Consider the following 136,949-nt stretch of genomic DNA (forward strand, 5'->3'; position numbering starts at 1 on the left):
ACGCTGAACAGTTGAAAACATTGTGGACCGTTTGTACTGGTTGCTTCTTTACCTTCTGGCGGATCGGTGTACAAGGTTATTTTCACGTGGAGCCATTGCCAGCACTCTTGCCGGCTTCCCTTGTGCTTCAGGGCGGCTCGCCTTCTCAAGCTGAAGACAGTTGACCTTGCGAACGTCCCGAAGGCACTGCTTGCAAGACCTCCAGCTCGGATGGCGTAATGGGCGCCCCCGCTTTCTGGATATTTACTGTTTTTCCGTGTGGAGGAGGAATGCCGCCTGGTTATTCCCGGAAGGGTGACGTGACACTGCTCCAGTGCTGTGGTTGGTTTAAATTCTGCACCATCCGCTTCTATTATATTTATTCAGACAGCAGCTGATTTAATGAGTGTAGCGCGATCAGTCGGCTGCTGAACGAATTCTTGTTTCCTTGGCTTTTCATTAGCCCGTGGAGCTTACCACTGTTGTGGAACATGCGGAGACATATTCTCCACAGTAGCTGATGATGCGGCGAAGAGGTGTCGGCAGAACTAGCGGCCTGGACGCAGGCAATTGTACTTACGAGTTTGGCTAGTGTCAGTACCAGTGCTTCAACCGAAGCTGCTCTCATCTGGCCTCCGGTTATTTGAGGGAGGTGGCGGAGTTTGCTACGCAGTGTGCTACAGTTTCTGGCGTATTCTTGGGGCAGGCCACAATTATGGTGCGTGCTGTAACTTCGAAGAAGAAGTAGACACAAAATAACGAACCAATTGATCGACAAAGAAGGCAATGGGAGAACGGGTAGTTAAGCAGGGTTAGGTCTGCCAACGCAGTCACACGAACGAATACGGCGAGGTTACCGCGATCGGCTCGCAAAATTCCGGATAACCGCATTGAAATCGATCAAAATAAGCCTACGATGTCTGCCTGCACAGTGGCCCCTGGCTCGAGTCCGAAGGCTTGCGCCTGTGATGACGGCTCGCAGGACTGTGTTTAGTAACTGTTTTTTCTAATAAATAGTAACTGTTTTTTAATAAATAAGGAGAAGAATCTTATTTAAAAGCGGGCCTTGATCCCTGCCTTGCCCTTTGTTACCGAAATGATAATGCTAGTCCTCGTGAGCGATGAGACCACGTGCTCTGTTCGCAAGCCAGTGGCCACCTTGCGTGCTCGAGGCGAGACGGCACTACGTGTCACCAAGTAGCTTTTAATTCTGCTTGAACAAAAAGGAAATCCAATGTCATAGGGACTTGATCTACCTAAAGTCTCGTGGAGGCCCAGTCACTCGTTTGTGTCTTCATCCGGAAAGTCACGTGAGTCGCGAATGGGTCACTCTCGTCCTACAAAAGGCTGCTTCACACACCCTAAATGAGCCGCAGCACATTGACAGATTTCGAATGTGTGTGATCTTGTATGTTTGCTTAAATGAATGTTTTACTTTCCTCCGGCGACCTTAGCCGACACGGTCATTAGGTCATTCATTGCACGCGATGAGCTCAAGGCGTCTTTGTGAAGTGTATCTAGCTGCGAGCCACATGTTTGAGCAACCGGCCCATCATTTTTTCATGTGAAAGTGCAAGCGTGTGCCTGCAGAGTGAAACTCCAGATCCACCGTCGGCTGGGAAACACTTACGCGGATATTTGTTGTTCTCAGACGGTTTGGTTTATGCGAAGGCGACCAAAACGGCACACTTCTCAACATGCCATCAAATGAACCGTCGCTGCGGCAAGGACGGAGCCCCTCAGGGGCCTCCGTTGCTGCACTCGACTCAGCCAGTTTCTCGTGTCGTTCTGGAACTTTGCCGAGCACACTTGACTATCATGGTAGGAATGCTCTCCACCTTTAGTGTCTGAATTTGCTCACTGCTTGTGACTGTCATAGACAAGTCCTCCGTCTGTTCGGAATCGTGGCTCTCAGTTATTCGTGCAAGCATTGATCGTCTGATGCATAGCTATTAGCGGACTGGCGTTTCACTATTTGACTCGCAACGTTTGCAGTGTCTAGGAACAAATGTGTTCGGTTGTAGTATTCATGACTGTGCGTCCCATGCTATTGTGCTCAGTACAAAGACAATCGTCCCTCATGAGGCAGACGCCCTACGAAAGAAAACTCACCGGCTTCTCTCCAGGAGATACAAAGATCCTTCTTGGTCAGAGTGACTTTCACGAAACTCTCAAGAGGCCAGGTAAGAGGACATGCGTCGGGGGCTTCTTAGGAAAAGTATTTAATCGGCGTATAACTGAGTTTAGGAGGGGAGTGAAATGTGAAAATTTTGCCGTAGCATGAAACTTCCCGGGAAAAATTTTTCTTGAACTCTACGCGTCGTATCGCTTTTTTTGCCTTTGTCGGTTTTTGCCTGCTTCTTTGCCTTTACTGTTGCTTTTAGCTGTTCGAAAGTTCGCATCAATCCGTCAGCCTGCTGCCGAAGCGGAACAGCAGCCGGAGCGCTCTGGCAGTTCAGGGCATGTGAACAAGACGTGGGACAAAATACGTAGCTGGAGTAAAAATACGTTCAGCAGGGGCAAAAGCGGGGAATGCAGCGCCACAGATGGAGAGAAGAGTAGGGCTGGCGGATGCGAGCCAGATCAAAATGGACAAGGATCCGAACAAGGCAGGGGCACTGGCAGGTACGTTTTCTGACTTCCACGCTTCTGGCTATCTGGAGAGCTGTAGAATGTGATAGAGTGTGCGTGTTCCACGTGTAGGCAACGAATCTCGACGCATCTGTACTCACATGCCTATAAGGCACTTCGGAGTCACTGCTTTTTAACTACAGTCTTCACACACATTTTCTCTGTGGTTGATGAACTTACTTTATAGCATACCATAGATAGTGGCGGCGCTCCGCTATTTTACCTCTGTGTTTTCCTTGCTTTTGATTTGAAGGGATGCTTTGGGCTGTAGGAATGACTCAACATGCTTACAGTGCTGTTTTGTGGCTTCAGCAGCACAGATGCTCAAGCTGTCAATTCTTGGAAACAGGATGAGGAAGTGCCTCGTTAGAAGGTTAGTGGGTCTGATGAAAAATTAAATGCAGAGGCTTTCCAGTTTCTGGCATTGCAGGACGTAACCTGCCTTCGTCTATCTTTCACTTTCTAGCTTAATTTGTGTGCCAGTTGCCTTTCTTTGGCGTATCCCCAGCGAAAGCATGAGCTTGATTCTTTTCTTGTAATGGTTGTGCTTCCTCAGTCAAGAGCAACTGACTGACTTCCGTGTTCTACATTGCAAGCGAGCCAAGGCTGCGCATTCCGGCTAGTCGCGCGCCGTGGCCGTTCCAGTGGAGAGTACTGCGCCGCAGCAATACAATAGCTGTGCATGCAAATATTTTTCTCAGCTCGCCTATTCCTCCGTAGTTCACTTCAATCATGCTTCAGATTAATTCTGACGTGGTAGCAGCGGTGCAAGCCGGCTAACGGGACTCAAAACAGTCACCACGAGCACTTACACACTCATTGATTTCTGACAGGCTCATCTACACTGTTGACGTACTTCAAGTAGTTTCCGCGAAGCTCGTGGAACGCGTTTTCAATATTGCAGTTGTTGATATATGTATTATTTGAGCATGAGCACACCAAACTGTCTAAATAGCAGAGGCCAGGCGAAAAATGCGTTTGCCGGTGTGGCACGCACAGTTTGGCAGCTGGCAAATTGCGCGCCTAGCGACCATTGTCAGGCCTGATTGCCTGAAACATTTCTCTCCACAAAACGTTGTGTTATGGAAACAGGACAATACTGCGTTGGGACGATGCGTGTTCATAGTGGTGTGTACCGAAATACACCCTGTGCGGGTAGCCTTGCACAAAAGCTGCACTTTTTGAGGCTTGCTGGGCCGGTTTTCTACCATTAGTATCAAACGCTTGCACGAAAATATGTTTTACCCGTTGCTGCCGTATTTTAGACTTTATTGAGATCATCTCTGAACTGCAGGTGAAGGCTAGTGCTCTGCGGCCCCACTGCAATGAACTGCATTGAAGGATTTGCATTTTAGATTGCAGGAGGCTACTCTGTGTAGAGCTAAGTGCTTCGGTGCGCCTTGAAGTGCAGAGGATACTAGGATAATTTTTTACAGCCACTACATGGAGGTCCAACTGAGTCAACGCGTAGTCTCCAGGCGGGTGGCCTGTGGTACGCAAAGGATATGGCGCGAGTGGCAGGGCTTGAGCCTTGATGAGACTGAGATTAGCTGCAAAATGGTTGTTACTCTCGTAGGTAGTTGTTGAATTATTTTTAGAGTTCATTACCCCTTAACCCTTAAACGCCAACGACCGCCCATGCTGTGGCGAACCGCTGCTCCCCTTGCACGCAACACTTCAGAACGTGCATAAAATCGCAAGTTTAAGCAGAGACAAACGGGACCGTGATAATATTTAATAAGAGTTTTGTGGACATCTAATAATTTCAGTGGAAATAGGGAAGAAGGAGCCAGTGAATCGACCCCCCGCTAGCTAACAAGTATGGAGCCAGCGGCGCGGCGGTGAATCAGTTGGCGACGGTTTCACCCAGCAGCAGCAAAGAATATGGGATAAAGCTCGACGTCACATCTGATCTTTACATGCATGAACTTATGAATAGTAGAGCAACACGACGGGAGTGCTCGCAGAGCTGGACACAAAAGCTACCGAGGAAGTGACCACGAAGTGGTCCATTGTGCCTTTTCTTCGAAACCTCTTGGGGCTTATGGCTTGAGAGAATAATGTTTTTCTCTCTACTTTGTCAAAAGTAATCTTGGGAGAGCTTATTTTAGAAGATCTGTTTCTAAGTGAGCCCAAATGCGCGCAGTTTTTCTCAGCTTGAACGCCCTACAAGAATACCTTGTGTAACTACCTATATATGCAGCTGTTGTGTGTGTCTCAGCGGGCTCGTTCGAGCTTCGTCACGAGCTGGCAGACAAGATACAATGAGAATGCAGCGAAGTGAATCCGTGCAGCAGGGGATTTCCCCCCCGCCTACGTCCAGTGTTGCAGGTCAACCTTCAAGTTTCCCTGCTCCGCCTGGGGGGTTGGCGGCGCCTGTAGAGGCCGAATGTAAGGCTGTTCGAATCTGTATTGTGGAGCTTCCCCCATGTAATTGACTCACCGAAACGCGAACAATGTACTTCTCCAAATGGCGCGCATTTACGCTCCTCTGTGCGTCCAATTAACCCGGCCCACTAACTGTTTGTTTGCCTTATTCAGTGCAAAATCAGATGTCTCTCTCGAAGCAGACACCGTATCAAAGGATGCAATCGGGCTTTTCTCGAGGAGATACAGCAATCCTTCTTGGTCAGAGGGACTTCGCGGCAACACTAAATCGAGGAGGTAGGGTACAGGAGCCTACTATAAATGTAGACGCCTCTATAGCCACGCCACTTGCCACTTGCATGCGTTGGAAGTGGCATAGGACACACGCCATGGCTTCAAAAGCATAGTTACTCAGAGAGTGTCGTTAGCTGATCTTGCCAGATAACGCATTGCCGCTTGCACGGAACACCTTCAGCAACTCCGTAATAGTAGGTCGCATTCTAAACTTTATCAACTGCCCTGTGAGCTTAGGGGCTGCCCGGCTCTGAACAGTTAAGGGAGCTGGCTTTTGGTCTGCTTCGCTCCAGAATACTCGCTGTTCTTCTTCAATGCTAAGCTTGCATGAACCAAGAAGTGGTGATTCAATCCATAGATTCAGCTTACAACTGATTAAATCGTGTGCAGTGATCTTGCATTTATAAGAGGAAGAGTACTTTGATTCCCCTTGCTTCTTCTAAGATCTGTAGCCACTTCTGTTTCCACATCAAACTACGGACTGACAGAGCGTTGTGGACTTTTGTTCAGGTCCTTCAGTCGATACGAGAACCCAGCGGGGACAGTCCGCGGTTTCCCAAATGTTTTTGCCTGCGCCATCATCCGAAGAATGTAATCCTCCTTGGATTTTCCTTTCACCGTGTTAAGACGAAGTAGCACAGCCATTCAGACAACTCGCCTCTAGCTTGATGCTTAGCTTTTTCTGTTTTCTGCTTTGATTTCGCTTTTCGATACAGGCTCGGAATTCCCTGGAGCAGATGGACCCATAGATGACAACCAAGAAGCATTGAGCAAAAGGCATGTTCGTATGCTCTATGTTATATTTTGTGCCCAGAAATTCTTCTGCGAGCTTCTCGGCACCCTATTCCTTGTGACCTCCATTGCACTCGCAGAAAAGGGGAGCCACTCAATTTTTTCACCTTGTTCAGTGTCGGCTGTGGTTTACGTTCTGACATTCTTGTTCGTGCCTATTAGCGGCGCTCATTTTAATCCCGCAGTTTCAACTGCAATGTTTGTGACGTCTAAGCACTTCCGCGCATTTGAATACATCGCATATTTCTTCTGTCAGTTGGTTGGGGGTACTTGTGGAGCCTTAATAGGATGGGCAATCATGGGGGAGCCCCTTGAAGTTCTTCCGCTTGATCCTGGCGCATCTTCAGCTCGTTCAATATTTCATGAGGTTATTCCGACGATCTTGCTCATCTATACCTGCCTCGTTCTCACTTTCGCAACAAGTGCAGGGGATGTTAGCCTTGTCACCATTCCCTTGACAGCAGCGATGGTCGTATTGTTTGGCGGTATTGCTGGGGCAACGATGAACCCTGCCGTAGCAACGGGTATATACATGTCCCACCTAATTTTCGGAAAGCGCCACACCATTACCCGTGAACTTCTCATAGGTCTCCTCTGTCCGTTCCTGGGAGCGTTTCTGTCTGTCATTGGCTTTGTAGTCACCCATGCATACACGCATCCTCTCGAACTTCGGTTTATTCATTTTTCCTGAAGACCGTAAGGAGCCCATGATGCTGTGTGTGTCGACCAATATCTGAAGCTGCTAAATAGGACTCCGTTATTGCAGCTGCGCACAGATTGCTGCAAGCCTTCCATTTAGAAGATGTACAGGCCTGCAGGACGTGGCCTGACCATGCCTCTTCGCCGTTTTTTGGGGAATTGGCAGTAGTACCAGATTGGAGTGGATTTCTGTGCACCCACTTCACTGCCCACCAAATGTGGCAGGAGACCCCGAAAATTAAGCAAGAAACCGATGTAACAACTTTCGGGAAAACATGCATAGCAAGCACACTTGCATCCCTGTATATGCATGTTGCCCCGTTGAGGACGCAGGGGTGTGCATTCAAACTATCGTTCCCCGAAGAAACCCACTAAAGTTCGTGCGTGGCCTACAAGAACAGGGCATGCAGTTCCAGTGCCTCTGTACGCAATCTGCCCACTAGAAACACGAAACAGCTCTCAAATTTAGTTCCAAGGCGTGCAGACGTGGTCTGTCGCAGTATATCCTACAGAACAAAGTGGTTTTGACTTAAGCACCGCCAATTCCTCTGGTGCGCAAGGGTAGCAATAGTGCGTACCTCCAGCTACTGTACTCGACGAGCGTGCTACATGGCATGTATAAGTGAAGCAAGCGCTTGCTTTAACATGCTACAATCCAGTGGCAAGCTGGTCTTGTTTACCAAAAGATTCGCTGTCACCGAGACGCGGTTTCAAATGCCACCGGTTTCGGTCATCTTTCTAGCTAGCCTTTCAAGGAGCTTATTGATCTCAGCTGCGCAGAACCAGCCTGCGCCTCGGAGTCTGGCTATGGATACGCTGCAGCTCACACGTACTCACGCACTGTCCGGTGCCAATTTATCTACATCGATTCACATGAGAAACTTCGTGGAGATCAACACGCAGTTATACTGAGCTACAGTCCTGCCCGTTCACACTCCTTGTTGAAAGCCAAAATCGCTTCCAGACCCTGCTGATCAGATATGCCACTAGGCGATGTATCGGGGTCGTTTTCTGCTTTCGCCATAGACGAAGCTGCGCTTTGCGCCTCGCATGGGGACGGTGTGCCAGTCGAAGACTCATCCCCAACCGCGTCATATTGGTGGAGCTGCTTTCTCCATTTTTGATATGCACGTTGGAACTGAGCTTTGCTGCATCGCAACTTAGCATCTGGGGTCATCGGATCTCCCTCTGATCGGCGCTCCGTCCCCACTTGCTTCAGGAAGTTGCGGTAGCCAGCAGTCGCCTTCCCGATAGCTATATCCTTCATCCTTGCGCACTCACGCCGATGCCATTCTTCTTCATCTTCTTTCTCCTGCTTTTCCTTGCTGCTGTTGGCCATTGCCTGTTGCTTCTGGACCGCCTGTGGATGCAGTAAGCCGGGTAACGGAGCGGCTGTCCCTGGCGGCAGTCCAACCGGCATGAACATGGGGGAAACAAGACCTGGCAACTGCAAGAAGGCCGGGGCTCCCATCTGCAGCAACAGCCCCGTATTTGGTGGACCCTCAACTGTCTTGCGGGTCCCACCAGATCGGCGCCGATCCGTCCCCCTAGCGCTACGCCTTTTCCCCCGTTGCCCATGTGAAACAAATGCAGGGTCGAAACTGGAGCTTTGCTCCGCACAATCTGCAGATCGGCGACCGTAAGTGGACTTGCGTCTCTTGCTCTGAGGAACGCGGTTAGCTGTCCCTTCCTGAGGAGCCGGGGCAGATCCATCTTGCGCGGGAGCCTCCGAGCTTTGAATAACTGCGCTCGTACCTCCGTCAGGTGCTCCTGAAGTCCTCCTATTCCTCTTGGCTGGTGTTAGCGTCGCTGACTTGAGCAATTCACTGGCCACGTTTCCCTCTCGTCTGCCAGGACATGAAATATTCTCACTGCCACTCGCACTGGTCCCCTCGTTTGGAGCGCTCACGAGTAGCCCCCTGAACCCAGGCATCTTTTCAGCGGGCGCGTCCTCATCGGGACTCGCTTTGCTTGAAGCGGGCTTGTCCGAGGGACATGCAGCCGGCACATGGTCTGCACCATGGCAAGCGACAGTTCCGTTTTTGCTTGAATCATCTGCACCCAGAGCTGCGGCCTCCAGGAAATACTGATTCATCCCTGCCTGGCTATTTTCGAACTCCGGGAGAGCAGCAGCCGCGTCTGGTGCATATGACTGGTCTGCTTGCTCTGCTTGTAGCAATAGTGCTGCCTGTGCAGTGCTCCCAGGGAGTGTTTTGCTCCTGCTAAAGGACTCAGTAGACATGTCTGCCCACCGAATCCCCGCGCGGAAGGCCGCCATCTTCAGACCTGGGAACAAGGGTCAAACTCGAAGAGTAAGAATTTCGCACTAGCCGTGCCGCTGTTTCTGTGGAGCGTTATACAAAATGCCAGTGCTTTGTTCATAAGGCACACCTGCAGACTACGCTCAGAAAAGCCGTATGCCGATTCGCCCAATTGCTCTAAATCCAGCAGGAGGCGAGAAAAGGAGAAGACTGAGCTACCTGGGTAACTGACAGTGTACGAAAAAACAAAGCCCACGACGGGCTCAATGCTGCGTCGTATGCCCTGCGGCAACGCAGCGCATCCTTCGACTTTTTAGTAAAGGCTCATATTTCATGGCTACGATTTTCAATAAGACAAGCTGACCAGCGAGCTTGGACGTACGTCTGCTTTGTTAGACAACCCAAGCACCGCTCACGTCTACCCACCCATCCCCAGTGCCAGGTTAAAATTACTCTTCTTCAGCAGCCTCTGGGCCTCCTAACGACTGCCTGGTGCGCTCAACAAGCAGTGTTCGATGCGGCGTGCACCACTTTCCTCCCTACCTTCAAGCCGAGGATGGGCTCTGTTGGCTGTGCGCGGCGAGAAGCGGTCAGTACCCAGCACAAGAATTGACTGAAAAAGAGTAGCCAAGTTCGTCAATTGAAAAGCAATTTCCGAAGCAAAGTGCCCCTTCTAGTCCTGCCAAGCCGGAACGTCGGTTTTGGCAGTCACAGTTGTCTGTTGGTTTCCCAGGGTGGCTCCACATGAGTTTCCAGCACGCCAGACTGAAATGTTAGCTCGGAAGGGGGCTCGAATATAATGCAGGCTTACAAGACAACTCTGCACAGCTGGAGATAAAGGAGCTATACCCTCAATGTTTGCTTAGGGACAGTAGTTGCACCCTAAAAGCAGCGTCAAAGAGCACTGTCAGATTAAGGAAACAAGAGTAGGAGACGCCAGAGCGGGCCGACACCGGGCAGCGCTTCAACAAAGTGAGTGTGAGGAATGTCCTCGTGTCATTTAAATGCTGTTTTCCCACACAGAGTGCACCGGTGCTCTTCAGCATAACGAATGGGTGGGTGTACACCCTCCCCATGCCGGCCTGGCGGGGGCCGAAAGAGAATCCTACATTCTAGATTAAAAATCCCGATTGCTGTGAAATTGGGGGCAATTACTTATCTTTTTACGTCTTCATTGTCCGCCTTTCTTTTCATTTGAGTAGGCTGGGGAGCATTTTCATGGTTATGTCCCCCGAATCCAGTCCCTGAGTGGTGGTGTTGCAGTCGCCCTAGTAGTAAGTTGGTTCCTGCGTGTGCTGCATTAGTGTGCATGCATTCAAAAAAACAAGGAAATATTCTGCTGCTGGGTTACATGAATGCCAGCCCGCTCACTGCCTCCTCCAGTTTTCGCAGCATCGTCGTTCACCTGGTTGCTTTTACTCTACTTGCTCCGCTCTTTTAAGCTGTAAGCACGTTCCACTTAGTATGTTACTCTACTGAGAAATGCATTCATAAAGGCAAAGAAGACGGTTCCAACTATTTATTCTGTTACTGAGCCAAATTTGAAGTAAGGCCATGGGAGTTCGCATCCAGAGGCGCTGAGGAAGTGCGGTGTGAACTGCGAGTATATTTATATATTGTTGTTGCATTTGGCAGCAAGCAAGAGAATTTAACTAGTCGCTTCATGGGGCAACATTAGGTATATTACTGTGTCGTTTGAACTCGCCACTCAAATGAGAAAGACAGTTTTCTGGGCATTTGGGAAAACCAAGCAGCACTGGAGCCAGACAATGCAGCCTTGTTCAGTACCTTGGAGCCAAAGTTCTGGGGGACACTTGTGATGTTACGCATGACGAGTAGGCAATAATCAGTGGCCCCGGGAGGCAATAGACACTGCTACATTCAGCATAGGACACACTTAGGGAGATCTTTGGAGCAGCTCGCACACAAACATAGGCAGCTAAGGTCTACCCCAACGGGGGAAAGAAGGACTGACACTGGAGTAACCAAGCTCTAGCGGTCCAAGCGTACTTGGCAATGATATACTTAAGGTAGCCATGGAATTACATAGGCATTTGCGCGTCTATTTGGGTATCCAGAAACGTCCCTACTAGCTCCCGGTAAAGAGAAGTCTTCTTCGGAGCTTGCGGCGAATTGTCCCCGTCAGGCCCTCAATTCTCAAAATAACCTGATTTGTATATCGCAAATGCCCATTTCCCAAGGTGATGGCATCTGTGTTTCGAGCAGTCAGCTTTGTAACCTCAGGTGATTAGTGCATTGTTCCTGTTTTATCCTAGATTTCAGTGAGGCCTGCGAATTGTACAGTGCTAGGCCTATGGTTCTAAGCTACTGCTCGTGCGACAATAATTTACCCTAGTGCAGCGCCGTCGCCAGAAGCTCAGCACTTCGCCGCATGGCAACTCGCATATTCTTCAGCCTACACACTGAAGGGGAATAGTGCGAATTTTTTAAAGGTACATGCACGAAGCCCAACATGCCAACAGTCCAAATAGACGACTATCTTCCTTCGATTTCCACACTGGTACCAACCAATATCGGCGTTTGCCTTCCTTCTGCAGGGCCAAGCTGCTGCAGGTTTCTGGCCTTGGGCAGTTTTCGTAGCATTGACTCATGTGTTTTAAACGTAGTTTGAGCCCGACCACTCTAGGAGCTTGTTCATCACGCAAACGCGAGCTGGAAATTTCGTCCCCTTATTGTCGCCTTGCAGCAGCCCCATGCAACCTCGCTTAAATGGCCACTGTGGCTATCTACCATCCACGCGTCATTTGTCGTGCAAAAAATGGCCTCCATTTCAGGCTGTTACTTTGCACTAATCTGTGAATGAGCGACGAACTACAACCCCACAGTGACAAATATTATCCAGGTACTCCTCCTGGGATCGGCATCCAGATGCGCCACCTGCGTCTCCTTGCGCCTTTTTCAGATAGTGTAATTTCTCTTAAGTAGAAATAAGATTGTTCATGACATGAAAAAGCGTCGTCTTCTCTGATTCAGATAGCGACGAGGCTCCACAGCCACAGCGACAATAAAAAATATTAGTTCGTGCCTTAGATGGGTGAAGCTCAACCCCTAGGATGCGTCACAAGGAAGCTCTGTCTCTCACTTGTCGTGAGCCAATAGAACATGTTTATATGTGCGCACTAAACCTCGGCTCTGGCGGTGTGCAAGCGTCTGACACTTTCGCTTTCGAGGCGGGGCGAGTCTTAGCGCAGGAAAGAAAAGAAGATTTCTCGTCGTAACGTTCTCAAGAAGCATTTTAAATGTCTTTGTGTGAGCAGAACCTGACGGGAGTATCTCACAGCAAGAGAGCACTGCACAGCGTTGAACCGAAGAGAGAAGAGTGTTCTTTTCCTTTGGAGCCTAGGCGCTGACCCACTGCTCAGCCAGAAGGTATCTTCTCCAGCCTGGCTCTGATCAGGCGCTGTCAGGACGCTAAAGCTGCGGTGGCCGGAACTCTCTAAGGGAGAAGAGGCTGCACCTGAAATGTGGCCACCCCATCTGTACCAATGTGCATTGCAAAGAAGCTTTAAAACTGCTCGAGAAAGGCACACTTATTGCGATGGTGGCATTCCAGATGTAAGTGAGATGTTCCTAATGTAAGAGAGGTAAGAGTGTGCGGTTGTCTAGGCCCTGCAGTCTCAAGCCAAATCCGGGGCTTTCGGCTGGCAACAATGCTTTAGCGAACGGGGGACTCCGTGTATGGTCATGCGGTTCGCTGTTAAGAAGAGAGCCTAGCTTTATTTCGACTCCATTTCAATGGAATTTCACTTGAACAAATGCCTCTTTTCAATTAAACAATTGAATGGAGTGTAAGACGAGAGGTTAAATGTTGTCAATTTCAAGATCAGTGGACGTACGGGGTACCTGACCTATCGCTACATCGGAAGGTAAGGGCTCCTGTAATAATTTACTTGTCACATAGTTTGCAGGCTCAAGACCACGAAGTAAGTGCTCCTGTAACCACTTTTCCGATTGAATGTATGGGGGAAGCATCCGCTCCACCATGCGAGTAATGCGTTCAGTCTGTCCGCTTTGGACTGACAGGTAAAGGATACAGAAAGCTTAATAAGAGAATGTGTTCAGAGCTGTTGTGGAGGAACCGATTGGAAAAGGTCTCGGGAAAAAGATAGGAGCTCCAGGAAAGTCACGGTAGCGGAGAAAAATGTCAGCAAACACGTTGATGACGTAGTGCGTAGCTCTACAATATTGCACCAGTACAACGATATAAGGTTGTAGCATTTACCATTTTACAAGAGAAACATTATTAGGGAGGTTAGAGCTAGAGAAACCTGACTCTTGCAGCAGACTGGGCTTAGGGTGCTCTGCTGGAGGCCATGGGTTGGGACTAGCTGTGGAGCGCAGGCACTACAGTGGTTCCCCAGTGGACTACACTAGCTATCAGCTGGGCAGCGTGCGGGGGCACACGCATACCGACAGTCGCCGAAGGCGTTGGGGAGGCCAGACATAATTCATGTTTATAGGGCCAATTTGGTTTTTCTCGTCCTTACTGGATTGTGCGTTCCTATGTAGCGACAATGAAAACCCAGGCAGGAGTGTGGTGTGGATGGGCTCACTACAGACGGTGTCTGCTAGTGTAGTCGTCTTCGTGGGAATGGAATAAAGCACCTTGCAAGAGAGTCAATGAACATTCTTATGGAGCCATGAATGGAAGCAATGAGAAGCTGGTAGTAACACAGAGACTATCAGTGCCCTACAGCAGTAAAAGGATTAGACTGCCCTGGTGAAGGGCTAGAAGCCCCTAGTCGACACTACGCAATGGAACTGAAACTCTATGTATTCCGTCCTGTAAACAAGCATGGCGGGATGATATTGTTTTAATTTGGAGAACAGAATGCCTGCTTCTTTCTGGTCTGGCCAGTAGTCACAAGATCATTTGGGACATAGGGTAGTATTTAAGTAACTTGAAAAACCGTAGAACATAAGTGTTCTCCGTGCTGTGGAAGAAGACCAAAAGCCAAGGGCATCTAAAAAGAGAGGCACTCAGGCAATGACGAAACTTCACTCGTGCAGCTAAATCAGCTTGGCATGCTGAGATTTCTCGGGGCTCATGAAGTACTTGGCGCTTGGCATTGGCTAAAATTCAAGCTTGTGGAGAAACGGGACGATTGGTTCGAAGTTCCAGCATTCAGTGTGGTAGTTCAGGGGCCAGGCCTACGCAGGGCAACATGAGAGGAAACATACAGTGAAAGTAGAAACAAATTCGGGCTGCCATCAAGTTTACACGCATCATATGTCGTGGTAGTAAGTGTTGGCAGTGGCTGGTGAGGCGGTCAATGCGAACATACAGGTCAGCTCGCCACCATAACGTCACGTCACCAGAGTCCACGGCTGATTTAATGCTGTTGAGGTCGCCACATTACAGATTCCCACGAATATAATAGCCGTTAGGAAGTAGCTGCAATACAAGGCATTCCGCCCGGTTAAGGCTGCGCAACGTCTTGAGAATGCCTTGGCAACCCGGTAACCACTGAATCTGCTCAGCTTCTATGTAAGCAGCCGTTAGATCCCGTAACTCCGCTACTAGCTTACGCCGTCGAACTCTGCAATGAACTAAAGCTTTGAACGCGTTCAGCCACCGTGTGTGGGTGAACGTGATACTTCGTGCAAGCCGCAGTAGCTCAGCGTACTAAGTGAAGCCGTTTCTACAGTGCTGTGACTATGTCTCCTAGTACTCCGTCAGATGTCGAATATTTTTGTTGCGTTGGTTTCACGACCTGGCTATGGAACCAATGGGTCTTTGCTTTTTCACGATGGCTGCGCCTATGCGATAGCACAACGTGGCGGCGTGCAGCTTAGAAGGCTTCGTGGTCTCGAGAATTTGTGCAATCGCCTCGTCGATGAAGTACCCCTTAAACCTTCATACTTCACGAGTGTGAAACTCTTGCTGGAAATTAAGAAGACGCCATTCCGGGAGAGGGCAAAGGGAGTATAAGCTAAATGGACTAGCTCCGAAGTAAAACATTCCAGATGAGGACGAAAAGATGGTCAGCAAAATCGAGATGTTTCCGCCGCTTGTGTATGCAGTAATAGTTCAACGTACCCAAAAAAATAGCTTCCCTAATTCTCGTTCATCAGAATGTCGTCGCTTTACTAATTGGCTGTCAGCTATCAGTGGCTGGTTATGTACTTAGATACCCTCTGCGCTACTAGCATAACCAAAGTAGCCCGCTTCGCAAACTTACAGCTGCCCAACTTGCAGCAAAAGTAATGCTTACCGTAAATGCAAAGAACAATCCTCCGTAGGTCAGCGCGTGGAGGAGGTTCAGTGCTATTAATAGGCGCACCGCTTAGGTATGCTGCAAAAGTCTGCCTCTGTAACGGATGGAAGTACGTTTTGGCACTGGCTGAAAGAGCAGCCCGGGCAACTCCAAAACTGAAATGCACTACTTTCTTGTTACTTAGCAACAAAACCCAGCAAAAAATCCTTCTCGGCTTTGCAAATCTGATGGGAGCCAGCATTTTAACCAGCTCACGACCAAGGGAAAGGTGAAAGACTGCTTCCCATTCAATCTCAGGCAAGCCTTTAACTCCTCCTGGACTCTACGCCATAGCTTGAATAGAAAACATGGGTATTCAGGGGATCACGCGAGTACCTAATGCTTGAGAATTCATCACAACGAAGAAGCTGCCATATCAACTTCCACTGATGATTTTTGGGTCACTTCTTGATAATTAGGTAGCGCTAATTCACCTGTCTGCTGGCATCTTACCTATCTTTTGTTTGTAAGAGCTCAGCTGATCAGGCGCGATACCATAAATAAATGATTTCCTAAAAGGCTTGAATGGGAGTGCAAAGATGTGGTGGCCATGGAGACGCCCTAACAATAAGTGTGCAGGGGGAAATGCCTTGATGCCCAAATAATACGTCAAGTACCTCAGTTGGAGTAGATGTGGTGGCCATGGAGACGCCCTAACAATAAGTGTGCAGGGGGAAATGCCTTGATGCCCAAATAATACGTCAAGTACCTCAGTTGGAGTAGCACGCGGTTTTGCGTCCTGGACTCACTCATCAGAGATAATATACTCGAGCTTGGAGTTGGGCCACGGCGACTCCTTGTCTTCAGGGTCCGGGCCACTGAATGATGGCGCTGCGGCCGTCTGTAGGCCTCTTTGGATGAGCAATTAGAGCGCACATGCCGGTGCTCAGCGGCTCCAATTACAGAGCCGTAGGTCAGCCAGTGTTCAACTAGGGTGGAGCAGCATGGAGCAGCATGAGCTTTCCTGCACTGGGCCGTTAAGATGAGCTGGACTTGCAAGCACTTGCCGAGCGGGCTCCTTTATGCGCCTTGACTTGCTCTCGCGTGTTGTTTGCATCGATTAGTTGTTGAGAATATGAGTTTCGCTGCCTCCCCCGCCATCATGCTTCCAGTCTCGACAGCAGCCCATAGCCCTCAACTTTAAGTGGCTTCGTTTGTGCGATATCCGGCCTCGCTGCTTCCGTGTCGCTTGTGCACTCCGCGGGTCAGGTCACACAATCTGCAGCTCACTTAGGTTCTCAGCTTGCCTGATTGAACGTATCGCGCTAAATTATGCCGTGTAAATCACGTGAGTCCCCGCAATGCGGGAACAGGAAAAGCATTTACGGCAGTACCATATTGTTAGTTTAAAAGTAACGCATAAAGATGCAGCCTTTCACGCATAGCTACGTTGAAACCCTTTTCTTTTCGAAGCCACCGTAGTTTGGTCTACACCTCCTCTGCAGCCAGTTTCCAAGAATATTCCACAGGTGTAGCAGACAACCTAAAATCAGATTGCCGCCGTCGCATTCACTTCACATGGTACTCCCCGGCACTCACTGACCGGCTCTTCACAAAGCGTTTTGCTCTACAAATGCGGCTCACAAATGATACTTTCGAACGACTAGGCCCGCAAATTCACTTTTTCTCATACTTTGCCTCTGCGTTTAAGCTCGTTGGCTGTTAGAGCATCTAGTTCCTTTTCTAAAGCTTAGCTACACTTTTCTGCTCCCAGCTAGAACAGCCGCTTCGTATCCTCATCTGGCCCATCTTGTACATGCGCTTGCACATGTAGCTGCTTTCTGCAGTCAGGGGAGTCACTTATGGAGTTGGGTCGTGTCGTCACTGCGCAGTTCAGCCCTTTATCATGTCTGTGACGCCTGGCGCGTTCGCCTCCCGCAAGTCCTCTGCTCGTCCATCCACACGCTTGGTGGCGCCATCTGCACGCACATGGGTCTAGAGAGTTTGCCACCAGGTGAATGAACCCAGGGTCTGCCAGCCGGAGGGTAGTCGCCAGTATAGTGTTGCATTCTAACACAACCTTAAGATGTCTCTCCGAGTCTCCTGGTCAGCTGTCGTCTGCTCGAGCATATTTCTGTTTACTCGTTTAGACGCAGTTGGCTGTCTTTTAAGTCTTTGTTGTCGTTGTGTTCTGTCGCCTTGTCCTTCAAGCGTCGCCTCTGTTTGTTCTTAGGGTGGCTTGGATGCCGCGGAGGTCTGTGCCCCAACTCCATGCAATGGCTAGCTACAGAATATGGATTTAAGCTACGGCTTATGTTCCTGCTGTTCGCAACAAAAGCTCTACTGCTCCTCCCTTCGTGACCGCAGAAAGTAAATCCGTAGAAAATTTTTCGCAGTACAGCCCTTGAATAATAACACCTGACTTTACCGGGGATATGAACTGTACAATGTACACTCGTGGCCCCCATTCTACTCGGTTTTGGCCAGCTCAAAAATCGTTGCTGTGTAGTGGTAGAGTCTACCATGTAGCCGCCGCTTTACCAGCTCCCCACTTCCCCTGTCCACGGTGACTTTGATGGCGTGCGTCCTGTTGTAGAGCAATGCCCGTAATGTACCCTAAGGGCTCCTGCCACTGTCGTCTATCTAGCCTCATCTCGATGAAATGGAACTTCAAGACGCAAAAGAAGGTCCTAAAGACGCGGCTGCTCTCGTGACTCCGGTGTAGTCTGTATCACAAGTACGACCTCTCCAAATTCCCACACTCGAACACACACAAGTGTCACATCATTGCTCAGTCGTCCAAGGACGTTCAATTCATGCGGGCTCTGAAGGCCATTTCTGTGCATAAGCGCAGCAGGCAACACCACTTAATCCTGCTGCACTGTTGTGGAGGTGCTTGAGCTGGCATGAACAGAGGCATCAGAGCACTCTGTACTTATTCCTCCCTGCTGGAGAGTAGGTGGGCATGTCACCTTTGCAGGTACTTCGGCGAATACCCAGCACCAACTGCGCCATTCCTGGGTATTTTGAGTACACTGCATCCTGCATCCAGGAGCTACTGTGATACCTCCTTCCAAAAATTGGTTGCGCAAGCTAGGGCGGGGTCGAAAGTGCAAGAAAAATTTGATAATTAACGGAAGCTGGTATTTTCCTCTCATTTTATGCCTTTTTGAGTCGCTTTCATGCAGTATACCTGAGTGGCAGAAAGTTTCATGGCCTCGAGGCGTTCAAAAACGGTGCAAGGAGGCGCCATGGGCATCCGATGACGCAACTGCCACAGCAGCAAGAAGCACGAAACAACTAAGACATCTATCTACACGAGCAACAACCCCACAACTTCCAGTTAGCAAGGCGCCTCAGCCAGTGCTAAGGCATGCAGCGCAGACGGGTGAGACCTGCACCGCAATGCACATGAAGCTCCAACCTTTCCAATTCAAAACACATTTATTGAGTTCACTGAGCATTGGGTGCTAGGGACCCCCTGCAAGCCACTTGCTGAAGCTCGGAGGCTGCGCCATCCACATCTAACTGCGCGCAGCTTTTGGGCACGGAATCAAACTAGTGGAAAATCGAGGTAAGGTGCCCAAAAGCCACCAAGTTATTCGTGCCTCAGCAAAATGCTGCTCCAAAGAGGCAGGCAATGAACAGAATCGCTCCAATCGAAACAGCCCATTCCAATACACACGTGCGAGTCCACAGAAACTCGAAACGCAACGCTCTTTCCAGGGACCCTGAGAGCGCTGAGAAACAGTTAAAACTGTTCACTTTGTCGAAGAGCTCGTTGGACACACCTGCCATCTTGCGTATGTTCGACTCTATATACTCATTCCTAGACTCCAGCTCCCGCGTCAGAGCTGCAATAACGCCCAATAAGCTGGCAACGTCCTTCCTATCTGCAAGAGTTCCCATCAAGCACCAACTGTTGAGCGTCTTTTTGCAGTCCTACTGGAATAACAGCCATCTTCATGCGCCCAGGGAGTATCGGAGGACGGAAACACAGCACTTTGTTGAGCGCAGTTCACTGGACCAGGTCCAACTGCATTTCGTTCCGTTGCACGATTTTCGCCACAGTTTGACCCCCTAAAACAACGGCGGGTAGTATGTCCTATAAGACCAAATGGCAAATGTAGCTGCACGGGAAGATGACGAAGGAGTAAAGCGCCGCTTGCCTGTTCCGATGGGCGCAACTTTGTCAGCCATCCTACACTGCGAACTACACCGTGAAGAAATGTTTATTTTTCAGTCCGCTTTCCAAAAGAAAATCTGGTAAGATCGTATCAGTGTATTCACGCGGTGTGATCCACTCTTGTGAAGAGGTGATCCTGCGGAGTTTGGTACCTTATGTGCGTCCTGTACATACGCCACGGATAGACACGCTACCAAAAGATGCATTCACCTTGCCAAAGGAAGCTGTTCCCAGTTGGCTATGCTACACCGCTTCCAACAAAACCCCAAATAGCTCTCATGGACGGCAACGAAGTATTTGGAATTTTCCCTGCTTCGGCGGACCCAATTCCTTGTCTAGGTGAACGGGGCCGCACAACGCGTTGAACGACCGAAGCTTGAGTTGTCATTGTTCTCGAAAAAGGTCCATATGCGCCCAGTATTAATCAAACACCTCCGGATCAAAACTAGTTGCTCTCTTCTCAGTTTTGCTATCAGTAACATCGAGCGTTCTTGGCCTGTGATGACGTGGCACAAGAGAATTAGGACGGACGGGAAATTAAACGATTATTCTGTGCGAGTTTCATTCTTTAACGTTAATTAGTGTGCATATTTCTGCACTGGCATGTCGAATACAAAATGATTGCTTTCTGGCTAGACTTAGAAACACTAATAGTCAGAGCGAGCTTGCTGAAACGCTAGGCTTTCAGTTTACACCTGCATAGTACACTGTGTCTATAGCAGGGCGTGACGCTTAAGCAGGGAAAGCTCTGATAAAGCGTATCCACCCTTACTATTTGAGACAGCCCCTCAATTTGAACGTTCAAAAGGGCCCGTTTCTCCCTTACAATCTGGTTGATTTCATCCATTTTCTTCGTTCCCGCTGTAGACACAGAAGAGCAGATGAGCACAGTGTGCGTGTTGCGGGCGTTAGCTATTGCCGTGCATTTGCCTAGTGCGCTTATTTTCCTTGAACGAATGTAATTACTCGGCACGTCCAACCTGTGCAATCTGTTTTCATGCTCACCGTCGCGGTCTACTTCAGCTCGTTTGGTCCTACGCATTCGAACCAGTCCGTATATGCTGCCCTGATTTGACATCAGCACATCCACTAAAATAAGCCGTTGCACATAGATCAACGCGTTTAGGCGCACTGGCAGCTTTTGCTCGGAGAACTCATGATCGTTCGCATGCGTACGATAAAAAACACAGGATGGATAGCTGCAGCTAGTCCAGTGAAGAGCCCCGTGAGCATCATTTGAGTGTATTCACTTCGTATTTCCTTGGGAGTCTGATGACGGAACATCGAGAGCTGCGCCACACAAAACAAATGGACCAATTATTCAGTGAAAGGTCAAACAGACTTGTTCAAACCTAACAGCGACCAATCATTAGAGTAGTGACTCGAAGTCAGCTGACAACGGGCGTGTGCCTGGATTGGCCTTCATACACTGGTCTTCTCTCTATTTAGCAGCTCCAGGTCCCTGGTTAGCTGGCGAATGATGGAGAGCTTGGCAGCCGCATCTGCATGTCCTGGAAAAGCCATCTCTAAGCGCTGCGTGCAAGCAACACGTAACCGTGTACATGCACAATACGAAATGATGTGTAGTTCCGCCGGCCCACGTTAAGGAAAAAGCAATCTAACAATATGGCCGTCCTTGCTCTCTGATTGCTGTACTCTTAGCATCAAATAATGCTGCAGCAGCGCCAGAACCGTTACCTCCCCGTGAACCATAGCGGAATACCCAAGTCTGTCTGCGTGAAGACAGCTCTGGCTTACGGATTCTAGTAGGTATACGGAGCCCGAGTCAGCCTTCTCTTTGAAAACTTCAAGAGCTTCAATGAATTCTTCCCTTGGTGTGAGACGCTGCGGGAGAGCCTGCGGCGCTTGGGATTCGTTGGCAGTAGTAGGATTATCAGAGGCAGAAACAGGGTTGCCAGAGACAGAGACAGGGTTGCCAGAGACAGGAACAGGGTTGTCAGCCACCGGGGCCAGGTTCCTAGCGGCAGGTGCTGGGCTGGCAGCACCAGGAACTGCGTGCGATGCAGCGGTGAAGACGCATCGCCGTTGATTAAATGTCAAATTCATGGAAGATGATGCATTTTCCCAGTGTGGGATGGGCTTTGTGCGTTGTACGTGGTGCTGTATCACACCAGCGCCGTCGTATAAAGAAAAAGCAACGCGAACCCTTGGCTTCCATGCATTTCTCGCTGGCAAGCGGTGACTCTCTCTCCTAGATGCTATATACGCATCTTGTGCAATTGCAGATGAAGGTGAGATGCTTTTTGGGGGAGTAGTCCTAAGAGGAACCCTTAACAAACTCATCGGCAGGGATGCGTGTCGTGGGCGATCTTAGGAAGGCTTTCCCTGGATTTACTTCAGCTTGAGCCCACTAGAGTCAAATTGTGGCTTGCTGTTTGGAAAACGCAGACAGAGATCTTAGTCCTTCATAGTATGCAGGGCGAGTACCTCCGGAAGACCATAAATTGCGGATTTAGTGGCTGAGAGCGAGCCCTAACATGGAACTGTACGGTGACGCTGAAGATAGAAAAATGTAAGAATGAACATCTGGAGAATTGATGGCTGCTGAATGTGACTGCATATAATGGCCAACTGAAGCTTAAGAGGGGCCCCAAGGGGGGCCTCTAGTGAGGGAGGCACTCACGTAACAGAAGCCGCAGTGTTTCAACATACGTCTGCGCGTTTAACTTCATTTTTGCTATTTCAAGTGCCAAATGTAAATACGTTGTGAGTATCGTCTAGCACAATACGAAACCTGTCAACAGGGGCTCCTTCGGCGATCCGCCTCTTCACTGCTTCGGACAAGTCCTCCGCATTTCCCCATTCGAAACGCCATGAAAGAATAGCTCTCTCTGAGTATAGTTGTGCAATCGCGAATGATTCTCGCGGTGTGTGGCGATGCAGATCGTTTCGGACACTGAAAGTGCGTCTAACCTCGCTGCAATGGTTCGCAAAGGTGTGAAAACGACTTCTCCCGAAGTAAACGCAGGGGATGGGAAAATAGACCTTTGTAAGACGTTGGTGGCTGAAATGGACCCGCAAGTGTACTAAAAAATGTTCACAAAAAGTAGCTATTAACTGCGCCGTGGTCCCGAGTTCGAATGGCAGACAACAGCGGGGCCTCTCCTCAGGAGGCTCTTGATTACAGCAGATCTCCTGCTTGCTCGTCAGGCTTTGCTCCTAGTTGCAACGCGTCCCCGCTAAACCTACCATCTGCTGACGCGGCAGTGCAGCTCCAGAGCTCACGCCGAGGCTACAGGCAACTGTTTTTCGACTGCAATTTACACTTAGTACTTCAACGGATGCTCAGTAAAAAGCCTTTCCAAAGTTCCAGGGAATCAGTTGCAGTTTCACAAGGTGTGCTATCGTCATCCCAGGATGATACTGCACAAGAACTAACAGACGCCGAGGTGGCGCGACTGATGCGGCAGCACCTTAACATTCTCTCGACAAATCAGGGCGCATCCGAAGCTGAAGTGGTCAAAGCAGCGAAGACTTTGCAAATGCGTTTTCTGCCACCCCTAGCAGGTTCTCTTCAACTTCCAAAGACAGAAGACCAAGGCAAAGAGACACTGCAACATGGAGGGTTGGAAGGGAACAAGGGAGTCCCCAAAATGCAAGCTGATTGTGAAGGGGATTCCGCTGCACGCCTTTCTGCAAAGGATATGACACTAGGATCTTCGGAGGCCGCTTGCATTTGGCTCAGAGATAGTCGTCTTGATTGCCTTGGCTCCGTGGGTGGGAGCCCAGCAAGCGACGTCGAGCATGGCATGACAGGGTTGCAGCTCTCGCAGAGTCAAGATCCCCATGCAGTGGAGGTGGGCGAAACTGCTGCCAATTTTCAACAGGCGTCAGTGGATGTCACAACGATTCTCCAGTGTGATATGAATCATACGTTAGCCCGTGAGGACAGTGAGCAGCCCAGAAAGAAGGTATGCCTGGAGTTGCATGGCCTGTCCACCTGAGCTTTTTCCTACCAGCTTTCAATAAATCTACAGCATAGACACACTTTTAAATGCTATTTGAGCAGTTGCCTGTGGAAGGCACCCCCGTGGCAACCTGATTTGTAACGTAGTGCTGCAAATAGGTGCTGAGGAGGCGAGCTTGTAGTCTTGCACTTTCACAACGAAACGTTTCATCATTCTTTTGGGGGCAAGTTGCTCTGTATTGTTTCCTACTCCAAGCTCTTTCGGACAGTATTGAAGGCTCCACAGCTTCGTTGCAAATGCCACGCTAGGTGGCACATTTTGGACACCGCTAAATCTATCTTTTAGCTCCTAAGCAACACGGAACTTCATGTGCAAAGTTTGCAGGCAAACTCTGTTGTATCACTTCTTGTGAAACAGTTGTCCGAGTAGTCCAAGCACTCAACGTGAACACGTGATTGCTTTAAGTCCGTTGGCAAGCATGGCTTCTCAACTGTTATGGCCAGTCTGTTCGGCTAGTTTTCTGTCCGTCCAGTTTACTGGACGGGAGCGCGATTCCATGTTGCACTTTGTTTTGCCTTGCGAATTGCCGCTCACGTTGATCTGAAAGCACAATGCTTGGGACAGCAGAGCGTTGGACGAGTTCTGTTCCGGGAGGAACAAGCCTCACCCAGCCAGTCAAATTTACCAAGTCCTTTGGGCAGATGTTTTCCCAAGTTAGTTTGTGCCACTGGTTTCGCCGATCCTTCCCGCTGCCAATCAAAGAGGCTCGTGCACTACGTAGCTGGCCGCAGCCCCGGGGAGTCCTGCCAGCTCCGAGCAGCTTGCTCGTAATGTAACGTTACTTCTGCAGCTGGACCTAAAGGAAAATTCAAGATGTAGCTGATCGCATAAATGAATTGTAGGAAGTCTTATCTTGCATGCCAACCACGGAGGGGATTAGACACGGAAGGGTGTTACCAGCAGCTGTATTCTCAAGTGTCACGCAGCAACAAAGATAAAAAAGTCAAAAAAAAGTAATTGCCGAAGCACATTAGCAATAATCAGAATTTAGAGGCTCGCCTTTCCGGTTTTCGAAATATTCAGTGGTTTTCGGAAGGTGACCTTGGGGCGGCGCCGCTATTGAGCAGCAGCCGTAACTTAAGTTCGCCCACCGGTAGAACCTGGCAAAAAAAGCGCATGCAAAATGGATCTTCAGAGGCCTTCGGTCTCCACAGGTCAGCAGGGCTTTGCCCTCTGTTTGCCATTTAGTATTAAGCAGCAACAACAGATCATTGACCACTGCGCGCGAGAGAAGTACTTCAAAAAGCAGACGCTTTCTGTCACAACATCGGGCCGGCAAGACAGACAGAAGCCTCCCCCTCTAAGTATCACTGAGGAGGTCAGCTTCTTTCATTCCCCTGCGTCCCACCATTAGTGTACGGTGGCTGCCTCACCTGGAGGCCAGAGCACCAGCCAGGTCACCTTGCTGCCGTGGAGGCCCCAGTGATACGCTAAGGGTAAAAGCAATCCTAGATTTACTAGGTGTTCCTCGTTTTGTACAGGAGTGGATATCCTTTAGTCAGAGTGGCTCGAAGGAACGGGAATCACACCACCTTACCCATGATGCAAGAAAGGCTGCAAAAGAAGCGGCACGTTTTTCATACAGGTGACTACTGACTAGTCTCTATGTTTTATAACACCTAAATAAGGGTACGTGAAGTGAATTTTCCGCTGCTTGCTTGAAAATCACTCTAGCGGTCTCGCCTAGAAGTTGGAACGTGCCGCTCCATTCAGACCGACCCAACAGCCGGCATGGCTGAAGCATGATCGTCAGTCCCTGCGTTTCTTCGCTTTTTTCCAAGAGCCGTTTAACGCAAGTGCAACGGAAAACACCAGAAGGCGCTACTGCGTCATTTCGTTCCATCTGTCCGATGGAACTCTAAGCGTATTCGAAGTAACAACGGACAATGACAAAACACGTCAAGGCTACATCCTGAAAAGACATAAGATACCGCGCTCAGATGGCATGGGTTTTGTCACTTTCACTGACTTGAAGGTCAGCAGAAAGAGGACAGTGTAGCACTGCAATAGGTAAAATATGAATGTTCTGAGGCAAGCAGAGCAGTTGAAGTAAATGCGGCAACGCATTGGGCGACTTGCTGCACTGACATGGAGCGCTACAGATATTTTGTGCAACATTTGCAGCTTGGGTGTGACCTGGAGCTTTACGATCGCGTTTTTAGGCTTGTCGATTGCGATGAATTCACTCGGTGGTTCTGTACACATGCAGGTAAAAGAGCTGGCCCACCTGTCCTACCTGTCCTAGCAAAACTTTCTTTATGAATTTCACTCGATGAAAAGCAAACCAGCTTTTCTTGTCCCTTTTTAACGCCGAAGCATATCTGGAGGCTTGTGTAGTCGTTCTGCCCAACCTGAAAACTAAAGCACCTCAATTAAAGCCGCGCGTCCTATTTTATGTGGCACTTCCCAGGACATGACATCGGTGAGGCAGTGGAAATCCCCGATGATAGCTTCTTCCGGTCGTTTGTAATGAAGCGCCGTCCTGCTTGTATTCCGCCACCTTCGGTTCAAGACGAAATTCGAGAAGCTCGCGCCTATGCGGAGGCCTCGCTTGGCAACACCTGTTCAAACAAGCTCCTTCTCCAATACCTTAGAAACGATCGGTGAGAACTTTATAAGGGCAGCCGATTCCTCGTGTTTTCAGTGAAGCCACTCAACTCATTTAATCTGCATAGGCAGGACTCTTACTTAGAAAATTTGACGCAGACCAAATGTACACCTGTTCACAGTGATACACGCGGAAATCACAGAAATGACGCTACGGCACTGGTGTGCAAGGCTTTCGCATTCCTTTGATTGCACTGCAGCAAGGTTTTGGTGTTCCACTGTTACTGGGAAAACGAACAGAACTTCGGGTGCCGTACTTACTACAACCTTCATTATTTCCTTAGCGGTTAGCGAAGAAGTTGAAATGTCTGCACAGTAGGGTCCCTTGCCTGGCTGTGGCTGAAACAAGCAGCATTATGGATTCCACTGAAAACTGAAATATTTCAGAGCAAAGATACAGGAACTTGTTTTGGGCGAAGAACCGACAGAATCACCTAGCCTGTTAAGTGTGACCTTGTAAGCATATAACTCCTGTCATCCGCTGCAGATGACTCTGTCGAGATCATGTTCAGCCCTATCAGGAACTCCGGCTGGAATGACCACTCTACCTTCCTACGGTATCACTTTTTCCAGCTCCTTGCTCCACGCGGTCATCCGTAGAAGCAAGCTAACGCTATGTTTATCTGTCCACACAGGCCTACCACAACATTCTGGTTCAGCAAACAATTTTCCAAATTAACGTGCCCAGTAATAGCCTACGATTTCACAGTATATATATTACACACGTCTTGATGCACACCGTTGTATCACTGCCTGCAAGATTGTAAAGGCGCAGCTAATATAAAGCTCTCTCCAACCTTAACGCCTCTTTGTAGCAGCTTTGAGTATGTTGCGTTAACAAATCGAACTCACGGAGTAGTTGTTGAAGCACATAGATTGCTGACCTTCATCTTCATGATGCGTACAGGAGGGGAAAGCTACCGAAGAAACTTGGAGAGCTGACATGGTCTGATTATAAGCAGGGCCGTAGCGAATTTTACATGTAAGACCACAAGATGCTAATTTGCCGGTGGATTACACACAGACCCTATGGTTTAAAGCGAAGAGCGGCAGTTTTTCAGTCTCTGCGGGTTTAAATGCTTCAGGCCAGAGGACTTTGTTGTCGGGAAGGACATAGAAGTCTACGGGCGTCAATTTCATATTTATGACTGTGACGGGTTCACACGGCAGTTCTACCGTGAATACCTGAATATCGAACAAGGCAAAGAAGTTATTCCAGATGAGAAGCCCGTAAATAGGATTCTGTGGTCGAATAGACTGCACATTGTATCAATGTTCTTGCAGCGACGTCGCCAGAACTGCGGGGACTCGTTTCAACTATTCCAAAAGGCCACTGAACTTTACGTCTCTCGCAGGATTTACCAGCAATCACATGGCCTCCTCACGCCCTTGGAATCGGATCAGACGAAGACACGCTGCAATCTTGCATCAGAATAGTATGGAACGCACTAAGGAAAGAACAAAGACAGCTCAGGCACAAATGATCAGCTAACCCTTTTTTTCGATTAGTCCTTTGCCGTCCCAGAACCACTACATGCCTTTCGTAACACGCATGATCTGCAGTGTCAGTTGAGCATGAAGGGGGACTGTTGAAGCTGATACGATCCGCAGAATCCTAAACGCCCGCAACATAACGAGCGTGACGTTCTTTTTGGAGAAGATTTCACCCTCACCTTCCAGGCAAGTTGAGTTCACGATAGAAAAGGCACATAATAGCCAAAATTTAACATTGCAGTGCTAAGGTCTTCGTCTAACAATGCCGTACGAGCAACACACATTTTTTCACGGAAAGAAAATGGTTTTTTTTTGTTCCCCTGGATCTTGCGGTTACTCGCAAATTTTCGTCTGTGAGGCCTACAGGCGGAGCTGATTAGCCCAAAAAGAGAAGACGAGGGAAGGGAGTTCCGAATCTCGATTCGTGAGCTGACTGACAAAATTATGGTGTATGAATATTCAAAACGCAACTCTGGCCATGTACGTCATCACGCCGTACTGAGAGCTTCTTGAAGAAGCTGCGTTTTTTCCAGGGCATCAGTTAAAAAAAGCTAAAGGCACCGCTAGCAAGCTTCCTTAGTCGACAAAAGCGAAAAATCTACCTGTAGACTTGTTCAAATTTGTCCTAGAGGCTGCTAGATTCAGCTCCTTGCATGAATCACCTCGGCTTGTTACTACTGGAGACTTTCTGTAAGCTGTGGTCCTGCGGTAGGCGGGAGGGAAATTCTTAGAATCCGCCCTTCTGACGAATCCCCAAACAGGAAGAAAATTTTCAGCTGCAGACTTCTTCGTTGGAGCAGAAGTCGATCTTAATGGATTTAAGTTTAGAATCACTGCTGCCGATGAGCGTACGATGAAGGTATTTCATCCCAGAGCAGCTAGTCAAAGTAGGGGATGGGATGAAGGCCAGAAAAAATGAAGCGTTGCTCATCATAAAGATAGAAACCAGGGCCGGCCGCAGCTGCCACGCTAGTTTCAAATGATGTCAGCAGCCAAAAGGAAGCACTACTAACGTTTACGGTAAAATATCTAATGCTACTCCGTAAGCTGCAACCCTGATTGGTCGAGTCTATCTTTCTTCTTATATCTTTCTTCTATCTGACAATAACTTGCAGCACATGGAAAGGCACACGGAAAAATACCCACGATCCAGTGTGCGCGAAGTATGTGCCAAGGTGTCTGAAGAGCTCAAAAAAATTAAGGCGAGTGTAGTCTTCTCTTGGAAAGTTCCGACTAAACTTATCGTAGCTGCATTTCAATAGCAATGACAGACCGTTTGCTCTGATAAATGATGCATTGCCTCGAGACTGCGCTCACCCTTGATTACTGCAGATCGAATCGGGACCTCGCGTAACGATTGATTGTCTAAGACAAAATTTGTGTGGATCACTCTCTGTAAGTCAAATTGTAAATACCCCTACCAGAAACCTCCCTACAGTCCCCCAAATGTTGACAGCATCCATTTAAACGAGCCTTTGTACTACATAGTGGTCAGCCAAGTAAATATCACGGCTCACATCTTGAGGCCCTTGGCACAGAAGAGCTCCTGCAGAAAAACACGAACTGCTTCCTTGTATACTTGTTCGTAGGAGCACGAAATTCTGACGCTGAGCCGCGCAGGAGGCGGAGGAACAGTAGAAAGCAGCCTGCCTCACGGCGAAGGTGGAGAACTTGCTGGCAGACTCTTCGTCGATTTAGATTCCCTTCTCAAACAACATGACTAAGCCTTAAGGGCCTCCCCGTTCATTCCAAATCCCCTTCTGAGGAAAAAAAGAAGCAACAAAGGACGACGCAAACATGGATCTCCACAACAGCATTGTAGAGAAGAGCAAATGGGCTTGCCTCAAAGTGTACAACATTTAAAGAAAAAGCGACAGGCAAACAACGAGAGAGTCGCGCCGTAGGTAGCGCAAGAAACATACCCACTCTTGTCATGGTTACAGTCCTACAACCGCCGGCCAAACAAAGTCGATTGCTGCGTTTATCTCTTCGGGGCTTTTGCACCCCAAAACGAGGATCTTTCCCGTTCGAAATATCAAACACGTAGGTCCTTTAGCTCGAGCTGCTCTCCTTCCCCGAAACTCTCTTCCAACATCTTCTGCATCAATGGAGAGCATGTCTCCACCTAAAAAGAGACAAAACGGATAAAAACTTGAGAGAGCAAAAACACGGAAGTCACCCCGTGGGAAATCAATGGGAAGCCAAACCGCTCAGGCTGCCTGCGGGCAAGCAACAGTAACCTCCATCGTGTCGCTTGTCGTTCAACTTACCGAAACCATCAAGCGCAACTGCACTACCTGCACTGTGGCACTGAGCGGCAGTGGACGCTTGGATGTGCGGAATGCGCACCGCTACACCATCTCTTGTGTCGATGGCGACAGTGCGGATCTGCGGATGGTCCAGCACAGTGGGGATATCGGGCCGAAAAGAACCTCCCAAATCGACCCGACAAACGAGCTGCAGCACTGACGATGCCTCAGGGCTGAACTCTATCTCAGGATTGCAAACGTACTCCACTATTGGCTGATCTTCGCAGTTTCCTACACCATGGCCCTGAATAAAAGAACATACACAAAGCTGATGAGTCCAGTGAAAGTGAAGTCACTGCTAGCCAGAGTCAAACAAGAACTGCACTCTCTAATTACGGCGGAATGCACCTGCGTTACTGGTTTCCACCATATCCTGTACTTGAGCTTGTATGCAACCCTGTAGGCTTGCCACAGGGCTTGTTCTTTCGTAATGCCACCCATAATGGATAGTGTCCCAGTGGGCGATAGCAGGGCAGTGCAAGCCGGTCGCTGCATTCGGAATATTACTGGCTGAGAAACGCCTGCTCCCACTTCTGCCTTGGGCAGGCTGCGCGCGATGAGCAACAAATCTGTGCGGGAGAAGCCACAAGGGCAGACGCGAACGCTGAGCCACAGGTTTGTGATAAACGCTGAGGGATTCAGCTGCCCACTAAGAGGCAAAGGGATGGGCTTGGGGGGCAACTCGAGTGCCACGGGGCCTGCTTCCCCGCTTGCCGGCGGGACAGGCACCAGTGTGCCCATTGGCAACACAGCTGAGCACCTATAGGAGCCAGACCTGGACAAATCACCTACAGTGCAGCGACACTGCGGCGTGGCAGTCTCCCCCTAGTGTGGGTGAAAATGTAGGGCATTGCAGCAGCCACGAGAAGAACAGCAAGCACTTCGACAGCACTACGATTACTTCAGCAGTGGAACTTCTCAAGCAGCCCGGAGAACGAGCGGGAAGAAAGGCTAGGCCCCAGCCTACGCCTCCGCAGCTGGAAGAAACCCGATTTTGCGGCGCTCCAGTCGGGTCAATCTCACCGTTCATGTATACAACAAGGCATGCATCCTTATTCGAATCTGCTTCTGAGTGAATCCAAAGAGTGTCCGAAAACGTGCTCTGGGGCTGGAGAAGAGTCGCCCTGACGAGCTTCCGATTAGAAACTTTCCGATAGTTTTGTTGCTGTGTCTTTATTTTTATTAACTGATAAATATGATTAAATATGGACTACTTCTGTTGTGTATCTCACTGTAATGCAGATAGTGGAACGTGCTGGTTGTACGATCCGCACAGCGGCGTGGGAGAATAAAGCATAGTTGGGACTTTTCTTTTCTTTCTCTTTTTATTTCCGTAGCTAGCAAATATTAACATTTCGGAAAATCTGAGCAGTTTATCCCGCAGCGTATGACGAGTATACTGAGTACTGCGCAGTCTCGCCTCGTGTTTTACAAGCTGTTCACCCTGTCCGGTGTTATCTTTCGCATCAAGCCTGTACTTAGCCCGATGTGATTTTAGTAGCTGGCCAGCCCTTTTTAAGCTGCAATTTGTCCACAAATACTATGCCCAGGTGTATCATTATTGTGTGGTCATACTCCTTGATCTACTGTGCTCGATGAGGAGCCGCATTGCGTTAACCTGCCACTTCACAACTGCTTGTACTAAGGTCTTAAGAGAATCTGAGGCTTTTCGCAAGAGAATCCGAGGTTTTAAGAGAATCCCAGGGTAATCCGATACGTGCGACCGTCGAGCCCTCTCATCTTCGCTATCCCGTGCTCTGCTGCCTGGTTGGTAACGGGCAGTCCACAAGGTGTCACGGGTAAATATTTTAATAAGTGCATCACAAGGTGCCAACCGGGGACCACCCTTGAGAGGAAGCTAGTGGCCGCGTGATGCCTGTCGTAAGAAGACACCCAGAGGGGCTCTAACTTAAAGGGCATGAAGTCTGAGATTGGCTTCACTGGCTTACATTTTCCGTGCGTGGGAACACGAAATATTGAGAAGTAGCGTGGGATAGTCTTCAGCATAGCCGGCAGTGCCGCATTCAATTAGGCTCAAATGGCGAGAAACTCAGTTATCCTCCAGAGGGGATGAGCTGTATCGCGAAACTAGGCGTTCCGTTCCTTCTTTTGGTTGCACAGAAACATCGTGGTACAGGAAGCCGTCATCAGCTCCCAAGTCCCCAATCCGACTCGGAAATCATCGAGCCAAGCTACTACAAAGAACTGTGGACCATCGCATAGCTTGCACGGTTGTTTCCCGTGGGGCAAGCTGTCGTAGACAATGGGAAATCCCACCGCATTGCCACAGGGACTACGTTTGGAGAGTCTCCGCCTCTTTGTTGTTCTGTACTTCCTTACATCTATCGAATGCCTAGCTTCCTGGTTGCTAAACCACTCCCTCTGTCTCGCGGGCTTTACAGAATACGAGCTGCTATAAACTAGTAGTGCATAGCGTGAGCTGTTGAAATGAAAACCGCTGTGCTCGATATACTGAACCAAGCCAGGTGGCTTAATATTCACGCGCGCTTCCGTGTGAGCGACCACTGCCCTGCTGCTGTCGCACTGGCTCGTACAAAACCACTGTCCTGCAGCTGTGGCACGAACCCATGTAGTTCCCATGAAAAAAACATGTACAGATTGTGTTGACTCTGTACAATGCGCGCTACTGTTGCATTCAACAGACATTAGCTACGCAACCTGCAGGACAAGCTTCGGGTATATGCACATCGAAGTGAGCTCCTGGAGGAGGAGCTTGCATGCGTATGGTATGTAAACCTGGGATATTTTGTTGCTGTTCCCACATAGCTTACATTCGAACGCTAGCCGTTGAAGGTCAGCTACGCACATCGTGCCGCATATATCACAGCAATGAATCCTATACGCATCACTCTGATCAAAAAGGCGCTCTTTCAGCATCCGCGCTGCTCCGTGTGATATCATGCAATCTCTCTCCATCTCTCCAAAACGTAAACCACCTTCCCTACTCTTGCCCTCCATAGGCTGGCGCGTCAGTGCTGCGACAGGACCCCTTGCTCTTGCATGAATCTTGTCATCCACCATGTGCTTGAGTCTCTGGTAATATGTCGGCCCAATAAATATAAGTGAAGGCATATGCAGCCCTGTGTGACCATGATAGAGCCGTTCATTCCCGTGCCTCTCGAAGCCAAGACGGTGCAACTCTCCAGCGATCCAAGAGACAGTGTACTGAAGTGCAGCACACACACTACGACAGAAACCTCAATAGGAACTTCACTACAAAAGCTGTTCCACAGAGCACAACCAACTACAACGGAAGAATTCCGGAGAGATCAAGACAAGAATAGAAGAGGTAAAAGTCTCACGTCCTTGAGTTCCCCCGTAATCCCTACAAACATGCGTGCAGGATGCTCAGTACACTTGGGGCTGTTCTTGTTACACAACGCATGTGCAACTCGCACATTAACGCAAAGCCGCTATGACTCACATCGTTAAACGGAGTGGCATCTCCTTCTCCACCAATGATGGCAGCTGTTTTCCCAAGCAAACACTCGACAAGGTGACCAATGGTCATGCGAGAAGGCACCGCATGCGGATTCATAAGCAGGTCCGGAACAACGCCATCCTGTGACAGGAAATAGTCCAGCCTGCATATTTGGAGAATTCAGAGTGAGTGCTGCTTTTATGGCAGCCAAAGCAGTTAGAGTACGTTCGAAACTTGACGGCATCGGTATGAGGGAAAAGCGAGGAAACAAGAAGGGAGTGAGTACCTCCGTAAACGGCATATCTTCTTGCCTATATGTGATACCAATGGTTCCCTTCTGGCCATGCCGACTCGCGAACTTATCTCCCGTTTGAGGGATTCGGACACTCCTCACTTTCACCTTCACAAAGCGAGAACCCTTGGAGTTGACGCTCAGCATAACTGTATCTACGACCCCTGATATTCATAGAAGTCACACAACGGGAGTAATCTAAACTGTATGCTTGCCCAAAGCTACGACAAGGCAAATAATCCATGCCAATGAAGACCTCGCTTGTCCACCAGCACCAATATGAACAACGAAGAGCGAACTTCGCAAACAACTAGTAGGCTTGCACCGTGCCAAAAAAAAGTTACGCATTCCCTCTGGAGCCCGCAGGTAAAATGATTGGCTGCTGTAGCAAATTTTGGATGTGCTGTATTATGAACGCGACCCCTCACGAAGAGACACGGACGTTTAAAATGAACTAGATCCATTTCAGTGAGTGCGAAATCACTTTCCATGCGCAAGCATCAAAGCGCACTCACCACTTTCAGATGATCGTAGACAAAGCGAGCAGTCCTTCTTCGTCTTGGAGAGATTGGCCTCTGCTCCAGGAGGCGCGAGTGGATCATTGTCATCAAAATTTGGAGACGTCTGCTCAGAAGGCACCCGAACCCGCAGAAGGTGTGAGTGGGGCCTTGTCAACCCTATGTTACCTTGCAAACAAGAATGCCGTTTAGTGACTGAAGGAGAGTACTCTGTCACCACTTATATGACGCAGCGAATCCAGCATGGTAGCATACCTTCCCTACAATGACATCGTCTCCAAGCACTCTTGATCCAGGCTCTACAAGGCCATCCGTGTCCAGCTTTGAATAGTCACCCCTTTTCATACCAGAGGTTGTTTCTGGGTTAGGCTGTTCAAATCCCTCCACAATCATAGATCCCTGCTGTTTCTCTTCCGCACAATACGTGCGACAGAAAAGACTCCTGAACAGGCCCCTGTCAATGCTGTTCCGATTCATAATTAACGAGTCCTCTTGGTTGTAACCCGAATAGCACAAGATTGCCACAATAGTGTTGATGCCCGCAGGAAGCTCTCGAAACTTGAGGTGTTCCATGGCTCGAGTGCAGACTAGTGGCTTCTGAGGGTAGTAGAGCAGATGCGCGAGCGTGTCTAGGCGCAAGTTGAAATTTGTTGTGTATACACCCATGGCTTGCTTGCCCATGGCACTTTGGTAAACGTTACGAGGGGACTGGTTGTGGTCCGGAAATGGAATGATTGAAGCGCAAACTCCCAGAATCAACGAAGGGTGGATCTCACAATGCGTGTATGGGATCGACCTGTGTAAAAGAGAGAAAGATAAGCAGAACTACCATGCCCTTCACTCCTTGTTTGTTCGAAATGCATCCAATACGCATGTTGGCATGTCTACACTTGTTCACATATTCATCCAACTACAGGAAGCCCTGCTCTCGAGTGTGTGCCATTGGAAGCACTTGCAGTTGCATATATACAGACACGCGCGACATCACGTTTGCGGACAACATGGAAATTTGTTGGCACTTGCGTACTTCCCCTTCTCAGAGAGATCTTTGTGGAACATGGCCACCATCGAAGTCTCTTCTTCTTCGCAGTCGATGTATTCGATAACACCACAGGACATCAAGTGGTTCCAACCTGCGCCCTTTTCGGAGGTTCCAACCATAGACCTAACCTTGTCTACATCTGCCTTTCTTATTCGCAGTTGGCCCGTGTCCTGGTGAAACCAAAAGCGCAAAACAAAATCGATGCAGAGTGTCGAGCGAACTGAACTTGCCTCCAGTGCAGAGACACTAAACACATCCAAAGCAGCACTACATTAATGGTCGTAAGCCGTTGCATCAGCTATTCAGAAATGATTAGCTTTCCCTGTTCCTTTAGGTACTGCAACTGGAGGAACCTGTCAACATTCAGCACGAATTAAATGCCTCTGTTCAGCCTCACACTGTCGACAACGTAAAGGGGCCGCATAGCTCGTCCGGCGTCAGTGAAGATTTTGACCTCCTGAAGGGGCCAACGGAACAAAAGCCAGAAAACGCAGACACCAGATCCATCCTGAGAAGCTATACTCTACGACGGCCTGCCAACAAAGATGTGTTGCAAGGCTGTCCAAGTGCTGACTTGGTAGGGTGAGGCGCAAAATAACAAAAGGTCAATCTCTAGTTGGCCTTTAATACTCACGCGATTGATAATGTCCCTAACTATTGAAGTGTCATTCCTTATGTGCCCCTTTCTGCGAATTTCCTTGAGAGTGTTGCAGAGAGTTTCAGCTTCATCGAAGCATCCAGCCCAGTCTCCGTTTATAAAAACTTTACAACGATCTTTGATACTTTCTGGAGATATTTCGTCTAGTCCATCCAGCCCCCAATCCTAAAATAAACACAATCCCGTCAGTTTCTCAGCAACTGGACCAACTTAAGAAGTTATTTATGGGGAGAGCCGAAGTGGTGAGGCATAATCACAAAGTTCTGCCAATATTTCACGCTTTGCAACACCAATGGCCAAAAACATATCACAATGACGCTGACGATTTAGTCGCAAGGAAAATCTGCTTTAGGTTAAGCACCTGCTAACTCATGAGCTGCGTGATGCCATACTTTACATAATACAACTTAGCGACCGTGGCAGAGAGAGAGGGGGTTTGCTGGTGCAGGGCTTAATGTGTCTACGTTTGACGTAAGATATCTAAATACGGGCAGCTCGCACCTCAAGGAAGTCCCGGATATTTTTAGTAGGAGCACCGACAGAAATTTTGGCCATGAGTGCGAGATTTTTGACGAGGCCCACAGCCTGCCCTTCAGGTGTCTCAGCAGGGCAAATCATACCCCAGTGAGTGTTGTGCAGCTGTCTCGGCTTTGCCATTTTACCTTCTCTACCGAGAGGGGTGTTGAGGCGCCTTAAATGAGAGAGGGCGGAGGAGAACGTCAGGCGATTCAGCACCTGCGAGACGCCTGTGCGCACCACCTTGCCCTCCCTGTCTCTCCCCCAATTTCCAGTAGCTAACTGGTACTGCAGTCCCTGCGTGATGGGGCTCGCGCTCCGAACAGCACCCGCGACGTCAAACGTCTTGCCGTGGTCAATCTGCCTCTGCAGAATTCGCGTTACGTCCTTCACCAGTTTCCTGAAGAGCGTTCCAAAAGAAGCTGCCATCAACGGCCCACTGAGATCCAACCTCTTCTTTCCAAAATGATCCCTATCATCTTGATTAATTCTGCCTAACTCCGCCAGCAACAACCGGTGGACCATGTAGCCCACAAAGTAGGCTTTTTTGCCCTCGCATCCCGGCTCCGTTCCAACATGGGGCAGCACCTCTTTACGTAGCAGCTCCCGCGCGTACTGCAGCCGACTCTCCCTTTGAGCCCCCACTGTTGGGCCCCTTTTGCCAATGAAGTCTAGACAGGCCTCCTGGGTGTGAAACTCAAAGCCTTCCTCAAGAGACGGCTTCAGTAAAGCGCACAGCTGCTCGTCACGGGTGTCATATGCAACCCTCAAGAGAATATCCAGATCACTCACGCAGCTGCAAGAAGGAACACCAAAAAAACGGCACGACCAAAAGTTGCTCGCCAAAGGAATATTGGCCAACCGACAAGCTGACAGAAATTCATAAAACAGATAATAAATTGTCAAGCATGCGCACATGCATGGCTAACGCGTTGACGTGAGTCTCCGTATAAGTAAAATCACTCCGCCATAGAATTTCCGTTCTAAACCCCGAATACGGGAGGATATAAGAATTTTTACTCTTCAGGTAACTAAAAGAGCTATGCAGCCATTGTGTCTGATGGTTTGAACCGCGTTCATGAGCTAGGGATCGTACAGCGCTCACCCCAAGGCCCTAAAGAGAATAGCGATAGGAATGTCTGTGCGAATGTACGGTAGGGCAGCAACCAGCTGGCCTGCGCCTTTTCCTCTCCCAGTGTCTCCAGTCATGGTTCTTTTCTTGATTGCAAAGCCGCTCGTTGCCTGATTTCCTTGCATCTGACTCCTTACCTGCGCAGTGACGCAGTCTAAACACTCTGAACTTTACACCAGTAGCTCCCACATCAAGGCCTCATCACGCACAAGGTTGTAAAAACGGTGAACGTTACACCAAATGCACTGCGCAAACTCCTTTTGGCGCCAAAATCACTTCAGCTCTCTAATCCAACAAAATGTTTTGACCCCTGGGTTTCAATTGCTTCTTCCTAGGAAAAGCACATGCCCAAAAGCTGACTTTACCTCAGCAACCCAGGAAAATTTCGACGGCTGTGCCTTCTTGAAAACGTAAACAAAGTTTGAGGCCATCCGTTCTTGCGCTACCAACACCTGCAAAACAGAAAACGATGCCATTCTCGTGGGCGGTGCCCGGCAGCAGACGAGAATGCGCTAACTTTGTAGTCCACAGCTGGAAACGGCGATTCTACCAACCTTTTCACTTCCATTAATTATGAAGTAGCCTCCCTGATCGTAACTACACTCCCCCACATCTGGCAGCTGTTCAGCTGCTATGTCATGGGTCCAGCAATAGAAAGACTTGAGCATAATCGGCAAGCGCCCCAAGCACACGCGCTCGTAAGAATGACGCTCCTCGACGATCTGCAAGTTCATACAGCAGAGAAACTCGTGTAAATTCCACCTTCCTGACAGGGGAAGGCAAGATATCACAAAGCCACCCAACCATCCCTACTGCTTCAAGAATACGGCTACCGCACGGGCAACTCTGCTTATGCATATTCCATCCGTCCAGATGCACCCCAGCAGCATGGCCTGAAGCACGCAATCTAGTTCTGCCTGCAAATGGGGCGTCAACAAGCAAGAACAGCAGCTGCAGTGGTCAATCTGCACCCTGCACCATATGACACACTTCTTCGTTGGTAATTGGGTCGATCTTGTATGTGGTTTGTTCAATAGAGACAAACAGAGAGCTGCTGTAGGTCAGGTTTCGGGTGCGTGACTCTTGCGGCCACAAATTCTTCTGCATGCCTTCCTTCTCCTGAGCGGCTGGGCGGTTTAGAGAAAGCTGACCAAACTTAAGTCGGTAGCGAACGTCAAGTTCCACATCCTCTTCAGGCCGGTACTGAGGAGATGGCCTGCACCAATACGCACACTTTCCTAAATGCGGCCACCTAAATTATATGCCTCGAAGTCCAGACGGCAAACCGTCTAACTCCCCAATACGCAACTGACCAGGAAGTAAGGGAATGGTTTGTAGCGACCTTTGGTTACTCAGAACGAAAAAGCTGAGCTGTACTTCCAGTAGATCATTACAACTCTCTAATTTGTGAAGTGCTCCTTCACCCCCAACCCGCCACAACTCTTTTGTCATGTGCACAGGGTTGTTTGGATTCATCAGCAAGAATCAAAGGGATCCACAGCCCATGCAAATGTACGTCTACACAGAGAAAAAAATCTAGATTTGCACCTTATTTCTATGGGGGGATGTGCGTCGATTATTTCTTGCAACTTGTAGCTGGCGAAGTCGTTGAAGCTTTCAACCTGCTGCGAGACCAGACCTTTTCCTTCAAAAAAAGAACCAACAACTGCCCAGGTATCTTCCGAGTCTATCTCCTGCTGCTGCTCGTCGTGCTGGTCTTCTTGCTGCTGCAGCTCGTCGTTTTCATCTCCCACCCTTGAGGGAGAGTTTGAACCGACAGCAAGCCCATAGTCGCTCGCTCCCTGGCTGGGGTAGCTCTCCATTCTGTCTATCCAACCAAAATAAGCCCAACCGCACACTCCGCCGCACTGCTTCTACTGCTATCGCAGCCGTTGCCACGACCGCTGCGGCAGCAGTGCTGCAGCTGCTACGGCAACGCGGTCTTTGCTGGGAACCTTTGCAGCGCTTCTCCTCAGGAAATCATCCTACGGCTACGACAAAAATCTTTAAAAGTGTGGAATGACGACCATAAAAAGCGAGCAGCAAGCTGCCTCCGGCTGATTGGCGAAAAGCAAGCGCTGGTGGTGCAAGACAAATCAGCTTCAGCGAAGAATCTTGAGCTTGTTCCTCCCTGTGGCATCGATATTTGTCACTCCTTCGTCAGTACAAGCAAGAAGCTTGTTACGTCATAGCAACAGCGCTTAAAGACGAGACACTAGCAACATGGCCTCCAGCGATAACTGGCTTGTGTTGATCTCTTGCATGCACCGGAGGCTATTCAAAGCTACAGCAGGGCACCTCCCTCTCATGACAAAGCCAAACAATCTAATGTTGTTAGCATTCTCCTGCTTTGAAACATATGGTTTAAGAAACAGCTAATTTTGGGGGGATGCTTTGGCTCAACATGCATGCGTCTCCATAGCATGCAGCAAGCATTGCTAGAGTACAGACAGCCCTGAAGCTTCAACATTGAAGTACACCCTAGCATCCGCCACCATTTTTTTAATTTAAAGCACATGTACGGTATTTCCTAAAATGTATGATGGGGATTAAAGCAGACCGCATTCTGCCGCATTCCCAGGTGTATCGACAGTTCCCGGCTGCATGCAGGCCTTCCAGCTGAGCACGAAACCACGTCACCCGTTCTTTGTTCATACAATATCCGTGTTGTTAAGACGTGACACATGTTTTGTGCCGTAGTATCTGTGAGCTTTTGACTTCCCGCCCGTCTGTCTCGAGACTGATTGCCTCGGACCCGTCGGGACACTTGCAGTTCTTCGTATACCGAAATCAGGGCATCTTCTTTACTTGTCAAACCCATCGCTGACTTGAGATTAGAGCTTACCTGTCTTAAGTGGGAGAGCGTTAGCCGCGGCAGTTTCGCCCCTTTCTGGTTTTATTTTGTCAATATGTTCAAGGCGGAGGCTGTTTCTCCGTGCGGCTTCCGTGCAGACGGTCGGCTAGTGCACGAGTGTCGGCAGCTACGCTGCCGCACTTCTGTGCCATCGGCTGCGGCAAATGACCTTCCTACAGCCGCTGCGGTGCCAGACGGGCCATCGATTGCCACTGCGGGCGCGTCGGGAAGTCTTGCCAGCTGCGACGGGCGAGCAGTAGTATCCCTCGGCTGCACCAAAGTCATGGCTCTGGTATACGGACCGCAGCCCTCTAGCAATATGAGCACTCTCAGCGCCAGCAGCAGCAATACCTGGAGCGTCAGCTGCACGGACAATACCTCTGCAGCGATGCAGATGATGCATGAAGGCAAACAAGGACTCGCGAGAGGCGAGCTTGCTGTTCCGGTTTCTATTGTCTGCTCTGTTGGACTAGTCGATAGTTGTGTGAGGACAAGGAGCAGGTACACCCCAGACGCTGCAGAAATCGCAGCAGCTGTGCGGACGGCAGCAGAAGGCATCATTTTGAGGCGTCTATACACCCAAACACGAATCACCATATCAATTCTTGTCCTTGCAGACGACGGGAGTAAGCAATAAGCCTTTAGGTCTGAGCACGAGTGAAGTTGTGGATATACCTGGATTCATCAGCTTCATGTGCACGCTTGCCATTGTAGCACATATCTTTGGATCATGTTTTCTTCCGTGTGTGTTTAATTTTGTTTGTTGCAGGCATTTTGTCAGCTTCCCTGATTGCGGCCTCTCTTGCTCTGGCAGATGCAGGTACAGCCCATTAGCATGCTTTTACGGGGAGGTGCAGGTCCGAAGGTAACACATCCAACGTAACGTAGATAGTACTGGAGCGTAGTGTGTTGAAGCAGCTGGACCCCCTGCATTCATTTGCTCTAAGGGGCTCATCTTTCTGTTCACAGTGATGCAGCCGAGTCCTACTGCTATCTAAGAAGAGCCAGATACTCAACGTAGTTAAAGTGGGTTGCCCCTGCTGCTGGCGCAGGTGTTGCTATGAGGGACCTGCTGCCCTCGTGCACAGTGCTGCTGCTACCCCAGCATTTTCCGCAGCAGCAGCAGCAGGAGCCACTTTTACTAGTTGACCCCACAAGTGATGAGACGCGTAGTGGAGGCCCCTGCTTAACGCTTGGAGTAACGGCAGAAACGAATAATGTAGGTCTGTTCGCCGCCTTGGACTTATCGGCAAATGCAACGCAAATGCAACCACTCTGTTAGTTTTCCGTGGATGCTACCCGTGCTCTGTATAGTGCCGTCACTTGTGTCGTGGTGCTACTTGACCTTTGGAAGTAAGGTGGCTCCTGCCGTAGACGTTCATCGTAGCCACTGAACCTTCTGTCTCTCAACAACTCGCAGATTGTGGCACTTCAACTTACCGGACGAGTCGACCGCCAAACATACGAAAAAGTGAGACCAAGAGACGTGTGCATGCTGTGCCCCAAGCTAGGGATGCGGCAGCTCACAGTTGCTGGACCCAGCCAACATAGTTTAAGTTTCCCAAGCTTTGGGGGCCTGCTCAGAGTCCGCGGATGACATCCTTGGCGTGCCAGCAGCGTGTCATGCTGGTGAAAATAGAATGCTGTAGCGACTGCTATGGGAGTTCCGGAAGCTGCTGCCAATACTGGGGACTTCCTGGAACTCTGGTATGTTCCACTGTTCCTCAGATGTTCGAAGTATGCTTGCGGGGATGCTTGGCGACTGCGGAATGCATGAAGGTATGATGAGGCTGCTTCGCCGCTAAAGGAATTGTCGCTGTTGTTGCTCTCCTGCCACTAGCTCTGACCCTCTGCAGCACACGCGTCGCGAGTCAAGTTATACCATGTATCCTTACACCGAGTGAAACCACGATGTTGCTCAAAAGTTAACGGTAGCATCTCTCACATCAGCTCATGTGTCACTCTCAGACGCAAAGATGGCAAAGATGTGCCGACAGATTTTTCCTCATGGGGAAGTTACTAGCACGCGTGATACGTGACGTTTGCACCTAACGCAGCCAGATGAGCGTTGGGACTGCGCTGAGCACACATGCACACTCCCTACCAGCCGTTAACAATAGACTGTTCACGCAGACCCATGTCCGTTCACTTATCCAGCGTTCCAACTAGTGAAGGACTGTGCATTCTGCAACCGTTTTCGACGGCATAATCTACAGCAGCAGAATGTGCAGGAGCCTTTAGAGGGGTGAAGCGCCATTTCCCTAAAAGGGTTAAACGTTACATGCATCCACAACCAGCCGCTCTTGTGTACTGTCGCACTACCTTGAAAGCTAGCTTGTCGTGCTTGTGTGGTCTGCGTTCCCGTTGTCTCATCAGGATGCCTTAAGAGATGCCGCAGATAGGCGGCTGCTGCTAAGCAACTAAGGTGCCTGCACCCGCATGTGCTGCCTGTGCTGAAATCTACGGCGCTATGCACCGCTCGCTGCATCAGCGAGTATGAAATGCTGTTGACATGAGTACCGGTAAGCAGCATTCGCTTACTAGACAGCCTTTCCATACAGGTGAACCTGCCAACCTTACTTTTTTTGAATGGAAAGTGGATGAAACTGCCGTGCGAGTGACCTGTTAACCTAAGAAGTATGGATGGCCGGCGTAGCGCTGTAGGTCTCAGGAATGTCCGCTCCCTGACATTTCCAGAGACTTACAGGTCGGTGCCGGCCATCCACGCTTCAGTATTAGGATACTCGCATGACGCGAGCACATGAGCTACTCTAGTGGCCAAATAGCCTCGCCACACACAGCCATGGAGGAGCAGTGCGTGGCCTCGGGTTAGCTCCGGCCGTACGAATGCCCCTGAAGCTTTTTCAGGCATCTGCTGCTCGTAAGACTCGTGCAGAAGGTGCCGACAATGTAACTGTACAATCCAGCCCGTGATGAACCGCAGCATCGCTGTAACATACAGCGAGGGGAGAATGGGCTCCTTGGCCTTTCAGAGAACAAGCTGCCACTGATCCCCGTCGTGGCCGCCCTCCAGCTCAGAAGGCAGTGCTGCTGTTCCCAGATGAGACTGCGGCACCACAAGCAGTTGGCAACATACCTACTGCGGTCTGAACAAAATGCTTACAAATAGAGCTGAACGTAACATGTACAACTGTGGGTACAATTCTGGACAATGCAAGGACTGCATTTAGAATGACTACCCGGTAGACCACAAAGCCACTGACGCAGCCTGCATGCGCACCAGTCAAGCTCTGCAAGGTATATGGTCAACTCCTTAATGCCGGCGGATCTCCTCACCTGAATGCGGAAGTTGGGTCTTGGGGCAAACCATGTGCTAGCAGTCAGAAGTGTGCACTCCTGACCCTTGTTGAGATCGAAGAGAAGCTCACAGAAAACCCCGGAAGGACACAAAAGGAAAAGATGGTTAGAGACAGGACCTGCAAAAGCAACGAGCGGACCGCTAATTGTTGAAGAAGGCGACCGACTGTCCAGCAGCTTGAGGTCCCGGGGAAGGTGGAACTGTGCGAAGCTCCGTGTGGCGCCGAAGTATCCGCCGAGAACTCCCTACACATAAAAAGAAGTAATGGCAACGTAGTCCCTGGTGTGCCGAAATTAATCGTGACAGAAAATCGATTTACATTAACATCCGCAGACAAGAAGAGGCTATGAAATTTCTGCGCAACCGCTGTTCAATTCATCTGTGAACAGAAAAAGATACAAGCCTACACAAAACACAGAGTAAGAAAGTTTTTCAGCTACTTAAGTACAATCATCAACTGAGACAGCGCGTTGTCTCTGTCTGCGAGCAGTCAAATTACTGCCCATACAGGCTGTGTGGCATTCAGTTCACGACCGAAATACTGCTCATGCTGAAGGGCACTGCAGCCTACTTTGATTGCATCTTGCACTATCTCCCTGGATGCGTCATAGACGGCCGACGTTATTTCTCTGCTTGAGTTCAGTGCAGCTGGCAACTGTACAGATTTACTTGGAGAGCCGCTACTCCGAGTGAGCGAGCTGGAGATCTCAGATTCGGCACTCAAAAAGTGGTTCCCTTCTCCCTCCTGCTGCTGGTTTCTCAACTGAAAGATGTGGATGGTTTCAGATGATGAAGCAATTGCAACAAAACGATCATCTCCTCGTACCGCAATGCAACTAATGAGGGATACTTGCGTCCCCCGCCTCAGCTGTTGCAAAAGTTGCCCGTCTGACGACCTGAAGATTCTGACAACGGTCCCCTTCTCGCTGGCTGTGGCTACAAGACTTCCATGTGAATTGAACACGAGAGCGGCCAGTTGTGTCCTATGCGCCTGAAAGACGTGATTAGTAACGCTTGCAGGAGCAGGCTCCTGGCTTATTGAATCATCTGTTTCAGTCGACACAGACGACAAACCGCTGTGCACACGCACTGCACCAACGGCGACCGCGGGACACGCCAAAAGCCAACACCCTAGCGCGCCTCCAGTTGCAAGCGCACACAAGCCCCGCTCGTTGTTCCCTGTGTGGATTATATTAATCGGACGCATCTGGTCGCTGAGATACACATACACCTGAAACTCCACGTTGTAACAACGCACAACAGCAGCAAAACTGCTCTCGACATTAATGCCTATCATTGCTAAAACCTTGTGAGCTGTGCAGACGAGCAAGTGCACCACTGGATGTGACGGAAAGCTCTGTTATGTATCTACAATAGCCACTTCGTGAAAAGTATCGCTTTGAACGAAGATGCTTCATTTCGACTGCTATACGCCTTACTGCTCTAGTTGGAAAATGCAACGAGAAACACACCGGCCACTCTGTCTACGCGCATGCAGGAGCAGGATAATTTCTTATTTTTCCGATGCTCGCTTACCACGAAGTCCGTCACCATAGCAAGGACATCCCGAGTCAGGCACACACTTTTAACGGGCTGCCGACTCCTCAGTTCTCCTATAAATCTTCGCCTGCTATCGTCCCAGAGCTTGACCTTTCTGTTTTGCGTTTTGCTGACTGTTGCAAATACGTTCGTCCTGAAAAGCATCGCTGCTGTGTGCACCCCACGGTCTGGCCACCAAGGCCCCTCACGGCGCACAAACTCTGTAAGAGGAGAACTCGTGTAAACTCTAAACCCCTCAGACGTGCCAGCAATGAAGCAGCTGCCATCTTGGTTGAATGCCATGGACTCCAAGTACACACTTGCGGAATTTCCAATGCCGGCACTTCCCAAGGTGTCTGCTGCTTCGGCAGCACCCGCAGACAAGTCACCACTCCCCGTACCCTCAGCTTTATCAGTCCGAGCATCTCCGCGGTCATCCTGGGGCCAATTCTCCATGCCTGTCACCAGAAGTTGCTGGCTCAATTGTGCAATGTCGTGCTATGGATTGTGCACTGTGCCCAAGGGTATGCTGCTCCACAATAAGGTCAAAAGCCTAGAAGGTAAAATTGACTGAAGCAGATGCAGGTGAGACCTTCACTTGGCGCAGTGTACCGTGGGAAAGTGTACACCAGTTGGTATGGGTGCCGAAGAAGAGTCACGTCGTTCTTCGCACCGTCGGTCGTCACCCTTTTCATCCGTTGATAAAGAGTCTGGCTCAATTTCTCTCCATGAAATGAAATCATAATACGAGTACTAATCTGGTGTACCGCAAGGGCGCTGGAAGAGGCACATAACTGCGCTGCTTCCGGTGGAAGCTTTATTCGGCGGACACCCCTCCCTTGTAAACACACTCTCCTCGCCAAATGAGTGGAACAAAAGCACAGAATAGTGCTTTTTCAAAAACAAATTAATTTCCAACGGAAACATCAGCAACATGCAGCCATGCAGGTTAAGTGCCAGTGGTCATCGCCGTCGCTCAGTGAGAGTTATTGGCGTTTGGCGTCCTGCATGCATTTCCTTGGAAATTTACCACTTACCGGATAAGTAGAAAGAAACTCTACTTCATGAGACTAATTAGATTTTCTACTGTCACAGACGTATATTGTGCAATAAGCAGTGTGTCGGGAACAGCGAAAACCAGTACATATGGGTCCCAGTTGAATCGCGGACCGCAACATCGTATTCTCAGCACGCCGGCTAAATAATGCTAAAGCGTCCGCCTTTCATGTGTTCGTACTTCAGTACACTGCCTCCACAACTGCCCACAACTGGCAAACTTGCCACCAGTCCCTTTCCGGCGAAACCGTCCCTCCCCGAATACTATTAAGCACGTGAACAGTGCCACACGACTGGCTACTCTACTTCCGCGGTGCGACCGCACCAGCTATTCTCACGGATACGCTGGTGGCGCACAAGCGCATTCTTGCATAGAAGGCATCAGGGAACCAACCCAACCTCGCTTGAGCACAAGCTGACGCCAGCTACTACTAGGTTCGCGTCCTTATCAGCAGCTCTGACACCAACAATAGCAGCACAATCGCTCCAGATGTCCAACAACACCGCCTTCGCTGCTGTTCTGAGGATGGAAGTAGCGGTAGCTGCAAATCTAGAGCCAGCACGGGCGCTGCTTCATGCTAATGTGAACTTTTAGCAGGCAGTACAAGCAGTCAACCCTGACAGAGGCAATTCACTACGTAAAAGCAAAAGGATATGCCTTTACAATAATGCCAAAGGAAACAACCATTTGAGTCCGCCTGTTTTGGGGTCTACCCATTGCGCAGTTACAACTGATCGCGCGGCACTGAGCAGTGGATGGATGGAGTACGCGAAGAAGCCCCACTGGTCTTTGGGCAGGACCCTCTCCTTTTTGACTGTTTCAGCATCTGCTGCTTCCTCATGAAGGAAACGTGCCGATGCCTTTTGGTGCTTTGCCTCTTGATTAGTGAACTCTTCGTTTGGATCAATTCGTTCAAATGCCCTTCCGGGAACGCCCGCTTCATTATACACTCTGCAATAAAAATGTGAATGTCATCCGTGACAGCGTGCCTCATTTCAATCTTCTGCAGAAGCAGCAGCAACACTGACAAGGCCATCCGCCGTTCTTGTGCCGTGTATCCTGTCTGCCGCCGCAGCTCCTGCGAGCACTGTACAACGTCTGACAAGATCGCGCTGAGCGTCGACTCTATCAAAGCCCTTCTACGTTGGTAATCCTAAGGCCACACAAACACAAAGATTTGTAGCTACCATAGATGCATAAAAGTTGTCACATATTATGGCATTCAAACAACTCTTCGTGGAATGGTTGATGTATGTAAAGGTCCCTACTGCGTGTATATAAATACGAAGACTTCTTAATTAGCCAACTTCGGTGCTTTACGTTCACAATTTTGAAGCTTACTCTAGCGGCGATGAGGTAAATCTCCGATACCTGGCGTCTGCCACAGTCACACGCGCTGTACGCGGGCATTCTACCCCAACAGCCAATCCGTCCGGAGACAAGTTCCCTGCCAATGTCCATGTATGCACCCTTTTGAAGCGCAATCAGCCTAACAAAGTGTTGTCTCAGGGACCGGCCTGAAAAATCAGCTCGCACTCAGTGCGCCTTGGTACACTAACCCAGCGCCTTCCTCCTTGCAGACTTCTGCCATAGTTTGTTGATCAATGCACACTAAAATGAAAGCGTGATGTAAATGAATCGCAGACAATACGTGAGTAACCTCTAGCTACTTTGCTCAGAAGACTCTTGGGGCCTTAACTCTAAAGAGGGCCCCGAAATGAAATGTCAGGATGCAGCCAGACCACCTTCGTACCATTTGACGTTTGCATCAGCAAGCTGCATTGATTAAGAGTTGCCTTGACACCTAAGTGTGGGCTTGGATCTACGGTTGCAGCTTGCAGGCAGTCCTTGAAATCTTGGCAGCTGTCGGCGATGCTCATCCTCACGTAATCCATTAAGTCCAGCACCTTACCCATCGACGCGTCGACCCACCAAAGGGGCGAATGGGGGCACTTAGTGCCCTCCATAAACAAACGGCGGCATAGAAATAGCTTGGGTTCGAACGAGTGGTGCAGCACAGCAGAAGCCATCTCCAGGCACTCATAGGACCTATGGCAGTCAGTCGAATAGCACACGGACCAGCAGGAAAATTGACGAAATACTCAGATACAAAACCACTGCCTTTAAGAGACACTTCAAAGCTCCGTGGGGAATTCATTCTGGGTAGAATATTAGTTTATGCGCTACATATCCCGCGTGAAATGGCACAACACACTGCATGTACACTTTTTTATTCCGGTGTCTACTGCTACTAGATGTGCTCGGAGCAATCTAGATGAGAGACTTACGATGCCACTTGTCTGGATCCCCTGTGTCGGCGACGAAAGTGCCGAGCGAACGGGCTAACTTTCAGAGCCCCGTAGGGTTTCTGCAACTTTTTGCTGAGGTGTCCTTTCCGTCTCTCCCTAGATGCGTTACGTCTAGACTTGAGCTGCTTGTAACGATGTGCAGAACCAGTAGCAACTGGGGTGCTCATGAAGGTCTCTGGCAATGCTAGAAATCCGATTCCGCAAAAGCCTCTCCTCCACTTCGCCTCTCTACCTCGATGATACTGCTGAATGTTGGCATCTCCAATGCAAGGGCTTTCCACCCTAGGGCATTCCATTACTGTTCTGCGAGTGCACGTTCGCGAATTCGGGAGATGATTTCCCCTAACACTTTGCTGAAAAGGAGGCTCATAATTGTTTTGGATATCTACGCGGCCTTGCAGACCACATTCTTGAGTAAATGAGGTACCAACTTCGGGGGGGCAAACAGCGGCATTCTCGAAGTGTTGGGCCAGCTTCTTCTGAGCAGCGGAACCCCCACTTCTTCCCTCGAAGCTCACCGATGATGAAGAACAAACGCTGCGCACAAAAGCTGCTCCTATGAGGGAGACGCAGCGGCTGCAATCCCCCATCAGCGACTGGCATATAAACCGGACCTCGGTCTCTGAAGAAAAATAAGGAGGGAAATGTGACACTGCAACTGCGGTAACAATACCAACAATGTTCCCCCATAACCGACTGTTCGTTACGTTGAGCTTCAACGCTGCAGGCAAGCACACATCACCAAAGAAATTTGCTGTTTGTCTACCCGTCCGCTTGAAAATCTAGCGGCAGCAGAAGGTGGGAAGAATTCATGAAGCTATTAGACGGCATGGAGTGGTAGGGCGGAGACAATATGTTCGCCGTACCAGAGGGAGAGTCAGAGCTGTCATCCATCCTCAGCCAAACTGTCTGGAAAATGAACATGCACGTCCACAAGAAGACCTGACCAATCAGACCAAACTCGGGGTGAAAAGAACTGTACACGTCAGCTGGATTGGCGAAGATGAAGAACGTGGCGAAACAAAGAGCAAAGTTCCACGCCAGCATCACTTCATAACTGTTTGTAGTCATCATCGCCCCGTAGATGCATGCGCAGCCCAAGCAAGTCCCCAAAACACGGCTCGTCGCTGTGTGCACTGTCCCTTCAAATGTCCACTTCATCGTGCTGACAAAGCCAAGAATCATCCAAGACGAAACGGGCATCACGGCGCTGTTTAAATCCACCGAGCCTGTCGGGCAGCACATTTAGAAAAACAAAAGCTGGCGTCCATGAGTGCCAACAAATGGATCAAACCATACTCATGCAAATCGTAAAATCTGGGAAGACTCCCCAGCCCCTAGTCTCATGGAAATGCTGAGGCACGCATGAGAAAATACTTCAACTCCTCACAAAATGCCTGTTATTCCTGCATGAAGTATCCTAGGAGAACCACCCCCAAATCTCAATAAAATTTGCAGAACTTGAGCTTGCCTACCCACAAGCCACATCGTGATTTCTTCATCCGCAAACACTCCGACAGCGTAAAGGGCCGTCATGCCAATGATGTACTTGATGCAGTGGACAGTGTCCACGTCGCTGTACCACGCATTTTCCCCAGTGAAGCGCCATTTCCAGAAGTAGAGTAAATCCCACAGTCCCCTAGAAAGTTGCATCCCCATGACGGTTCCGGAAAGAAACACCATGCGAATGTTCAACCAGAATCCTGGAAGGCATGAAGGCAGAAACTGTGACGGCACACATATTACCCCAGAAATCAGAATACAATGCCCAAAAAACCCCACAAGGCTCATGCTCACAACTACCTCGGGGCCTGCTGCCCCTAGCGCGGCATTTAAGTGATAAAATATGACTTCATGATGCATCACAGCTCATACCACCTTTCCTTCCACCCTATAACGCTTACTACACGCATACGAGCTGAAATTAAAGGGGTTAAATGACGCACGATTCCAGGAAGGGGTCATGTTTGAGTAAATAAAGGCTTCAATCGCCGAGCAGAAATCTAGAGAATCCTTGCTGCCAATCTGGATTAGTGAAACCACAAGCATGGTGAGCTTTACTTGTTGCTTCACAGCTCGTGCGTTCTGTGTTTCTTTCAATGGCTCTTCGTATGTTTCCAGAGTGTACCAGTTCTTCTCTGTGGAGCTCGAGGCGGGTCTCAGAGATGGATATCTAAGAGGTGTTTCACTAGCCTTGGGCAAATGAATGACGTCCGTCAGGGCATCCCTTGCTACTCTTTTCCTTAAGGGCTTCTCATGACACCCTATTCTGAAAAGCCGGCGCAGGGAATAGGGCGAGCGGTGCAGCATCGTCCCATTCGCATCTTCGCTACCCGATAACGAGCTGCCCTGGTTTAATAACTCCAAGAGAATGCCTAGCTCCATGGAAGAACTAGCAGTGATGCCGTCTGCAGAAGGCTCCTTTCCAGGAGCTTCCCCACTAGAAGCTCCTACAGGCTGCTCTGCTGCGGTTGCCTCTCCAACAGAGAAGTTGCCTGACGCTGGCAAATCGGTGAGCGCATCTTGTAGAATTCCAGCAGGTTGCACAAGCGCTCCGCCATCTGACGTAACCAATTTATCTCCTGCCGTGTCAACGAAATGAGCGAGTGGCTCTACTACACCTCCACGCAAGCTCCCCTCATCACAATCTCGTTGCCTTATACGCTCTCCAGAGTTTCCCTGTTCGTCCCCTGAAAGTAATGTAGACGAGCTACGGACGCGAATCGCTGCAAGTGGCAGTGACCCGGCACCTTCAATCACCTCTACATGCTGTCGAGATGCATCTACTATGTCCTGTGCCTCTGTTTCAAAGAACGAAGCATTTTCGAACACAGAATCTTGTGTTGTTGGCTCATTACACCCCATTGACGGCGATACTGATGACTGCACTTCCAAGCTGGGGAGGTGCATGATCGCTTGGGCGCTCAAATCAACCTTCGAATCTCCGTTGGGAAAAACATCATGGTTGTCCACTAACGGTGCTTCTCTATGTCGATTTGTCTTCTTCGGCTGCAGCACTTTCAGCGGAGACTTCATGATGGCTTTCCCCCATGCAGATGGGTGCATGGTTTCTGCTGTTGAAGGTTGATAATGGTCAGCCTGAGAAAAGCTTCCAGGTTGGTATGACTGTTTGAAGCTCACACGCCTTCCTCCATTCTGCTGGCGAGGGATTCGAGAATGAGCCTCAGCGCCAAAAATACCCTCTATGCCTGCTTGCGACGTCTCTTTGTCAGCTGTCTCAGTAGTCCGTTCACCACTGTTCCAAGTCTCCTGATCATCCGACTGAAACACGCCTGTGCTGTGAAGAAGCCCGTGTGCATTTTGCACAAGTTCTGTACCTTTTGATGGCTTACGAGTCAGTGGTCCGTGGCCCAAAGAGCTGCGCACCCTTACCCCTTCCATAAGCTCTCGCAACCGGTTGAGACGCTGGCTGGCCAGGGTGACCTTCTCGTTGTAAGCCGTGCAAGGCCTCATGGACCGACTCAGTGAAAGCACTGCTCCTCCCTCCCGGCAAACAAGAATAGCGATTCTAAAAGATTGCCGGACTTCTGCAATGTTGGTCAGTAGAGCCCTCGCCCGCCTAGCAGCAAACAAGTCCATGGCTTTCACTATTAGAGACACCTGCTTAGCTGCCCCCACAAGATGCATGTTGGCTTGAAGTAACGCCATCTGCAGTCTTGCCATTTCTGGCATGGTGTTGATGCGGGGCTCCGGGCATAACCAGTACGGCTCTCTCCCGCTTTCCACAATCCGCGCCCTCAAGGCAGATTGTGACCCAAGAATCTGCAGCAGGGGAGCAACTGCTTTCGTCAACACTGCTGCAGCGTCTTCCATTTCAGTCTTCAAAGCCCCGAAACTCTCCACGTTTGCTGTTTCTGCGCAAAGTAAATGGAGCACAATAAGGGGAGGCTCCACAGCGAGCAGATAGTACATTTGCTTGCATCCCAAGTGTTTGCCATCCATCTTTCGCATCGTCATCCATTCCCCCTTTCTACTGCCCAAGCCACGGCCTATTCTACACAACGGTTGGCGGCCTTGCTTCGGAGCAGCAAAGCTATAATTTAAATTCATTCTGGGTGCAACAATGCCGCACATCAAAACTAGCTAGCGCATCACTTGACAAAGCGCAACTGCTGTAATGGCAAGGAGTAAGGTGACTGGAAAGAGCATATCCCGTGCACATTCACAACTCGTTTGAATTCCATCATCTGAAGTCTAAGACTGCACTTGGCACTGCCTTACTTATGGTTTTGGCGAATGTATCCAGCATTGTGTCGAGTGCCTCCAAGGCCTCAACAATTTGCTGGATATTCTTCGTGAGCTGTTTCCTGGCGATCGCCCTTTGCGAATTCCAAGGAGGTGTGACAATTTGCAAGGCGAAGAGAGCCAGCCCGCCCAAAGCAAATAAAATTGACCACGAAAGATATTCAAAAAGATATTGAACACCGTCCTTCATAGAGTCAAATGTGGGCATCATGATCCTCAATCTCAGTAACATACAACATGTGTTGTACGGAATAAAGACAAGAGCAATCTTTCCCAGATAAGAGGAATCAATAGCCTCACGGAATGGTGGCACACGATACAGTAGCGGAACGCGAATGACGATGACCCACGAAAATAACGCCACAATTACACCCAAGGCCGCAAACTGGCCCCCGACGCCTCCAGCATACAAAGCACAGAACAAAAGCATGGTCAAAAAGCAAGTCATTGAAATTGAAAGTAGCCAAACCCAAATTGCACTGTATAGAGAAGAACTGTACTCCGGCATAAGCGCAATGCTCAGACAAAAGGCGAGCAGTAAAAAGTTTGCGCCCAAGTAACCTTGGAACGTGAGTTCCATGCTAACATGGAGGGCGAAAACGATGATAATGGAAATTTTCGTGGCACGTATGAGCCTCTGAACCCAAGAAGCTTTCAAGTTTTTCCATGCACCTAAGCAGAAGTTGGGAACGCAGAAGGCGCTGGCCTTTAACCACGTCCACAGTTTTGACAGCGTGAAGCCATAGCTACTGCGATAGTGGTTGTTGCTTTTGCTGCTGCTGTTGGTAAGAGTTGTTCCAGCAGTGCGGCCAGCTGCCGAGGCAGCTTTCCGCCCACGCGGTCCATTTCCTGAAAAACTTTCTTCTCCACGCTCAGAAGAGCCGCTGGAAGTTCTCCAGCAGCATCCACCGTGACAACAGTAGGACGGAATTGTCATTCCTTCCCGTCACGTCAGCACCATGGGAAGTTGGGAATGCTGTAACGTCATGCTGCTGCGCAGTAGAGCCACGCTAAAGCGGAGACGCCGCACGTTCCAAGATATGCTAAACGTGAATATCCTGAACCAATATAGATTGTCCTTACAGAGTTAACAATCATAAGGTGTTTATCCCTGGCATGCTCCATCCCTCTCACGCTGACTGCAGCGAGACCCTCAGAAAGGTCCACGATGTGCCAAGGCAAATCAGGCCTAAACTTCAGGAAGAAGACAGAAGTTCCCGCACTTTGTGGGCAGTACAGTACGAAATAATGAAACTGAAATGGAGGCTTAGAATGTACAGGAAGTGCTCCACCACAAGATCATCGACTCTGCAGTCGCAGCCTGCTCATACAGCACCAGATCTCAACAGGCCGGGCTACGCGATGTCTTGGAATACTACGGAATCTTTTCGTATACAACCAAAGTTACACATATAAAGTGCAAAAACGACCTCCTTCAAGCACATCAGAGGCTCCTTTGTGGGCTGGGAAGTGACCACTGGACCGCCCCTTTGGTGGCCCTTGCAGATAGCTACCGTATCAAGCAGTGCTTCTTTACTTCTGAGGATCCTGCGAGGTTTTCGTTGTCTGCGCAGAGCTTTTTGTAATATGCTTGAGAGCAAAGTTGCCGAAAACTATCCAGAGTATTGCCTTAACATATCAGTGAACATCGAATAAATGCCGCAAACGGCATGGGAATGCCCCTGGTTCCACAGTCAAGATGTATGAGTTCGCACAGCACAGAAGGCGACTATCTGACATTCTGCTTGGTTGTTCGCTAGCAACTGCGTGAGCAGCTTAGCTGGCAAGCCTAACTCTTTGGTCCTGCAAGGAGACAGAACACTGCAGTTTGCCCCACGGGCGTCCGGGGTTAATTCAGGAGGACGATGAAGCGTTGAGAATAGGCCGTATTCTAATATTTACATATTAGAATACGGCCTATTCTCAACGCTTTAGGGATATGACGTTGTGAGAGACATTCCTCTTGTTGCTACGCGGGAGTTGCTGTGACGAAGATGCTCTTGATTGCCTACTAATGTACAAACGTTTAGTACATGTGCTTAAATACCAATAGGTACAGGTTCATACAGTATGTAAAAATACCAGTAGCGCATCGAATGCACTGTGTGTCTCCTCTCCATTGCTCGACACTCTGCACGGCATACTTAAATAATCATAGGATACTACCTTGGTGCAGCAGTGCAGCGGAAGCATCACAAGCTGACTAATAGCCAGGTCTTTGCATTCCTCCCTGAAACAACGAAAAATTGGAACCTTAGCAAGGAAAGAAATCTCAGCAAAGTCGCAGCCCTGGGCAAGCAAAGTAACAGCGCTTGCGCCCCGCCTCCTAAATACTGTAGCAGCAATTTTGGCGAGGCAAATAATTGGCTAGAGCAATAAAGAAACGTCAGTTACAGCGCTGCAAGACACTGGGAATGTCTGTATTAGAGCGTGAGCTTCCCATCTTTCCCTCTCGTTAACATTTTACTTTCGTACGGCCAGCCACTCAGCGTCAAGCGCAAAGTTGTACCCCGCAGCCATATTGTGTGTCTGTTTCCAAACCCCAAGTCAGTGGCCTCTGTGCTGTGACTCGACTTTGATTGCTGGTGTAAATGAAACACACCCCTATCTTCACCCCTCTGTCCACCCCGTGGTAGCCAACACTATTTTAGCGCCTGCTAAGCTTGCGCTGGCCGCTTAAGCTTTGCTCGTCTGCCTCCCCTTCCCGATGGTCTCTTTGAGCAACAAAGAGGCTTCACCGTAATTCTCATAATTATTGTTGGCTCTTGCCTCTGCACAAAATTTTTCAAAATCTTTTAGAAAGCGTCACGGGGCACCTAAGCTTTTGCTCGTTGAAATGTCGACAGGAGCAGGAGCTCAGGGGACTCTTCATCCGATATTACCACAGGAAGCACTGTATTGCAGCCTAATGCGCTTACCAGCGCCCTGCGGCTGCTGCTAAGGAAGTGCTGGTCGCTGTGGCCGTCAGCCGCAGCGCACAGTACAAGGTCTGCAAGCAAACGAGACCGTACGCTTGGTAAAATTGCTGCCGTTGCCGCTACTGAGTTTTCATATTCTATTCCCACATCTGCGAAACCAATGCCTTCACACCACACCGGCATGTAGAACCGCTGCTGCAGCTCGTGCTGCTGTTGTTGCAGCTGTTGCTCCTCCACCTGAAGAGCCCGAAGCATTTCCCGCTGCTGGTGCTCCTGTTGGTACTGCATGCTCATGGGCGCCCCCGATTCAGCATTATACTGCTGCTCAAGGGCTTCTAACCTTTGCGACATCTGCAGTAGCTGGAGCTGCTGTCCCAGCTCAGCAGCAGCAGCAGTGCGGTGCACCTGTTGCTGCTGCTGATCCTGCAGAAGTGGAAAGTAAAAATTGCGATTTTCCGAAACTATCGAGAGCAGTCCATCAGCAACTCGCTGATTTTGCTGCTTTCGCGGCATAGCACTAGCGAATGACTGGTCATCAGGCCTTCTGCAACTGCTGCCACTGGAAGCAACAGCAGCAGAAGCTCCCTTCAGAAGCATCGCAAAGGCCTCGAGCGCAGTAAACTGCTGCAGTGGTAGCTGAGGCAGTCGGTACTCACTGCATCGTTGCAGCACCCAAACATGCGCAAAACGAATACTCAGCTAAAAGAATGGCACTCCAAACAGCAAACTGTTAACAGCAGCACAGGCAGCAGCTCCAGCACAACGGCCAGCCACAGCCTACCTTGTCCGCAGCTGCATTTGTTCCTGACGAAGGCAGCGCAGGCACTCTGACAGTGATGTCGCCAGAGGTGCAGCCAGCAGCAGCTCGGGGCTGCATGCAAAAGGATCCTCCTTGTTGTTCCTGTCCTCGATGCAACTGCTGCTGTCACAAGGCCCTTTGGCATTTTCGCGCGGGATACCCACGCCTGCGAGATTCTCTGCCAATATTGGACTGTCAAACGTGCTTCTGCTACAGCTGCTGCTGCTGCTGCGTTTACAGAGAGCCAAAGACTCAACAATTACAGGCACTACAAGGCCTGGGAGCAGCGCATGCTGCAGCCACTCGGCGACGGTGCAGTGGCCTCTGTTCTTTGTCTCAGCACCTTCTGCACCCTCAAAAAAATCATCCAAAGCAGACGCAGTGAGAGCAGACGACACAACTGTAGCTGGAAGGGCAGCAGCAGCGGCACTGTGCACTGAAGAACGACGCGTTGCAGCAGCTTCCACAGCCATGCCAATGAAGCCTGCATAGCAGCAAAGTGAAAGGCAATAGCAGCCTAAGAGGCAAACTGCATGCTGCTGATCCATTCTCAGCCATTCGTCGGCGTTGTTCGCGGCTACAGGGAAGGCCACTGCTGCTGATCCTACAGCAGGATCAGCTTGAGCAGCTGCAGCTGCTGCAGCAAGCGAACGCTGCGGTGTACGTGCCACGCGGAGCAGCGGCAAGGCAGCTCTGGTCCTCATCGGGTGTTCGAGATAAAAAAAGCCAAAGATAGACAATAGCATCTGTAGCAGGAACTGAACGCCACGCAAAACCCGCTTCCTGCAACAAGAGAAGCAGCGGCCGCAAGCGCAGATTTGATTATGCCATGTTGGTTGGTGAATATGATTCAACGGAACACAACCATGGAATGCGAGATTTTGTAAAAAGCAAAATTGTCCCTTGACAAGATGTAGCAGCTGTAGCGACAACAACGGAAGCATAGAAGGCAACCTTTTTGTAACCGCGGGAACAACGCCATGTGCCTACTCTTCAACGTGCTGCTGGAGTCTCTCTGCTTCAGTGAAAGGAGCCGCCGTGTTTAGAGCCGGAAGCAGCTCTGCTGCGCACTCCCATAACAGCTCCGACACGCGGCCAGCGATCGCCAGCACGTCCTGCAAAGGGAGCAGCAGAAACAAGTGCACTTCGTGCAGTGGGCTGTGCAAGGAGTCGGTAAGGGCATCCCGTGTAGCAATGACCGCTACATTACTCTAGGCTGCATTACGCGCGGTATTTGCAGCTGCCAGCAAAAGCAGCATCAGTTCCTGCACGGCCTGTGGCCACTGTTGCAGTCGCCGCAGCTTCGACTCACAGCCGGAAAACTGTTGCACATCCATGCAACAAATGCGTCCAGGCGGTCATCAGGGGCGCCACCCCAGGAAGCGCTGCGTCGCCACAAGACCTCACCCACCAGCACGGCCTACACCAACAGCAGCAACAGAAACCGAACAGAAAGCAGAAAGGGTTGCAGTTAAAATAATAACTGCGGCCCAAATAGTACAGACCGACTTACTGGTAAAGCCACAACCACAGTGCCTAGCTGATTCATCTGTCGTAAAGAAGGCCACTACTGCTGCAGCTTCTGCTTTAGCCCTTTTTGACGCATCTTTTGCACTGTTATCGGCGCCTTTGGTACTACTTCAGCAGCCTGTGTGGTCGATAGAGCACCTATGATGCTGCAGTATTGAGTAGAATTCATAAGGGAATGGCGAATGTACTAGCCCTACTCGTCGATGGGGAGACAGCTGCTGTGTAAAGCGCGCAATGTAGTAATCTAGCGGCCCACGGCTGTCCAAAGCGTCAAAGACATATTGCCTGTAATAACGACAACAAGAGTAACTTCCGCACCGATGCACAGCACGTGGCTGCAACGACAGCATGCAGATAAGGCACAAAAAACGGGGGGCAACAGCGAGTACCAGCCTCCGCTCCCCTTTTTGTATTCCCTTGTGCGCTGCTGCTGCTGCACCAATGTAAACAAGACACCAGCACTAGCTAAATATGAACAGCGCCCGCAGGTTTTGCGCTGTTCTAGCTGGACACAAAGCAATTGGATAGCAGCAGTCACCAACACAAGCAACGCCAGTTGCCCTCCATACCCAATAATCTCATCGCACAATTCCGAGTCTACGGAGAAGAGACTATGGGGCTGCAGAATCAGAGTGTTCGCAACAGCACAATGCTGCGGACGATGCGGCAGCAGCTGCCGCCTCTGCGACTGTTGTTGGCCGATCTCGCGAAGGGCGCAAAGCAACAGTGCAGCAAACCGCTGTACCTCCGGGTTCGTTCCTGTAGAGCTGTCGACGCACAGCAAAACAACGCAACAAAAGACCAGTCAATGCTGCACTGGCACCTCTCCTATGTTAATTACCACGTCAAAAGGTTGCGTCCGAACTTCAGTGAAGCAGCAGAGTAAACTTGGATGGCGACTTCTGAGCTGTTGGCTCACTTCAATACAAAGTTGCCGTCGCTAGGTTTAGAGCAGCAGACTGTTGCGCCGTTGCTGGCAAGCTGCTGGAGCTGCTGCAGCAGCTCCAGCGTGTGTGATCCTTCTTCATGTGCATTAATTGTCGTATTTGCCGCATCTGCCTCTCCTGTTGAAGCAGTGTTAGTTGCTGTAGTCTGACGACCCTCAAGAACCGCAATTGGCATTTCCATGTACGCAGATATTAGTTGTATCTGTAGCTGTCGGAAGGAATCCCGCTGTTCTGCTGCGATGCGCAGCTTGCCGCTTTTGCTGTTGCACAGCGAGTCAGAGAGTAGTGACAAATTCTGGACCAAACAACAACGCACAATCAGAACTAGTTGTTTCTGCTTAACCGGAGTTGTGGCTGTTTGGGCTGACAAACAAACATAACAGGGGGAAGATAAACAAAGTAAGCGACAGTTGCTACTGTCACACGAAATGCTGCAGAAGAGCAGCGTAATAGCTCACCTGCAGGATGCGAGATACGAGCGCTGCGACAGTTCTATCTAAAGCTGCAGCCTCTGGAAGTGCAGTTGCCGTTGAGGTTGCTGCCTCAGCTGCCGGTGTTGCAGGCGGCATCGCGTTCTTGACGCCGTACAAAAGAGCGTCAGCCTGGTCGCCTCTTGCTGCGGTAACTGCAGCAGAAAAACGAGGAAGTAGCTGCAAAATGTCACAGCTTCCTATCCAACGGCTGCCGAGCTGTTGCTGCAGCGCTCGTGGGCACTGGTCCTGTTGCTTCGGCTGCAACATATCGCAGCGCTTTGTGTGCGAGAAAAGCGAATGAGCCTTGTAGAGTGATCCAGCTGCAGCAGCAGCTCCTGCAGCGGCTGCTGCTGAAACAGCAGCAACTTCTCCACGGTAGAGGCCGTGGGGCTGTTGTTGCCTCAGCATCTGCACCAGAGTTCCTGCTAGTTCTTCCTGCGGATCCACAGCAACACAACCAGAGCGCATCCAAGTGAATGCTGTACTATAAGCAACGCCATGACGAGAAGCAGAAGTGCGAACAGTAATAGCAACAAGCGCAGCCCTTACATGCATAGCGTGACAAACAGCAAATATTGCATCTCCCCAATTCTCTGCAAGAGCCAAAAGGGCCTCCAGGTCCCCCAAGATAAATCCATATACTCCAGCTTCTTCCTGACTCATACAGTAATGACTTCCGCATAGGCCAAATTGGCCGTTGGTGCTGTTGGTGCTGCGTCTACTCATGTCGCCTTCAGATGTGTTTGGCCAGCAGCTACTGCTACCCAGATTCTCGGTGCTGCTGTGGAGGATAAGGCTGCATGCATACTCTAGCAGCCCGCGCTGAGTCTTTCCCTCTCCTTGTCTTCCAAGGTCAGATGCGTCAGCTCCAGTGAACAAGGCTGTGCTGCTGCTGCTGACGTTAGTAACCGTTGTATCCTGAGCTTCAGTACCCAAAGCAGTCTCAAGATATTCATCTAAAGCAGACCGTTTTCTGCAGCAGCTGCTGCTCTCCTCCAGTAGATCCTTCACCGTACGTCCACATGGCCACAATGCACTCTGAAGCAGCAGAAAAAACAGCAGTAGCTTGGCAAAGAAGACATCCAACCAGCAGCAATCGCAGCGGCGGCAGCCATACGAGGCCAGTGAGAGAAGACTAAAAGCACTGGTGGGCAAAGCAACAGAGAACAAGGGTTACAGCGAGACTGCAAAGCCAACAGAAAGCATTTCAAAGCAACAGCAACACCGAAGCGAGCAACATGATTCACGAAAACCGCAGCAACCACAGTAACAGACTCGTAGTATCCACGATGCATTGGATAGGAACTCGATTTCCTCAGGGCTGAAAAGGCCGCCAGCGCCAGGCAGACAGAAGTCCTCAGTGCCATGCGTCTCTAGCCACGCCTCTCCGCCTGAACCAGCGACAACACGGTCACAAAAACCCACAGTGCGCGTTACAATACAGGAAAACAGCCGCTGCGGGCCAGGAACGGCAACACGAACCAGAGTAGCTGAAGACAGCCGCAACAAAAAGCACAAAAACACGAGCACACCCCTTAAGACGTGCACAAGCCACGACGCCCCTTTGGCTGCTGCCAGCGCCTCTGCTGTTTTTATTTGGCCCGCTCGAAGCCGTCTCCAGATGGACATGTAGAGACAGCTCGTTGCCCTCCTGTCAGCAGCATCAACGGAGGGGCACGCTACAGCAGCAGAAGCATGAGCATTTTTGCCTTTTGAAGCAACTGATCCTCCCGATAATACTAATTGACGCTGAATCTGCTGTGGGTCTTGTGTGGGAAGCGCGTAGGGCCAGTCCATGTGATAAAACGCCTTTTGTGCTGTGGGCCGCCCGGAGATAGCTGCAGCACAGGACAAAGACAAGTGCACTACTAGCTAGCAGCGCCCACAACAACAGCTACGGACGCGTGTTCATTGTTAAAGAACTAACTACTGCGGAAAGGTGGAGCTGACGCACAGAGACGCTGCTGAAAATCTGCAGCACTGAGAGAAAAGTCCCCGCGGCCAAGAGCAGCTGCTGTATCCTGCTGCTGTTCCTGTTGTTGTAGCCACAACCGAACCGCTAGGAGACATCTCAGAGAACGGTACTTAGAAAACATTAACAAAAACGCCTGAGAGGCATTTGACAGTAGCGCATTGCACAGATACTCCTCCGGACTGCCCCGTTGCTGCTGTTTCTGTTTCTGCTGTTGATCCTGCATAAGGGTTTGCTTCAACGCCTTACTTGGCCTTCAGAAATGATAGATTTGTCGGTCAGGTCCTCCCGCAGACTACGAATAGCGCTGGCATCTGTTGCTACTTCTGCATCTGCTGAGGGGAGCACCTGCATAATCTGGTGTTGCAGCTTGTACCCCAAGGCATCAACCTGCAGCATCATCTTGAACAGCGATAGTGTGCTTTGCATCTCCTGGCGCAACATCTGCTGCTGGTCATTGCGGCAACAGCAACCCGATATGTATCTTCGTTCTGATGCTATCAGCAGCTGCTGCTGCTGCTGGGGGCTTCCATTGCAGCAGGCGCAGGACGACTCTAACCCCTTCAAGCAGCGATCCACCGACCGAAGAAGAGAAACAAACGGATCTGTCGGTAGTGCAGCCCTGTCTGGGGCTGTAGCAACACCTGTGTAAGATGTAGCAACACGTGCAGGAGGCGGTGCACGGGAAAAAGCTGGGGTTTCCTTCATTTTCCGTCCGTGGTTGTAGCAACGAGTCCCTCTACTGCTGCATCAGTACTTGCTGCTGCTAGTAGGAGGCACCCCTCTCCTTGTAAGAGTACATAAAATGGGGAGGTTTTTGGAGTTGAAGCCCTCCAAAGATGGGCCGGAGTCCAAAACCCAAGCAGTAAACCCCAAAGCATCAGCGCTGCCCCACGTCCATTCTATCAGACCCCCTAAAGTCACAATGCAAAGGGCTGTTCAGGATGTAGGACTGAGCAATCAAGTCGTGAGAGCGCGGCAAGTACGTCGAGTGTGAGAAAGCGCGTGGACTACGGGAACAAGATTCGTGCCTCTTCCAACCCTTTTGTAGAGATCCTGAAGTAAAATTTAGGGGTTTAGCAACTGAAAAGAAAACGAAACTCCCGAGAAACCCTCTGGACAACACAAGTTTGCCCAGTGTATCATTTGACAACGGTGATATAGTGTACCAGTGAAGCAAATACCTCCTTGGGGTCCCTTAATCTAGTAAACCTTTGATGCTTGCAGAGTTTGGAGCCAAACACTATTAGACATGGCTGCACAACTTCGCAGCGCGTCATTGGAGGCCCTCTGTGGGGGGCCCCGTGAGGGGGCCTTCGAAGCCAGCCCAACAACTTTAGAGGAGGGGAGCCACGGAGAAGATGTGTCTGCTTGTTTTATTTTTGGTTCTTGTACATACTGCACATGTGCATGACAGCGCAGAGCACATGTATGCTCCTGCACTGTAGCGCTCCTCCACAGTGGAGACCTACAGTAGTTACAGGGCCAACTTTGAGAAGCACAGTGTGAGACTTTCCGGAAACGTAAATGAGGAGCATCTGAGGGAGTTGAGAAAGCTATGATTCGAAAGTATGGATAAAGTCGGCCTTCTCGTCGCCAAACTTTTGGTGGAGGATTCGTCAAGAACACCAATTAGCAAGATTAATTTTGCGGGAAGGGAGCACTGCAATTGCCGATGGCTTGCGCAGTAGCAGCAATCACGGAAAAAACGCGCCCAGCTACGCTACGCCTCAATAGGAAGATACAGCCAGTCGTCTCGAACAGTACTCTGACAGTATCGGACGCTTGGTTCCTGCTAGTGAGGTTACTATTTATTATGTCGATCAGCTATTGGTCTGATCACTACTCAGACTGAGCTCAACACGCTGAGCGGAACTGTTTAGGCTACCGTGCGGCGACGGCTTCAGAGCTCTTGCAGCGCAAACAGTGTGTAATATTTAGACTTAACCCGATGCCGGGACATCACGCAACACGGCACTACCACACCCTCTATCGCTTTATGACCTGTAGGGTTTCAGCCACCCGCACTCCACCAGCAGATTCAAAGCCTCAGCAGAAAAGGGCTGCCTTGAGCTCACCAAGTTTCAGGTATATGGGGAGAACAATACGCTTGTTGAGTGCATAATCAAGGTGCCATGACTAGTACACAAAAGGAGAGGAGGGAAAAAAAAGTCCGTGCGGCAACGAATCCGCAAAGTGAGACTTAAAAGCAACACCCGTGACGATTCTCCGTATAGACCTGGGCGCCTTCATGTACGAGACACTGACTTCGGTGCCTCATTCACACATAGACCCAGTAATTTGCTAACAGGGACATCCACAAAAGCTAGTCCATCCGATACTCACACTACTACAATACGTCCCGCAATTCATGTATGTACGTGTGTACGCTTGCGCTCCGTCTACCCATGCATGGATGGCGCAAGGGACCCCACGAGCCACGCGAAGAAGGCTGGAAAGAAACGGAGAAAAACAAAAGTCCATTCAGCACTCCGCAAAAAGAGAGCTGAAAACGCACAACACCCATGAAAACTCCCTTCTTAGACAATACAGGGAATAATGATGCTGCCATGCCGCCTTCTCATGGTGGGTCCTAACGGCTGCGGGACAGCCTAACTGCTGGCAACCGTTCTGAGCTGCGATGCCTTTGAGAAACCGGCACCTGCTATTTGTGTCCCGCCTGTTAGGGGCCTCGCTTCCTTTGTCTGATGAGTTGCTGCATGCTGCGAAGCCGCTTATCCCGGAATATCCACCTGAAGCACGCGGCAGTGACAGCAGATCAACCATTGGATCAGCTTGCACGAACACCTAAAAAAGTACTGTGAGCTTCCGGCACGCGGGAAACCGGGGCGACCCTCGAAAGGCGCGCTCACCGGATTGGAGTTGAGTGCATAGAAAACGCGCCTCTCACAGAATAATCAATATACCGTTTGTAAGCTTCACTGAAGAACTCCGATTTATTGCAGAATACCACAATTGTAGGCGGCTGGCAATTCACCTAACGCAGACCCCTTTGACGCAGCAATGACGAAATCAAAATCAGAGGCAAAAGGGGCACTGATGGCAGCACACATGCACTCCATATGCGCGAAGGATACGGCATAAATCATGATAAAGCTTTACACTTCGAAGAAAAAAGAGCTCGTGTGTCCTGTAGTTGGGATAGGAGCCTAGAGAGGGGCGTATGCATATGCAGGTAGCTCGACTCATTCTAGAAGCATTGGTACTTTTGGCTTATACAGTTATTAAAGGCATTTTTCAAATGCATCGACGCATGCTCATTGATCACCCCAAGACAGGTTGTGTGCAGTTACCTGCTGCGCTAAATATATCTTCCCTCGCTTGCCATCTCTCGTCACGGGTGGCGGAAATAAACCCACGGCGTCCCGCACCACAAAATTCAATAGTGCAGTCGTTAGTCGCCTACGGTGCTGCAGAGAATGAAGAGTAAAAGCCAGAGAGCAGCATCTTCAAGAGTAGTGTCGGCAATAGCGGCGTTGCTGTTTCTGTAGGCACTGGTGTGGACGAAGCTGCAAAGTCCTTTTCCAGCTGACTACTGCCAACTGAAACGTGCATCTACTAACAGGTGAAACTTGAAAAAAGCATGTCCAGCCAAGTGTCTATAGAGGCTGCCTGGCTTGACAGTTCAGGCCAGTCTGTACGTCCAGTGACTGCGGTTTCCACCATGCCTATCTGAATAAGTCAACCCTGAGAACCGAATTCTAATGCATCCACCTCTAGCCTTAAGCCGCGAACGGCGAAATTAAGCCTTAAAAACTAAAGGCGGGCACCTGATTCACTGCAGCATCAACGGCCGTCCAAATCTTGGCGACGCCTTCCCCTGTCTCCGCTGAAACGAATAAGACCTCTGACCAGTAGAGGGGGAAGAGCACCTTGCGCACATATTCGACAGCCTGTGGGAAAGCCCCCAAGCAAGCAGAGCCCCAAAGTCACGGCCAACGAAACTGTATGAACACTGATAAAGTACTAGTGGAGGGGAAGACACTGGTGATGACACTAACAACAGCAAGCATGGATGGGAGGACGTAGGACACGAACAAGCCAGGGTGAAGCTATGGAACAGAGCCGTCGGAAGGGCCCTTGCCAGATAGTTAAGGTGGCATCACCCCACCGTACCTCATTGTGTTTAAAGTCATTTGTCTGAAGTGCAACATCCCACTTATTGAGAACTACAACAACACCACGACCAAAGGCTTCCAACATTTTTGCAAGATTTACGTCTTGGTGTGTCAACCCCGCCAGAGCGTCCACAACCAACAAGCAGACATCCGCCCGCTGGGCCGCCTAAACATGGAGCACAATCATATGCTTCGGCAGAGCAGAAACAAGTGCAGCAACAAAAGCAAAAGTAGCAGCTACACGGCCCATCGCAGTAACAACAAAAGGTGATAGGGCTGCTGCCCCCGCAGCTACCTAGCCACCTAGAAAATCACCCACAGGGCTTCCAACATGCAGATAGAAAAGAGGCTGCCAAAAACTCACAGTTTTTGCGCGGGCAACCATATGTGCATCAATATTCACAGTTTTCCGGATCCCGCTCGCCCGCCGGATACCGGCAGTGTCTACCACGCAGTAAAGTCGGTTCCCTTCAGACAGCAAACGATGCGCATGCACAGTAGCCCTCCAGTCAGTCTTTGGGCTCAAAAACTTGAGCGCGTGTAAGCCTTCCAACAGCTGTGCCACCGCAGCCAGCCAATGCTAGTGACGCAGATGCCTCTCCTGTCTGAGCGTCCTACACACACGGTGAGACTTTCAGCCTTACCACGAGAGACAAATTCGTCAACCGCGTCGCGAGTGGTGCCAGGGATAGGGCTCACAATACTGCGCTGATAATTGACGAGGCGATTTAGCAGACGGGACTTGCCCGCATTAGGCCTACATTCGTCCAAATGCTTAAACTCTAAATTCTTAGTCGCCAGTCCTACGACCGTAAGTTTCAGGAATTCGTTCTGGAGGTGTGCTTGCAGTAGACACCAGCAACTTCTACTGCTAGATTGCGTGCTCGTCCGAAGGCAAAAAAGACAATCTAACTGTACCTCCCGATAAGGGCGACTCGTACATGGTCTCTCAAGCCATCCTGGAGGCTGCCTTCACTTGGGCGAAGAGATGTGCGGCTGGGAGCGTTCTCATGGCATTTCACCGCCTCCACGCACCTGAACTCAAAGTGCTAGCCCAGACTCGATTTAAGCCTCTGGCTACACTTGAAAAGGCAAACTACACCTGAGACTGTCTCGCCATCAAAGACACAAGCGCAGGCCGCGTCAGAAACAGTAACAGTAATCCCATCCCAGACGGCATAAAAACAGGAACGTCAACAGCACATCCGAAAAACCCAAACAGAACCTGGAAATACCGTACCTGTCTAGAAGCTCACTCACACCGGAGCCAGTTGCTGCGCTGCATGGCATTGGCACCCCCAGGCCAAGTCTCCAGAAGGCCTGCAAAAGACGGAAGGTGCACAGAGCCCCACGAGTACACCTTAACTACGTGGACAGCGAAGAGAGATAGTGCAGCAAGAAAAGACAAAAGTACGATTGCAGGCGCCAACGTTGCGGAGAGCAGCCGTCGTCGGGAGCGCCTTGATGCTCATTGAAGCAAAAGGCGGCTGCCCTTTGTCCAGTTATTCATAGCTTCCTTATCTTTCTCAACGCCCTCTGTCCTATGCGTTCGTTACTGAAGAAGCAAACGCCCGTGCCTCTTCGACGCCCTTTGAAGCAAGCCTACCTGCGCCTCGGCTACAGCGGTCTTGGGGTTCTCGCATTTGTTTACACAGAGGACAACGGGCGCCTTCAGGTGTCTTGACAATTCCGCCAAATACTCATCGTCTTCCTGCACTCCGGCCTGCAAGAAATGTGGAACTCTGTGCGGCTGTATCTCCTTTCCGCTGCTGTACACTATGTGTGACAACAGCAAGTAATAACAGCAGCAGGTGACTTTCCAAAGTGGTTTCTGCTGCCTTTGTGGCAGATGCTTGCTTGCCCGTGCATTTGCATACACTTTTATGAATTTCCATGCCTTTGCGTGTACACAGCTGTAAATAAGTTTAGTCTCTTCTTCGTCACAAAATTCACAAATTAATGTCGTGAGTCGTGTTTTCCTCCCATTTGCTTCACAGAAGCGGTGAGTGTCCTACCCTTCCGTCCACCACTAGAATTACGCAGGTCGCTTGCTGTATGGCGAAGGAGACTTGATCCCTGAGCTGCGGACCAATAAAGATAAAGACGAAGCAAACAGACACGAAATACACAACACGTGCACACAATAAGTGCAAAAATGTACGGGGACAAAGTCCAAACTCATACTGCATCCATACGCGCGAATATAAGTGAAGCATTGTCAGCCCAGGTAACCTTACCTCGGCAGCAAACGGCCCCAATGATGCATCTTCCATCACAATTCCTCCCGTATCTGCCACCTCAAATTCCGTTCCTCTCCACTCAATCAAAGACAACAGACAATCTCGGGTCGTGCCAGCGGCTGAGCTTACTAGGGCACCCCCCCGAAAGCCTCCTGTAAGGTCCCCAAAACAAATGCGATTAAACAGGGCGCTTTTCCCCACGTTAGGCCGACCCAGAAGACATATTCGATGGCAGCGCCGTGGCGATGCACCTGGAGGAGTGGACATTGCAGCAGCAGGCGTGCACGCAACAACGACGAAAGACGAAATGTTAACTACAGCTATGGAAAATAATGTAAGCGGCAACATAGCTGCCAATTTCCCGTGGGAAGCTTGGGTGGATGGCTTCAAGTGTAGGTGACTGAGTTGAGGAGTCAGTGGGGTGAGCATCACACAGGAGGACAACTGGATGGAGCCAAGAGCAGAAAAGGAGCAAACGCAGTGTAAAGGAAGGGTAGCCAAGTGGAATGGCTGACCAGTAGTGTGGTTAAAGGCTCTTGTTTCATCTGCCTCATCAGACAGCAAAGCAGATGCACGCATGCCACCTCCCGCCGATAATGCCGGCAGTCGGCAAACGCTTGTCGATGCTGCCGGCGTTGTAGCAGTACCTACTTCTGGGGGCATGCTAGCCGTCAACGGGCTTAGAAAAGTTGCTTTACTCGCGCCTGGAAAAAGATCCCTTTTCAGCCATCCAAGGCTTTGCAAACCTCTGCAAGGGTACGGCTTCCTTAGGGCCACAACGTCGCCCCGTTGATGCAGCAATGGAGAGCAGTGTGTGCGTGCCAGCGGAAGCAGAAGTAAGAAAAGGCGCGACAGAAGTAAAACACGGCTTGCGGTCCTTCTTGTTCCCGATGCTTCCACTATGCAGTGTCTGCTCACAGCCGCTGCTCTTCCCTGTCCATCAACTACAACTGGCAACAGGAATTGTTGTGTTAGCCCAAAGGGCCTTTGCTTTGCACCGAGGTGATCCTCCATCTCTAGAGCAGTTCAAACCCCTTGGGGAGCCTGTGTGGAGTCCAGGACTACCCGTTGGGGTTTGGTCAAAAAGTAACGCAGCTTTTCCATGGGAGATGGCAGGCGGAACACAGTCGAAGTGCTTCTACCAGGAAATTACATAAATCATTCGAAAATTATAAAACGGGACGTGAGTGCAAGGGCAGATCAAAGCAGCTCAGGGCTGGGGATTGAACACGCCCTCTTGCCTCAAATACCTACGTTCCAGGAAGAAACGTTTTTGTAGACTCTCTGATTCGCTCAGGCAAAAAATGGCTAGTTATGTGTACTGTTTTATTCTCCTCTAGCTGAGCCTTCACAATATACGCAAACAGGCTCAAAGGGCACCATATTCTACCTGTGGCATACTTGTTAGTGCTCGCATGTGGGGGCCCTTCTCGGTGCCCAGTGTTCAACACAGTTTAGTTTTTTCCTCTTTTCCGCTTGTTTTTTCATTCCGTGTGAGTTTCATATGTGACAGTACAAGAGTCGCATGCTAAAGGAACTGCCGAAGGCGCTTTGGTGTTTGTGCCCCGTGCTGTCCTTGCGTGTCTCCTGTGGTCCGTAGCAACCCCTATTCTTTCGTTTTCTGCCCCATTTTTTCTAAAGCATCATTTTCCCTTGGAACTTTTGCTACTATCTGGGCCGATACATTAGACGCGGATGGGTCGAAACACCGCGGCGGGGAAGGCCACGGAAGGTCAAGCTCGTACCGAGGGCGGGGCTGAGAGTGAAATCAGCTGCATTATCACTAGCAGCTGTGATGGTGGCAGTAACAGCAATGAGAGCAGCAACAGCGTCAGTGACGGCCGAAGAACGCGTGGCGCAAAAGGGATCCAGGATGCTGCCTCTGGCTGCAACGACACAACTACAGTGGTTGCCGGTAACAGCCGCAGCAGCAAACTGAGGGGAAACAGAACAAGTTTCAAGGATTTACCTCATGACAGCAAAGAAAGCAGTGCCTCTTCAAAGGAAAACAGTATCAGTAGCGCGCCCAGCGGTAACTGGAATCGTAACAGCAGCGACAGAAACAGAAGCACAGGAGACAGCAACAGCATCAGCAGCAAAAACAAAGTGCAGCTGCTTCGTCCCGTGGCTCTTGCAACCCCTAGAATATCCCTTAGCCTTTTGCACAGCACGTCTTTACCCAAGGCCTCTTCGTACAGCCCTCCTCAAGTCCCCTTATCTGTTCAGGGCGCAGATGAGCAGAAGAGCGGCAGTTTAGCACAGCCAGCAGAAACAGTAGGAAATTCTCTTCCTCCTGCCTTCAGTCACCTTTCTCTGGGTCGGCAAGCCCCCACACCCCTACTTAAGCCACTCAACAAGCCAAGTGGTCCATCAGTGGAAGACAGGGTCTTCCTGGATACAACAGCAGCACCTGGAGTCGTCAGCTTGCAACCTGTTGAACCTGCTAGGGAATGTGTACCGCTGAGCAGCAGCAGCAACACACTGAATGTACCTGGCGAAAGGGACGACAGGAAAGTAGCGGAAGCAGTGGCTGCAGGTGGCTTGCCTCTTTCTATGGCTTCGGTTGCAATGCAGCAGAAGAGGCCTGTGAGTGATGCCTCTCTGATCTGTACGGACATATCTGTGCTGCAAAAAGCGGAAAAAGAGAGGCGTCGAGTTGCAGAAAAGCAGCAACTGCGGCAGTGGTTCAACATGCCCCTAACGGAAGTATCCCCACAGATGCAGAGGGAGCTGAAAGCTCTGCAGCTCTGGGCGCATGCAAACAGCAAGACGTTCAGTGGCCGTAACAGGGAGCCCGTGGTGCCCATGGTGAAGCAGAAAGGCAACAGCAGTGGCTTTCCTATCCATGCTGCATACATGGGAGTAGCTCGTGTTGTGGGAGGAGGCCTCCGCGGAGTCGGGGGAGGCCTCGAATCGCAGGCCGCTGGTACGGCCAACAAGGGACCGAGAGGGAGGGGAGGGGCTTCTTCTGTGCTTCAGGAGATGCTCAGAGACCCAAATGTAGCTAAATGGACAAGAAAAAAGTGCAGAGAAATACGACAGAATAACGCAAACAGGATCACGAAGGTAGTGCCACGAAGGAATAAAAGGCTCAAGAAATGAATGCTTGGCAGGAATTAGTGGGGGTGTGAACAAGTAGAAGGGATTAATCGCTTGTGGTAGATTCTCATTTCGCATGTAGAGGCCACCAAGAGCGCTGTGCTCTTGCATGAAAGCCAAGATGCAAAGTTAAGGAGCAACAGGCTATGTTTTTCGGAACATGGACGGTGCTGTGTTGCTACCTCCCCTTTTGGGGCGCGCGAACATTTTGGAGCTACTGCAACGGCCCACAGGGCCCTAAATTCAGAGAGCACTACGAAACATTTTTTAGCTCTGAGGCAGCCTTTACAGCATGCCCATTTGGTCCCGCAGAGCCCTCTGTGGTGCCTTGCATGACTTTTTGCAGGGAATTGTAGACACACATTGCCTGGGTTCTGAGTACTTGTCAGTATAAGAGAAGGCTTCTCTTCGATAGAGCTGACAGGTCTCGCCTGCATAGAGCTAAGGAGCCACTTTTACAGCGGCCGGGGTCCCTTCTAGTTGATGCGGTTGGAATGGCGTGCTTTGTGGTACTGTGAGCACCACACTTCTACAGCACTAGCCAGAGGCACGTCCACGTCTGATCGTCGCGGTATTTTAGGGGCCCCTAGTTGAGCAGACTAGTCTTTGCGGCTGTCAAGCACGGCTGCTATTCTTTGGCTCTCTTTTTGCTAAGACAGTTGATTAGAGGCGGAGCGGCAAACTCTAGGTTTGTTGCACCGCTTTTATCCTTTAAAAAATTGTTTTTAGGAGAGGGTTTGTGCCTCCGAAAGCACCGTTTTGCATAAATGCGACGTGCCCATCCGTGGTGCGGGTGTAACGATGAACATGAATGTTTTTTAAGTGCAATGCGTTTATAGTTACATTGTATACACGTTTTGACTGTAGGTGTCACATTGTGTCTGCACATTGCTCGCCCTTCTTAGGACAAGACTCCTGGAGCCTCTTGGCGCATACGTTAAAGAAACAAATAACAACCTGATCGCAAAGCAAATACAGTGGAGTACGCTGAATCGAGCAAGGAAAGGATGGCCTTGCCCGCAAGCCGAAACAGCGCATGCAGCATTCCAGCTTTCTGTGCCACAGCTGGTGCCGTTGTCAATATTGCAGATTATGCAGTGTTCTTGTTGCAACTTGTGATGGTTTGCTGCTTGTTCTGTCGTGAGAGATTCCTCCGTCTGGTGTGCGGTGTCTTTCTGCACTTCTCTGCTGGGCTCTTTTCCGATTGGCTTCTCTTTGCTGCTGCGCTCGCATTAGCATCGGCAGCTCAGAAAGGTTAAAATCTGATGTCGGCGGCATTGTTGCCGAAGCTGCAGCAACACCTGCCACGGAGGTGCTAGCAGCAGGTTCTGACGGGGTAGCACCATAGCTCCTCCGATGTGTCACACCAGAATAAAGATGCTGCGGCCTCTCGCCCAATGCGTCTACGGGATCCCCTGGGGATCCCTTGGTCTCTTGTCTGGATAAGAAGGGTTTCAGTCTGTCCTTCACCTTGGCAGCAAAAGCCTTGGCCGCTGCGGGGGCCCCTGAAAAATCAAGCCTTGCCCCTCTTCTTCTGCTGAGGCTCCTGGAGCCGCGGGTTTGACACCCTTTGGAGTGCCCCCAGGTTCCTGACCCAGCGGAGGACCAGTGAGCGGCGCCCGATGATCCGTCGATCCCTGCATCACTACCTCTACGCTCCTTCATGTAATATCTTTCAACGAATTGAGGGGCATACCGGTGCCCGTCCCCCTCTAGAGAGCCTTCTGCACACCACGGAAAGGATATGCCGTGGGCTGATGGAAGTGTCGGCGCGGCAGCAGAAAAGTGTCGTCCCTCATGTCGATCCCTCTTCAGGTGGGTGCTCAGGACCTCAACACCCTTCTGCGTGAATTCGCCGAGGTCCGTATACGCTTCCTGCTGCCCTGGATGTTGATATGCTGAGTCCACACCAGCTGCTGAGTGTGGGCCCCTACAACCGGTCTCAGCTGAGCTCCTGCGACGGCGGCGAGGCGCTTTTTCATCCTTTCTCTCCTCGTCAGCTTCTGCTCCACCAGTCACTTGGTTGAAATTGCATTTCGTCTTATTTATCTCCTTCAATTCTTCTCTGACACCAGCACGCACTCTGCCGCTGCTGCAGCTTGCTGCTCTGTTGCTGCGATTTTGAGGGGCCGAAGGGCTGCCGGTGCGGTAAGGTGGAGCATCCGATGCCTCATTTGCATATTCGAGTGATTCTATCGGTCCATTCAGCTCAGGAGACAAGACATCGATTTCAAGGACTTCCTCGCCCTGTTTTGTGTTTACTATTTGGGCCTCAGCTGCTGTAGCCGTTGCCACTGCTGCGCGAGCTGCAGCCGCGGCAGCAGAGGCTGCTGCTGCCGCCGCTGCTATCTGCTGTCGGCCTTCTGCAGCTGCTAATGTGTCTTCGTCCCATTCCTGCTGCTGCCGCTGGGCCTCAAGCGGGAGAGCGAAGATCTCCGAGCCTTCTTGCGATCTTTCAACAGTAACTGGTAAGGTTTTCTTGTTGCTCCGCTGCTGCGGTTGCTGCAATTGATGCTGCGCTGGCTCTTCGTTTTCGCCGTCATCAATCCTTTCCCTTTCGAGACCAAATATGTCAGATAGTGGGGTCTCGACTGAAAAGTCGGTTTCCACCGCAACATCAGCTGTTTTTTCTTTGGGTGCCTCCTCTAATGTTTCCGCTGTTGCTGCTGTGCTTGCTGCAGCCATCCGAAGAAGCTGCGGCTGCTGGATGGCAAGATCTTTCTGAATTGTATAAGCATCCTCCCTTGTTTGCACTGAAGTTGCCTCGTAGCGAATTGAGGAGACGTCGCTTCTTGCTTTGTCCCCACAAAATCCAGAGGACGCCCCAAAAGGAATTCCATCCGGCATGCCGAAAACTTGGCGGTGGAAATCTGCGCCTACTTCCTGCTGAGTAGCCGTTGACTGAGCAGCACTAGCAGGTGCTATGCCTGCTACCGCAGCAGCCGCCTCTGTACACTCTTTCTCTCTTGCTTCAGTTTCCACCAGACCTGGATCCCGTAAGTCGTCCTCAGTGTGAACTCCAAATATCCCTGAACTGACTGTGCTGTGTTTCGGAAGGTTCTTGGTGCCTTCACGCGCAGAGTCTGTTGAGGTTTCCTCAGACCTCTGCATGCGGACTTGCGCTCGGCTACCTTGGTGTTCGTTTTGTGCTGCTGCTGTTGACTTATTTTCAGGTAACGCTGCACCCTCTAGCAACTGCTGGATAGGCACGCCTTCCGAGCGGTCAAGACCCCTATCATTGCTCGAATTCAAGCGCCTCCGCTGTCTGTCCCGTCGGTACTCGGAAAGGAATATTTGCTGTTGCTGCTGCAAGAACGCCAGCTGCTGCTGCCGCTCCTGACGACGCCTAGAACCCTGTCGTTCGCGTTCCATCAGAGATTCCAGCTCTGCCTCTTCCCGCCTCTCTCGTTCTCTAATGTTGTGCTGCTGTTGCACATCCAGCTGATGCTGCAACTCATGCAACTGTGACTGTGGCTGCCGCTGCTGATAAAGGCTCCTCAGAGAATGGCTGCTACGCATAGAAGGAGTGTTTCCTAGGGGCTCTTCCAGTGGAGATGCGGAGAGCTGTGAAGGAGAAATGCTCGAGCACTGTGCCCCTAGTAATGCAGAAGGCATGCGACTAAGCTGCTCAGAAGTGTTCAGTCCCATCGAAGACTGCTGCTGTAGCAAAGGCTGCTGCTGTTTCTTGCACCGCTGCGGACTATTGTTTCTGCTGCCTGCCAGGGCTCGGTCACCATTCAACGCCCTGGGGGCTTCGCCCTTCATGGGTGAAAGCTCGTCTTGCTGTTTTTGCAGCATCTCTTGCTGCTGTTGTTGCTGTTTTTCCATTTCTGTTAGGCGCTCAAATCGCTCTTGCAGCTCCCGACCCTTTAGTTTCTCTTCTTCTGATGGGGGGGAACTCCGCCCACCCATTAGGGCCTGTGTTTCCTGGTCACGTCTGAGAGGCCGCTGATGCTGGCGAGAAGCACTTGGTTTTCTACTCATGTCAACTGCTGACTCGGCTACCGTAGCTTTCTCAGGTGTGAAAGACGCCGGCTGTATAGGTAGGATGCGGGGTGTAAACCCCCGCGTATTGTTTTCAACTTGCAAACTGCTGGTCCGTATGCGTCGCCCCACCGCAAGCCCCTCATCAATCGAAGTACGGCCCACAATTGTTTGGCTGCTGCTGCTGTTTCTGCCTCTGTGCATAAGTCCTCTCCTGGGTATATGCTTTCCTCTAGATCCGCCTTCTATGGATTCTTGGAATTGGGACCTCTGGTAAAGAGGATGGTAGCTGTTGGGATCCATAGGAGTCAATGGGTATTGAGAGGGACCAGAATTTTCTATATTGGCAGTCTCATGGTAGCTCGAGACAGTTCGACTAGACTGCACTTCCGGGATCTGGGGCAAGGGCTGTCCTCGGGTAGCCCGGAAGTCTCCCGTGACCTCTTTGACGCCAGAGACGGGAGGCCCGCTCAAAAAAGGCAGTTCTTCGTGTGAAGTTGTCGCCTCTGGTCGTCCTGCTGCTGTTTGAGCTGCTGCTCTCGAAATGCTCTCAGTCGCGTATGGGTTTGTTCTGAAGGAGTGGAAGGAGTACGTCTTTGGAGTCACTGAGCTGCTGACAAGGCCTAAAGACTCGGGTGAGATTTGTCCATCGAGTGTGTCGCTAAAGCGTCCCTGGCTGTTGCTGCTTCGGTACCTAGTTGCTTCGGCAGCCCTCAAAAACGCGCGAGCACTTCCTGCTGCTGCTGCCACTGCTGCATGGGAGCGCTCCTCAATACTTTCCGAGACTCCGCCGCGGCGTCGCTGTAATAGCATGGTCTGTGGGCCTTCAGCTTGCTGTGATATTAACCACGTGGGGGACCTCACTAAGGGCGTTTCCCTCGCAGTAAGAGGCCCAGCCATGCTGCTTCCTGCGGATGTCCTGGTTGACTGTACGGAAGGCCCTTCACTCGACAAGACACCCCTAGAGGAGAGAGGTGCCTCCGAGATGGGCCCGACAGATGGGTACCTTAAGTCTAATGGTTCTAAGGTGGGCAGCATGGAAGGGTTGCAGACCTCTTCAAAAGGGACTCGCGTTTGCTGCTGTTGATCAGAGAGCTGTTGATTATACCGTGAAGAGCTAGCTGGAAGAGAATATGAAAGCATATCCATGTCACAGATGCAGAGCGGAACGGTGGGAGAAGCTGACGCACTCCTCGCTGCATGGGCCTGTTTTTGCTGTCTTTGTCTTGTGAGAAAGACGGAGAAGACAGTCTCTGCCTCTCCTTCGGATGCCGCGTCGCACTGTGCCTTTGTGCCTGGATCCCCTTCCGGCAAAAAGCTGTCGAAAGCTCCATGTGGGAAAAACACCATGCTGCTGTTACTACCGGTGCCAGCGGCAGACCGCTGCTGCTGCGCAACGTCACGTAAGAGCCTCTCCTGAATCGCTTCCGCCTCATCCTCTGCAATCAGTGGGCATCCCAAAGCTCCTCCAAGGGACCCTCTACTCTCCAGCGGTGTCAGAAGGTCAACAGAGTCTTGAAAGGGAGGTAGCGGGATGGCACACCCTGCTGTTGATGCTTCGGCGGCGGAATCAGGAGAATAGCTGAGCCCTTGAGGCACCTCGTCGGCTAGGGGTCCTGTCCCTCCCGTAGCAGAAGGCCTTGGGTGTCCAGAGGAAAATGCAGCAGCATCACCTGCCATAGCTGCTACTCCTACCTCTACCTCTGTTACCCCTGCCGCTGCTGCGCCTGCCGCATCTGATGCATCTGCTGCTCCTATGGTAAGGGCTGTTTTGACCGTTTGGTCTTCAGATAAAGGCTTTGCTTCCGCGGGTGTTGCTACTGCTTCTCCTTGAGTGGCTGCTTCGACAGGGCTCCAAGACCCAACTGCATCGTCCTCAGCTTCTTTAGCAGCAGGCACAGGCGGTGCTGCTGTCCCCTCATCTTGAGCAGGGCTAATAGTGCCACATTCCTCGTGTTTCTGCTGCCTTTGCTGCTGTTCCTCTTCTTGCGAAGGCCGCTGTGTTTGCTGTTGATGCAGCAAATCTTCCTGTTGCATTTGCTGCAATTCCTGCTGTTGTTGCTTCTCCTCAAGAGTTTGCTGCCTTTCATGCTGCATCTGCTGCTCTCTCTGCTGTTGCAATGTCTGGAACTCACCCTGCTCGTTCTGTTGCAGCAGCTGCAGCTGTTGCTTCGCCCATTTAATTTCTTGCAAGTGTTGCTCCAGTTCCTCCTGTTGCACTCGACCTAGTGCCTCCTCCTGCGGCTGCTGCTGTCGATATTCGTGTTGCGATTTCTGCTGTTCCTCGTGCAGCTGGTTCTGATGAAGCTGATTTTCCTCTTGCCACTGTTGCTGGTGTACCGGCTGCAGCTGCTGTGCCTGCTGTAGCTGTTGCCCCTGTTGCGTGCACTGTAATTCCTGCTGCTGAGGCTGCTGCTGCTGTTCGTTCTGTTGCTGCATTTCCTGCAGCTGCATCTGCTCCTGCTCCTCTGCCAATCGTACGTGCATCTCCTGCTCCTGTTGCTGCTGCTGTTCCTGTAGTATCTTTTGTTCCTCCTTCTGCAGCAGGTGTTGATGTTGTTCCCGTAGAACCTTTTGATCCTGCTGCTGCAGCTGCTGGCCTTGTTCAAATAGCTGCATCGGCTCTTGCTGCTGCTCCTGTCCATGCAGCCTTTGCTTGTGCTTTTCTTGCAGTGCTGTACTTTCCTCGTGCTGCTGCACTTGTTGCTGCTGTTCCTGCAGTGGCACCTCCTCTTGCTGCTTCTCCTGTTGTAGTTGCTGCAGCTGTGGCTCTGCCTGCAGTACGTTTTGTTCCTCCTGCTGCTGCTCGTGCTGCAGTTGTTGATCCTGTACTTGCAGTCCCTTTGTCCCATCTCCATGCTTCTGTAGATTTTCGGCGTCTCGCAGGAGTTTCATGAGTTCAGTGAGCTGCCAGTCGGTAGTCAAGTCTTTTCCCGCTTCTGTGCAGCTGTGGTACGTCGCCAGGAGCGCTTTCTTGTTGCTAGGCATCTGCTCCAGAAGCTCGCCCAGCGCTCTTGGTGCCCCCTCTTTCTGCAGCTTTGTGGCGAAATATGGTACACTTTCTAGCAGCTGAGGGTGCTCTATCTGGAGCTGCTCCAGCACCTCTGACAGATTGTGCAGTAGCGCCGCCTCGCAGTCAATAGTATCAACAGCCGCCACTTTTTCTGCGGAAGCCACTGGTGCCGTTACTGGCGAGGAGCTTTGCTGACCACAACCATCAAGCTGCATGTTGTCTCTGCTGCCTTCTTCATGTGCAACAGCAGGCAGAGGCGACAGAGCTACAGCTTCCTCTTTTTCCTCATCAAAGGGGTTCGCTGACTTTGACGGCATTGCTGCATCTACATCTGCTGAAGTTGTTGCAACTTTAGAAGGAGGCTCGTTCGCTCTTATGGTCTGATCATCTGCAGGGGCAACAGCTTTTCTCTCGTGATCCTCTTCCTTTACGGCTTCACTGTTTTGCCGCTTGCTGTGTGCTCTTGCTCCTTTGTTGCTCTTGCTACGGTGGCAGCTGCGGGCGGTCTTAAGCTTGCAGCTGTTGTTCTTCCTGCTCCTGTTTTCCTGTAAATGAAGAGACTCTGATGGCCTCCGCTGTCGGGCGCTACAATTTTCGGAGTCCCTTGTGGAGGGTCCCCTCATGGAAGCTCCAGAAGAGCGCCGCTGATCCATCGGTAGCGAAAAGTTGGCGTTTTTGTCTGAGCACTTCCTACAACTAGGCTCAGCGTCGTATGCTGCCTCCTTGTGTGGAGACAAACTGCGCAGGGAGGGGGAGTGGCTTGCAGTGACGAGGCCATGAGACATCTCACTGTCTAGATAGCCGCTTTGGCTGAATGCTGCAGAGTGCCTGTGGGCCTGCTGCTGATGGAGCTTGACAGGGGTTGAAAGCCCAGCACTCAATTCAGTTGAACCGAATGCTGCAAGCACCTGCAGCGCGCAAGCAGTCAAACGCAGCCCCAGACGCTTCCCGCATATCCCGCATCTCAGAATATAATGGATATCTGTGGGAGGACAAACACTGGTAAGGCACCCTAGACGGCTAAAATTTACGCTGTACGTGCCAGAGTCTGCAACCGCCGAACTTCCACGGCATCCAGCGCTCGACTGGCTTCTCTAGCAAAGGCTTTCGAATGCAGGGAGAGAAGAACTGTGGCCTCGAGATTGAGTTTCTGCGGCTCAGTTGGAGCTGCAGCAGTGGCAGAAGGCGAAAAACATATCTCCTGCAGTTTGCGCCGCTGCTTTTGCTGCTGGCGCAGAGCCTTCGGCAGCGGAGTTTTTATAGTGCCAAGCAACAAACACCAGAGGGTTTTCCCAGAGTAGCGTTGCACGACAAGGTAGTAGGAGTACCTGAAACAGGGAACACGGGGGACAACATGAAGCTCGGCACATAGAAAGGGAAGGACAAAACGGAGTCGTTGTTCCCGTAAATGTTTTCTCAACTACTGTACAGGCTTAATGCATAGTAAAAACCGTGAGGAAATCAGGAGGAGTCAGGGACTTAGGACTGTTAGAAAGGCAACAACAGACTTCGTCATGCGATTAGTGAAAAGTCTACGGCAAAGAGGTAGAGCATCAGGGTCACTTCATGTGCTTGCCCGTCGCCCCGTACCAATGGTTGTGAAAACAGTAACGTATACAGTCATAAAAAGTGATTTACGTGCACGCACACTTCAGTAGCAAGGAAGAGTGAAGATCTCCCGTAGACATCAGACTGGCTGAACCCTCTGCCGAAAAGGGAGAGGCACTGGGGCCCTGCTCGCCTCTTGCCAAGGCAGGCAATAAAAAGCCCAGCGCTCCGTTTATATATCAAAAAAGGAATGAAAGATAAGGGGCAATATGGAAAGACGAGATAGAGAGGAGGAAGCAACAATAACTGGTTCAGCTGGACACCGAGAGGGCCCCCATACAGCCACATTCACCAGCAAGATGACAAGTGTGGCCAGTCCCTCCAAAGACTTGTATGTGTAACTCAAACTCATTTAAATGAATGATGAATCATATAAATGTGAAACGAAGATTATGTATCAATGGTCAGCGCTCAAGGGCGGCGGCCGACTGTCGTGGCCTCATCGGCAATGTCGCGCACTGGTTCGAGTCGCGGTCGCAGATCCTTCGCGGAAGGTTTCACTTCGACAAGAAAACTTCACAGAGATAAAAATTATTATCGAAATTTGTGAATTCCATTTTCAGTGGGAAAATTAAAAAGTTATTTTCGGCTTATAGAGCCACTGCGAGTCTTTCAGAACCAAAGTAAAGCAACCATAAAGGCGGCAAACTAAATGGAACTTGATCGCACCTCCTCTCTTCCTCTTTCGCATAAACAAGGGGACACTTTGAAGCCAAATTAACATACACGTCTCAAGCTGAATGTCGGGGTACGTCTCTTACTTGTTGGGAAAAGGTGAGGGTGGCGGCTGCGTTTCATTCAGCATCGCATGTGAGCTTACGTGCTCTCGTAAGTGGCGCATTCGACGTCATAATGGACATTGAGACGGCCGACAATGCATAACTGAGCAGCAGGCTCGTCGGAATCACCTCCGGCTATGACGACGGCGGCGCGTTGACCAGGTGTGTCGGCCAATTTGGAAAATTTGTATGCAGCAATTTGTGCGCAAAGGAGCATGAAGTCCAGGAAAATTGCAACGAGAGACATTGCCAATGCCACCTTGGCAGGTCGTTTCTGCTGGGTCTTCACTGTAGGGTGTTTCACCGAACAGATAACAGCAAGTGCCCCCACAAGTGCCACCAGCTGAATGCCGGAGCTCACGAGGAAGAGGCGGCTATGCCCCTTCTTGTCCCTTGCTTCAAGTAGTCGAAGACAAGAGCCAAAAGGCAAATTAATGAGCAGTCGCCCACAAACAAGTGCAAGAGCCAGAAATATCATAAGACCGGCGCATTTGCCGTATCCCCCCAGACAGAACAAACACATCGCGACTGCAAATTGCACCCCAATGTTGAAGTTTCTCAAATTTGTGGCCGAGAAGACGCAAATCTCTATCGGTTGGAAAACGAAGCTATAGAAGCTACCAAAACCCAAGTACCCGAGCGCGAGAAAACCCACGAGGAAACCCAAGAACAACAGCGACACAAACAACAAAGTTCCAGCTGCAATCACAAGCAAAGCACAGTACCTACGCTAAGCATGTGCTGCCGAACACTGTCTTTGCAACTGAAGGGTTTTCTGGCGCGAATCAGCGAAGCACTTTTCCTCATTTTTCGTGCGTGAGAACCCGCGCAACAGTAAGCTGCGCAGAGGGAAGGAACGACTTCTGAGAACTTACTGATGCGAATATCGGCTTCATAGAGTCTATTATTCTCAAGCTGCTTTAGCAGTTCTCCTGCGTTGGCTGTTTGCTTCACAAGGCTAATAATGCACATGGCCACAAGCACAAGAAGCTGCAGCACTAGCAGCCACAGAGCAGTGTAGCTGCCTCCGCTGCTGCTGCCGCTACCTTCCATGCGGATCCTAAGCCCAAAGAGGCAGCAGAAGAGCAGCAATATCGCATGCGAAACCTCTCGCGTGCAGAGAAATATCAACACGTATATGAATAGGGAACCAAGAAACAGAGTGAAAATTTCCCACTTCGTAGGGAGCACCTCGACAAGACTGTCGGTTGCACTGGTTTTATGCTGCGCCTCTTCGCCAATGCCGCTTGTAAGCAACACCTTTGATGCCCCTTGCTCTCGCTCTAGCTTCCTCAAGTGTCCTTCACCGTATTCTTCTTCGCAGAGTCTCTTACAAGCTGTTAGGGTCTCTTTGCCTTCCAACATAATGCTTACGGCTCCATTAGCTTTTCTATTATCATTGTCTGCCACTTCAGCGTTTGTAGCTGACTCATCCCCGCTGGTTTGGCGATTACTATGCTCAGTTGCTTCAAATGGGTTTGTACCCAGCTTTTGCAGCACTGTCGTGCTTTGTAATGACTCCGGCTTACGAGGAACAGCCTCCTTCAGCCCGATAGTCTCACGATAGTCACTGGTCCGGGAGTTCTGAAGGCTTTGTCCCCCAGGTTCTGCTGCCAACACATCCGCTGGTGTTGCTTCTGATGGTTCTGCAAAGGCTGCCTGTGATACAGATTTTGAAGCCGCATTTGGGGTTAACTCTATAGTCGCTTCTGCCGCTGCTGGTGGTTTAGGTTTGTTCGTTGCTCTTGGCTTATTGCCTTCTATTGCCTGTGGCTCATCTGCTGCTCGCTGGAGGTTGCCTGCGTGGCCTGATTTATTCACGTGTCCATTGGAGTTGCCGGTCCCTTTCACGCCTTGTATCTGCTCCATAGGGCCCTTTTTCCTATAAGCTGCAGCTTGGAGTTCCTTGGACTTCCATGTTTTTAAGACTTGCTTGAACTCGTTGGTAGGACTGATATGAACGGGGTCGGGCTTCTCTGCGCCGGCTATGGAGCTTTCCTCTACATTAACTTCGGGCGTACGGGGGTTTGGAAGTGACGACAATCCTTGATGGGCAACTCTTGGCGATGCGTCCTTCTGTGTACAGCAGCCGCTCTCTGGTAAAGCATCAGCTTTCTCTGCGGCGTGGCAGGAAAATTGCTGGAAGAGAAGGTTATGCTGCAGTGCAGTTTCTATCGAATGCCCTCCTGATGCTGACAAGCTCTGCTCAGACACTCCACGACAATGTGATGCCTTGCCACCTACACAACGGTGTACAGCCTTGTGAAAAGCACACAGCTGCACAGATGGGACACTCTCTTGTGTCATCGGCTGTTTGCGTCCAGGACGCTGCAGTTGTGGGTGTACAGGAGGTGTCGATGGAATGCGAGGGACGCCATCTTGGACTGGTTCCGGTGCTCGCTGCCTTCTCTCAATAAAAGTGCAGTAAAGCTGACGTCGACGCTCATTATCCTTTCTCTCACTCAGCAGGAACTTCCGTGTTATTTTCCCGCGCAAAATACATGAGGTGGTATGCAAAGCGAGAGCACGGTAGCGCTCTAAACCCTTTCCCGCTGCCTTCACTCGAGGTCGCAGTGCCCTGGCCTTCTCACCCATTGAAACTTCAGGAGGTCGAAGCAAACATTTAATCCGCGACCTCGTAACTTGTAGATTCTGCCACATATGTGGGAGCATTTTTTTCCTGATTCGGTGGATTGGGCTCTGTTTTCTTGCCCCTGCAATCTGGTGGGACACTCCCATTGAAGAAAAACGGCAACGAACAGACCCGCATATCCTCTGGATCTCTTTACCAGACGACGTCAAACTTAAGTGCAAACGTCGTTTACTACTCTTGCTGCTCATTAAAGGGTTCCGTACGCCAGCTGCGTGCTGCGTGAGGCGCTGCCTTCCGTCCATAGACTTCAATGGTTTCCCTGCTAGTAACCCTCCTCTAATGGACCCCCCTGTTTCACTCTGGCGATCAGCTTGAACTCCCTGGATTCCAGCATGCCTATTAGAGGGTGTCTGAGAATTGTCTACGGACGAAATCCTCTCGGTGGGGAACAGTTCCATTTTCTTTTCAGAAGCAGCGGCACAGCTTGCGTCTGTAGTAAAACCCCACAGCACAAATGCTACTTCGGCCTATGCCAAGTTGTGCTAGCTGTAGAATCTGGCAAAAGTACTACATGGGCAGCCTCTGCGTATTGCGTAGCTTTCAATGCAGGAATGGACCCGCAACTCACTGCGGTGGCATCTCCTTGAACTTAAGTCAGCTCCCTGCTGCGTTCTTTCGTTGTTTTTGTTGCATACTGGATTGTTGGGACGACCAATATGCAGAACTGTCTGAGGCAAGGGTAAGGTGTTTGTTCGATTTTCTTTCGAGCACGCGGGGGGCTCGGACTCCTTGTGCAAGGGAGCCAGATACTTACCACTCAGCCGTGTGGGGAAGTAGGGCTCATTTCCGAATTTGGATGCCTGAGCCGGGCATTCGTCATGTGTTGAGCTGCAGATGTCTCTCATTGCTCCTGCAGACGTCTTCTCTGGAATCCACTGAAGAAGGCGTGCAGCGTGAGTGCTTCTTTCTGCACGGAACTTGACGGTGAAGGCACAGCGTGGAGACTATTAGGCATAATACTGCTGGGTATTCTCCATAAATTTCTCTCAGGTAATTCTCAGCATGTCAATGAGTGAGGGAGCTAAGCAGATCTCGCTCTTGTAGCATTGGAGGCACCCAAGGGCACAAACGCTGTCCAGCAGACAGCTGAAACGAACTGGTTTGGACGTTGACCTCTCGGTTCTGCCAAAAACAAACAAAGAAAAGCCCTATTGTAAAGGATTGGTGTAGGATACTCTTATCGTAAGGAAAGAGCGTCTGCATCCGTCACTCTTGTTGAGGAACAACCACCGCCGAAACGCTCCGGAGGGTCAGCAGGGACGTTGTGCCACCGAAAACTGCCAGTTGCTACAAACAAGGCAAATGCTAAAAAAAAGCTTAGTCTGCGCTCCGTTGTGAAAATTAAAAAATAGGGGGAAAAGGACTTTTCGTTGCGGTAACATCGCCCAAAGTGAGACGCGTGGGGGGCAGTCTGTTCCCACCGTGGCGTCGCGCCTCATCTACTCCTAGCATTCACTCATGTCTGCACAGCAAAATTTGCCTTTCCTTGGGGAAAAAGCACTCTTAACAGCTGCACAAATTTTGTTTAGAAAGTCTCACAGATTCAGACGTCGTTTTTGTCGTTTTTCTACGTCTACTTGCCCAAGGCACAGTGGGTGTGTCTCATGAGGCCACCGGTCCCCACGGACGCACACGGAGAGTAGGCAGCTCTTTAGCCGACTCCGATATGTTCAGATTTACTCCACGTCACCCAAAATACCTTTTGTAGCATATTAGCGGTTTAATTATCTCCGATGGCGGGTTGCTTCTGCGTAGATCATGCAGCGCGTTGGCCCCAGCGACGCTGGTTTACAGGCTACTATCAATTAGTTTTGCCTGCGCCCATCGCGGCATAGTAACCCTTTCCTGATAGAACAGCATCTCCAAGACTTGAGTGTGGAAAACTGAGGTACTCTCGTTTATTATCCCCGCTTGACTAGGGGCAAGTAGCAGAGCAACGTTGAAACCTTCGACCCAACGCTGAAACGCAGTTCTCATGTTGCTCTTAGCTGTACTTAATTGATGCTCTTCGACGAATCTTCCCTATTTGTTTGAGGAGTCGACGAAGCTTAGTAAGTTAATGCTGCTGCTGGTAGACATCGTAGAAGCACTCTACAGTTCGTCCCGAAGCAGCCAACAACAACCTCTCAGCCAACGATAGCTCTGTCCTCGTTCATACCGCTCTCGCCTGCCTACCATTGAGACGTTCAAAACTGTAGTGCACCTTATGAGTTGGAAAACTGCGCACTTTTGTGGACTCTTACCTGGCGAGCCCGTGCAGTCTCCCGGTGGATAAGCTGCACTACAACAACGTGAGACGTCTCACCACTAGGACATGCCTGTGACCTATCTGTTCTCTAGCCGGCCAGGAAAAAGTGAGTCCACCCTGTTTCTTAATCTCATTACATCCAACAGGCATTATCAATTCGGCAACTCTCTTTTCAGCTCTCACCCGAGATCTAGAGTAACAAGGGGATTTCTCTTGTTTACAGTCTACGACACTGTATAGAAAAATAAATGTCACGGTTATCTTCGGTTTTCCAGCTGAGCGCTGCCATGAGTCCGTGCTTACGCGCAGAGTCATAAGGTATTCATTATACCGCATGCAGATTGCTATAGTCTATTCGCGGTCTATCGTGACATGAAGCACGAAGCTGCATGCATCCTCGCGATACATCTTAACACTAACTGCTGAACCAGCAGGCAGTGCAGCTTGCTGCAGCAACAAAAATGCACTGACAAGTATGTTGTAAGTTATGCTCCTGCGTTCTTCATATTATTTGCCACCAAACATTGAGGCGATGAAGGGCTGGACAGTGGACCAGGCACCAACGCCGAGGGAGAAGAGCAGCATGCCGCAGAGAAACTTCTGCGAAAGCGAAAAAGGATCATACAAGCTTTCATTAAAGACAATGTGTTACCCGTACGGTCCGTACCCACCACGCAACTAAAACAAGTTATTTTGCGCAATGCTGAGATACGCCCTTTCAAGAAAAACAAGGGAACCAGAAAGCTGCGTGCAAAGAGCTGTGCAAATCACCTCAGCGGTTATTCTGCTCCAAACAAAGAACACCAACGCTCCGACAGTTATCAGTAATCCAATCTGAGGACAAAAAAGGCCGCTAATTCGGAATCGCGAAACAGCAAAAGATGGCAGGTCAATAATGCTACATGGGCAAGCGCTCCAAAGAAAGCCGGTACCTGGATGCCCCATCCTCCTGATTGAAAAAAAGACCACCATGGCCGTTGTTCACTTGGAAGACACCGCCTTGCGAATTCTTGTCCTGCGCAGTACTGTGGTAGCTCAGAGAAGGAAATCCGGGAGTCTTCATCATCGTCATCCGGGGAGCTCTGTAATTCATCAAGCGTTTGGTAAAGGCGGGAATACAGGCCCTCCGCGCTATCTGCTGATGCCCCACTTTCTCCCACAAAGAGCGCAGGCAGCGGAGCGATGCGAGAGCCTTCCAAATCCAATAAGAAGACGGGGGAATCATCAAGCTCTTCATACCTAAGCCTGTTAAACATAGTGTCTTTCGGCAGGCCAGGTAGTGACGGCACTGCTGTAGGTTTCCCTACGGACAGTCGAACCTGAGGCAAAAGACCGAAATTTGCCTAGACATGGCAACTCAGCTACTTAGTCACTGGCATTTAGATGCGACGATATGCACACAGAGACATCTCTGGCGACGTCAGAGGGCCTCTGCTCCCAGAAAGAGCTAGCATCCGACCAACTCTGAGGAGTACTCACGACTTGAACGTGAATTATTTCCTCTTCTATGTCGTCTGGCTGCTCGATGTGCAGATCATCAGGCTCCTTCGTGTCCATGCTTGATTCCACCTCCTCACTTGCCCCTCTGTAGAAATGTGTTTTTTCATACTCTTTGGCCTTCTGCACAGCGCGTTCCCATACTTTTTCCAAATTTTTCTGAGGATTGTCTGAGTAAGAGAATGAAGGTAAGACAAGGCCATATCATGTAGATCAACACTCGGAGCTGATGAAGCCTGGAGAACTGTACAGCAACTCATCTCCCTTTTAAAACAACATTGACATTTCTGCAGCCTTTGGCTCAACACAAAGGAACCTCGTGCTCTCGCTTTACTGCACTTCAAGCGCAGCAAGAGCGCTTGAAGGTCCTAGGTCTTCAGGCGCCAGCAAACTGACCTTCAAGGTACTTCTGCTTAGAGATGTTCAAGAGGCTCTTAATGCGAGCAAGATCAAGGGTTTTTGGTGCTTGGCTTGACTGCCCGCCGGCAATCCCTTCCTCGGCTTCTATGGCAACCAGGCAAAACACCCGTCTCTGCAGAGAACCTTTGCAGAGACTGGCGCTATTTTGCTGAAAGAGAAAAGGTTGAATGCTCTGAAGGACACATGATACAACCAGAAAACACAAGAAACGGGAAAATAAAAATCGGCGATTTCTATCTTGACTCCGCTGCACAGAGGCCACCTTCAATTTACTGACGCGCCAAAATGCATGAAAAAAAGAGGAGTCAGAAACGCTCAAACGAAACGCCCGCACAGACCGCTAAATCGCTTGGCTTTTTTTCCTGCGCCTACCTCTTTGAAACGATCCAAAGCCAGAGCCAGAGCAGTAGACGGGTTGAGAAGCTTTGACCGGACAGTATGCAAAGTGGATTGAATCCGGGAAATGCCTCTGCCTTCGTCAGCAAAAAGCAGGATGTTCGAGCTAGACGTGAGGTCTTGTTCGCGTAGCTTCTCCCTGTGTACAGGGAGTTTCAGCGCCTTGGCTGACGCACTGTTGGGAGGCAGTTGCCTAACCCACGTTGGCGGGTTTTCGATAACATTAATCAGCTCTTCCTTTTCGCTTGTCAGGATGGAACGTATGTTAGAAAGAAAACAAAAATTGAACAGATGCTTGTTTGCAAACGCCGCATGCTTCACTAGGAGTGAAGGCTTGCTTGCTGAGGCAGCAGAAGGGATGATTACCGCTTTATATTGCGCAGCAAGCGGCTGGGAAGAAGCCGATGACGACAGCCAAGACTTGAGCAGCCGAGCTGAGGCAAAAAGCACAAATTTCGCAATGATAGTCCGTAGTTGCCAAGAGGCACGCAGGCAACTGATAGGGAACGCAGCTTCTCCGAAATTGTTTCGTTCAATAGGCGGGAAACGGCGAGAAAAGCTCCTCCCAAGCACGATGTATCCGCATCCGCGAGATCCCGGCACGTTTCGACGTATATTTATATAGAATAGGTCAGCAACCAAGTGTTTTCTTGTCTGCTTATCAAGGCGTGTTGTAGCTCTCATCAGACCGCTGAGCATTTGCCGCAGCCTTTGACCCAGGAGAGCAGCGTAACATATTGCGTTGTGTCAGTGAGTTGCAGGTTTCCCTACCACTATCAACAACATCAAGGCTGGAAGGGAAGGCGTCGGCGATGAAGCGGTTCAGTGACTCCACAGAAGGGCGTGAGATATTAGGATATTGCTGAAAAAAACACATGCACTGAATGACTGTTCTCGTTCGTGCATCGTCGACTTTTTTGCCGTCTTTCGTTCCTGCTAAGCCGCCAACGCCGGATCCGGCTACTATTCTAAAAAGGCGCGTAAAGGCTGTTCTTGTCGCCAGACGCACCTCAGGGTGCATGCCGGCGGTCAGAAGCAAAATCGCTGGGAATATTCTGAGAGCAATCAAAGGAGTACACATGCAGCTGCCATCAGAGCTGGTTGCCCAAACCCCCTCTTCTCTCGTAGTAGCCTCGAACTGACAGCATGTGCACACAAGCTACGACGAAAGCGCATGCACAAATGTACGCACTTGACGTTGATAGGTAGCTTTTTCAAGGCGTCTTTGCCTTTCCTTCCCCGGACAGAGATGACGCCAAATTTAACATACTTGCCCAGCGCCCGTGCTGATGCGAAACAGATCGTATGCATTCCAAATTAAAATCACGACAGATGTCACTTGTTGCGCCAGCGCATTCATGAAGTGAAGGCACCACTGATAGAAGGGCGATTGACCTTTGTCCCGCGAGCGGCCGGTCAGATAAAAACTTCACAGGTGCACTGTTTAGATGGGCCCTTCTATCCTCATGGGGCCACGGCTACTTCTACCTGCACTTGGCGGCCTGAGCAACTCTACGTCTTCGCCTTATCATGCCACAAAAACACCAAACGGGGATACAGCAAACATCGGATGCTCACAAGATTCCTGCCACATCTCGTAGACAGACTGGCTCCAGTCATCCTTGTCTTGATGAACCTGAAAAACGAAATTATACACGTAGTGCAGAGAAGAGATAGCATTCTTCAGCTCGAAGCGCCTTGAAACCCTTGCTGCACTGTCCTTGAAGTAAACGAGTCAAAAGGAGTTGTGCAGACCCTGCTTCCCATGTGCAGATGGTGACGCCGATAAAAAAGCAAGACCAAGTCTCCGTTCATTCGCTCGTTTCACTTACAGCACACTTATGCCACGCACTTAAGCTCACCATGATAGACCACACGTTCTTCGTGTCAGAGGTCGGGGGAAACACGTCGTTAGGTCCTAGGTTGGTGAAATCAACTATCCCCTGGGAAGTGACCTTCACGTTGGCATATTCTTCGCCTTCTGCGCTTTCTCCCCGCTCCCCTGCTTCGTCATCTACGCTCGACTTTCTCTGTTTTCTCATCAGATATTCGTACGCAGCTGCAATCTCCTGAAACCGTTGTTGGCAGTTAGCACCGCAGTTTGGGTAGCGGTCAGGATGCCTGCAGATCGTTCATACGCCCTCTTATCACATTAACTGTTCCCGGCATCACAAACAGGTGATGACCTATATACAATTCCACTAATACGCGCTGTGTCCGCCTACACTGCGAAGTGCAAAAACCTTGTTCACAGCAAGCAAATCACATTACTCTAGTAATTTACGCAGCGACTACCCTCATGATGGGGAGTGCACTAGCATTACGCACCACCGAACAGAGAGAGTCCTGTATGATCTTCTAATGTCGCTTTCTGACGCTCCATCTTCCAAACCCAGAACACTGAGGTAGTGCAGTCGCTGTTCTCCGCTCACATCGCCGTCCATGCCATAGTATTCTTCCAGCGCTCTTAACACGAAAATGCCTGGCATGTCCGCCACACAGCAAACCATCACGCACTGCGCCATACCTAATACGGTAAATATCCAGGAGCATGCCTCGTCTGCGACATTTTCCCCCCTTTTTCTTTCACGTCAGTCCTCATCGCCCAAATATTGTATCGCTCAGCACAAGAACAAATGATCGAAGGAGCAGTCACTGCGATAACCATCTTTCATGCAGGCGCATCAGCCAGTTTTTCAGCCCTACCGACGATAGCAGAAAGTACTATGATGTACACCAGCCAAGAGGCAACCCGAGACTTAATATCCCTGCCAGAAACGCCCTGGAAAAACTCAGAGAAAAGAGACCCTTTGAACGCTTTCTTCTGCTTGGCGTGCATATCTCTGTTCCGGCTGCGATCCTAACGTAACAGCCACATATGCAGCAAATACAGCTGGTCTTCTGAGCACGCACGTAGCTTCTGGTGGAAAAAAAATCTGCCTTACGGCAAACGCGCTCCAAATAAAGCAGCCGCCTGCCTATTCCCCAACTGTGTTTGTGGTCTGTCTCGTCTTGATACTGTGCACATGCTCTTCGTCCACGCACAATGTGGCAGCAGCGCAAGCACTAGCAACACAGCAGTATCGAAGAATGAGTAAATGGGTACGTCAAGCCTCACTTCCTTTTTAGTGCGTCTCCGTTCTCTCTCTTTCCTTACTCTTTCCTGATCACCCGCTTCATTAAGCGTGTGTCCACCCGACCCCAACCTGAAGAGGACACGAATGCGACACGGAACAGTAAATCACGTGAGCCACACAAAAGAGGAAAGAACCTACAAACCAGCACTGGCAGAAGCTGGGTGTGCATGATTAACTCAATTAAGCAATCGGAACTAAACTTTTTCCCGAAGCTTGGGCTCTGCCCCGAGGTGGTGCGAACTGCTGACTCGGGACGAAACCGACACCAATATGATAGCTCACAAATTTACGCTATCATCATTATCTGACTCAGCAAGTGCTGCAGCCTTCGAAAAAGTATCCTTGGTGTTCTGTCCTTTCTCGTTCTGGAGACCTTTGCGACTGTTAGATTGAATGTTGCGAGAAGCCATTCGGTCTTCAGCGGCCGGTGTGCCTTTACTAACTCCTGTGTCTTCAGATGCTGTGCCACGCCGGTGCAAGTGCTGTTGGAGGTCCTTAGGACCGCCAGAAGATTCACCCTTCCCGTTTGCCCCCACAGCCTTGCCTTTTCGCTGCCGTGTGCCCATTATCGTCTCTTCGCTTGCCGCTACAGTATATCTTTGGGATTTGGCAGCTGACACAGGTGCATATAAGTGCTTGAGGGCCTCGTAAGGCCCCTATGCTTTTGTATTCTTGCAGGTTTATAAGAGGACCAGAACGTTCACTGTTGGTCTTGCGAGTCTAGCAGTCCGTGGTTGTCTTCGTACGGAAGCTGTTTTAGCCCACCACTAAAGCCCGAACTGTCATCTGCCAGGAGGGGCTCCTCAGCTGCTGCACAACAGGCGCTCACCGGAGAAAGGATTACAGTGCCCGAAATGCCATCGGCCACGGAAGGGACCTCAACTGGTGCGCAAGCAGCACTCAACCTGGAAAGGACTACAGGGAAGGACTCTGGAGTATACTACTTGAGCGCTACACAGTTACGGACACTTAGAAGAACAGCAACCCCCTGGGTTACGGCCGCACAACAGCATGGAGCAAAGGACCGCGTCAATATGCCTGGGTGATTTGTGGGTTTTCGCTCGGACAACATGAGACCCTCTCAACAATCGTTCTCAGACGTGACTGTCGCTACGGTTATTGTCAAGTAAGCGCGTCTCTTTCTATACAGAATGGTATGCTCTTCGTGATGTAAGGGCTGCAGCTACTCTGCAGGAGACGCCTCACCAAAATGTCTTCAGAGCCGAAGTCCACATTCCTTCTCTAGATGCATATTGATCCTATTAAAGGAACTAATCCATGCATTTAGTTAGTTGTCATCCACTTAGTACTTGATAATTTGTTCTATTTCTAGGCAGAGACAACTTGCTGCCCTGCGCCGAAGCAACAGGACCCTGCTGAGAGCGTGGCGGCGGCTCCCGTAATGACCTCCTCCAGCTTCAGAGGCAGCATGTCGCTCAAGGCTGTCCCTTAATTTGTTGTTTTCTGTCTGCATGCTTCTTTGTGAATATTTTTTTTCCGTGTTTGTTTTCAACGTTGCCCAGGCGCTGACGGCGTCGAGTGAAACAAAGTCCCGCAAAACAAAGAAGCCCGAAGCCACCCTCCCCAACCCGCTACTCCTCATCATGGAAGAGCTGCTCAAGCTGCCTGAGTTTTCTTGGGAGGAAATCAAGAAGCACACAGATGCACAGAGCTGCTGGTGTGTCTTCCATGGCCTTGTTTATGATCTTACCAAATTCCTTAAGCTCCACCCAGGAGGCTCCCACGTCATTCTCGAAGTTGCAGGTATTCGCAATGAAACATCCTCATTGAAACCGTCTCCACGTTCTAGGTGTCTTACTGCACACTCATATGTCTCTGCTGACCTTACTTAATCATAGTTCTTGCTGATTGCTCTAGACGAATCAGGGCCCACCTTCCCTTCCCATTTTCAGTCGATGAATCCCTGGCCACTCCCCCGTGTAGCCTCTCTGTGAGGGGCTTGGACATTTTACATCCACAAGAGCATGGGGACTTTTGCGTGCATGTGCTATGTGGTGGCACTCTCAGGGCAAGATGCAACTGACACGTTTGAAGACATAGGACACACTTTAGAAGCACGCATCATGGCAGATGAATATATTGTTGGAAGAGTCAAGGGAGAAACTAAACTGCGCAGGTGCAAGCCGGAGAATGTGAAGGAATGCTCTGCGAACGCGGTGCGTCCTAGTACTTGCTCGAGCCAGTAAAGCACAAGCCATTTACGAGGAGCGGCAGGTTGTGTTCGTACCATTGTATTAAATCCTGTTACTTTCACTAGTTTCACATTTTCCAATGGGCTATTTGTGTTTGCTTGCGGGCCTGCAGCCACCGCGAATGAGCAGGGGAAGCGCGTCTACGAGTCTTATCGTTGTTATGATTGTTGTGGCTTTGATCGGAATATGGGCATATTACCAATTTCAAGATGACGGCAGCACCTTGCACCAGCACTTCTCCACAGTTCCACAACAGAGAGTTTAATAGTATAAGCGGCTGAGTTCAGCTGCGTGCTACGATGAGCGCAGAGCGCAATCGCAGCCCGTGAAGTGTGCAGTTTATGAAAGAGGTACAATGGTGAAAGGCACAGGGGACGGTTATCTGGCTGGGTGCCTTCTGCTCCCGAGCAAACAATGATACAGGCGGAAATCTTCCGCGTGACTGTCCATCTTAACGACGGATGACTCCAGTGTAGGGACCGAATTAACGTGATTCAATGTAGAGATCTACCTAACTGTAGGGGCAGTGGTGTTCGGATAGAGCCACCTTTCTGTTTAGAGGGAAGCCGTAACTTTAGTAAGGTCAGCTGGCACAGTTGAGAGCTTCCTGCAAACTCGCAGGTGCGTATTGTTTATGTGGGGTCCGTAAAAACAGCGGAGCGTCTGGGCTGGGCGTAAGTGGACGTGCAAATTGTGTTGTCTCAGCCCATACGCAGTTATCTGCAACAAGTCGAAGCCCCTTCGCAAGAAGATGAAACACCACGCAGTTAAGGTAGAGCTCTCCTCCAATAGTGCGCAGGGCTAAATTTTTACTTGTCACTGTAGTCATACAGGTATTGCTGTCTGGTGAGCCGGGGTAGACGGCCTACGCGACCGGCTACACGGAGAGCCAAAGAGCTGTGCATACCAAGCCATATATATATATATAACAGTCGTTTGGGTTTGTCCCTCATCAATGGATACGTGGTCCTTTCAATCTGTGCTTCACATATGGCTTCGGCAGCAGCCGCCCTATCCTCCCGCATGCCGAAGCAAAGACCTCATTTGAAAGCATTGGCCGCTCAGTTTCTCTTACCATTAAAATATGCGTATTCTAACAAAGAAAAATACAGAGGGGGAAATTTGTGTAGAGGGCCTTGATCGGTTACGGAATTGCATCGAAGCCTGTGGCACCAGCCCAAACTTGCATGCTGTTTGTGAGCTTGACCCGGCAGCTGCGGTCGTACGCAAGCCATCTTAGCGTGTTTGTCTTAAGGAATATACGGAATGCGACTGGATATATGCGTATTTGCGAGGAAGAGAAGGACACAGCCCGGAGAGCAGAAGGCCACCAGACTAGGCCACGACGACCAGGGAACATGGCTCCCAGCTTACTTGTTCGCCAGATTACGATCTTTCTGAATTGGATTTGACTCTATTCCCCAGCTCTGCGGTGTTTACAGACGTTTCCTGGATCGAGCTCCAGTATATTGGGGCCTAGGGAGGGGCATTTCTTCCTACCCACGTGGCGGCCTCACCGTGGCGCTGCACGCAACATGCTGTACGAGGGCACCTTCTTTGAGTAACTAATACTTTAACTGGGCGGACGACAGGTCTTGCTGCGCTTTTCATCGCTTCCCTTCTAGCTAGCTGAGCTAGTGGCCCGTGAAACCAGGCACCCGAGCAGCGTCCTGCATTCACTTAGCCCCTTATTTCCTCGATTCTCGTGAAAGGGCAGGCAGAATGCCACCTTCAGATGTTGGCCGCGCTTCAAGCCGGCATGGAGACTCGTCAGTTCGTCATAGACGTAGCAGCAGGAGCCCAGAAAGCAGTGGAATCAGAGAAGGAAATCATGGTGAGGCTTCCCTTCGCGGAGAGCGGAGCACCTATCACTCTAGCGGCTCCAGTAACTGCAAAGATGGAGAAGGGGCAAGATACAGAGAATCAGATGGTGGAAGAGGATCACATGATCGTTCTCACTCAACTCGGAAGCCAGTTGGCCGCATGAGGGGATGGGTGGACAGCGACAGCAGCAACAGCAGCAGCAGTAGTAGTAGCAGTAGTAGTAGTAGTAGTAGTAGTAGTAGTGGCACTAACAGTAGTAGTAGTAGTGGCAGTATTAGAGTCAGTGGTCGCAGTGACGCCAAAAACAGTAGCCGCTTCTTTGAGACGATGAGAGAAGCACGAGAAGATAAGCGTCGCACCCGCTCCAGAGACAGAGAGTTAGAGGGAGGGACCGCCAGCCGCAGCACTGCGAGACAACGCACCAGAAGCAAAAGCAGAAGCAGGCATCGTCCTGAGGGACGAGACAGCGGCAGAAACCGCCAGGAGGAACCAAGTCATCGGTCCTCGCGCACAGACAACCGAAAGTCAGAGAGCAGTAGGGAGCGGCACAGCAGTCCTCGCACCACCAATATCAGCAGTAGAAGCAGCCAGTCCCGGCGCTGCGACGGAGAAGATTCAAGACACAAAGACACTCCTGCAGCTGATGGTAGCAGTGGCAGCGGAGTGTCTCGGAGGGAACGTCAAGAGGAGAAGGCCTCCAAACAGCAGTACCAGCAGCACGAGCCCGCTGAGAGGAAGACCCGCCCTTCATCGAAGGCTGTCAATGGAATTGTTCCATTGAAACGCAGCCTCTCACCCTCGCAAGCCAGCATCAACAGTAGCCTTAAGGACGGAACTGCTACTGCTTCCGCAGCTGGGGGGGAAGAGTGTACTGCGGATTCTAAGCAAGAAACTGCGTCGGCAGCCAGTAAAAAGTCCACCAGCAGCGACAAATTCAGCCGCCTAGAAAGATTCAGAGCCCTCAAGAAGCAGAAGCAGCAACCGGAGCAGGAAGCATGCAGTGGAGTCGCATCGCTGGAGGATGCGACAGCAACAGAAGCTGGCAGCAGCAACAGCGGCAGCAGTAGTAGCAACGCCTTCAACGATTGGCTTCCCTCCACTCCGAACGTGAAATTCTCGGTAAGTAGCTCCAGCACGAACAAGCCCGCTGAAAACAGCAGCGCGAGCAGGTCAGCCGCAGCCAGCGAATTCGTTGCAGGGACGGCATCCGCATCAGCAGCTGCTGCTGCGGTTGCTGCTGCTCAAGCTGTTGCTTCCGCAGCGCTTGCGGCAGCAGGGCTTGCTGCTGCATCAGCCGCTGCAGTCCCTACTTCTGAGGACAAGCAGGAGCAACGAAACGCAACAGAGATCATCACTGACTCAACGCAGGTGCAGGAGCAGCGCGCAACGCCACCTACAGGCGCGTCAACAGCAACGACAGCTTGCGAAGTAACGCCAGGAAGTCACTCTGCAGCTGCTGCTGCTGAGGGTGGTCAGGGGACTATGAAGCCCCCAAGGCCAATGTCTCGCAACCGTCTAAAGAAACATCAGCAGGCGCAGCTGTTGAAGCAGCTGCAGCACAAAACAGCAGCCCTGCCCGAAGCCAAGGGGGATGAGGATCTTCTGGACGCCTTTATGTCTGCTCTTGAAACGGAGGCGAAGGACGAGGTCAGGCCTTTCTGCTGTTATGGCGTTTTGCTGTGCTGCTGTTGTTGTCGCTGCGTGCTATACACTGATTGAGCTGTGCCCGTTGTTTGTATCGTTGCTACCAGCGTCTTTCCCGACGTGACTGCTGTTTGGAATTCGTTTGACTATGACTGTTTGCCGGCACATCACCCATAAGCGTAGCAATATGCGGCAGTTCTCTCGATTGTGCATGTTCGCTTTAGTGTACTTGCTGCTTGGCCAACATGCTCTGTGTCTGCTGTGACTCTGCGGCTTATGTGACAGCTGAGTGCAACAAAGGGTGAGCACGATGGCCAGGCTGAAGCCTTAGGGCACAGTTCTGCCCGTGGCACGAACCCACCGCGTCCCCAAAGTATCTCACTAGAAGAGATCAGTAGATGGCAAGAAATCGAAGCTGCATACCTCCCCCCGGGCGCGGTTGCAAATCCAGAACCACCAAAAGGGGCTCCTACTGCTTCTACACCTGCGTCCGCAACAACATCCCCTGTGGCCGTAGAGCCCATTTCTAGCGCGAAAACAGGAGCACAGGGCGAAATGTCTCCTGGTGATGCTGTGTCTGCGCGAAGTTCGAATTTGCCGCAAGTGAAGCAGGAAGAAACGGCACTACCAGCGATTATTTGTGCCCCTGGAGAAAGTGCTGTGGGACAAACAGCAGCTCCCAGTAGTGGTGCACGCGAGTGCCAGTCAACAAGCGCAATTGCGCACGAAGAAGTCAAGACCGAAGGTGAACAGCCAGAATCCAAAGCGGCAGTTGAAACAGGAGCTGCAGATGAGTTTGACTCAAAGGAAGCAAAATACCATGAGCTGTTTCTTGAAACGTTGCGGAAGGACCGTCTCAAAGAGTCTTCACGTTCAAGGAGCGGTGGCTTTGGCGATGGGGACGGGGGTCAGGCACAACCAGGTGAAGATGAGGAGGAGGAGGAGGTCTTACTTTACTCCGACCACGAGGAGGAGGAAGAAGAAGCTGCTCATTTAGCCGACGCTGACACTAAGGCAGCGGAAAATGCAGCAGCTTCAAATCAGGGAAAGCCAGAAGACGACAATGATGCGCAGGCGAAGGAGCAGCTCGCCAATTTGTCTTACTTTGACCTTGTCAAGGTGAGCTGCGGGACTAGGTTTCGCGGGTGGCATGCCATGAGTAGGGCACACTGGGAGAGGGTGACTTAGCGCTCCTACTGAGGGCCGTACAGATGTGTATTTATGTTGACGACCGGTTCATGGAAAGGCACAAGCTGCGAGCAGCTAGGCGAGTTGGTACGTTTATCGTAGTTTGTCTGCAGCGCGTTGGGTTGAAGAAGGAACTACCCATTGTTGACCACGCTTCCTGTAAATTCCCCCCGATCAAGAAAAATCTCTACGTGCAGGTGAGCATTTCACAGTTGCAGCGTGTCTCAGGCTCAGCAGCTGTAGGTTCGCTCTGTCAGTTTTATGGGACAAAGGGGCAGCTTGCTTTGTCTACCTTTGCAGTCGTTGCAGTGAACAGCAGTCTATTCACCCTGTTGAGGGCTCTTTAAACCCATATTCCCTTCAGCTGTTTGCTTGCTTAATCCATCACCTCTTACCGCTCTACAGCACGTTGGACATGGCGCTGTCCGAATGCACGGTCTTGCGTGTCGTACAGTTTCGCCGCGCCAAGATGCACCTAAGAGAGCCAGCGATCCAATGTTTTTGTTGCCTCGTACTCACTTGATATGTGCTTCAGGTAAAGGAGCTGACGGATCTGAAGGATCACGAAGTAGAAGCAATACGCAAAACGAACGGGAACATCAAAGTGAGCACCTGCAGGGCAGCCCGGAAAACATAAGCAGCAGGCGTCCTGCTCCCTCCTTTGAAATGTAAAGGGGAGTTTTTATCTCTTCAGAGAGAGTAAAAGGCGAGGTTTTTAGTCAAGGTGGCATATATCCCTGTAGATGGAAGTTCATCTTATCCTATAGGAGAACTGGCCCACAGTTTTTACAAAGTGAAGGCATTGCCGTGGGCAGTAGTTCATGTGCTTCACTCAGTTTTACAGGTAGCTCCTGTGCGTCGTTTTTCGCCGTTACAAACCCTGTTGTTCCTTCTGGGTGGGGTTTTGTTGTACGTGTAGGTCCGGGGGAAGCAATGTCCCCGACCTATCAGCACCTTCCACCAGTGCGGTCTGCCAGAAAAGATTCTAAGAGTAAGTTCCTGTCCTTTCCTTTGTTGGCTACACTTCATGTGCACTGGCACGGATTTTGGTGCAAAGGTGATCACCATGTTTTAGCCGTCCGGGTACCTTACGAACGTCATTGTGGAGTCAAAATACAGTTTGGTGAAAACCTGGGAAACCGCTTACATCGCTTTAGAGGCGAACATTTTTTTATGGCTTGCTTTTATGCTCACTTCCTGATCACAGCACCTAGAACTACGCGGGTTTGAGAAGCCGTTCCCGGTGCAGAGCCAGTGCATCCCGATTCTGATGTGCGGGAGAGACCTCATCGCAGTAGCCGAGACCGGCAGTGGAAAGACCTTAGCCTACGCGCTTCCTCTTGTGCGCCACGTACTTAGCGTCAAGAGACAATACAAGGAGTACCTGGCTAAGCAGAAGGAGGAGAGACTACTGAGCCTGCAGCGGCAAGCTGAGAGTCAGCAACAGCAAGCTTCACCGGGGGATGCTAAAGCTACGAGCTCCGCGATGGACTCAACTGCAGAACGCAAAGCAAGACAGCATGGGAGCCAGCAAGCACAAGATAGTGAGGATAAGGATCGTTTCCGGAAGAACGAGAAGGGGGAAAGGATGTTGATATACGGCAACTTCAAAGAAGGCATGATTGGCCTGGTATGGGAATTCAGCGTCTCTTCTGGCCCCCTTGCGTCCATCATTTCGTATCAACGCACCGTAACATTATTGGGACGCTTGCTGAATTTCGCTGGTAGCTGTAGGACCCTCATGATGGCTTTGCTTCCCACCGTGCCCTGTCGCAAATTCTTTGCTGCATTGGTGTTCACTACTTTCTTCGAACCACAGGTAATTGCCCCAACTCGCGAGCTTTCTCTCCAAATATCAAAGGAGGTGTCCCGTTTGTGCAAATTGGTGGACTTAAGCGTTGGCTCACTTTATGGAGGAGCTGGCATTGGCGGGTGAGCTTGCGTATGAAAGCATCACCAGACTGTCATTTCGCCCTTACTTCCCTTGGTTGCATATTGAGTGCAGTGACTCGGTGCGCAGGTGCAGCAGGTCTGCGGCTCTGGAGACACTTCGCGGCTGTGTTCTGCACAGCGATTTTGCGAGATTTTGGACTCAACCGCCTTGTTTTCTTGCCGCCTTCAATTGTATTTCTATGCACCATTTGTCGTTCATGCCGTTGTGTTTGCTGCGAAAGCCTTTTGTATGACGCTGCGTATTCCCTGTGCTTTATGTCCCATGCGCATATGCAGCCAGCTGGGTCAAATAAGGCGAGGGGTTGATGTTGTCGTAGGGACTCCTGGAAGGCTTATTGATGTTCTGACACTGAATTCTTGCAGGTTTACAAGTCTCAAGGTTCGTGGCGGGTTGCATGTTATTCAAGATTGATATGCTCAGTAGCTCGGCAGTGGAGGCTGGCTGTGATTCACCACATCACAACAGTTTGTTCGTTGGTAGCTGTGTTGGCCACTTCTGTGGACCTTGCTTGTTCCGATCACTTCCTAGTTGAGTGCCCAGCAGAGCAGAGGCATCGTAGTGTATTATTTGGGTGCCTCGTTTGCGCAGCGCGTAACTTTCGTGGTACTTGACGAGGCCGATAGGATGTTCGATTATGGCTTCGAGCCGCAGATTTCCTCCATTCTTAGAAGCACCCGCCTTGATAGACAAACCTGCCTATTCTCTGCAACGTTTCCTTCCCACATTGAATGTAGGTCACTGAATTGTCGCATTTGCTGCATTGGGGTGTTTTGCCCACCGAGCACAGAGGCGTAGCACCTCTGGCAGGGAAATGCCGGGTATTTTTCGAAGTTTGGTGTCTAAAAATGCTTCAGTGCCTTTGCGAAGGCACAAAGTTGCCCGCCAAGCAAGTCCCTCTCCATCTGCAGGCGTTTGTTTGTGATTCTTTTGGCTCAGCTCTCGCCCGGCGTATCCTTTACAAACCAATTGAGGTAGTTGTAGGTGAGAAGGGCCGGACAGCTGCGAAAGTGCAGCAGTACGTCGAAGTGATGGACGAAGAGCGCAAGTTCTACAGGTATTCACAAAACGCAGTGGCAGTTGCTTGTGGAGCCGCCAGAACTCCTTAGGGTGCTTCAGGGCAACTCTCTTGTGCCATTGGCTGGGTTTTACCCACGTTTCAGCGTAGCACTGACACCTTGCTGGCGCGACCTTGCGTCTGCGCTGTATAAGTAGCTCTCATCAGTTTGCGTAGACGTGTCATCTTTGGCATCTGTGACGATTTCGGGTGTAGGCTGCTGCAACTGTTGGGAGACTGGCAGGATTACGGGTCGATCATCATCTTTGTAAACAAGCAGATAGAAGCTGATGATCTGTTTGCCGAGCTTTTGAAGGTCTGCTTCTAGCGTTTAATCCGACAGTTGACGCGCTTACCTTGTGGTCCCCTTGTAGAACGCTAATGTATTTGCCACTCTGCGTATTCGTTGCATCCTGTGCATGCTGGTTGTTTCAATGTATGGATCCACGCAAGCGATTTGAAACGATGACAATTGTGTGGAGCTTTTCTTAAAGTGGCCATGTGTCAAAGCTCTCCTTGATTTGTGTTTATACTTCCGCGGATGTTCATCCTTTGGCTTTGTTGTCTCGGCTTCCGCTTCCGTTTTCTCTGGCAGATTTCTTTTTCGCATTTAAGGACGGCCTTGTAGAGGTGTGTGCGTACCGTGTGCTTTCAGTACGGTTACCAGGCGCTTGTGCTTCATGGTGGCCAAGATCAGACGGACCGCGAGTTTACAATCCAGGAATTCAAGGTGAATCCTTTTACCTTCAGGTTCCTGTTCCTGTTTTGGATTGATTTGAATTCATGCGAAGAGTCACTTGTGCATTGTTTTCTTCTTGCCTCCACATTTTCAGGATGGTACGAAGACGCTGTTGATTGCGACGAGTGTAGCGGCACGTGGGCTTGATGTCCCGTCGGTTGTGTTGGTGATTAATTTTTGCTGCCCTTCCCATATCGAGGACTACGTCCATCGCATCGGCAGGACAGGAAGAGCAGGAAACATCGGCGTTGCTTACACATTCATAACTCCTCAAGAGGCAGACAAGGCGGAAGAACTTGAAGGGGTAAGTAATTATTGCAGTTCTAATCGGCAGCGGGCCACTCACCTAGGAGATCTGCTCATTATTGGGAACTACAGTGAGATGGCTGCCACGCGGCCTTCCAAAAGCCATAAGCTTTAGTTTCCTCCTGTCGCGGCGCTTACACGGAGTTCAGTTTGTGAGGTTTTACGGAAAGGCACTGCTGCATGGATGTTCCAGGCGCTCATTCAATCGGGCCAGAACGTTCCCCCAGCATTGGCGGCTCTAAGCTCAGAATTTCGCGTTCAGTGCAACATGGGGTTAGCGAAGAAGACGAAACGAGGCGGTTTTGGGGGGAAAGGGTTCACATTTTCTATCACAGAGAAGAGCCGTCAACAGCAGCAGATGCAACAAGCGAAGAAGGAATTGTCTGGAGCGAATGATTATGATGAAGTTGAGGAAGTCGAACTGCTTCTCCAACGGGATGACTTTACACCTTCCGCAGGCAGTACCCCTCAGTTGGCAATAACCAACACGATGTCTACAACGGATGCAGCAATGATTGCAGCCTCAGCAGCTGCATCTGCAAGGGGCGGCGGAGCCGGAGCTACTCCTGGCTCACTGCAGTCCGCTGTGGAGGCCGCCGCTGCAAAGGCAGCCCTTTTAGCAAAACATCAGCTAGCTGGGGGTGACAACATCACGCAACCAACGAGCGCGACAGAGGCTGTGGCGCGTGTCAAGCTAGTAGCAAAGATACTGAAGTTGCAGGATGCCGAGCTTGCGAAGCGCCCTCCGCCCACGCCGCCGGCCCCACCACCAGGTTTGCCGCCGGTCAGCAGCGAGAAGACGAAGCTGACCGTGGACCAGCAGGTAGGAAACATCACGAAAGCACAGCAAAGTATAACATAAAAGTGTAATTCACTATACAGAGTCGTGGGATTTGGTTTGAGCGCGTTGTGTCAGTGGACAAAAGCAGAGCGGCGTCTAGTTGCAATGATTATCTCATTTTCTTCCTCGATGTTTTAGTAGATCTGGAGTTTGGTTGAGAGCAATGATCCTTGCCGGCTTTGTCGGCACCAGCACATTGTTTCTTATGGTGGTAAATCTTGAATTTATGCATCTGGTGCCTGAAGAGGCCTCCTTTGGCATGGGCCTATTGCATGCAAACTCCGAGTGCTCTTGGTTATTCACAAAATTTCCCTCTTCGCGTCGTGATTGCAGCACCGTTTTTGGCTTTGAAACGAGCTCTGTCGCATCACATGATAGTTACACTTGGGCCAAATTGTCTTCGCGAGATAATGCCTCACATATCGATATGTGGGTCTTTAATGTCTCCTTAATAGTACTCTCCAATGTTGTGACGACAGGTGGAATTCATGCTTCAGCAGGCACTAAAAGGCCTTCCGGAGGCAGACCAGACGCAGTATAGGGATAAGTTGCGCGAAGCGTACAAGAAGCACTTGTCGCCGCGCCCCAAAATTCAGCAGAAAGCTGCTCCAGGCATGCAATTGGCTCTGGCCAGCTCTGTCACAGGCCAGGCAGTGCCAAAAGAAAAAGATCCTTTCATGGACGCTGCAGCTGAGGCGCTATCTATTCTCAAACAAGGAACCACAGCAAGCTCCAGTCAACTCCAGACAGCACTAGACAAGATAAAGGCATTTTCTGTGCGCACTGTGTAAATATCTGGTCGCCTCACTCACCCCTTGTGCCTGAATGTGGTTGTAGATGTGACCATGCTTGTAAAGTATTGCAGCTTTGCAGGTCGTTAGTATGTTTTTTTCCGTTGGGCCGGAAGGTGTCATTCACATGAAGTGCCGTTATGTGCCTTCCAAATAATTGCGCTGCGGGAATCCACAGGACTCGGGCGAGCTCGCCGCGGCTATCAGCAGCGTGTCTGCGCCTTCAAACCCGACTCTTGGCAAAGTGCCTGGACTGTCCGAAAAGGGATTTGTGTGCCCAGAGACTGGCAACTTTGTTGACGAACTGGAAATTAATGATTATCCACAAGTGGCTCGGTACAAAATTACTCAAAAGGTAAGTTATGTGAGCTAGTCGTCTATCTGCAGCCCTAGAGCAGTTTCTGTCTTTATAGACTACGTCGAATGAGGCCGCCTTGGATGAATCGAGACAATGTCACGCGGCTTTTCTTGCGCGATCGATGAGTGAGACCGAAGGCATTTGTTGATAAGTAACGGGGATCCTTTGCAATTTTCGCACAGGAGTTGATGTCACGCATTATGGAGGAGACTGGAGCTGTGCTGTACGTAAAGGGACAGCATGTGGAGCCGGCACTCAAACATCGCACGCAGCTTGCACCGGGTGTGAAATTCTTGCATGTGGAGATCATAGCGCCAACTCCCATTCAAGTCCAGAGAGCTAGGTGGGTCGCGCTCGTTCACGGTGAATTGAGGGGTAGTAGCTACGGTAGTGGTGCTCCAAGCATTTATATGACTGCGCCTAATTGACTGTAGCTACCTGCTTATTAGCCACGCCTCCACAATTCATGCGTAGTTATGGTCAAGTTGCGGCGGCATTTGTGTTGCAATGCAGGCATGCAGTGTACGAACTGGTCGAGTCTATTGCTCTGAAGTCACTTAACCTGTCAAACAGTCAACGGCAAGCAGTGGGGCGTTACTCTGTCGTATAGCTGCCATCGTTTCATGCCGTCTCGGGTGCTGACGTTTTTTGCTAGGCATGCATTGGATACCGATTTTAGAAACGTTTTACAGCCCATTTGAGGCTCCTCGAGAAGGTACAACTTCGGAAACAAATTTTACAGTAATATTCGTATATGCGACGGAGCAGTGAATCTGCTGTGATGCTGTTGTGGGAGAATGGCATGCTTCTCCTCATGCAGCGTGCTCTTATAGCAGCGTGCAGCTCGTCAGTCACTTTATCATGCAGTTATTTAGCAGCCTATTAGGACTGTTCTTTCTGGGGTTTACACAGTTCCTTGTCGCAACGAGCCATGCTCAGGAAGCTTTGAAAAGCCACTTCTGAAAGCCAGTGGCATGGGGGAGGGAGATGCTTTATCTCTGGTGCGGGGTTGTCTGACTGCTTTCTACCAGGAGGGAATTGGTTTTGAGGGCTTCGGAATGTGTTTTGCAGCAGCTCATTATTCGTTAAAGAATGTGGAGGGGTTCCAGGCTAATAATTTTTGCACATGGAGCATAACTTACCAGTAGGAACAGCCATTCCTATGCTACTGAGTGCCCTGTTGCTTAGCTACACTTGGTTGTGCTGAATCTGTAGATGGGGCCGACGCACAGTTCAAATGTGCACAGCTAAACATACATGCTGTGTGCCCAGCCGCTTGGTGCTTGCCAAGTGAGATGTTAATGCGCTAATACCCTCTGAAGCCTCAGTTTCGTTTCTTCATTGCATCCACCATTTCTTTCTGTCATGCTGTTTTGCATAGGCGTAGCGGTGAAGGTTTTGGCTTGTGGTCTGTGTCCTGTAGCTTAGCATCGTAGCTATCGACTAAAAGCATTGGGGTGGAGTCTGACAGAGACGGAAGATAGCCGTCCTTTGTTTACGTTGAGCAAGGATCTATTATGGCTACTTTCTGCTTGATACAGCAGGAATCCACACATGTTTATTCTAGTTCTCGCACATTTGCAGCATGCCCAGCAGTTCTTCCATTTTGAGTGCGTAATTTCATGAATACTTCCACGTAGTCATCCTTAGCTTGTAGAGGCTTCTTCGGCTTATTTTTACCATAGTTCTCATTGGCCGCACCATCGAGTGATTTGCTTCGTAAAGGCCACTGGGGGAGACACTTGAAGTTCTTGACCGTCAGCGGTCGCCTCAGACTTTGCTGCGAATCCGGTCAGCTTACTCCAGTTGATTGGCAAATGCATCTCTTTACCTTCATCTGAGCTCTTTCTTGCGGCCCAGATCGTCGAACATGCACGTTACTACACCTACGCTGTCAGCTTGATTCGATATTAAAACTGCACATCCGGTATTTTATGCGTCAACGAGCTCAATTCGGTGTCAGCAGGTGCTCCGTACGCTGGGGAGTTCCCACGCAGCTGACGAGAAGATGCACACAACCACGAACAAGCCACGTTGACGTGAGGCAAAACAGAAATGCAGGAAAGCTTAGCTTATATCTCCCACTGCATAGTCGGTCCCCTCTTGCTAATCCCCTACGAGTCGCCTTTCAACCAGAGGTCAATTTTGAAACATTACCGCTATGAGAACTACACTTTTTGCGAGTCCATGGGGGCGTTTTGCGTCCCTGAGGACACACAAAAGGAAGCGGGAGAGGAATTTTTAGGTAGCCCATGTGGCGTGCAGCCGCAGTCTTGTATAGAGAAGGCGCACTATGGGGACACTCTCAGAAGACACCGCAAGGAGACAACATTGGAAAACACTCAACAGACTGCCTAGAAGAGGCGCCCTAAAGAGACGCTTGAAGGAGATATCTAAGAACGTGCCCATAGGTCGAACACGTTAGAGAGAAGACACCGTAAGGAGGTATGCAGCCTAAGGGAAAAGGCACAAAAGAGGAAAAACCCTAGACGGGCAGCCTGAAGGGCCAGGGGAGACGCCCTAAAGAAAGCCTAGGAGGACAGCCTGAAGAGAAAGTAGGACACCCTAAGAAGACACGCTAGGGAAACACTGACCAGACGCACAGATGGAGGGACAGCGCGAGAGCCTCAGAAATAGACAGAATTGAGGGGGAGGAAAAGAGACACAGAGACAGAAGAGGGAAAAGAGAGAGACCGAAAGAAGCAGCGGGCTTGAGCTAGGTAGCTTGCTATCCGGCTGTGGTTGTCTGGCAAGCCGAAGGCAGAGGGCCAAGCTGCAGCTGGCGGCAGCGGTGTAGCGCAGGCTGTGCGCTGGTTGTCGCGTGTCTTTTGTCTTTGCAGTCAATCGTCTTGCTGACCGCGAAGGAGACTACAGACGGCAGAGGCAGCAACCAAGGCCCCTTGATAGCAGAGAAACCGGAGCTGGGCCTAGTCAGCGAGGAGGTGGTGAGTAGCCAGCAACAGAAGTAGAGGCGGAGACCTCACAGCAGCAGAAAATGGAGAGAGCTGTTGCTCTTTGGGCTTGTTGCTTGTTACAGGAAATAGTGTTTTTGACCACGCACTTGGCATTGGGCTGTTTTCAATGATATTTCTCAGAATTCTACATTCACCTGGCAGCATGGACAAAACACGTGCATTCTTCTCATAGATACGTTAACTGTAGGAGAGATACATTATCTCAAAGCTCATGAGTTCGCTCGACCAGCCTTTACAAGGCTCGTGCCTCCGAGGCAATTTTTCTTGACGTAAGCACCATTCCCATTTTCCCTGTACCGGGCCTTATTTCCCAAGAAATGAAACGGCATATAGGAACCTTCAGAGGCATGAAATTGCCCTCGTTAATAGCTCAAGAAGCTTCGTGTAATGCAGTCCTCATTCACCGTCTGGAACTCTGAACGTTTCCTGCATCTTATTTTCAGCACTTCAAGATCAAATCTACTCTTTCAGAAGATAGTATCATCTGTACCGGACAAAAATTTAGATAATTGATATGCTTCAAGTTTTATTATCCTATTTGCTCAAAGACGAAGTGGTAAAACTTCTCTTCTGACTAGATTTCACAGGAAATGAGGCTGTGTGCTTTTTGTCGTCAACGCATGTGCTTGACGAACTCTTCTGTCTTGCTCTTGCATACTTCTTGCTGTGAGTTGTTGAATTACTTCGGCATTCCTTCACTTGTATATATACAAGTGAGCCAGAGGAATTTGCAATTGAGCTGAAGGCGATGAAAATAGCTTGAGGCATAGCAATAATAAGGCGTATTCGACTATCGCGACTACTCTCTGCATGCATGCATGTAAGTAAACTACATAAGACTGCAACGGAAGAACTGCAGCAATAAAACAGTAGCATATCTTGAAAAATAGCATTAGGAGTGTCAGGAGCCCAGTTGAGCGGTTCTCTTTCTTCAGGCAAACGTACATTCTATCCAGTGAAGGCAAATTTTTGTGATGAAGCCGCAAAGAGGCCACTACGTAGGGCTGGGGCTTCTGAGGGTGGGTCAGGTCACAACTAAGTGGAGCTAATTGATACTGCTGCAATAGCTGGCGTCAATAAATTGGGGCTTACTGCTTTCCAAACAAGTACCGTCGTTTATTCCATCTATTCGTTCTACCCTAGGCGGCAGAGTCGCAGTAAATGCCTAGCAGTTTACAGAGTTGGCACGTTTCTATGCAGAATCCCCGAACACAGCAATCTTTCAACCATTTCATGAGTTAGGAAATGCGTTTCGGGGATTCTTTTTGGATGCCCAGAGCTTTCAGCAGAGCAGGACGTTTCGTATCGGCTGGTAGCTGCTAGAAGAACGACAAATCCGCACATTTTTCAGTGGCAGAAGCGCAGGCAATGCATACTGCATACTTTGGAAGATATGAGGTGAGAATGCCCCATCATAGCTGCGCACCACAGCTAGCTCGCTACGTCCAAGACCACTTCGGCAGATTCAGAAGATTAAAATGAATTCCAGAGTCGCCCTCGAAGCACGTGTCTACGCACATCTCGTGCCGTTACGTGCTTCGCCAGGGTTTGGATATACCCGCATCTGCATGTGTAAAATTTAAGGAGCGAAAATATCTATCAATTCCGATCCGCTACAATCAATGAAGACTATTGCGAAACTTTGGTGGGTGTTCAGTATCTGGAGCTCGGCATAGTGATGTACAGAGTTACTGTACATGCTTTATAGTGTCAACTATCTTTCTCAGATTAAATTGTCTAAGAGGCCTGTGAACACTCGACTTAATGGTCCCGGTCACTAGATCGTCACTTCACGTGAGAACTCTCCAGAATCATGCGATCGCCCAAATACTAGAGCTAAGCAGACACGTAGACGCATCAGTGCAATGGCCGCCATGTGCACGAAGATCGCCTCGATCCTTCTTCTAATCTCCGTACCTTCCTCATCTCCGACCGTAATGAGAACCGCTCACACCGTCAACACAGTAGTGGCCATGAAAGTCAGAGCACTAAACAGGATCCAAGAACATCGTTAAAGCTGTGAAACGCGGGGGAAGCGCTTGAATGCAGGCTAAAGCGCAACAGCCACTCACCATTCGGCACGATTGTAACGCTGCAGCGCTCAGCAAGAGCAGACACATACGATGCTAACTCAGCATCCCCTTGTTGGGAGACAAAACCTTCTCGAGTGGCCTCTTGAGCTGACATGCCTCTTTAGCTGACATTTGAATGCAGCAACTAGCATCTGTTGATATAACCACTGCAGAGGCAGTCCTTGTGAAATTCAGCCTGCATTGAAGCTATCAGCACTGCTTCACGGGCTCTACAGTAGCCTGCGGGCGGCAAGCCCAGTTGAGCATGCCATTTCGTGGGCTTCCATGATGAGGAATAGTGAGTGATACAGACTTCATGCTCACAAATGGCGCAGCGCTGGGGAGAAAGCGCTTGGAGCTTGCAAAGGGCACACGTGAGCTTAGTATCCATTGGGCCTGCCAGTGTGATATTTTCACAGTAAATGAGACACAAAGCACTCATTTCACTGTGCATATTTCGATTTGTCTAAAGCAGGCAGTTTCAAGTAGCCCCCGATCGGCGGTGTCTTCTCTAGTGGCTTCTGAGTTCGCAGCAGTACACGCATCTGGGGCCCCTCCACAAAGGGAGCAGCATGTATCTTCAAATATTACTGCAAGACGCCCCATCTGCCGACTCCAGTTGTTGTCTCTTGTTGGGGTGCAGCTTTGGTCACTGGAAGCTGCTTGTGGGGTGGAAAACTTTGTGTGCTCAGCTACTGTACCTTTTATCAGAAAGGAATGCAAATTCTCTTATGAATATTTCGAATTCTAGTAAGTCTGGGTGCAGGCGGGTCATCAGCCTCTAAGTATTCGGAAGAAATCTTCTTCCGTTACGTGCAATGATTTTCCAGAGGAAGCATGCGCAAGCATTTCGCGAAGCTCTTCGTCCGATAACTGTTCCCCCAAGTCGTTTGATGCCTTCTTTAAGTCATCCCACGTTATCACATCCTTGCCATTAGAGAGAGCCAAGAAACCTGCGGCGCGTGCATCCGCAATGTGGAACATCGGCTGTGTTGAACTTCTGTTGAGGTCCACTCCTTGGCTTCAGATTTAGTTTGCACCAGAATTAGTTTTCCCATACCTTTGCTAAGCTGCTCCCGGGTTGGCTTTTCATTCATTTTGATTTTCATGATCTCCAGAAAGTCATTGTAGTCTAGTTGCCCCAAGGATTCCTGCTCAGTACCTTGAATTGCTGCACAGAAAGCCCATTCACACAGAGCAGCATGCTCAAGATGCACCCCAACAGTTACGATTAACTGGCCTGTTTGATGGCAGGTAAACAAGTAGCAGGCTCCGCCTGATGACCTATGCCATCCAACATCATGGATAAGCTTTGGATTAGCCGAACGATGTCTGAGGTCTGAACACTCGTACTGTTTCTTTGCTTATCCGCTCCCTCGTTATTCCTTGCAACTTTTCTATTCCGCTCAACTTCTGCAATAAGCCTCTTCAGTTCATCTCTCGACGGTTCAAATCCCAAGGCTCTCAAGGCCACTCTCACTTCCTTTGCGTCAATCGTTCCTGTGCCCTCAGCATCGAAGAGGTCAAATGCTTCCTTGATGTCAGCTCTCTGTTTCTCAGTGGGCTCTAAACGGGGTCTTCGACTCCCCTTCCCAGCTTTACTTGATCTGTCTGGCATTTTGGTGAGGAATATTTGTCGCCAAATTTAGAGGTTATGCGCATGACATCTCAGCCCAGGACATCTGCAGACGTTCTTTCACAGAGGTGCGGGAGAACCAGGATAACCAAGATAGCTTTCACGCTGTTCAAGCAAGTGTAGTTGCTGAATTTACCACCCTGTCCAAGGGATTCAACTCTGATCCTCTGACACACTCAGTCGAAATCACTGGCTCAATAGTAAGACACCTAGCGCTTGAAAGTCTGTGAGGTGATCTCTGAAGTATTATTAACTGTAAGTCTTTTGGATTCTGCTAAGCCCAGTGGAGTAAGACCAAGTTGCACTTCGCAGGGTCACTTCCCCAGCATGCAGGTAGGCTTAGCGTGGATCTTTACGGAGTTTCCCGCTCAGCAAAAAGAAAGTTCCTGCTTTAGTACACGTCAGTTGTGCGCAGCAAAGGCTTTATAACATGTGCTCTACCGTCGAGAAGTACAACCGATTTTATTCGTAGTCAAATCCGGCCTAGAGTCTCATGGTGCAGCCCGCTGTGCCACACCGAAGTGACTAGAATTTACTGAGACTTTTCCGCATGTGCAGATATTCAATGACAACCATGATGAAAGTCTATTTAAAACATCATTGTTGGTGTCAGCTGGGCAACGCGTCCAGCCAACCAGGTCAAACGTTAGTCCTGCGTCATGCCCTGAAGAGCCCCAAACGGTAAACTCCTACCGTGAAATGTTTCAGCATGTTCTTGCCACATACAAGAGCCATGTTGATTTTCTCAGTGCATTTCTCATAGTTTTTTCATTCATTGGATAGCGAAGCCCTCCGAAGCCCCAACAAGGCTAACTCGTGGGCTACCACGCGCCTGGCAGACTTGGAGAAGCGGTTTCTCGTGAACAGGCTCAGCGGTGCATTAAACGACTACAGCGAGAGACAGCCTGTATGTTTTTTCAACTGTAAATCTTAAGGGAGGTGAATTGGCGTGGGGTTTGGTCGCCTCACGCGCAAATGCTCGGGCCAGGCGTAATTGTGGCGACCCTGGCAGGGTACCAGCCATTTCGAATTCCTGCATTGTGAAGACGGGGATTAAGCTTCTTCCGCCATCCGCATCACGCTCCATGCATTGCTTTTCAGCGTCTGCGCTGCGGCTAGCACTGCCCTTCGACGCCACACTGAAAACACGTATAGAGGCTGTTACTTGCACAGGCGCATGTGTTAATTCAGTCCCGCATGGGCACGAGCATGTCCTCTAGCATCATTATGAGGTAGCATGGTGAATGGCGACAGTTTGGCGTGTAGCTCTTGGAACAGCTTACCTCGGTGGAAATGTTGAACGAGTACGTGACGGAATTCAACAGCCTGCGTGCTGAGGTGGAAAGCATGCTAGATGATCATGAGTCCGGCAGAGATACATCGCGAATGGCAGTGCTTGCACAGTCAAAGCTGAGCGAAATTAAAGGCAAGGGACTACAGCTGTTTTGAGCGACGTGCCCTTGCTCAGGTTGCGCGGCAGTCAATGACCCGACAGCCGCTGAGGAATTTAGCTTTTCTGTGACGTTTTGTGCTCCGTGAATCGTGGCATCTCATCTGATACTATGTGTGTCCTCAGATTGCCTTGGGGCATTTGAAATGGAATTGCGTTCAATGCCCCTAGCTGAGCGAAGCTGCCATTTAAGTCAACTTCAGACCTGCCGCAATGAGTTTGCCTCCCTGGAACGCAGGTGTGAATTTTTACTGCCAAGCGCTGACTCGGACCGAAATAAAACACAGGGGGAGACAGAATCACTGTTCTCTTTGCCGTGCCATCAAAGCGAGGCGGTAGTGCTTTGCTTGCATTTTTGGCTTGAGTGCGCTGCAGATGCCTGCTAGCTGCTTCGGGTGCGAGGAAAGCGCCTACAACCACTGAAGGGAGACAATGCGATCATACTTTGGAAAGGCTTAATAATGCGAACGTTCAGGTAAGGAATAACGCGTGGAATCAACAGATTCTTTCGTGCCTTGTTGCCCTGTTGCTCACATGCGTAGACCCTTTTTCCCGACCGGAAGCACTGGCAGTTGAGGCCCGATCTCCTTTTTCGTTTCGGCGTTTCTCAGCTAGCCAGCACACGGAAACTTGCCGAAGAAACTGAAGAGGTAGGCGCGAATATCCTCTGCAATCTGTACATGCAAAGGGAAAGCATTCAACGTGCCAAAGGTCACGCTGAACAAACGGATGCTAGCTTGAGTGAGTCAAGGTCTTTAATATCGAAAATGGGGAAATGGTGGTCCGGTCTAATTGGCTAGCCACTCTATTTGGAGAAGAACGCGCCATGAGCGCATGCTTCGTCAGGGTCTTAGCCCCCGCAGGCGGTACAGATATTGGGCCTGCCCTTTTTCTACTGGCTAAGCCATACTCGAGTTTCGCTTGTTGCCAGCTGGCGAAACTGGGGACCCCCTTTGCCGCACACCATTTTGTCGACCCTTTCTTCAGTAAACTGTACGCAGGGTCATTTACACTGCGGATTTATACACCGCATCAACCACAGGACGTTTTGGAGCAGCTTCATTGCGTTTTGGTAGTACTGCATTTCCCCACCCAGTCAACAGCATGTTATAGTTGCCCAGCCCGTATGTGTAGCCCAGAAGCCCAGCTGAGCTAGATGGAGCCAAGATTTAGTCTCTTTGTGGACGGATCTCGACGCAGTGCTCCGGAGGTCCATCCAGCGCAGACTGCTAGCGCTTCGGGTACCTCCCTTGGAGAGTGTGCCGGCAGTGCCTTTAAGACACGGGAGGCCCAATCCCCTTTGGAAAATGTGGAAAAACCATTGGTGGGGAGATGTAATGATGATATACAGGGCTACAGTGCAAGGTTTAACGTTTCACGCAGGGTGCCGTGCCGAGGATGTTGCACTGCAGCAAGCTCCGACAGGGCTCGTAAGATATGCGAAACGTCCAGATACATTTCATTACTGGCACGAATCAGATAGCTGTAGATGCGTACGCATCAGTATGAAAGTCAAAGAGAAGAGCAGAAGAGCATTACATATGAGGATAAAGCACATAGCTCTCACTAGTAAGGCGATCCGCCCTTGCTACGAAGAGAAATTACAGAAGTCTCATCGATAATATTTATGACAGCACAGTACAATAAGAAAGCTGAAGGGGGTTCTGCAGTGCACGCAGTGCAGTAGTGGGAAGCACCGGTGGTCACCCCTTTCGGCGGTTGGCAGCCACAAAGATGTGCCCTCTGGTCACGGCATCTGGACATGCAACATCTACTGTAATTAAACACATTCAGGAATATATCTGGATTTGTGTGCGGCTTGTATTTCAGCGGCAGGCTCTCTAGGAGCAGCGGGACCTCATGCAAGTACGCCTACCTGCCTGTAGGCGGCAACAAACAAAGGAACACGTATTATGACTGAATATTTGACGATCGCACTGTCAACAAGCTTGGAATATTAATCAATCGAGCTGTGAAAGGCTTCATGGGGCAGTTCTTCGGTGTTTTTCCCCGGGGCGCATTAGAGAAGCGCGTTGAGACGGTGTCCTGAGAAACCCATACGCCATATGCCTTTGTCCACGGCTTTTTCACCCAAAAAGGAGAACAATCAGGAGCATTAAATGTGATTAAGCCGTTGAACGGCCCAGTAAATCGATCCTTGCCCCAATTCTAGTGAAAAACACCAGAGCCACTCTACAAACGGGCTTCAATGACGCGCCGTGATTTGCCGAGAATAGCGGAGGTACAGGATATAGAGGTCATGGATGACGATGCCGAAGATCTTCCAGTATTTGTGTCCCCCATTCCAATACACCCGACCTCCACGCTGACCCGCGTTTCAACAATAAGTGAAGGACTTGCCTCTCCTGGCGCTGAAGCCCTGTTTCCCTCGTGGAAGCGACAGCTGCGCCGCTCCAGGTCAAGCGAAGCAAAACAGCACGCTTCTTATCTGCTTCATCCTGTTTCCCAGAAGAGCAACCTTCTAGAACAATTCGGGGGCAATGACCTGGGCGGCCAGTGGATGACCCCGAGAATTGGCGCTGCTAGCAGATTCAACCGCACAGATGAAGCTGCAAGTGCAGCTGCAGTGGCCGCTGCAGTTGCCGCAAACACACCTCCGAAGATAGGTGACGTAACGCATGCATTTCTGCACACGTTGGCTGGAGCAGCGGGGGCCGTCGTGGCGATGGGAGTCGTTTACCCTTTGGACTCCCTTCGCACCATCCAGTCAGTCCGAGGAGGGACTGTGTGGGAAGTTGCTAACCTCCACTTGCATCATGGCGGCTGGAGGCGCTTGTATAGGGGGATGAGAGCTGCACTCGCAGGAGTCATCTTCAGCTGGGGCACATACTTTTTCGTTTACACGTTAGCGAAACAAAAGGAGAAGAACCGGTGGGTAGTACATTTTAAGCAAATTTTCTCGCAGTAGGCCGAAGCGTCTCTAAGTGAGCGAAAACGTGAGTGAAGTGGTACCTGTTGGTATGGTCGATTTTGGAGTATTTTGTCACAGCAGAGGAACGAAGCCCAGAACTGGCACGAATCTCCCCATGGCGATTGGTGCAGGAATATGCTCTACAGTCATTAGCAATCCATGTAAGTACTAAACAGTCTTGTAGCTAGTGCTTAAGGAGCCTATGCACTCCAAAATTAAAAGATTCCAGGTACTGGTATGGTGCTCTTGACTAAGATGAGGTCGGAGTGCTGCTTCATATTCTGACTCAGTCTGGGTGGCCAACACTCGGCTGAAGGTTGACTTTTCCACTAGGGCTAAAGAGCAAGTAAGGCCTGCGGAATTCAACGCTCCCCCGCGACAAATTGCCGACGCAGTGCAGCAAATGGGACGCAGGACTTAGACCAACCAAGTCGTATTCCGGTGCTTTGCAATTGTTCCGCGTGCTTAGTGATGTGCTGTTGAGGGATTCCAGGGTATTTTCAAGATGCTGGTTGAAATTTTTCGAGAAGAAGGACTTCGCGGATGGCTTGCTGGAATTGTACCAGCGCTGGTTTTGGTTCTGAACCCAGCTATTCAGTTTGCTCTCTATGACCACTTGAGACTGAAAGTATTGCAACTCAAACAGGTTGGGTTTAAGCCCCCGCTGACTAATACGAAAACAGAGAATGGCCAATGTTCGGTTTCGGGCTGCCTTAATACTTTTCAAATGTCTGTTTTTGCGTGCGTTTTGTTACTAGAGATGGCGCATGAACTCACCAGTGTCCTCGTCAAATTCACTCAGTAGTCAGCACAACAGCCCGCGATCCTTCGCTTCTGATAAGCTTCTCCGGGCCCACGTAACACCAGCTGAATCGTTTCTTATGGGTGCGCGTTCTCCGCAGTGCTCTTTCTGCTCTTCGTACGGTAGATGCATGCAACAAAGCCATGGAACATGCGGCACACTGGAAACACAACACTTGGTTTCTACGCACTTGATCGACAGTGGTACTGTGCATAGTTCTCCATGGGCATATCCTTACCAGGCTTGCGACCCACCAGTGCGGTGACTGTGCAGCGCTGCTTCAGGTCTCACGGCAAAGCTGGTTGCAACGCTGGTTACCTACCCGTACCTTGTGGTCAAAACCAGAGCGCAGAGCAAAGTGTTCAACGTTAAGGACTACTCATGTACGGGAAACGCAGTAGCGCCCGTCACAGTCGTGTAGACTCCTAATTTGCATGCCTTTGTCGGGCGGCCGCCTCCCGAGGAAGCTCTTTGCGAATAGCTTCCCGATCGCCACGAAAGCCACCGCCTCACCTGTCTCACTCCAATCTAAGTTCAGTAGCAATGACGCCTGTGCTGCGTGATTATGTGCCCCGCGCAGCCAGCGTACGGAGCCTAATTATGATCCTTGAGACGGAGGGTCCGCAAGGTCTCTATTCAGGTCTGCCCTCAAAGCTTACGGCCACATTGCTATCCTCCGCAATAATGTTTACCGTGTATGAACAGCTGCTTCCCTTCGTCGTCCACTTGTTCAGATCATTCAGGATGTCGAAGAATGGGCAACCTCGAAATATCCAGTTGAAGTGAGCTAATTTTGCGCTGCGACGCTTCGTTTGCCCATCACTGACTCGCCGCTCCATTGTGCTATATACGGTTCCAACGCAACTGGCCGCACAGTAGCCTCCGGGAACTTGGCCGTGCTGCAATATGTGGGCGTCTACCATAAAATGCGAGCAGGGCCCTCAAACGGCCACCTAACTGACAGGCGTCATTTCTGTTTTAGTGAGCAACTCTTGTACGCGCGCTGTCTGTCGTAAAAACTTCGTGTCAGCAACGTTGTGCCGCTTCCTGCGAATGTACTTGAGACGAGCTACGTAAAATGGTTGGACTAGTTCGATGGGAACTGCTTTCGCTTAATGCTTAAAAGAACTTGAGCGCACAGAGTCCAAATCAAGCGCTGCTTGAAGAAGTGCTGCTTCGGAAGCAACGCAAGGATGCACTCGCCACTGTGCCCACCAGATGGCGCACTCAATTCACGATACCCCTACGCATGTAACGGCTCAGAAGAAAAAACCGAGAATCTTTCCTCCGGTATGCTTCCTACGGGCTTCCTCATGGTCCATAATGCCATAAGCAGTCGTCAGCACCAAGTGGCCAAACTGACGCGATGGCAGCAAGTTCGAGCAGTATTTTTCAATATTGGCAACCGTCACATCGTACCTGAAGTCGAGCCACAAACAAGGTTTGCCCAGAGTGGCTTCCCTTTAAAGACGCAAGCCGTTAACACCGCCCTATCGTTTCTGGGCTCTAAGCAGTCTAAAGCCTTTCGATGACAATTTTTTGTGCACTAGAACTTCTTTTTGTAATACTCACCTTGGGCTGATTACACCGCACTTGTTGATGCGCCCAAGCAGATCAACAACAATCTTCTTCGAACGGTGGTCATCGACAATCTCGAATTCACCGATGTAGCCACGCCTCTGCATGCACTGCAGGAACTTAACGACCACCTTGCTTGATGGCCGAATAAGCACCTGACGGCGTCCTCGCTTTTCCGCGTTGACGATTGTCTTGAGGCAGTCGGCTAAAACGGACATGCGCACCATCTGCAAGAGGAAAAACACTGTACACTACGGCGGTTTCAGAAAACTACCAACAGTGCGGAGGTTCACAACTTAGGAACCAAGCAGATCTAACTCAGTGACGTGTGCACAAATGTAACAGCCCATAGTTACGTTATTCCAAATCCCGGGACACAAACGCAACGCATCCTCGTTCAGAGCCGCACAGCAGCTCAACTCCCATTTGTCTAGTTACCCACAGCGGGTCACTTAAGTCAGTCAAAAACGCCAGTTTGCTTGAAGGCAAGGCACTGGAGGGGAACCAGCGCGCTGCTGCCTCGGCTCGAGCCGTCGGGGGCACGAAGGGTAAACTGGGGTAAAATTAATAAGGGCTCCCTGCATTTAACGTCTGAAAGTGATGATGCACACGAGAATACCAGAGCAAAAGCTACTAATACAAATAAAGACGCGTTCGCAAGTACGAAAGTAGCCGCTGCTCCGCCCGACCATCCCTAGTAAGGCTGGCATGCCCGCTTAAAGACGATTTTCCCACCAGCCAGGGGGCAAACAGAAGATATTTTCCGATGCATTGTAACAAATTTGCGGTCTTGAAGGTAACGAGGAAAACATACAAGTACCCCACACCCCGGGGCAGCACGCCTATGATTATTCCATCGTGGCAATGCCAAAATCAGATGCCTCGACAGAACTTGCCTTTTCCAGCTCATTGATTGCAAGAAGACGCACGTGCGATGGCCCGACTGCAGGTTTTTCTTTTCAGTTCTTTCGAGGCCTAGAGTGCTTGGATCCCAACAGAGCCTCCATAATAGCCAACTCAGCCCCACGTGGGGCGTGATGCACCCCGCAACCGAACCTTCTCTGGGGCTTTAAAGTTCGGTTTGTAGAATCGAGCTCGATGCATTTCCTCATTCTGAGCGTACAAATGTTTTTCATGCGTTTGTTTAGCAGGTGAAGATCCTGATGCTACATTCTTCGTCTTAACCTGAGTCTTTTTTCCACGGAGTTGCCTGGGCTTGGTATAGTGGGATTTCCTAGAGTATATCTCTACAATTTATGTGATGAAGTGCTAGCAGAGGAACATACTGCGTATTTAGGCGGTCTTGTAGTTTTTCTTTGCGTATGACGAGGCCCTACAATACTTTTTGTTACGCCTTCCGTAGGTGGGTTCCGAATATATCCTGGGATGTAGTTCAAGCATTACGTTTTCAACCAGTTTTAGGTCTGGATTTATTCGTCGCTCAATCGCCTTCCATTTTCCAGGACATTCGGGTATTTCGTGCTGTTTCTCTCCTCTTTTGACTAATGGTAGCTTGGCAGGCGCAAACCATAATAGATTGGCTTGTAAACATGCCGAGGTGTAGTGCTTCCAAAGACTCCAGTGCCTTCGTCTTACCATCTTTGTGATGCAAGAGCCTAGACTTGCTCTCAAAGAGCCACCAAATACCAGAAAGCGCAGCCCAGGTAGAATTTCAACGGAACAAGACAAGTTGCATTAGAAGATCGCCCGGCTAACGGCATAATGCAGGCGCTTGATAACGGGTGATTGGCTCGCAGGGTGATAATGTGCAAGGAGACAGCGTAACAACGATATACGGGGACCACTCTGCGTTCCCAAACATTGTTCTCAGCGTAGCGCTCACAGAAGGCCCGTAGGGAAGTTTCAAGCAACCCTTAAACATAATTCGTGCTTAAGCCATTTCCCAGCTCACGCGGTCTCTCTGGGAATGCTCCCATATTTCCACTCTATGCACTTATTTGGTTACACCGGGGACCATACCATCTGCCAAATACATTGCGGAGACTGCCAGACCAACTCATTCACGAATAAGCCTTCCAAGCGCTGAAGGCCGTCTCGTAGGAAAACCTCTGTGACCTCCGTATGTTTCTTCCGTATTTCGCCGGGTCGTAACCCTACAGTGTTCCAAACACCAACTTCAGTGTTTTTCAAGGCCTGAAACGCACTTTAGGCTAACATTGTCAACGGTTTCGGCATATCCTGCGTAGTGGGGCACTGCATCTCACCACAGCAAATGTATGTCAAGGTATCTAGCTTGGTGGACCATGCTGCGTTTCTCCAGAGCAGCATTCCATCAAAGGCGTTAGCCAGCGTCAGTGAAATATAGGGTGCCTTTTAGCGTGGTTTTGAAACCTCCAAAGCAGGCGGCTGCTTTGGTGATTTAGTGCATCAGAGCTTCCACCTCTTTCGTAGAATGATTACTGCCCACTTTCTTTGTCTAGAAGCAACTAATGCCGTCTACCAATGTTTACAACCCCTGAACCCGTTCTTAGCAATTAAAAATTAGCAGTGTTGAACTTTATCTTGTGTTGCTTGCATGTCCCTTCGAGTCTTACAAAGACTTCGAACTGGTTGGCTCCCGAAAGATGTTTAGAGCTTGTTGAGCTCCCCCTTCTGTGTATTGTGCAGCTTCTGTAGACATACAGCTCATACGCGTCAGCTCTGTATGTACGTGAGCAATTGTCTGCTTGACAACGCACAGTGCTGGCTCTGCACTGTTCCATCTGTTCACAGGACGTCTCCCTGGCTTTACTCATTTTGTCATGCAGTGTGCCACAATGCACACTGATTTCTGTCTTTCATGCGCCTATTTAAGGCATTACAATCTATTGCAAGTTTATTATTGCTTTTTATTCTGCTGTATTGTATAGTTCAGTTCGTGCCAATGGATTCGCCCTATCTGTATTTACACGCAAGTGTTTAGGGGGGTTCATAACTTGGCTGAGGAACCCGATGGGCTTGCCGGTTTGGTCGAGAACCCCCAGATGACGTAGCCTGAAGCATTGGTGTAAGATACAATGGCGGCGAGGTGGTGGGTGTCTGTAGTGTGATATATGAACTACGCGCTGCTTAAGCTGCTGCATCGCCTGTTTGTGAGCTTCTGTCCATTGAAATGGAGAAATTCTTACGAGCGGGGCTAACAAGCGGGCGTGCGACCTCAGCGTAATCCGGCCCCATCAGCATACGGCAATAGTTTACTGTACCTAGGAACTGCTGCACTTCTGCCTCGCTCTTCAAGATGTCCGCACGCTGAACGAGCGCAGGTAGTAAGGAACCAAGGCAATTTATAGGCAAGATGATATGCCTAAAATAGAAGTGCCTGTGAATACCCTAAGATTGGGACTGGCGATGACGGCGGCACCGGTGAGGGGCACCGCCCCAACCGAGTCATGGGAGTCAGGACTATGATTCTCGGCTTTTAAGAAAGTTCGGTCGACAGACTCGAACGGTGACGGGTTATTGATTATTTTGGTGTTGTTTTATGAGATATGTGTCAAGGGTAGAGGATTTGTCTGAAGGACGCTCAACTCGTGCGCCAGGAAGTAACGTAGTAGCAACAGAGAACGATATGCACTCCACTTGAGCCACCAGGGTTTTTAGAAGTACAGTTAGTTATTCAGCGAGTGAGCGTGTTCAGGGAAATTCTTCCAGAAAAGCCCCCCAATACAGCACGAACGGGCTCACTGCTGCCAATACGTATACACCTAAGTTCTTTCCTTTGAGTAACATCCCGACGAATCGTACAAGCTGTCCTTCATTCCACATTATCAGCCTCACGGCACATTCCAAGTCCCTTTTGGTCCCTGAGAGACTATAAAAAGTCTGTTATCCGGCTCTGAATCCCTAAGGTGAGTCGGCTTCTCTGCAACTCTGTCAGCCCCAAAATATTGACAGGCGGCTGGTACTCATACCTGGATGGCGCCAGCCGGTTGGCGCTCATAGCCGGCTGGCGCTCATAGCCAGTTGGCTCTATATCTTGCTTAGTTGATCTAGATACTAATATTACGTTATATTGTGTTCGTTCCACTTAATAGGTCACTACAGGCTTACTATAGACTCGCTGGCGAACCACTCCTACAACCACCTCTTCGCTCACTGTTATTCTATACGTTGTGCAGAACTCACGCAGTGATTCCTTTTCAATCCACTCTTTTTTCACTTGGATTTATGGTGCTCTCGAGACACATCCATTGGACGGTAAACTTGTTGAGGTACTTCACTAGCAAAGACGCCTTTTGTCTCTCCTCCAACCGCTCGTAAGGGAACCGTATTTCGGACTCTCCCTCCAAAATTCCTTCTGCCGCGCACATCCACCTGCTTTTACGGCTTCTCACTCCCTTAGCTTGCAGCCCCTTGAGCAACTATCGCTGGTGATATACTGGAGTTACCAGGCCCTGGACAACACAGATGGGAGCTGCTGTCCCGTTGCCGCCGGGGAGTGCTCATGGTGCGGTTGACGTCTCGGCTTTTTATGCAGAATTTCGATTCGAGATAGAACTTTCGCTGTATATTCATGAGCTCTGTGTACTGGAGATAAGCTGCCTGCCTGTGCAGAACTCAGGCAGTGATTCCTTTTCAATCAATTCTTTTTTCATTTGGATTTATGGTGCTCTCGAGACACATCAATTGGACGGGAAACTTGTTGAGGTACTTTACTAGCAAAAACGCCCTTTGGCTCTCCTCCAACCGCTCTTAAGGGAACCGTATTTCGGACCCCCACTCCCCCCGCCTGTCTTGAGCAGTGTAGTGGTCCATTACTTCATTGCATAGCTGGAACGTACATGCCTAACTATTTCGGAGGCCCTGAAACGCTAATTCTGCACTTGCTTATTCTGGAAGCTCAGTAACCCTTCATAGTAGCTTAACTGTAGTGCTGAGCTGTTGTGAGCTGAGAATAGCCTCCTGGTGCTAATAGGCGAGTGCGAACCGCTCCTATTAGCGTCACAATCAGCAAACAAACAAACGGGCAAACATCCTAGTTCTTATTTTTGTTCTGTCATTACTTCAAAGGGACCAGCTGCACCTCTTGGCTTGGTGAGCGTGCCACTGCTGGCTGTACCGGTGGCACGGTCAGCCCTGAATCCTGGTCCATATGCGGAGCACCGTAGTACAGTGTGTGACACGTGCTGAGTTTCTTTAGCTAACACTTCTGTAACTATGCTTTATATTTATAATACGACATATTGCAACATTTGGAGGTTATTCCTGCGCAATACTGTAGTGCGATGGACAACGCTTGCGTTGCTTCATGACTGCGTTCGTGTCGTGCATAGCACTACAATGTCGCACTGGCACAACCTCATAAGGCGCAACAATTAATATCCCCAAAGGGTGAACCATTAATAGAAAGTTTATAGCTCGAGAAATCTTGCTTTTACAGGAGGCTTAGCTCAGGATGTTTGGCTGCAAGGCCAGGGATTTGGGCTAACAGTGTCACCGGGTGCAACGTCCGGGCATACCGAGGGACTCCAAAGACCTCGGAGAGGCCTGAAAAAAAAAACAGATTTGATTCCTTTGCTTTTTGAGGGTCTATTTGGGCTCCGTGACCCTACTTGGGTCTGAACGTACTTCAGGAGCGAGGAGACTAATCACGTGGGAGTGAGGCGAGGCCGTGCTCAGTACAGGCTTACTTGAGTGCTCACCTCTACGGCACCCATGGTGCCGTAAAAAGGTATTCACATATATATATCGGCCCAAATGCCGGGGAGCTGTTAAGATAAACATAACTTAAAAACGATTTCCGAGTGGCAGAGCTCTGTTGCACACACTTTGTCAGCCAGCCCCTACCATTGTACCGGCTTCTTCACGTCCTCGGCTGCTGACGAGGTCTGGCAAACTGCAACAACTTGTCTTCATTTTCTTTAATCATCCATATATATGGTTCTTTCCGACAGCTGTTTGCGGCTTTACCGCTGAATTATAGCACCCAGAGCTACGCAATTAAGCCCTGAGCTTCGAGTGAGACATACCACCCAACCATGCATGACCGCAGGGTGTCTGGCAGAAAACTGGAATTCACTGTGCCACCATGGACTCAAATCACGAGGACGTCTCGCAACTACGAGGCCCTGCAAAGCAAAACCCGAACGAGGATCTTCTTGGGGACAGAGCGAGCGAGCCTGACGAGGGTGAAGAAGGGATAGTCGAGGAGCCCAAAGGCGTTCAGCTCTTTGACTTTGACGCATACGGGAGAAGAGTTGGAAAGCAGAAAGTCAGACATCAGTGCTGCTTAAAGACACTAGCATGCTCTACTCAAAGATAAGCCGCCTTTGCTGGCTAGTGTCATAGACAGCAAAAGCGGTCCATTTGTCCTCATCCGAGCTAACATCGTTGCATTTCAGTAGCTCGCTTGCTTGTAACAGTTGCTCAGCGCGTGGCTTTACGTCGAACCTGCCAGCGCAGTTTTGCGCATATGCACGCAGCCAAAAAGTAAGTTGTGGTTAGCTCCCATTCCCATGGAACCACACACAGTCTGCGCAGAATTGTGTTTTACCTCAGTATCAAGCCACGTTTGGGAGCTCGACTGAAAGCAGCAGCAGTGAAAGCAGTAGTAGTTCAGAAAGCAGCAGCACAACGAGTAGCAGCAGCAGTGAGAGCTCGGGAACTTTTGAATTTGACGATGAAGACTTTGACGAAATTGACCGAGTGAGTTGCTACGTAGCCACAAGCCAATTTATATAAGGCGGGCAGAGGGTAGACAGCTTGCGCCTACAGAACCCTTTGAATGGCACATCCTGACCCTGAATTTTTTCTGGACGGAATATGTAGCGTGATTGTAGCTGTTCTTAAATCCCACTGGACAGAACATGTGTCAGGCTTTCTTCCAGGGACAAATTCTGTAAATTTTTGTCCTACTCATTTCAGCTTCGACGGGACCGCCGATCGAAGGCGCTTGATCCCATGGATCGGCGACGAATGTGGGAGTCATCGTTTTTCATAAACTCCTTTATGAACCTCGAAACGAAGGACCAGTACTTCTTTTACTCAATTACTTTTGGCCACGTTAACAGGTGTGCTTTGAGATGCATACATTCATTTCTCGTTTTAAAGCGCTCATAGCAAGCTTCTCAGCTTAGTGCATGTGCATATTTCGCGCCCAGCACTGTGCACCCCTTGCTGTGCTGCATGCGACTCCCGACAAGTAAATTGCGTGGCCATTTTTTGCGTAGCTCACTTTATGTATTCATGCTGCTTCAGAAAGAGAGTTATTCGTGGCTCGCTACGCCGCCGTTTTCTGTACACTCCAGGCTATAGATTGGGTCCGGGAGAATACCGCCCTCTTGCTGCGCCGCTGGTGGTCTGGCCGCTGAAAGTCTTTTTGCTTCCGTATAACCAGCTTCACAATTTTTGCATTACAGTAGAGCAGTGGAAAATTAGTGACTTCTCATTCAACAGCCTGTACGCATCTGCACGCCTTACCCTGAAGGAAATAATTGACATGGAGCCGGAGTTTCAGCTTCTTCTGAAGCGCAGACTCCCGGGCAGTAAACGTAGCTATGAAGTGCACAAGATGAGAGTGAGCGTTTCTACCCTTTCAAGTAAAGGCTAAGGGAGAAAGTTGGTTGGTTATTATGCCATTAGGTGAAGGTCTTTAGTGAGAAAGTCACAATGGGCGGATGTACAGTTGCCGCACGGACGCACAACGCGGTTTCTGCTAACTACACAATTGTTTACAGGTATCTCTACAGCTAAATGAAGTCTTTGACGTCGACATGGTGTTTGACAGCTGGTGGTTCCTACCGGACAAGAAAATGCCGCTCAAGCTTCAGCGCCACGCAAAAGCTCTGTCTCTCAACGTTCCTATTCAAGGAAGGTACACAATTGGCTTACACTAACGGCGACGCATGACTGTCAGCTATGCTCTTCTGTTCCCTCGGCCGTCCCAAACATTCTAAGGGATCGACTCGAGGCTCCAATGTGTTTTGTTTTAGATCTCTACGACGTGCCGTATCCAGAACTCACACAAGCACGAGCAATTATTGGTCCTACGCTGGATTCTTCTCTTTTCGCGGCACACTACCATCTTTGAGCAATCAATACATTGTCGTGACAGTGAGGCAATTCTTTTAGGGTCATATATTGCTTCCTCACTAATTTTGCCTCAGTTGCGAAGGACTCTGCATGAGGACTAGCACTACTGCAGGAGTCGCTTACTGGAAAGCTGTTGTCATCGTGCGAGCATTTTGTGATAATAGGTGGCGTGCCAGTTTGAACACCAGTGGTACAGGCCACCACTACAGCTCGGGGTTTGCATTATGTCACTGAAGTCCGTTACGACGTATCCACTTTTTAGGTAAGCCCCTTAGCAAGTCTTTGCTTCTGTTGCATGTCTGGTGTCTCCGTAAAAGTTTGCTACTCACCACTTTTGAGGTTCGAACCCAGACGATTTCCTCATGAGGAGCCTAGCAGCGCTGAGAATCGGAAGCTTTTTTTTTGCTTGCAGAGGTGTCGTCAAGAAGCTAACGACGAATCCCAAAAAATTTCAACAAGGCGAAATAATTGGAAATATAAGATGTTTCGTTCGGTCTGTCGGGGTTTTGGGCTATGAGAACGTACCTTTTCGACCAATGCAGACAGTGGCAGGTACCGCTCTTGTTACTCAACTAAACTTGAAGGAACAGTATCTTGTTGTGAGGTAAGCTACTTTGACCCCAGCCGCACCCCAGTTCGCGAGTGGCTTCAGGCACAACAATGAACATCCTGCATGGCGCTGTCTGTGTACTTTTATTAGAGTATTCAAATGCGAGAATCTTCCAGTAGCCAATGCGGACTCCTTTAGTTCCAACCCGATGGTAAAGGTACGTTATTTTCCAAGGGGGAGTGCCATCTTGCTTAGAAATTAGGAGTGGTGGCTTCAATCCCTTGTGATGAAAGGCTTACTAGTTTTCACTATTTTCTGGAATTGCTTGATTTATCTAATTGCACGATGGCTTGCTCCTTGTTTAGGTGAAATGGGATGGAATGGTTAATGAGGGGGCGAGGAGAGAAAACACGCTCCGCCCAGTGTTCAACCAAAGCTTTTACTTTCCAGTGAGACTCTTAGATCCGCGGGAACGAACGAGTCCTCTTTTTCGGAAGGTACGTTTTACTCACTCTCGGTTTTGGCAGTGAGTTCGTGATTGCTGGCACCTAGAAACACGTGAGCCTTCCCGTCACTGGCCGGATTTAGACGCCATCGCACTTCCGCACAGTGGGGTAGCTGATCTCCGAGAAATGAGGCATAATCGCTATATTATTTTTGGTCAACTTGTGATTACGCGCAGTAGTAGCAGACGTGTTGAGCAAGTTTTTCCCCGCCGGAGTTTGTGCGTTTGCGGTGCAGTATACACTGCCTTTAGATTTGTTCGCGAAGGGCCAGTTGTCCTTCGAGGTCTGGGATTCAGACGACACAACGTCTGACTTTCTTGGAGGGGCGGACATAAGTCTTCATCTTCTTTGGAAAGAAGGCCAGCGCGACACAAGGAGCCTTGCTGTGGTGAGACGGCGCGGAGCACATTGAGATATTGTGGCTTGCCACTTGTGTTTGCTGACTATATACGGCGAGATACTTCTAGTGTCAGAAGATGCCAGCTGGTTTCGGCAAGACAGAAGTTGGCTTTCTTGTGCAATGGCTCCAGGGAGTTGAAGAAAGTGACGAAAAGACTCGGTTACCTGACGGCAGGCCGGCTGAGTTTGCAAATAGGGACGCTTCTGACTATTCAGGATTTGGCGAGACTGTATTGCCAGAAGATGACAGAGTTGTGGTGCCCCCTTATGAGTGGCCGTACGAAACTTTAGTGCTGAAGAGAGTGCTTGGTGAGCGATGAACGTATGTGCAACAAACTTCCTGGACGATATGGCAGCGACAGAAAATCGGTCCTTGTTTGGGTTTGTAGAGCTCGTGCTTCCTGTGCACTTTGTTTGCTTTCAAGAGCTCAAAGGATCTACTTTGCCTCAAGTCAGTGGCGAGAAAAGTCTGCTATGGTGTGAAGTGTTCTTCATTCCACCGATGCCTGAAGATGTTGACATGCCTCCACAGCCCATCGTAAGCATTCACGGAACAACACCGCACTGGTAGAACGCTGGTTCATATAATTAGGGAGACAAGGTGGCCGATGTACAGCTGGTGTTGCACAAGGTTTAGGCACTGAGTGGATTTCTTCAGTCATCCGTAACATGCTGTTTACATATGCGAGGGCCGCCTTTTTCTTCCCATATTTTACTCCTGCTTGCTTTTGGTATTTGCGCACTTAGGTGAAAAACTCAAACGACATCTGGATGCAGGTAGAGCGCCGGTGGAATAAAGATTTCAGACGGTGGCAAAAAATGTATTTGCAGTGGTTTCCCGAGGCTCCGAAAGAGAGACGGTTTGTCAGCGTTGCGGAACATGCCCAGAGCCGCTTGATATTCCCACTGCCGTCATTTGTGGTGCCAATTGCCGTGCCAGCACAGCTGGCTGTGGAAGGAGAGCTGTTGCATTGGCTGAGCAACATCTCGTACCTGTTTTCACCGAAGCAGCTGCGCGAAGGCGAGTTCCAGAGGTGGCAGAGTCCTGCCTCTCTTCTCACTACCCGAAGGGGCGGCGTGAATGACCACGCCGTCCTACTGTGCAGCTGCCTTCTCGGTCTGGACTATGACGCATACGTTTGCAAAGGCGAGCCGAAAGTTTCTTAAGAAGTTTTACCAGTGTGGCAAAGGGCGAAATCATTCTACCCAAGCACCGTGGAACAGGCACACGCTTTTGGCCCTCCACCGCTTCATTATTTTGTATTGGCCGTTACAGCAGCCCTAGAACTCCGTGGCAATTTGCCATTTGGAGGCACCAGCATTCCGCTTCAGCATTCCGCCGGCCGAAAGTAAGCTTACATTTGAGAGCGTTATTTCGGCGAGTGGGAGCCAGTTTGCTCGGTTTGTCTTTCGCAGGCACCATCGATGGATATGCTACTGATCATGCATGGGTCATGACTCGTCATGCTGGTGGATGGATAGTGTTTTGGGAGCCAACGAATCGTAAACGCTACTGCCTCCCATACAGGTAATTCGATATCTGTGAGGACCCCCTCCATAGCATTCTGCCCACACCAAGCTTGGACTACTGAGTTTCGAGTCTCTGTCAGGGCTCCGGAATGTCTCGCCATGCTTCTAAGTTTTTGCTGTCTCAACTAATTCTCAGGTGGGGTTATCCATCGAAAGGACCGCCGGAGAACTTTCAGCCGAAGGTGAGCCGCGTTAACTGTCGGGCCACATTGTGCAAAGGTCAACTCATTATATTGATTCGCCACTCCGCTACGGTTAGAACTGGTTCTTCCTAACGTGTGGTGGGGTATTTAACTGGGTTGCAGGAACCACTAGAAGATGCTGCTGAAAAGTATTGGGAAGGGACATATCTGGAAGAATGGTTCTCGTGGATTGAGGTTAGTTTTGATGCAAGCGACTTGTAGTGGCCTTGAGCTCAAGGCTTGTTGGTTTCTTCCGTTGGGTTTGCGTTGGGTTTCAGCACAGCGCAGGTGATATCTGACTAAAGATGCTGCATCTCCCGTTACTGTGGACAAGTACATTGCGTGACAGTTTCTTCACAGCTTTAGCCCGCGCCAACAGCATGCCCCTGCTCCAAGAGCAGAATCTGTTGTACAAGCAGACTATCCCCGTTTTCATGGACTAAAGCTGTGAAGTAGTCAAGAAAACGGTTATCTGAGTTTTTACATGCTAACACCTCGCTTTTGTATTTCCTGCAGTCCCAAGCAGCAGCTGCTGCTGATGCGGCCCGCTTGGCGGCAGAGGGTGCAACAGTCCCAGACTCTGAAATTTGGGGAGAAGATGTAGCGCCAGATGAAAGGCTAGACCCAGATGCGGTCATGCTGGAGGAAGGTGGCACATTTACAGAACAAAACAGCCCCGAAAAGTCTAAACGGGTTGTTCCAAAGCTTGATAAGACTGAGTTGAGAAAAATGATGCAGGAACAGCTAGATAAACTTCCCATCACTCCTTTTAAGGTTCGTTGCCTGTGCGGCACTATTTGCTAAGGCGAAGTACTGACGCAAGCGAATGTTTGTTATCGTTTACGGTTCACTCCCATTTGTGCCCTCCTCGTTTGCGAGCGCTTCATTGAATGGGAAGTAGCTCCAAGATTCTTGTGACTCGTGCTGTGGGCCCTAATTCTGGCTTTATCTCTTCCATAGATCGTTGATATGCTTGTCTAACACCTTCTCTAAAGCGAGGTTGCTTGTGTCCATACAGGATCTGCTGAAACCCGAGTCTACTCTTTCATATGTGCCTTATAGCTCCATTGAAGTCATTTTTAACAACTTCCAACTCTGGGGCAATTTACAAAACCTTCATCCAGCTTGCATCACATATGATTTCGATGATTTGTGGAAGTGGCGTCCTCTTCTCACGGAACCCGCAGACCCCATTGAAACAGACATCATCATTGCCACTCCTATCCGCGATAAAAAATGGTGAGGTTTTCTGTATGGCTTGAGATACCGACTCAGCAGCCGTTGTTCTGAGGTGCGGCCAGGGATATCGAGGTGTCTCTTCCGTGGGGTTGGTCGTTTCCAATCAGTTGAGCACGTAGCGGATTTGCGATCTCACGTTGCGTACGGACGGTACTTCCGCTGTTGCTTGTGCTTTTCCAGTCAGCTACTCGCTGAAGATCTAGTGGGAAACGTAGTTGAACACATTCGTATGCAGCGCATCAAGAATGGAAACGACGTCTCTTTCGAGCATCGGGAAGAGATGCTGTCAAAACTCTTATTTTACTTGGATCTTCTAGAGTTCAGGTGGGTAGCCACCAGGCATCAGAGAGGCTCCTCAGAAGCACAAGCCTTCTGGGCACCCTTCGCAATGTTCGGTTAATGCAGCTCTTGTATTGTGGATGTATATGGCGCGAGCAGTCTTTCGGGCCGTTTTTGCACAGACTCCACTTGGACGAGGCCCACAATCCCGGTCCACCCCCAAGCCACCTTGGTTGGTCCAGTTTTCCGGAAGAAATGGCGGATGCAACTGCATCCGTTAAGGCTGACTATGACTTTTTCGATGCAGTGCAGGCTCCTAATATTCCGAATTTGGGAGAGGGTGTCGAGCCAGATCCAGTAATTCAAGGCGTAAGTAATTGCTGGTGATGATTAAAACAGTTTTGCGCTGAAGGAAGCTGTTTATGCAGATCCGCAGGCTTGTGTGTTGCTAGGTGGAGCTGCGTGCGTCGTCGCCTGGAGGCAGTAGGATTGCGTTTCTCCTGCTTTAAATGCTTGCAGGCTTTGCAAATGATGGGAGAAGGTTACAGTGACTTCCAGGACTTGTTTGCTGCGAACCCTCCACCGGGAGGCTTTTACGATCCGTTTACTGTGACAGGCGAGGGAACTTATGTTGCACCCGAGGTGAAGATTTTTCTTCAGAGCTGTAGTAGAGATGAAGTGGCATACATGGCAGGGCCGTTAGTGGTCCATTAAGTTTAATGGAGGTTCTCTAGACCTCTTGATGTAATAATCCAGATATCGGTGGTATTTTGCATTTTCGGTGTGCATACTCTGCAGGATGCCGCACGATTGGGAGGTCAACAAGGAGGATATTTACATTTGCAGACACCCAGAGCCCCATCTGGTCCTCCTGTCTATGAAGTCCCACTCAATCCCATAGATGCTGCTACGGCGGCTCTTGTAGATTATGAAGCAGAACGGCGCCGGGCAGAGCAAGAGGAGGCCAAGCTAGTGAAAGGTTACATGGTTGGAGGAGGCAACAGCGGGTGGATAGACAAAGCAAAGAAAACACCTGGGGGAGAGGGCGTGATTAATTCAGGTTTTCGTTTCAGCACGACTCCTCAAAATGCCGCGGGCATCCCATCTAGGTCCTCCAGCGTTGCGTCCTTCAACTCATCCGCAAGAGCTCAGCGTACACAGGATTTTCTCAATCATGGTTGCAACAAAGGTGCAGCGCATCGCACAGAAACACCTAGGGAGAGCAGGCGGTGCAGGCTGCGGAAGCTGCAGTGCATGCTGCGGCAAACGGCAGCTGAAGGTTTCCGCCTTTTATGCGGGGAGAAGAAGCATCAGCTGACTGGCCAGGCAGAGGCAGAAATGAGGTCTTTCTTTTCTGGTGCCACAGCAGCGGCTGCTGCGGCAGCGAGCGGCAAGGGCTGCAACACAGACGCTCTGCGAGCTCCAGTAACGAATAATACCTCAGTTGACGCGAGTGCGGGAATCGCGGCCAGTGGAGGGGTGTCGGTAGAACATGCAGCGGGTCAAGACACCTCTACACACTTGTTGCGTAGTCTTGCACAAGGTTGTCAAATTCTCGCTCAGGAGCTTGACCAGCATATTCGAAGATCAGGACTACAGCCTTTTCTTTTCGGGAAGACCTTTGTCTCTATGTGGATGAAGCGCCGCGCGGGTGTGCCCTGGAGGCGTACGGCGACTTCAATGAAGCAAAAAGAGAGACGGAAAAAGCGACAGTACGAATTCGTAAAGCCGCCGACCGGAAAACTGCATTTTGCCCACGCTGTTGTGGGTGGAAAAACGAGCCGCTTTGCTGGTGCTGCAGGCGGAGAAGCGGATGAGCCAAAGCATGCGCATCTGCTTCTCAAGGAGGAGTTGAGACGCAAAGTGTATGAACAGATGGAGGCCCGTGCTGCTACGGTGCAAGCGCAGCAAGTCAATGAGGAAGCCAGTGCTATGTGGGTACCTACAGATGGTGGAGGGACAGTCACACAGATGCGTGTATTCAAGAAGGGCTTTGACAGTGAGCCTCCATCCAGCCATGGATCTTACCAGACAGCTTCAGAATGCGAGTCTTCCGACTCAGTGCCAACAGAGGCTTATGTTTCTCCAAGTAGCAGCGCCAGAAGCAGCAGCAGAGGCAGCAACAGCAGCAGATTAAGCAGTGAAAGGGCAAGCGTGGAAGAATTCATGAACGACGTGACGTCAGATGAGTCAGCGGCTCCGCTTGGCAGGTACGGCAGCACAACAACGTTTGAAACGCTCTGTGGCAAGGAGAACACCCCATCAGATGCCTCTTCGGAGCGAAAGCGAAGCAATCACACATCAGCGTCTCGAAACATCAACGAACTGAGGGAAAGACGCATCAAAGGGGCTAAATTCCAGTGGCTTGCTGGGTATTCCGCAGAGGAACAGGAAAGAGAGGCAACAGTGATGCGTCAGCAGCAGAAGTCTCACGTTGCACTGGCGATAAATTCTGGCAAAAGGCAGCCCTTGCAACAGCAAGTAGAGGCAGGTGGGCGGTTACATCAGTTGGAAGGAAAACCTCTGGTCCGTTCAACGTTACCAGTGCAACGTAGAGGACAGAGGAAAAGTGAAGGAGGTTCGGTGGAAAGCGTGGACTTGGAGGCGCTCCGAGCTCAATCCTTCACAAGCGAGAGGGGCACGTTAGATTCCTTGCCGGAAAGCGATTTGTGCGAGCCGCTCCCTTCCAGCCATCAGGATAGACAAAAAGCTTTTGGCGTTTCTTCGGTCAGTACTCTGAAGAGGCGGGTTTTGCGCAACCGGGATAATTGCGTCAGTAGAAGGGCCTCCAGTAGCTGTGAGTCTATTACGGCACTTGCTGAATCTTCTGTTCCAGCAACAAAGTCAGCACCTCCAGACTACATCGAAATGCTCTCTAAAGCATCGGAAGAGAGAGTTACCGCTTTGGCTGAGGCAACATCCAGTGCGGAACGACGTGAAGCTGAACCGCAGGTAGCATGCATGGATAATGAGACGAAAACATGCCATTATATGGCTGAAGGGGGATCATGGACCGGCGTATCTATACGTATGAAGGAAGCGTATGCGTCATGCTTGCATAAAGCAAGGAGGTCGTTTCTGCCGGGAAATTTTCATTCGGCGACAACGTCTGCCGTCGCATCAGGGAGAACGGAGAACCCACCAGGTGCGGTGGCAGCAGCGTTGAAAGGACCGGCAGCGCCCCATGCGGGTCGTCTGCACGCTCCCAGAGATGTCATAGTACCGTGTTTTGCTACAAGCAGGAGCAAAGATAGTAAAAGCAGTAGTCATGTTAGTCATGTGACGTATACCGATCCTACACCAAGAATGTTATTAGCCTTTGCATTTTTTTCAGCGGGAACTTCGTCGCTTAGGAATGGCGCATCAGCAGTCTCACCTCCGGCCATTCCAGTTAATCGAATTCCATCTCAAAACCTAGTTAAGGAGGGACATTGTGTAAGAGAATCTGCGACTAGGGTTGGTAAACGTAGAGAGAAGGCGGTCAAGTTTGAGACAGATGAAGAGCACGGAATGATGCTTGATATTGACTACGACCAAGTCCAACGGAACTGGAATTCATCCGAAAATACTGTCTCTGGGCCTCCTGTAAGCTGTCGCTAGCAGTTTATGTTTTATAGACATATGGTAGTGCCGTGGCGACAGGCGGACCTAGTGGAGGTAACACTGACTCACTGATAAAATTTGCTTTGCTGCAGCCAGCTCCAGAGGGAATGATATACAACCCGCTCACGGGGGTCAATGAGTACAGCTACGCGGTTACAACTACTGGAGGACAAGTAAGAATGTGTTCCCTTTCACGTTGTTCCCTTTCACGTTGGAGCTTTACCGTTGGAGCGGCCTTGGAAGGTTTGCTCCTGAGTTTTTTGCGTCACTAATGCTCCTTTGTGAGCCCGGCAGATTTGCGAAATGATAAATAGTTGAAATTGGCCTTCAATTTGTTCGCAGCCTTACGGGAATATGGCACTAGGAGCCACGCAGCAGACAAGCCCCGTTGGTGGTGTCCCGCTAAATCAAGGTAAAGCTTGGTGCTTTTATTGCTTCAGCCTACCACTCAGCATCGCATGTTCGCGCTAGCCTTCGGTGTGCACATATTGAACAGAGTCAATGTTGTGTTCGTGGCTATCCTCTGACACTCACTCCTGCAGCGTGCTATAGAGCTTCTATAGGTCCTTCTTCAGAAAGGGATGTTACTCGTATCAACCTGTGCTCATTCTCTGTGTCTGCTTCAGGTAGAATTGCAGGTGGCCGGCGGCAAGGCGCATTTCGCGTTAATCCGACCACAGGGGAAAGGGAATACGTCGATGGCGGAGGTACATTTTGACCGTGTGGTTGTGGCCTACAGCCTTGTCTTTGTTTGATGTCATATATTCTACGTGCTTCTTGCATATGTAGTATCTCCAGCTGCCTCCTTATCTGCAGGGATGGATCGCATTAGGCAATTTGGTGCTACAGACTTTATGGATCCTGGGGCTTCCTCCCGTCCTAACACGAAAGCAGATGGTCTACCTCAGGGGTTTGATATGAAATACGCGAAGCAGAAATACGAGGCGGGCACACTCGCAGGTAGACTTCCAGTTGCTTGATGACACTTCGAGATGTGCTTGCTCTTGGTAGGAACTCAGTGGACGCAGTAATGTTCCTTGGGCCAAAAGCGTGTTTTGTCCAACTTTCATGGAACTAGTGTTGCATGCTTGACTCAGGGAAGGATCCTGTAATGCGGGGTGGCGAGAGACAGGTGGAGGCAATGCAGCTTGAACGCGAGACGAAGCTTTTAGATATGGATCCGTACGGAGAGCTTCTTGAGCCACCAAAGTCGCCCGAAAAGGAATACACTAGCTTTGACGGGGGTGTTGACCTTGTCAAAATGGGTTTGGCTTCACCAGGACAGACGCGTACAACATTAAAGAAGAAAGGGAAAGAATCGGCGGATGAACAGGAAGCTGTAGAGGGGAGTGCAGATTTTGCAGAGGCGAGTTTCTGTCATTGACTATTATTGTGTGCATGTAGTTTACAGTCTATCACATCTGCCATGCAAAAACATCATAATTGATGCTAATAGCGGCGAAACGCGTCGTATATCAAGCAGGCATTTTGGTTGCATGATTCAGCAGGTGTTCGCACTTGCAAGACGTAGCCTCAATGTTCCGCTGAAACCTTAACGCGTGGAAATTTTGTGCAGTGTTATATGTGGTCCAGGAACCGCGAGTTCCAACGGAATGGAAAATGCCTGTTTCTAGTGGAACCTACGCTGCCGAACAAGTTGCGAAGTGGAATTGGTATTACCGCATGGTAATTTTTACGCAAAACATTCGACTTGCCAGCCATTTCGTTGATTTTAGAAGGCTACGGTTATGCCTCCTATGTTGTTCAAAATTTGCATTGTTAGCCTTGTCTGCGTGCTACTGCCTCAGGAACAGATTTACTACTTGTGGCAACAGAACGTTTTTCCTGTGAAGCCGAACCATGTCTTCTGCGGTTTCCCGATTCACTTGGCAACATCGGGTGAGATTCTTTCTTCCTACCCTGAGGTTCTCTTACTGTGAGGATGAGAAGCTGAGCTAGCTAAGGAACAACACGCCATCAATGAAATATTTGTGTTTTGCTTATATTTTAGATTCCACCGAAATCCGTAGCTACTTGGGCGGGAGTCGTCGGTTTCGTCGTCTATTAGATATGCCTGTCGAAAATATAACCTATGTCGTAACGGGCAAGTGTTATCCTTTGATGGGAGGTGTCATTAGTACTTGGCTGTTCTTCGGTGCCCAAGTACCTCTGGCGGTATGACGTGACGCCCTTCACTTCCGAAAAGCTTTAAGCAGCATCAGCCCTTCCGTAGTTTGATCTCTGCGTCGCGTCCAGAATTTCGTTAAATGTTTAGTTGTTTGGATCCATAGTGGTGGATGCTGGTTTTCTTGCTGTTCCGCTCCTCTCAGTCTTCGCAAGAGCGTAAAAGCCACATGACCCGTATCAGGAAGCCGCCGCATACAAAGCAGAGAACAAAGCCTCCAGTAGAAGCGACTGAGGGCAGCCAAATACATTCTCCGGACGCACGAACCCCTGAGAATGGGGCGGACCAAATGGGGCAACCTTCATAGTGGGACATTTTTTCGTTGGAGCCCAACTTGCCAGCTGTGCTGTGCCGTGCCTTGTCTCAGTTTAGGGGTTTATTAGATAGTGAAATTCGGGTAAGACATTACATGCGTTTTCGTGGATCGACGCGACACACAGTTCCAATTTTTTTTTGTGTGTAACTGCTGGACTTTGGGCCGATTGTCACGGGGTTCTTTCAAAGTATTGAGTGGGCTCTCCCCGCATTTGAATTCGGCTCTGAATGTTCAAATCCTTCAATGGGCAGCTCTTTGCAAGTAGTGAGCTTAAAGCAAGGGGCCTCGCTGCACGCCTCCCGCATACGAATGGCTCTGCGGGCGTGCGAACGCCAAGAAGTGACAAATTTTATCTTTACTGGCTTTTGTAACTTGGCTCGTTCCAGTCGCACAGGGAGCTCGTGCGTGTGTACTTCTAGAACTGTTGCGAAGAATGCTCCACTCTTCCACTTTGAAGGTACGAATTTTGAGCATAGTTCCACACCCCCGCAATTTTATAGTATTAACTGCAGTATCACACGCATCCATATCAGTTTTTATGTTGAGGTTCATGATACCTCATGTACTGGCTCAAGATACAAGTCTCGTTGTTTCCCTCTCACGCCCGTTTCCAGCCGTGGAAGGGGCACATGCAGCGTCATTTGTGTTCAAGGCCGCCTTTGATATCTCTCTCCATGCGGCGAAACACAACAATTCGAGATGCGGGAGGGCAACCCGCACGCAGGCTATGGGGAGAATCAAATCGGCTGAGTGGCTGCGCCTGCTGCAGCTCCTGTAGTAGGCGATCCTGGTTCGCCTCTTCACCACCCACGGTCTTCTCAATTTCAGCAGGCAACGGCAACGAAGGAAGTCGCATAAAGCCTTCTCGGTAATACGGCCTATCCAACAGGGGTAAGAGCTCGAAGCCGCCGAATTCGACTACCCTTTCTCCGGCAAGCTTGGCAGCACCATCTGTACGCTCCCCCAAGCCGTACTGTGCTTGACGAGAATCCCGGGCTGCGGGCACATCCGGCGGAAGAGAGCAGAAGTTGTTTGCTGACTGCCAATTTCGAGCCTTCGCTGTTGCGTCGCCGTTCATGCTCTGTTTGCGCCTTTTGCTTCTATCCATCCTTTGGTCCTCAGCCACCTTCAACGCCTCTGCAGCAGATAC

The 136,949-nt window shown here is 50.1% G+C and overlaps 25 protein-coding genes across 25 annotated transcripts in view; 11 read left to right on the forward strand and 14 right to left on the reverse strand.

Annotated features, from left to right (window-relative positions):
* The window catches only part of ENH_00081880 (hypothetical protein, conserved), a gene marked incomplete at both ends in the record, with an annotated part of 2,575 nt that extends 2,356 nt beyond the window's left edge, over positions 1-219 (forward strand). Inside the window, one exon of the mRNA XM_013582981.1 lies at positions 132-219. Within this exon, the coding sequence (XP_013438435.1) occupies positions 132-219 (88 nt within the window). The remainder of the gene's footprint in view (positions 1-131) is intronic.
* A 1,840-nt stretch (positions 220-2,059) lies between these two features.
* Positions 2,060-3,233, forward strand: ENH_00081890 (hypothetical protein, conserved; the record flags this gene model as incomplete). Its single annotated transcript, XM_013582982.1, has 3 exons — positions 2,060-2,162; positions 2,364-2,604; positions 3,167-3,233. 3 exons carry the CDS (start codon positions 2,060-2,062, stop codon positions 3,231-3,233), a joined length of 411 nt encoding a protein of 136 aa, XP_013438436.1.
* A 4,442-nt stretch (positions 3,234-7,675) lies between these two features.
* On the reverse strand, positions 7,676-9,040 carry ENH_00081900 (hypothetical protein, conserved; the record flags this gene model as incomplete). The annotated part of the gene is made up of 1 exon (XM_013582983.1): positions 7,676-9,040. The coding sequence occupies one exon, from the start codon at positions 9,038-9,040 to the stop codon at positions 7,676-7,678; it is 1,365 nt and encodes a 454-aa protein (XP_013438437.1).
* A 13,689-nt stretch (positions 9,041-22,729) lies between these two features.
* ENH_00081910 (hypothetical protein, conserved) lies at positions 22,730-23,392 on the forward strand (the record flags this gene model as incomplete). Its single annotated transcript, XM_013582984.1, has 1 exon — positions 22,730-23,392. The coding sequence occupies one exon, from the start codon at positions 22,730-22,732 to the stop codon at positions 23,390-23,392; it is 663 nt and encodes a 220-aa protein (XP_013438438.1).
* A 6,062-nt stretch (positions 23,393-29,454) lies between these two features.
* On the reverse strand, positions 29,455-30,567 carry ENH_00081920 (Chromosome I, complete genome, related; the record flags this gene model as incomplete). Its single annotated transcript, XM_013582985.1, has 3 exons — positions 29,455-29,642; positions 29,788-30,070; positions 30,175-30,567. 3 exons carry the CDS (start codon positions 30,565-30,567, stop codon positions 29,455-29,457), a joined length of 864 nt encoding a protein of 287 aa, XP_013438439.1.
* A 1,929-nt stretch (positions 30,568-32,496) lies between these two features.
* Positions 32,497-39,249, reverse strand: ENH_00081930 (DNA-directed RNA polymerase II subunit RPB2, putative; the record flags this gene model as incomplete). The annotated part of the gene is made up of 14 exons (XM_013582986.1): positions 32,497-33,012; positions 33,272-33,409; positions 33,555-33,724; positions 34,076-34,184; positions 34,334-34,874; positions 35,106-35,290; positions 35,518-35,577; positions 35,755-35,943; positions 36,280-37,090; positions 37,400-37,563; positions 37,792-37,878; positions 37,981-38,148; positions 38,417-38,642; positions 38,975-39,249. The coding sequence occupies 14 exons, from the start codon at positions 39,247-39,249 to the stop codon at positions 32,497-32,499; spliced, it is 3,639 nt and encodes a 1,212-aa protein (XP_013438440.1).
* A 1,086-nt stretch (positions 39,250-40,335) lies between these two features.
* On the forward strand, positions 40,336-41,562 carry ENH_00081940 (exosome complex exonuclease, putative; the record flags this gene model as incomplete). The annotated part of the gene is made up of 3 exons (XM_013582987.1): positions 40,336-40,906; positions 41,050-41,100; positions 41,333-41,562. 3 exons carry the CDS (start codon positions 40,336-40,338, stop codon positions 41,560-41,562), a joined length of 852 nt encoding a protein of 283 aa, XP_013438441.1.
* A 1,707-nt stretch (positions 41,563-43,269) lies between these two features.
* Positions 43,270-45,594, reverse strand: ENH_00081950 (hypothetical protein, conserved; the record flags this gene model as incomplete). The annotated part of the gene is made up of 4 exons (XM_013582988.1): positions 43,270-43,347; positions 43,578-43,844; positions 44,171-44,590; positions 45,136-45,594. The coding sequence occupies 4 exons, from the start codon at positions 45,592-45,594 to the stop codon at positions 43,270-43,272; spliced, it is 1,224 nt and encodes a 407-aa protein (XP_013438442.1).
* A 1,325-nt stretch (positions 45,595-46,919) lies between these two features.
* On the reverse strand, positions 46,920-53,350 carry ENH_00081960 (hypothetical protein, conserved; the record flags this gene model as incomplete). The annotated part of the gene is made up of 8 exons (XM_013582989.1): positions 46,920-47,348; positions 47,537-47,712; positions 47,949-48,244; positions 48,484-49,225; positions 49,371-49,733; positions 49,980-50,207; positions 50,451-52,379; positions 52,747-53,350. The coding sequence occupies 8 exons, from the start codon at positions 53,348-53,350 to the stop codon at positions 46,920-46,922; spliced, it is 4,767 nt and encodes a 1,588-aa protein (XP_013438443.1).
* A 2,077-nt stretch (positions 53,351-55,427) lies between these two features.
* Positions 55,428-62,117, reverse strand: ENH_00081970 (hypothetical protein, conserved; the record flags this gene model as incomplete). Its single annotated transcript, XM_013582990.1, has 14 exons — positions 55,428-55,541; positions 55,689-56,343; positions 56,470-57,270; positions 57,478-57,602; positions 57,800-57,907; positions 58,215-58,302; positions 58,587-58,784; positions 58,937-59,259; positions 59,423-59,872; positions 59,987-60,475; positions 60,713-60,828; positions 60,970-61,275; positions 61,392-61,545; positions 61,659-62,117. 14 exons carry the CDS (start codon positions 62,115-62,117, stop codon positions 55,428-55,430), a joined length of 4,386 nt encoding a protein of 1,461 aa, XP_013438444.1.
* A 1,776-nt stretch (positions 62,118-63,893) lies between these two features.
* On the reverse strand, positions 63,894-68,802 carry ENH_00081980 (GTP-binding protein EngA , putative; the record flags this gene model as incomplete). The annotated part of the gene is made up of 12 exons (XM_013582991.1): positions 63,894-63,915; positions 64,283-64,395; positions 65,201-65,323; positions 65,547-65,714; positions 65,913-66,016; positions 66,193-66,305; positions 66,467-66,583; positions 66,789-66,868; positions 67,155-67,271; positions 67,564-67,629; positions 67,786-68,039; positions 68,304-68,802. The coding sequence occupies 12 exons, from the start codon at positions 68,800-68,802 to the stop codon at positions 63,894-63,896; spliced, it is 1,776 nt and encodes a 591-aa protein (XP_013438445.1).
* Positions 68,803-69,483: 681 nt separating this feature from the next.
* ENH_00081990 (hypothetical protein, conserved) lies at positions 69,484-70,890 on the forward strand (the record flags this gene model as incomplete). The annotated part of the gene is made up of 1 exon (XM_013582992.1): positions 69,484-70,890. The coding sequence occupies one exon, from the start codon at positions 69,484-69,486 to the stop codon at positions 70,888-70,890; it is 1,407 nt and encodes a 468-aa protein (XP_013438446.1).
* Positions 70,891-71,964: 1,074 nt separating this feature from the next.
* Positions 71,965-80,794, reverse strand: ENH_00082000 (hypothetical protein, conserved; the record flags this gene model as incomplete). Its single annotated transcript, XM_013582993.1, has 3 exons — positions 71,965-78,792; positions 78,948-79,212; positions 80,313-80,794. 3 exons carry the CDS (start codon positions 80,792-80,794, stop codon positions 71,965-71,967), a joined length of 7,575 nt encoding a protein of 2,524 aa, XP_013438447.1.
* Positions 80,795-80,976: 182 nt separating this feature from the next.
* Positions 80,977-83,010, reverse strand: ENH_00082010 (hypothetical protein, conserved; the record flags this gene model as incomplete). The annotated part of the gene is made up of 1 exon (XM_013582994.1): positions 80,977-83,010. One exon carries the CDS (start codon positions 83,008-83,010, stop codon positions 80,977-80,979), a length of 2,034 nt encoding a protein of 677 aa, XP_013438448.1.
* Positions 83,011-87,404: 4,394 nt separating this feature from the next.
* On the reverse strand, positions 87,405-91,188 carry ENH_00082020 (DnaJ domain-containing protein, putative; the record flags this gene model as incomplete). Its single annotated transcript, XM_013582995.1, has 10 exons — positions 87,405-87,997; positions 88,257-88,347; positions 88,495-88,540; positions 88,678-88,771; positions 89,064-89,121; positions 89,348-89,606; positions 89,814-90,012; positions 90,192-90,345; positions 90,604-90,691; positions 90,905-91,188. 10 exons carry the CDS (start codon positions 91,186-91,188, stop codon positions 87,405-87,407), a joined length of 1,866 nt encoding a protein of 621 aa, XP_013438449.1.
* Positions 91,189-91,773: 585 nt separating this feature from the next.
* Positions 91,774-92,829, forward strand: ENH_00082030 (cytochrome b5, putative; the record flags this gene model as incomplete). The annotated part of the gene is made up of 4 exons (XM_013582996.1): positions 91,774-91,776; positions 91,956-92,021; positions 92,146-92,386; positions 92,651-92,829. 4 exons carry the CDS (start codon positions 91,774-91,776, stop codon positions 92,827-92,829), a joined length of 489 nt encoding a protein of 162 aa, XP_013438450.1.
* A 1,728-nt stretch (positions 92,830-94,557) lies between these two features.
* Positions 94,558-104,144, forward strand: ENH_00082040 (ATP-dependent RNA helicase, putative; the record flags this gene model as incomplete). The annotated part of the gene is made up of 18 exons (XM_013582997.1): positions 94,558-96,306; positions 96,589-97,422; positions 97,605-97,688; positions 98,027-98,095; positions 98,411-98,482; positions 98,699-99,121; positions 99,311-99,423; positions 99,721-99,823; positions 100,034-100,175; positions 100,382-100,499; positions 100,716-100,815; positions 101,155-101,229; positions 101,333-101,542; positions 101,738-102,367; positions 102,865-103,161; positions 103,355-103,531; positions 103,717-103,877; positions 104,048-104,144. The coding sequence occupies 18 exons, from the start codon at positions 94,558-94,560 to the stop codon at positions 104,142-104,144; spliced, it is 5,454 nt and encodes a 1,817-aa protein (XP_013438451.1).
* Positions 104,145-109,355: 5,211 nt separating this feature from the next.
* Positions 109,356-109,565, reverse strand: ENH_00082050 (hypothetical protein, conserved; the record flags this gene model as incomplete). Its single annotated transcript, XM_013582998.1, has 1 exon — positions 109,356-109,565. One exon carries the CDS (start codon positions 109,563-109,565, stop codon positions 109,356-109,358), a length of 210 nt encoding a protein of 69 aa, XP_013438452.1.
* Positions 109,566-109,812: 247 nt separating this feature from the next.
* ENH_00082060 (hypothetical protein, conserved) lies at positions 109,813-110,199 on the reverse strand (the record flags this gene model as incomplete). Its single annotated transcript, XM_013582999.1, has 1 exon — positions 109,813-110,199. One exon carries the CDS (start codon positions 110,197-110,199, stop codon positions 109,813-109,815), a length of 387 nt encoding a protein of 128 aa, XP_013438453.1.
* A 1,311-nt stretch (positions 110,200-111,510) lies between these two features.
* On the forward strand, positions 111,511-112,467 carry ENH_00082070 (hypothetical protein, conserved; the record flags this gene model as incomplete). Its single annotated transcript, XM_013583000.1, has 4 exons — positions 111,511-111,547; positions 111,794-111,905; positions 112,043-112,142; positions 112,279-112,467. The coding sequence occupies 4 exons, from the start codon at positions 111,511-111,513 to the stop codon at positions 112,465-112,467; spliced, it is 438 nt and encodes a 145-aa protein (XP_013438454.1).
* A 1,409-nt stretch (positions 112,468-113,876) lies between these two features.
* On the forward strand, positions 113,877-115,404 carry ENH_00082080 (peroxisomal membrane protein, putative; the record flags this gene model as incomplete). The annotated part of the gene is made up of 5 exons (XM_013583001.1): positions 113,877-114,559; positions 114,681-114,760; positions 114,890-114,945; positions 115,093-115,245; positions 115,360-115,404. 5 exons carry the CDS (start codon positions 113,877-113,879, stop codon positions 115,402-115,404), a joined length of 1,017 nt encoding a protein of 338 aa, XP_013438455.1.
* A 1,256-nt stretch (positions 115,405-116,660) lies between these two features.
* ENH_00082090 (40S ribosomal protein S15A, putative) lies at positions 116,661-117,206 on the reverse strand (the record flags this gene model as incomplete). The annotated part of the gene is made up of 2 exons (XM_013583002.1): positions 116,661-116,820; positions 116,974-117,206. 2 exons carry the CDS (start codon positions 117,204-117,206, stop codon positions 116,661-116,663), a joined length of 393 nt encoding a protein of 130 aa, XP_013438456.1.
* Positions 117,207-123,007: 5,801 nt separating this feature from the next.
* Positions 123,008-134,682, forward strand: ENH_00082100 (C2 domain-containing protein, putative; the record flags this gene model as incomplete). Its single annotated transcript, XM_013583003.1, has 29 exons — positions 123,008-123,190; positions 123,478-123,624; positions 123,844-123,989; positions 124,177-124,495; positions 124,656-124,792; positions 124,911-125,031; positions 125,175-125,272; positions 125,423-125,614; positions 125,759-125,777; positions 125,926-126,057; positions 126,302-126,454; positions 126,597-126,774; positions 126,891-127,003; positions 127,213-127,612; positions 127,882-127,993; positions 128,132-128,177; positions 128,301-128,372; positions 128,694-128,951; positions 129,196-129,416; positions 129,597-129,740; positions 129,878-130,064; positions 130,215-130,337; positions 130,494-132,840; positions 133,030-133,280; positions 133,391-133,471; positions 133,641-133,710; positions 133,925-134,005; positions 134,115-134,258; positions 134,396-134,682. The coding sequence occupies 29 exons, from the start codon at positions 123,008-123,010 to the stop codon at positions 134,680-134,682; spliced, it is 6,762 nt and encodes a 2,253-aa protein (XP_013438457.1).
* A 236-nt stretch (positions 134,683-134,918) lies between these two features.
* On the forward strand, positions 134,919-135,479 carry ENH_00082110 (hypothetical protein, conserved; the record flags this gene model as incomplete). The annotated part of the gene is made up of 3 exons (XM_013583004.1): positions 134,919-134,984; positions 135,107-135,197; positions 135,310-135,479. The coding sequence occupies 3 exons, from the start codon at positions 134,919-134,921 to the stop codon at positions 135,477-135,479; spliced, it is 327 nt and encodes a 108-aa protein (XP_013438458.1).
* Positions 135,480-136,436: 957 nt separating this feature from the next.
* ENH_00082120 (hypothetical protein, conserved) overlaps positions 136,437-136,949 on the reverse strand; it is a gene marked incomplete at both ends in the record, with an annotated part of 2,527 nt that continues 2,014 nt past the window's right edge. The window contains one exon of the mRNA XM_013583005.1: positions 136,437-136,949. This exon is cut by the window's right edge and continues 139 nt beyond it. Coding sequence (XP_013438459.1) covers positions 136,437-136,949 — 513 coding nt within the window.

This window comes from Eimeria necatrix, genomic scaffold (genome assembly GCF_000499385.1).
Source record: "Eimeria necatrix Houghton genomic scaffold, Enh_scaff8, whole genome shotgun sequence".
NCBI lineage: Eukaryota > Apicomplexa > Conoidasida > Eucoccidiorida > Eimeriidae > Eimeria > Eimeria necatrix.